At 34.3% G+C, this 144179-nt stretch overlaps 2 long non-coding RNA genes across 3 annotated transcripts; one reads left to right on the forward strand and one right to left on the reverse strand.

The window, feature by feature from the left end:
• The first annotated feature begins 11723 nt into the window (after nucleotides 1-11723).
• On the forward strand, nucleotides 11724-61826 carry LOC112678804 (uncharacterized). Of its 2 annotated transcripts, XR_007404987.1 has the most exons (5): nucleotides 11724-11845; nucleotides 27407-27582; nucleotides 31842-32039; nucleotides 59236-59339; nucleotides 61602-61826. It is a non-coding gene; the product is annotated as an uncharacterized LOC112678804 (long non-coding RNA). The 2 variants fall into 2 exon arrangements; XR_003147881.3 differs by lacking the exon at nucleotides 31842-32039 and having other exon boundaries at nucleotides 61602-61822.
• Nucleotides 31672-79752, reverse strand: LOC118351965 (uncharacterized). The gene is made up of 4 exons (XR_004808289.2): nucleotides 79621-79752; nucleotides 76728-76856; nucleotides 41026-41153; nucleotides 31672-31958 (listed from the first exon to the last, which is right to left on the reverse strand). It is a non-coding gene; the product is annotated as an uncharacterized LOC118351965 (long non-coding RNA).
• Between the last annotated feature and the right edge of the window lie 64427 nt (nucleotides 79753-144179).

The raw sequence follows: 144179 nt of genomic DNA on the forward strand, positions 1-144179 counted from the left end.
TATGGAAAGGTCACAAATTTTTATCGAATGAAAAAATTTAAACATGAATAAAATATCTTTCTTGGATTGGTTTAAAAATTTTTCATTTGTCACAGTATATTGACAGTGTTTAGTAGGAGTTTTTGCAATGGAACTGTTTTTCAGTTTGTTTTGTAATGGAACTTTGTTTTCATTTTCTTTTTTCTAAGACATGAACTTTGTTAAAAAATATCAAATAAGGGGCACCTGGGTGGCTCAGTTAGTTAAGCATTTGCCTTTGGCTCAGGTCATGATCCCAGGTCCTGGGATTGAGCCCTGTGTCAGGCTCTCTGCTCAGCGGGGAGTCTGCTTTTCCCTCTCCCTTTCTTTCTGTGCTTGCTCTCTCCCTCTCAAATAAATAAATAAAATATTTTTTTAAAAAATCAAATAATATGAAAGTTTTACAAAGAAAAATAAGAAACTCTTGACTGATTCCCGCTCCCCAGACAGAATGACTTTCTATTCCTATCATTGCTTCTCTTAGTGCTGACCTCTATACTTTTACATTATATGATTTTCATAATTCATAAATAGAGTTAATTTTATCCTCCTTCTAATATTAGTATTATGGGCCATGCTTTCTTTCGGTTTGCATTTTGCAATCTTTGCCTATATTTTCATTATTTTATTATATCATTTCTGAAAAACATATACTACAAAATAGATTTTTTTTTCTAGCAATAGATACCTTTACTCCACTTTCATTTATTGAAATGACATTCAATAGTCTGAGGTCTGACACTTCCCTTTGCAGTATGCTTTCTTTTTGATGGTTTCTTTTTTATTTTCTCTATTACACTATATTGTTTCCTGAATTAATTAGAGTAGACTAAACTATTATAACAAATTTAGCAAAAGGTATGGCTTAACATGTTATAAGCTTATTTCTTGGTGGTTTGAGATCATCATATTTATCATTTTTTCTTTCTTATCCTGTGTCTCTCGCACTAGACTGCAAGTTTCATGAAAGAACAGTTTTCTCATGTCCTCAAAAACCATTGTTTAATAAATATTATAGCATAGAGTATGTTTTCTCACTAAAATTCACATGTTTTTGATTAAGCAATATGTTTAAAATTTTTCCTTTCTCCTCACCTGTCCATTTACCTTGATTTACTTGTACGTTATTTGGCTACATTTTATCATCAGAAATTTTTCCTGTTAATAAATATCTTTCCTTCTCCAGCTCAGTCCAGTATTTCTATTTGTGACCTTCAACAGGTGATTGTGCAAAACTCCTGTCCATCTTGGGAAATTAAGCTTATAAAGACTAATTTTTTCTGTAGTAGTTTGTTCCCTATGGCATTCTGAAATAGAGACGACAGGTTGCTTTGACTGAAGCATTCTTGCTTTTATTTGACTCTGTGATATGTTCAATATCAGAGAAAAATACAATTTTGGTGCTCAGCTCAAATTAGACTAGAGTTATATATTGTTCAGTTGGTTCTAACCACTATTGTCTTTTTGATTTCACAAAAAATGTGCCAAACTCACTCTCACTCTGCAGCATTTGTTCTTAGTGTCATCTCTGTTTGGAGTGATTTGAACAAAATGTTCACATAGCTTGCTTTCTCACTTCACTCAGCCCTCTACTTAAGTATTATCTCATCAGTGAAATCTTGGCCAACAATCTTTCTTGAACAAGCATCCCTCAATGTATCATTCATTATCAGTCATCTTGCTTTCCTCATCATCACCAAGATAAAATTTATTAAATGTCTATTCCTTCACTAAAATATTAGCTAAAAAATTTTCCACTTGTTTAGTAAACTTCTGCTTCCCCTAGATCAATGCCCACCCTATGAGTTGGTTACATGAGTGAATCAATAATGCATCAAGTGATAGATGATGGATGTTCAACAAATGCTAGTCAATACCCCCAGCCAAATACCTCAGTACTTATGTAGATGAATATTTCATAGTAAATAGACAGTTTATCACATTCAAAATCATAATACCCATGCTATCGCATAGATAATTTAACATGATCAAAGATACTTTCAATACCTCTTAATGTCTTTATACAAAGTATCATAGAATTCTGGAGTCATAAAAGTAAGTAAGGCACAATTCTTATATTTAAGGAATTCTCAATCTAAGGAAACAGATTAAAAAAACAAACTGTGTGTGTATATCTCAAACTGTGTAAAAGCTAATGCCAAACAGCAGTGTCTTTGAGGTCTGACATTGTGATTTCTTTTCATATTAACTTTCTGTACCACATCTAATAGCAAGAAACCCCACATCATTGAATTATATTTATTCTTTATTTATTGGTATCTTTATTTTTTAAAAGGGGGACTGCACATAACTAACACATAACATGTAATCTCCCACCAAGGGCTATTTTCACTGCCAAGTAATTTCCCTATGTAAAGGAATGAAAATCCTTACTCTATGTTGACCATAACAGTGATTTCTGTCTACTTATGTCCAGTTTCTCTAAATATAAAAAAGTAGAGTGTTGTTATGAATACTTGAATCTAGGTTTTTTGTTTTTGTTTTTTTTTTTTACTCTTAGCCCTTGTTATTAGGCCAAATCTTTCAAAGTACATTTTGGAAATAAGACAAAATGTAGGCAATATTTACTTTCAAATCCATCAGTTATTTGTTTATATTGAAATAAGTATAAAATTATCTAGTTTCTACTCCAACTCACCCACCTCTAAGGCCAGCATTTATTATAATGCAAATTGCTACTGTTGAGATACATCTTTTCATCTTTATGAAATGAAAATCATTAAGTATTCATTTGGTAAAATGCAGTGTCTTTCTGCCAGTCATTCAGGTAGTATCAGTGCTAGACTACTAACACTGCTATGTTTACTGCAATTGAATTTCTCGAGAATAGCAAGCTGTTAAAACTATTAAGCCCAATCAGAAACTTCCCATATGTCTCAATTAAAATGTGGCAGCTACACATGATAAACATGTATGCCTTTAAGCCATATGAAACTCTAAGATTTTGCTGTCAAATGAATAATTTAAAAAATCTAACTCTTTATGAAAAATATGTATCTATACATTTTATTTTTCCAAAATTTTCATGATTATTTCATTTACCTTCCTGAAGTAAAACCAATTCAAGACTCTTTTGTCAATTGTTCCTAGTGATTTTTAAAAATTCTGTATGGGGATCCCTGGGTGGCGCAGCGGTTTGGCACCTGCCTTTGGCCCAGGGCGCGATCCTGGAGACCCGGGATCGAGTCCCACATCGGGCTCCCGGTGCATGGAGCCTGCTTCTCCCTCTGCCTATGTCTCTGCCTCTCTCTCTCTCTCTCTGTGACTATCATAAATAAATAAAAATTTAAAAAAAATTCTGTATGTTGGAATGAAGTTAAATTATAATTCTGACTCATTCTACTAATGTCAAATATTAATCAAACAGAAATTATATGTGATAATTATCTGGTAGTTCTTAGAGTTTAATTGTTTTAAGGAGCAAAGCAGTTGCCATGAGCAGCAAATGTATTTTTTCACTGATTTTTGGATTTTTAAAAATCACCTATCTTTCCAACACTGTTAAATCTTTATTCTTGTTTTTTCCCTAAAGAAACAGAATTTTCTGGTAAACAAAAACTGACATGCTGACTGGTATAAGTGTGAATGTGGGTGTATATGTATGTGCACATTCATTTTTTATGTGTTTTCAGTATATCTAGTTTACAAATAGATCTATTTGGTTTTAGTATGTGTACATGGAAGCATGTGCATGCATCCTTAATAGTTGCATATAAAATGAGTATAATGGAGCTTTCTAACACTACAATTTACATAAGAATTGGTTATGCTCTTTTTGAAAATCAAATCTGACTGCCACATTTAGAAACTCAGTTGCTATTTGACAATAAAAATACATTAAGATAAAATTTACAACTTTAGTGGTCACAATCACTGTATGTAAAATTAGAATTTTTGGCAATTTTATTTGTGCAGGAACTGCATTTAGAGACACTTGATTGGGAATGTGTCCACAGAGGCATATTTTATTTCAGTCTACAGATTCATGTTACAGAATTTAATCATAAATATCTCTAACCTAATGCATATTTAATCTGTAAAGTACTTGGCATGTGGTTGTACTTTTAAAATTCTAGGAATCTCAAAGTTACAAGAATATCAAAATATCTGTGTGGGAGAGTTTCTTGGTTCTGTATCTAAGCATTTCCCCATTTAGGAGTTTTATCCTTACCAGTCAGAAGTGCATTTTGGTCTATTATATGATCTGATGAGAAAAAAAGTTTATCTATGATAGCATTTATTGCAATTTCTCTATGCTGTGCCCTTTAAACTTTTATAATATTTTTTTCCCCTTCAAGTTAACCTTGAACTTGGAAAATGTATATTTGGTCAGGATTATCCCATCTTGAAAATAAATGGATGCCTCCAAAAATAGTTCCTTGACCACTGTACTATTTTCTCCACCATTGTTCAACATCACAATATGCTTTTTTCCTTTTTGATTAGTTTATTACCACCAAATTTATGTGTTTAGATATATGTCAAACATCTTTTTAAAAAATCCAGGGCACCTTGGTGGTTCAGTTGCTTAAGTGTCTGCTTTCCACTCAGGTCATGATCCCAGGGTTCTGGGATTGATCAAGTCCCACATCTGGCTCCCTGCTCAGTGGGGAGTCTGCTTCTTCCTCTCCCTCTCGCCTTCCCACCTGCTTGTGTTCTCTTTCTCTCTCGTACACTTTCTCAAATAAATAAAATCTTTTAAAAAAAATCCATTGTATACATGTTGGTGCCAATGTTTAAGGCACTGGACATTGTACATTAACAAATATGTAAGTCTCTTATGGAGTTTGCAAAAAAGTTAGGAAGAAAGCAGGTAAGAAAGCAATTAAGGTACAGTGCTGGAGACAGACAAAAAGCAAGAAGCAGAAGCAGGCTGTGTAACTTAGACTGAGTCATCAGGATCACTCTCTTTGAGATGTTTAAAGCAAAACCAGAAAGATCACAGTCATCAGTCTATGCAAAATGCAAAAGAAATGCAACTCCAGGCAGAAGAAATAGCAGGAGTAGAAGGTCCTGAAACAGGAAAGAATGCATCTATGTTTTTTCACATGCAAATAAAATCTCAATGTGAGCAAGAACCACAAGGGTTCCATGCACTGACCCCAGCATGGTGCCCATTACCCAAGGGGCATTTAATAAATATTTGCCGATTGAACTTTAAATAAATTATTAAATACTTTAAAGCTCATCACCCTATTTCCTTTAACAACTGGGAAGAATTAACATTTTGAGAATTAGGAAGATTTACTTATGTAAGTGCCATTGTTTTTAATTTTGGACCTTGAGTTGAGTGAACTATATTTTTAACTTCATAACACCTGTAATATTGGTCTGTAAAATAACCTCTTGCATAGGTAAATTTGTGTATATTTGTTACTTCATTAATTAAACTTTTCACACTATTCTCCTTATAAACAATTATTTTAATGTTCTTTGTGTCTCAGTATTATTTGTGTTACTGCAAATTGTGTATTATTCTTTTGAAATTCCATGGATAGTATGCTAATATAGGACTCATTTTACCTTCTCTGTTTACAAACTCAGTTTATATTTTAGACAGATTTTTGAGGTATTATTGATGTATGACACTGCATATATTTAAACTATACAATTGAATAAACATGTCTATTATCCCCCAAAATCCTTGTATGCCACTGTAATTCCTTACTCCTTATTCCATTCTCCCATTCCTAGGCTTTCTGTCACAGTGGATTTGTTTTAATTTTCTGGAAAATTTTTTAAACGTAATCACACAGTATGGACTCATTTTTTTTCAGACTACTTTCATTCACCACAATTATTTTGCACACATATTATCGTATGCATCTGTAACTCATTCCTTCCATTGCTACTAATATTCAATTGGATGGATATACCACAGTTCATTCATTCAACTATTAGTGATGATTTGACAAATGATTTTATTTTTCTTCAGTAAATTCTGAAAAAAAAAATCCCTTTTCTCTTATAACCTGTAATGTCTGCATATCTTTAAGACCAGCCTATATCCAGACCAGGTGCATAAGCAAGTAGAAGAGCACTGCCATTCTCTGCTTGCTTAAGTACAGTTTGCTTTGGTTCTTTTTGTAATTCAGTTCAGCAAGATTTTCTTAGGTCCAATGTTCTTTCCTAGTTCCATAGAAAACTATGATTTTTGTTTTGTTGTATTTTTGTTTACTACATGAAAGCAGGTGTCTTATACAATTGTAAAAGCATGTGGGTGTTAGAGCTTTGAATACAGTTTTAAATCTTTAATACCTATTGGTTTATACATTTTTTTTTATTTTTGTCCAAATTTTCAGATTGATTTATATGGGAAATCCTCATGTTGCATTCTACTTATAGGCACAAATTTTATTTACCAGGGTTTAATTATATAACAGCAGTTCACATAGTTCAAATTCCAGTTTTGGTATATTAACTTTAAGTAATTGTTTGCTGCTCGTGCTTCAATTTATGTATCACTACATAACAGATGAATATTATTATTGGTAATCAATCATCGCTTTTTTTTCCCAAGTGTGTCAGTGATTGGTAACTGTACATTTATTCATTTCTCAAACAGACGGCAAAGCATGTAGTTGTGTTGCCTTCTTGGCTCCCAGTGATAAACCCAAATGATATTTTACAAAACAGACAATTAGACAAGGGTCTAATTGTCTACATAGAAGTGTAGCAAAAACATGGAAAATGATAAATGCTAAAAGTGACATCTGAATTGAATGAATATAAATGGAATTATTCTAAGAGAAATTACTGACAATGGGAATATTGATACTATCACTCTGGAGACTAGATCTACAGGCCCAGGAATTTAATGAAGATTAAATTAATCTGCATGAGGAAAGTGATCATGACAAAAAATATGAAGATATCTTTTAGAAGTGACTCCATAGAAAACTTCCTCTGAACAGAATTCTGAGATACTCCACAATATTAATTCCTTTGAACATATAAGTGATTCCCTAGGTTTATTACTGTTTCAATCTTGATGCAAAAACATTTATCAGCAATCTTTAATTTCCCCTTTAGGTTAGGAAAATGGTTTAAAAATAAAAATTACTCTCTTATAACAGGTTTGTGGTCAGGATTTAGTGAAAGAAATAGAAATCACTTTATGTATTTCCCACAAAAGGAATTCAATACAGGGGACTGAAAAGTATTAGAAGTATAGACTGAGGAACATGCTTCAGTGGTGAGGATGCTACTTCTGCTGCCATATTCACAATGGTAGCTCTGTCTCCAGATGTCCAAAGAGCCTGCAATGCTAAATCTGGATACTTTTTAATGCTCACTTCTCATGGCCTTGTTCTAGCTGTAACAGCAGCAAGGTGGCTTCTGCTACACTTCTGCCTTCCGTAAGTCCAAAACATGAATTCATTCGAGAACCTTTGCTGCAGTAGAGATTAAGAAACATAGTTTTTTTATCCTCCCTATCTTCTCTAAATATCAAAAAATGGGATGATAAGACTTAATGTATCTACTACATAGTTATATATAACAAGGTTGTCAAACAGATGTCTTAGGTGGAGGTTTTATATCACTATATATTGGTAGTTTTTTTGAAAATCCCAGTGGGCAGCTCTCAAAACAAATTCAGCAACAGCAAAAAAATGAAATAGGTCTGAAGGAGACTAAAAGTGAGAAAAGGCAGCTTCAGTGAATAGCTTAACATAACAAGCTTTAAAAAATACACACACACACACACATATATATATAATATAAGAGAATTATACAGATCAGTGTGCTTTTCAGGTGATTGACAGCCAGTTGTCTTAAGCTCAAGTGTAACATTTCATAGTTTTATGCATAAAACTCTAGTGGCTGAACGCAGCTCAGAATTGAGTACTTGGAGCTTCTATCAATAGAAATGTCACTGAAAGGATTTTTGCTGGATCTTACTTTAACTCATCTAATATGATTAGAATTTGAAAGAGAAGATTTGTAATTTTCTCAACTAGATCAGTTATTTATAGTACTGTTTTTTAAAAACACACACAAAAAGGTTTAAACATAATCTGAATAATCAGTGGGCATTATGTTTTGGGTTTTGGAACTGGGAGCATAGCCAATTGGGGTGGAATTTTAATAACTGCTTTGCTACTTTTACTGTTTACTTTAAGCAAATTTTTCATAAAAAGAGCTGGATTGACAGTCTCAGAGATCAAAGTCCTCTTTTTATCAACTCAACAGATACAGCACAGGGAGTAAAAATTTCCCATCTGCCCAAACCACTGCTCTGGAGATTTTACCTATAAAGGATGAGAGGAATTTTCAAGCTCTTTGCCTTTGTCTTTCTCTTGAGAGGATTCCTCATTCAGTGGCACTTACACAGGCGAAATGTTTTTTGAATTAACAATGCTACATAGATTTCATTTGCTTTAGGCATTCTTTCCACTACTACTTAACATATTATATTCAGAAATTATTTTAAAATCTTCTGTATATTTTAAACTCAATAATATGTTTGTAAGCTTGTATTGCCATTTTACTAATTAATAGAGTCAAGAAAATTAAGTTACTTCTCTAAAATCACAAGACAAATTAATAGCAGTGCTTGAGTAAATATTCATAGATTCTGATCATATAATGCAACAGTAAGCAAGAGAATTGGCAATGGATTTGTAGATCTTATGCTTATAAACTGCATTTAATCTGATCATCAAAACCACTGTAATAACAGCCTGACTGAAGGTGAATCAGAAAAGAAACTAATATTGAAAAGCTCTCAGGATACATGTTATATGTTACATATGTTAAATTACATACTTATTATACTAACTGTTCATTTGTCACATATATTTATTACCATTTATTCTTTCTTGAGGGCAGATAAACCATCCCTTACAATAAATGGTGTTTCAGATTAGACAAATTATAATTAACTACTACTATCTTTATAAAGAAGGAAAATAATGGATTACAGAAAGGGAAGCTACGTTTTTTTCCAAGTAATTTTTGCAAATTAGTAAACCATGTAGCCTGAATCTGAATCTAGGTTAATTTAATTCTCTCAGACCCACCCTTATACAAACATGATGTCTCCACACAGAGTACTGTAGGTAACAATAAAGGCAAAGTAGAATTGGAGAAACTCCAAAGATTTGTAATTATCTTGCTAACATGATGAAGCTGCCTGCGGCCAGGCAAACAGACTGATTTTTTAAAAAATGTAAAATAGGTTAGTCTACACGATCATTAAAGGTATATATGTTTTTGAAGAGATTTTTTTCCTTTAATCAATGTATACTCGAGTCAGTAGTTCACCATTTAAAACCTGATCCTGGGGACGCCTGGGTGGCTCAGCAGTTGAGCGGCTGCCTTCGGCTCAGGTGGCAGTCCTGGGGTCCCAAGATCCAGTGCCCCATCCAGCTCCCCACAGGGAGCCTGCTTCTCCCTCTGCCTGTGTCTCTGCCTGTCTCTCATGAATAAATACATAAAATCTTGAAAAAAAAAAAAAAAAACCTGTACTGATAATTTCAGGATAAAGGGTTAGACTATGATTTTTTGGTATTTAAATATACATAGAAATCACTACCCTGAAAAGCAGTTTAGGAATGATGGGTAAATGCTTTGCCAAGTCTTTTGTACTTGTCAGTGCTTCTGTAAAATTTCAAAGACACCATACTGAGCAAGCGCTAGTCATACAGTAAGGGAGGATGAACGATAGTGAGCACAGAAGATGCAAGGCATCCTAAACTCTACACAATGAAAACACAATATAAACCAAATTTCATAAGCTCTATATGATAATACAATGAAAATCAAATTTCATGTATAGTTGTTTCTCCTTTAAGGTAGAATACTAAAAGAGATAATGCATTCAATACAATAATGCAAAAGACAGGAGAAGTCTGAGAGCACCCATGTTTCATTGCTTGTGAAACTGATTTATTCCGTCCCCATCCAAAGGTCATCGGCTCAGGGATTCCTGGGTGGCTCAGCGGTTTGGCACCTGCCTGATCCTGGGGTCCCGGGAAGGGTCCTGCGTTGGCCTCCCTGCATGGGGTCTGCATGGGTCCTAGAAAGCCCCATATTAGAATAAGAACAGAGCCCAAGCCAGGGACAGGAAGCCCCATATTAAAATAAGAACAGAGCCCAAGCCAAGGGCAGGAAGCCTCATATTAGAATGAGAACAGAGCTCAATGCCCTTGAAAGCCCCCTATCAGAATGTAAACAGAACTTGAGGAATTCCTCCAGCCCTTCTGGAGGTCCCCTAGACCAGCCCTTAAAACTAAGCTGAAACCCACCTCGGGGTCCCAAGTCCCTGCTATGCTGTGTCGGGTATACTTGGACCCAAGCTCCAGCTTGTAAATAAACCCTCGTGTGTTTGCATCAGTGTAGGCTCCTCGGTGGTTTCTCAGATTTGCAATCTTGGGCACAACAAACCCTCTTGGGCAGCTCTCTTGGATGGCAGGGAGTTCAAAGTGTCAGTCCCAGTGGCAATAAAGATACCTGTGTTTTAGGCCTGTGGTTTAAAAGTGGAAGAAGGGGGAATCCCTGGGTGGCTCAGCGATTTGGCACCTGCCTTTGGCCCAGGGCGCGATCCTGGAGTCCTGGAATCGGGTCCGAGTCGGGCTCCCTGCATGGAGCCTGCTTCTCCCTCTGCCTTTGTCTCTGCCTCTCTCTCTCTGTGACTATCATCAATCAATCAATCAATCTTTAAAAAAAAAAAAAGTGGAAGAAGTTCTGTGGAGACAAAGGCATGTGGCTAAATAGGTTCTCATTCAGCTGTTGTTCACCGAGCTTCTAGCACGGGACAGGTCCGACGCCAGGCTTTGGTGATACAGACCACACGCACAAGACCAAATGTGAAACTTACAATCTAATGGAGGACACACAGTAAATGAATACTCTGGGTCATTCCACCCCCCAGCCCTGTTTGCAGATACGATGTCAGGGGGCTGGGGTGTGTGTGTGTGTGCGTGCACCTGCTTTCTCTGCTTTTCCAGGGGTCACAAGGGCGCCTGCACACGGAGGAGGCTGGTGCGGGGGCGGGCTGGGCCCGGCATGCAGCGTTGGGGTGGTGGCAGGAAGCTGCCGGGCACAGGGTCATCCACGGGGATTGCGCGGAGGCTCTTCCTCGCCACGGCCCGGAACGCCGAGTGCCACCGAGGCTGGCGCAGACGTGTTCCCTCACTTCCCCGACTTTCCCAGGAGCTCTTCCGCAGCCAGCGGGGGTGCGGGCTGCCCACAGCCGCTCCTTGCAGTCCGGAACTCCGGCCCCAGGCCGGGGAGCTGCGGCGGCGGAAGGCCCGCTCCCCTCCATTCCGGTGGGACCCAGCCCGTGAACAGAAGCTGGCTCACGCAAGGCCTGCGGGGGTGCCAAGGGCAGGTACAGCGCGAGTGCTGAACGCCGGGGGGCTGAGGACAGTTCCTGGGTCCGGGCATCAGCAGGGGCGACAGGAGCAGCTACCCGAGGCCCGGGTCCTCCTGCGGGGCTGCGCATCCTCCCGACATGCAGCGGGGCCGTGGGAGGATGGGAAGGGCGGGGACACGCAGGACCAATGGGGGCGCGTGGGCGGGGCGCCCTCTACCGGAAGCCCGACTCTGCCTCCGCTCTTCCGCCCACCCCTGGCTGCCGTAAACCGATGAGGATTGGCCGGGCACCTTCGCGGGAGCCACTGGCACGGCAGTGACGTGAGGAGCCGCCTGGCCTCCCCCGAGCTCCACACTGCGCATGCCCCGAGTGGTCCCTGGGAAGCCGACCGGGGTGGGGCCGTGTCACGTGCCTGCGGCCGCAGCTCAGGCCCAATAAGGGGTCGTCGCGCTCTATAGGAGGAAATTAACGCCACCAGTGACCCAGGTAGTGCTGTTTTTGAGATAAAATTGTGCCTAGTCATTTGAAAGCTATGCTTCTGCTCCTCAAGCATCTTGAGGGATATTTTCACCGGGTGTAGGATTCTGGCTTGATGTTTTCTTTGCACGCTTGAAAATTCTTGGGCCACTTCCTTGACCTCTGTTGTTTGTTATGAATAATAGACACCGCATTTATTTCTTTTTCTTTTCTTTTCTTTTCTTTTCTTTTCTTTTCTTTTCTTTTCTTTTCTTTCCTTTTCTTTCTTTTCTTTTCTTTCTTTCTTGATTTCATTTATTTATTTGAGACACAGAGAGAGGCAGAGGGACACAGGCAGAGGGAGAAGCAGGCTCCATGAGGGAGCCCGACGCGGGACTCGATCCGGGGTCACCAAGGTCACGCCCTGGGTCACAGGCGGCGCCGAACCGCCTGAGCCACCCGGGCTGCTCCATCGCCCTCTTTCTAATGGTTTTTCCCTCCTATAAGTGAGGTGATGACTATCGCTGGATGCTTTTCAGGATTTTTTTTTTTTATGTGTTTAGTTTTCTACTTTGTTAGGCTGCCCCTTGTTTTTTCACCTAGAGAGAGAGGGGGAGAGAGAGAGAGAGCGAGCGCAGGCCTCTCTCTGTTGCTGTGTGTCTGTCTGTCCTGGGTTGTCGCTTCTGGGTTGCTGGCTTCTTCAGCTCCCAGCGGTGTGTGCAGGAGACAGAACCAAATCCTGCAAAGCCCACGGTCACGTAGCTGCTCTGCTGGTCTGCTTTATTTTTTTCCAGAAGTTGTTTTGTTTTAGTATAATCACTGTTGTTTGTAGTTGTACTTAGTAAGAGGAGTAGTAGAAAATAGACCTACTCACCATCCTTGAAGTGGAACACGTTGTTGTTATTATTACTTTGATCTTTTTTTTTTTTCCAGTTATGCCCCATTTGATGAATTACTTCGTGATGCACTGAGCTGAAACATTTTTTCCCATTTCTTGACTGTGTTTTTGACTTAGCGATTTTGTATTTACTGTTGTTTAAACTGATGGGATTCCTGCACTTCAAAATTGAATATCAAATGAAGAAACAATATCAGATAAATTTTTGTCCGTTTTTATAGATTATTGAACAACTTGATAGGTCAGAATATATTTCCGCTATATACTTTCAAAACTGTTTTAGATGGTATGCAACATTTCTTCCTTTTTTGTTTTGTTTCGAGGGAGAGATACTTTTTTTTAAAGATTTTATTTATTTATTCATAAGAGCCACATAGAGGCAGAGATACAGGCAGAGGGAGAAGCAGGCTTCATCCAGGGAGCCCAACATGGGACTGATCCTAGGACCCCAGGATCACACCCCAGGCTGCAGGCAGCGCTAAACCGCTATCACCGGGGCTGCCCTCTCTAGCCTCTTTTAAACTGATATGCCTGAACTTGATGATCCTTAAGACTGTGTTCAGATTCAAGGTTTTACTGTTTTGTGGATCAGTCATTCTAGTTTTCTGTGGCGTATTTGACCTTATGAATATTCTCACTTTGGACAAGAAAAATGTTGAGAAGCAAGGCAAAATGGACATCAGGGAAATTTGATCTAAAGTGACAGCAAAATTAACAAAACAAAATTATTTTAAAAGCTTAAGAAATTCTGCGTTGACTGTATTTCTGAATCATGAAGAAAAAAATCAGAGATCTGTTAATTCCAGCAGGTCTTGTAGAATGCTTCCATTCTATCTGCCTTTGTTAAGTTTGTAGCCAATTTTCACTGCAAATTATTTTGACTTACATTATTTTATGTTTTTTACTTTAAATGCTTTCATTATTCTGGAAAAGCAGCTATCTAAGTAGCTAGCTGTGTTTGAATTGTTATGTTTCTATGGCTTTTGATATATAGTGGAGAGATTTCTTCCGACACATCTAATGTTTTCATCACTGCCAGGTGCAATAAATTAATCTATTTGAAATCCTATTTATCAGAGTCCCCTACTTGGGCTTTAGCTATACACAAATGTTTTAATTCTGATTTTCCTTTTCTTCTCTAATATAGGAGTAGTTACCTAAGAGTAGTCATTTTTTTTTATCCTGTTACATCTATTTTTGATTCTTTTTTTTTTTAAATTTTTTAATTTATTTATGATAGTCACAGAGAGAGAGAGAGAGAGAGGCAGAGACACCGGCAGAGGGAGAAGCAGGCTCCATGCACCGGGAGCCCGACGTGGGATTCGATCCTGGGTCTCCAGGATCGCGCCCTGGGCCAAAGGCAGGCACCAAACCGCTGCGCCACCCATGGATCCCCTCTATTTTTGCGTATAATAATTTTATCTGTTTTTGAAGAGACTATATCTTACTGTTTATCAAAAATTTTAAAAAATGAAATCAGCTTTAGGAAAAGCCATATCTTTGTGTGATTTCATATTGTTAAATCATGTTTAGAAACCTTAGGCCAATACTTATTGCTCCTTCCGATTTATATTGTGCAAAAAATGCAAAGTAATTTTTAAAATACAGCACAAAATTGATCATTTTAACTTTGATTCACACATATCTTGTCCATGCAGACTTTGCGTAGCTAAGCCATTTTTAAATCTGATAAAGGGACTTAGAGTGAAAAATTCTTTCTATTAGATTTACCTCCTCTGCCAAGCCATGATATATAGATATTCCTTAGTCTCCACTTAGCTTTCCTGGTTTTTAAAATAATATTCTGTATCTAATTTATACAAACTGATGAGTAGCTATTCACCTCTAAATATATGTGTAGACTCCTAAATTTTAAAATTTGACCCTATCTTGACTTCCAAATTCTCTTTTCCAACCTGCTCCTGGCCATCTCCAGGTGGATATTCTGCTATTACCTAAAACTAAACAGTGTATAATACTAAGTTTTTAATTTTTCTTCCCCAAACTTGATCTGTCTACCATATCTTCTATGTCAAATTTTTTTCTTAAAAGATTTTATTTATTCATGATAGACACAGAGAGAGAGACAGAAACACATACAGAAGGAGAAGCAGGCTCCCTACGGGGAGCCTGATGTGGGACTTGATTCCAAAACCCTGGGATAATGACCTGAGCCAAAGGCAGATGCTCAACCACTGAGCTACACAGCATCCACTCTTCTATGTAAAATTAATAAAATCTGTATCTTCTCAAACAGTTCAATTTAAAATTATCCTCAACTCCTCTTTTTTGATTAATCCCATGACTTTCAGACTTGAGTGAGCATCAGAATTGTGTGAGTGCTGGGCTCCACCTTTAGGGTTCTGATTCAGTAAGTTAGTAACAATGCCTAAGAATAGGCATTTCTGAAAAGTTCCTTGGTGATGCTGATATTGCCTGTCCAGGAACCACATTTTGAGAATCACTACTTTAACTTCCTTGTATAAATAGTCATCTTGATGCTAAGTGCTGAAGACGTTTTTGTAATTCTCCATTGCCTGTAAAATAAAGTTTAAAACCCACATCACACGCATACACACACATTTGGTGGGGGGATGGATATTAAAAACTTTGGCAGTTATATTCTAATTATATTCTAGTTGTATTTTGCTGCCCAAATATCATATCAAACCACCATCAATAAAATATTTTGATCGTTGAAGAAAGAGTGACTAATTCTCTTAAATGTTTGTCCTTTCATTTACTATCATTTTTTTAAAAAGAAATTCTCTAAATCTAATTTAAAACAAAGAAACTGGAAGCAGTCATATATGTCAGTGCTTCAGTTATACTGAATTTTAACTCTCAGTTTCCATTTATATTTTTGGACTTTTCTACCTGGTCGTCATGTCGGCAGCTTATACTTAGCAAAACTGCCAATGCTAAAAGTTATCAGCTATAATTTATTCATCCCCTTTTTCCCCTCTTATAGTACCTACCTGTTGCTTTAACAAATATGTATTATTAATCTTAAGATGTTGGTAAACATCTGTTGAATTGAAAAAAGGATGGATACTTCTTCCATGCAGTTGTGCCACTTTAGCTTCCAAGTGTTATGTATTATGAGGTGTTTCCATAGATGAGTAAAATTATTGTTCCCCTCATTGGCTAGGGAGCTCTATATATATGTATGTCCACTGATAATCATTTAAAACCCTCTTAGAGGAGTAAATGACACTTCAGTCTTCTATAGATTCATTTTATAAGAAACCATTACTTAATATTAATTTTTAATATTCGTATTTAATTAGGAAGGTATTTTCCTACACAAACAGGAGCAGAATGAACTGGTATATACATTGTGCTCATTCCATAAGCACAAACTTCTCCAAAGCATGGGACCGTAGGAAACATTTTTTCATCAAAGCACATGGTTGCACACCAAGAAATCTAAACTGTGAATACAAATTGTTCTGATGAAGGAAATCATTGATCTTACACTAATTAGCAATATGTTCTCCAGGAAGGAAATCACTCTTGAGAGGTTTAACAAATGGAATAATATGGAGGAACTATTCACAGGCTTGTCCCAAAGAATAGTCCGCATCCAAATGCAAACACCTTTGCCATTTTTTTTCCTCCCACAGTTTCTTCTCAAGTTATTGATATTAAAAGTAGATTCATCTTCAGTTTTGCTCTCCAGAATGGACATGATCTTGCTGTTTTCTCCCTTCTCAGTTGTCTTGTATTAAACAAACAAAAATAAACATTTTGCATGCTCTTTTTCTATAGGAATGGTTCTTTTGAGCCCCTTTTCTACCTTCCTGCTTTTGTTTCTTTGTATCTTCCTGTAAGTAAGCTGCCTCATACATGAGATCTTAAAAATGTCAAGGACATAAACTACTTGAATGTCTTTGAACTCCGTCAGAACCTCCTTTACCATAGTTGCTCCCTGATTGTTAAGCTAACTTTTGATTGATCTGTTTTTCCCTCTCTTTCAAACTGCCGCCTCTGCTAGTCACTACCCCTGTTTACCCACTCAGCTCCTAACTCCCTTTTGCTTTAAACTCCTTTTTATTAGGACTCATGCAGACTCTGCTGTGCTCTCATGCTGTCTTTCTGTAGCTGGCCTCTCAGAGCTTTAGATTATTGATTCTTCTGCAGATGAGAAATTAAGCTGAAATTCTTCTGCTTCACTTCTGGTGTTATTCATGTTAGGTTTGAACTCAGCATTTCCGAACATGTTTTACGTTATAGAAAGTAGTATCTACATTAGTTGATGGATTATTTATTAGTAACTAATATACTAAAAAAGACCAAATGCTTTAAGAACTCAAATAGCCTTGAATGTGTCTGTGTTTAAAGATGAAGAAACTGAGATTCAGAAATTGTTTAAGTAATTTGAAGTAGGTTTAAGTAGTAAGTTAGTAAAAAGCAAGGGAAAAAAAAATCAGGTGTTCTCTTAGAGAATTTTCTAGTTAACTATACATAACTTGTCCATAAATGTGTGTATTAATAGCCAGAATCATTTTATAATATAGGTACTTAAAACTTTCCTATCTGTACTATTAAACAGTCATTGTTTAAATAGAAAAAATACTTTATTTAGATTTTGATATTATTTCTCCAGTAGTCCCGTGAGATAATGGGAACTATCTTTTCACTCTTGAGTGGTATCTCAAAATCCAACATGAATAATAGTAGGTTGCCAGTATTTGCACAAGGTGCTCTAAACTATTTTTCTTATAATTTTATCTATTTCTTCCTTTGTAAGCCAGAAAGTCAAAGGTAATTTCTCTGAAATAGCACAAATGTTTTGTCTTACATTTATTTTCACAGTTTCCCTTTTTTGCTTAGAAAAATCTTGATCTTAGGCTTCTTGACTCAAAAAATTAGTTCTAGAAATTGTCTAATAGTGAAAGAGTAAATAGTTAAAAAACATTAAAATACTGCTGTATAGGTTCCAGTTGGTTTTCAGACCTTGAAGTCCCCATCTTGTAACAGTTGGATTCATTTAGCTTTTACCTTGAAGATCTAACTCAGGCCCAATTTTTAAGGCCAATACTGATTGTAGAGATTAAAAAAAAAAAAAAAAAAGCGGGAACCACAAATAGGCATATTTTCTTATACTGTAAAACTTTGGTTTTGGGACCATTTTTAGTATTGAAAATTTTCCTTGATTTTAAAACCAATTCCCCTTTGGCTCTCCAGGACTAATAAATGCCTCCCTATAACTATGTTCTTTCCATATCTCTAGGACTGATTCTCTGAATCATTCTAGCCAATTTGTTGAGGATTCAATTCACATTCTCTTTCTTTGGCTACCCCTAAGGTTACAACTTCTAGTTTGTATTTAAAATATTTCTGTGTGAGGAATTCCATAATCTATACACAGTGGTGGAACTCTTAAGATGGTAGTAAACTTAAATGGGATTGAGCAATAAAATATTTGTTATAAAATGTGCCATATAATTTTGAATAGTGTATTTTAATTAGTGTTATTTTTAAAGTTTATTCTCCTTTTTATGGCTAACCTGACATTAGATGGATTAAAAATATAATTTAAAAGTTTTTTTAAATGTAGACTTATCCATTCAGTCAAATCTAAAAGTAACCTATGTTTATATAAATACATTAGCATTTGTCAATACTATTATTAGAATATGGGGTTATTTTTGTAGATACTTTTTCCCCTTCATCAGAGATGAACACATATGGGATCATGACTAATAAATTTGAAACTCACACTTGTAATTTCAATGAAAAATTGTAGTTTGGCATCAATTATTAACTTACAAATAATTGGAAAGGAGCAAATTATATTTTATGTTGTGTTTCATCCTGTTTTAAAGGTAGATTTGTACAAAGATGAGAAAATAAGAAGTGCCCTCATTTATACTTAACCAGTGAATGTTTCTCAAAGCAGAGCCCCTATACCAGCATAGTCAGCATCATGTGGGGAACTCATTAGAATGCAAATTTTCTGGGGGGATGATCCCAGACCTTTTTAATTAGAATCTGGTACTGGGGCCTAGTGCTGTGTTTAAACAAGTCTTCCAGGTGATTCTGATGCAGTATAATTTGAGAACCATAGTAAACCAGTTTTAATGACAAAAATTAGCTATTCTCAGAGAGTAAGTAAGAACCAATGGATAGCTCATTTAGAGCTATTTGGGTTTAGAGAAAACAAATTAAAAGAAAAACAGTGGGGATCCCTGGGTGGCGCAGCGGTTTGGCGCCTGCCTTTGGCCCAGGGCGCGATCCTGGGGACTTGGGATCAAGTCCAACGTCGGGCTCCCGGTGCATGGAGCCTGCTTCTCCCTCTGCCTGTGTCTCTGCCTCTGCCTCTCTCTCTCTCTCTCTCTGTGTGTGACTATCATAAATAAATAAAAAGATGTTCTTTAAAAAGAAAAACAGTGAAAAAAGGTGAGTTCATTATTTTTCATGAAAATTCCTTTAGAAATTCCAAAATTTTTTTTTTCTGAAGTCTTTAGAATGAATTAATAATTGTAATGAAATTCATGATGGGAATTTGAATTTTGGATTTCATATGATATTCTATGCTTATTGAATACCATGACTTCAATCATTGGGTCAGGTTACACATAATTATCAATGGCCAGTTTTAGTATTCATATGTAAATGTATAAGATTTAAAAATCATGGAAATGAATATTTAGCAACTGGCTTCTGAATGAAGAATTTGAAATGTGATTTATTTTCTTGGCTTTGTTAGCAGTGAATATATTAGCCCTGCTCTAATAAAATTCACATTTCCCTTCTCTGCTTACTGAATGAGCTGTTCAAAAGGCAGAGATCAAGAGTTTTGCTTAGTAAACAAGAATCAACAGACTTAGAGCAGGTGTTGCCAGCCTGATATTCAAGTTTCATAGGCGAACAATTTAAAAACACATTAGTGAAAGCAATTGTGTGGAAACTGTAAGTTTAAATTTATTATCTTTTGTTGCTATTTTTCAAGAAATTCATATTTTTTGAGGATAATTTTATAAATCACCATCAATCCTGTACCTAAATCTGTTTCTCTAACTTATGTGTGATATTATCTTACTAGGTTCTGTGAAGTCCACAGAGAGGACAGAGTATTTAATTCAATGTCCTATCACAATAAATTATTAAGAGCAGTTATTGGAGTTGACCATCAAACTGATCAAAACCTTCATGAGCAATGGAAGAAATTGCAGTGACAGACACTCTTGTATAGGATTCTAATTTTTATTTAGCAAATACTTATTGATCATTGATCATTTTCTAAATGTTAGAGCTGTGTTCTCTAGATGTAGTTTCTGTAAAGGCAGCATCATTATCAGCTGGAAACTTATTAGAACTGATAAAACCATGGGTATGCAACTCTAGACCTGTTGAATGGGAAACTCTGAGAATGGGCCCAGCATTCTGTTCTTGTTAAAATCGCATCCAGATGATTCTTACAGACATCAAAGTTTTAGAACTGCCCTAGAGCTAAGCATTGTATTAGGTACTGAGTATACCCAATGAAAGATAGGAGAGAAAGGAAGGGAAGAGAAGGGGAAGAAAGAATGAAAGATGCATGGACAGATAAAGTAGTATTCCTACTTGCAACTTATTCACAGTCTAGAAGAGAGTGCTCGATTGGCAAAACATGTAAATAGGCTTCAAGAAAGACATGTACCAGGTGGTTTTTCTTTTCTTTTCTTTTTTTTTTTTTTTTTTAAAGATTTTATTCATTTATTCATGAGAGAGAGAGAGAGACAGGCAGAGGGAGAATCAGGGTCCATGCAGGGAGCCTGACGTGGGACTCGATCCCAGGTCCCCAGGATCAGGCTCTGGGCCAAAGGCGGTGCTAAACTGCTGAGCCACCCGAGCTGCCCTGTACCAGGTATTTTGAGAACACTGTGGGACTGGTTGTTAGAGACAGCAGAGAAAGCTATACTTGAGTAAAAGCTTGTGAAGAGGCTTGCTAAGTAGGCTTCAGATAAGGCCCTGTCCCTGACTTGATACACTTCATCTCCTGCTCCTGCTCTGCCTCAGGCTTAGATTATTTTTACATATTTGATTTGGAAAATAAACTATGATTACTGATTATTTAGTCCTGAAAGCGTGTTTGTCGACATAAGAATAGTAATATAATCAATTACAGTCGGTTGGGGTATTTTTATGTTTCACAAGTACTTATGAATCACTTCAATTTACATAGTTTCTTTTTTTTAAGATTTTTAAAATTTATTCATGAGAGACACAGAGAAAGAGGCAGAGACACAGGCAGAGGGAGAAGCAGGCTCCCTGCAGGGAGCTGATGTGGACTCCATCCTGGGACTCTGAGATCACACCCTGAGCGGAAGGCAAATGCTTAACCACTGAGCCACCCAGGCATCCCACATAATTTCAAATAATAGACTTTTACATCTCTTAAAAGATGATTCTATAATTTTGCTTTGTCAAATAAGAAAAGAAAGGCATGGCAAGATCAATTTGTTTGCTCTAGATTTTAGGATTGTCAAGAGTTAAGTCTTACTACGCATTCTCTCACTGTGATCCCTAGGGTCTTCCCTTCATTACCATACTTATTTTTCCTCACAACTGAAAATAAGCTCTAATTATTTCAAATTTTGACCACTGTTGGGGAATTTTGTCTCTGTCTCAAAAGAATGCAGTAAAAATAAAATATTGCACACAAAAAACATTTTTATTTTTAAAATATTGTATTTATTTATTTGAGAGAGAGAGCGCACAGAGGGAGAGTTAGAGGTAGACTCCTTGCTGAGCAGAGAGCCTGATGTGGGGCTTGATCTCAGGACTCTGTGATCACAACCTGAGCCACCCAGGCACCCCAAGATTTTTTTAAATGACTTTTTAACATTTAGAATAAAACTAAATGTTGAAAATCAGTAAGTTTTTGAAACATTAATGTCCTCTTATCATTGCATAAACATGCCAAAGATGAGTGTGCAAGTGTGTGAAGGGGGGATTCTTATTACCTCTAATTCTGGTTAAAAATTATTGAAATCTTGAGCATTTTCCACAAGTTATTGAACCCTAGCAAAACAGTGTTATTCCTGACTTTTTGCAGTACTGATATTTGAAGATAAACAGTGAAAAGATTGCTGGTTTTCTATCGTGAAAATTGAAAATCTTGATAATTTTGTAACTTAAAAACATTGTGTTTTTCTATTTCAAGAACCAGTCCTTTTTAAACCTGGACTTGCCCTTTTCTAAATCCCTTTTGTTTAAGTCTTCTTTTCAAAAGGCCAATTTTCATGTATTAACTATACATTATTTTCTATTACAAAGGAAACTGTAAGAACCAAAAAAACAAACTAAATTTAATAAGCTTAATTTTTTCATTACCTTCACAAGTTGAGTGATGTCCCTTCAACATACATGTCAATCCAGGAGCTTAGAATGTGACCTTACTTGCCATAAGAGTCTTTACAGGTATAATTAAGGTAAGGACCTTAAGAAGAAATCATGCTGAATTTGAGTGGTCCCTGAATAAAATGATGAGTGTCCTTTTGCGAGACAGAAAATGAAGGGAACCTGGCTGGCTTCGTCAGTTAAGCATCTGCCTTTGGTTCAGGTCATGATCCCTGGGTCCTGGGTTCCAGCCCTGCATTGCCCTTCCTGCTCAGCCAGGAGTCTGCTTGTCCCTCTCCCTCTGCTCACCAACACCCTCCACCTCACTCCGGCCCCCATTCATGCTTTCTCTCTGAAATAAATAAGATTTTAAAAGGAAAAAAAAAAGAAGACAGATACAGAGCAGAAGTTCATGTGAAAATGAAGGAAGCAAATGGAATAGTGCATCTACAAATGAAGGAATGCCAATGATTGACAATAGCCATTCGATACTAGGAGAGAGGCATGGAATAGATTGTCCAGAACCTCCAGAAGGAACCAACCCTAGTGACACTTTGGGCCGACTTCTGCCCTCCAGAACTGTAAGAGAATACATTTCTGTTGTTTTAAGCTACTGAGTTTGTGGTAGTGTATTACTACAGCCCTAGGAAATTTAAGACACTATTCATGAATGATAGATCAGTGTACTTCTTTTTAAAATTTCTCTGACCATCTTTCATTGACCACAAGTACCTTTCTTTGGATGTAAGTTGAAGTCATGTCACTTGTGCATTAGAAAAGCTTACCAGAATATCTGTTACAAAATTACTGCTCTGGATTCTTAACTTCCACCTTTAGAATTGAGTGAATTTCATTGAATCAGACAAGGTTCAGTGGAAAACAGAAACCATATTAGATATTTTAAAGAGGACAAGATCTATACAGGGAATTAGATGCTCATAAAATAGGAAGGTTAAGGCAGCAAGTTCTAGTCTGAATCTCCTTGAATAACTCCTAGTATTAATTCAACAATAATCTGCTGGGGGAGCTAATACCCTAAGGCAACCTCTTGGGTTATGATTGAAGCAGAAGCTTCACTGTAACATTTGCCTCTCAATATCAAGGAAGCTGGAGGTAGGAGACCCATACCTTTGATTCAAAGAACTTACATCAGGGACACCTGGGTGGCTCATCGGTTGAGTGCTTTTGGCTCAGGGCCTGATCCCGGAGTCACGGGATGGAGTCCCACATCGGACTCCCTCCATGGAGCCTGCCTCTCCCTCTGCCTGTGTTTCTGCCTCTCTCTCTGTGTCTCTCATAAATAAATAAATAAATAAAATCTTAAAAAAAAAAAAAAAGAATTTACATCAAATAGCTTCCTAGTAGCCATGGCCAAAAACCTTGGCCTACTTCTGCCATTTTAATCAATTATGAATACATCCAGTTGGCAAAACCAGTCGTCTCCAGAATTCTAGCTTCAAGAACTTGTATAAAATGCATATTTAAAAAAAAATGCATATTTCAGATTCCAAACCTCCCTACGGTTAGAAGGACCCCGCATTTGGTTTAATGCTCTACTGTTGCCATCTTGAAATTCTTAACAAGGAGCTCATATTTTCGTTTTGCATTGAGCCCGCAAAATTATGTAGCTGGTTCTGTCAGCCCTGTATAGAGCTCTGACATTTTATCCCGTGCTAATATTGCAAGGACAATTGTTGCGGTTTTGCTTTTGTTGCTTGCCTTTCTAAATCCCACTTTCCAGGATTGTGTTGGTTCTGTTGACTCTTGACTAAATCAGTGTGGTGCATCTTCCCAGCTTCCTTGGAGCTTCAGCTAGCACCTACTTGTTACCTTTTGCTGCAGTTGCACTATACTCCTGAAATCCCCAAATTTCTACTCTTCACCTACAGCCATACTCTCCCAATGCTGAAATTTTCCTGCCTATTCAGACTTTCTTTTTTCTCATACTCAGTTTTATTTGAAATTAATCCTAAGTTGGTATATAAACAGAATCTGGTGCATTGACTCACTAGCGTGGCCTTTCTACCACCAACAAAGCAAGACTGTCATGCATTGAAGCTAGCCTTTGCACACAGCTTTCCTTAAATTTACTTTATATCTTCAATAACGATGCTGTGTGTGTTACAATTGTGTAACAGGAGGCAGCTTGTCATTTGGTATAAAGTATACCAATTAGGGAACATGGAGACCTTGGTTCATGTCCCAGTTCTGGTTAACTACTCATGAGACCTCTGGATATTTCTTTTCCCTCTCTCTGAACCTATAAATTGGAGGGGCTGTACTAAATGGACTGTAAATTCCTTTCCCAGTCAGATTTTTTTTTAAATAAATATGCTAACAAGCATAGCTGGCCTCATAGATTTTGTTGTAAGAAAAAAATACATTTTTTTTTTCCTGTGATGGTATACTGTAGATGCAGGGAAGTGATTACTAGTATTCAAATGTGGCATGCTGTTTCCATGTTGTAGGCAATCATGCTAAATAAAAAAATAATAATTTTAACTAAAATAAATACTGTGTTTTGCATGACAGGAAACTAATGCTAGCTTCTCAATATTCACTGCAGGCAAAATGATATTAAGACCTGATCCTGGGATGCCTGGGTGGCTCAGCGATTGAGCATCTGCCTTTGGCTCAGGGCATGATCCTGGTCATGGGATCAGGTCCCACATTCAGCTCCCTGAGGGAGCCTGCCTCTCCCTTTGTCTATGTCTCTGCCTCTCTCTGTGTGTCTCTCATGAATAAATAAATAAATCTTAAAAAAAAAAAAAAAAAAAAAAAAAAAAAAGACCTGATCCTGTGCTTAGGTAGTTTCTGGAAAAAAAAAAAAAAAAAGAGAGAGAGAGAGAGAGAGAGAGATTCAAGTTGAGGGCAAACAATATTAAAATAAAAAGGGAGGAGATCCCTGGGTGGCTCAGCAGTTTAGCACCTGCCTTCAGCCTGGGGCGTGGTCCTGGGGTCCTGGGATCAAGTGCCACATCGGGCTCCCTGTGTGAAGCCTGCTTCTCCCTCTGCCTGTGTCTCTGCCTCTCTCTCTCTCTGTGTGTGTGTCTCTCATGAATGAATAAATAAATAAAATCTTAAAAAAAATAAAAAGGGAAAAAAGATAGTACATGAGAGTGGTTGAGGATGAGATTGATAAAATTATTTTTCAGACAGTTTACCCCATGCCACTGCCTCCTGTGGGTGACAAGCAATATAATAAAAGGTGTTGCTATAACAACACTAATTAATTATAATGGGACTTCATGCACAGTAGCTTAGACCCAATTCATGATGCTCTTATATGTCACAGAAAATGTGGCAGACATGCTTATGTAGAAGTGTGTTGAGATGTGAGGTGATGTGCAAGGCAGTTGTGACTATTTTAACCTGTGCTTGGACTGTCCTGTATATGATCCTGTTTTTTTTTTTTTTTTTTTGGTAAACATATGGCATGGCCATCAGAGCTAATGAAGCTTAGAGTGTACATGTACCATGGACACTCTTTGAAGTCAAAGGAAAATTGTGATAAAGCACAGATTTGTGGAACCCAGGTTATCACTAGCACCGATTTAGAGGGCTGAAAAGAGTCATGGCTGTCAGTACAGTTATGGAAATTAGTCCTAGGGATACTAAAATGACTATAGTAACCATCTGACAGAAATGAAATCCAAAGTAAGCAGTAAAGAATCTGTGATGTATATGCAGTAGGAAGATACCCAAAACTATAAATAAAATAAAATTAGGTACCCAGATGTCTGAATATTACTGTGGATATATAAAATGTCATTGTTAGTGCTTTAGTTACTGAATTCATAGTTTCTATTTTCTCTTCCCAAATGCCATGTTTTCCATAGTTTTTTGTTTGTTTACAGTAATTGCTACTGCAAAACACCACTGTGCTAAAATCGAACTTATTTTCTTTGGGGGTATGTTGTTATGGGATATCCCACATTATTACAAATTCTAAAGAGAAGTTAAAAAGAACTACTAGCTTAAAGTGATTGTTAGAAATATTGAGCTAATTTATTTCTGAGAGATGTCTCAGGTGGAGACAGCTGCCAAGGCAGATAACTAAGCAATCTACCAGGAGAGGAGAAATTTGAACTCTCAGCCCTGATAGAAACAAGAACAACAACAACAACCCGTCTTGTAGTGTGGATTAAAGAAAAGCAGACATTTGGAAGGCAAGGTGGATGCTTCCCATTTAGCAATGTCGAACCTGATTCTCATGTTCCTGCATTCGGCTGCCAGCTGTGTATGGGGCTGCCAGCGACTGTTATTCCCCTGCAGACACAACAGCAGCTGTAGCACCACCTGTGTAAGGAGATGAGCCTGAGAGACGAGAGAATTACATTGACCTCAGGCTAGTTTTGTCTTTCTCTAATTTCTGCACTACTGTCAGATTTGAAAAAGAAAATCACCACCTTGTGATATTGTCTCATCAGACCCCTCAGTGCTCTCTGTAGGGCACTGGGTAGCAATCATAAGCATATAAATGCAGAACACATCACTGAAAAGGACATGAGCTCTTTGGTCCTTTTAATCTAAATCAGATGGATAAAGGATAGACTCAAGGAAGAAATGTGATAACAGGGAGTAAAAACTACTAAGTATCTAATGGTGGAGTTCATCATCATTTAACCTTAGGGAATCTACAGTTATTAGTCAAGAGTTCCCAGTAGAGGTCTGTGAGGAGCCAGAAAAGGAAGGACTGCAAGTAATTTGTTTTCTTGATGTGAAATAGAAGGTTGCTGCAGGACTATGAGGAATTTGAAAAGAATGTTCAGAAAATAGATAATGTATATACATATGTAAGAAAGAGTAAAAATAATGTTAACTTGCTTAGAATAAAAGAAGTAAATGAGAGGGTGTAATGAAGTAATTGATGTTTTTCAAGATAGGTAATAGACTAATAAGATAAAGGAAAATGAAATGAAAATAAAAAGGATTATCTTACACTAGGAGCATAATTATGCAGTCACTGTTAAAGTCCTACTGGTTTTATTCAGGGCTTTGGATAGAACAAGAAGACGTATGCTTCAGTAAGGTTCTTAGAGCTGCAGTGTTTCTTTCAGTAATAATTTTAGAAAAATTAGGCAGAAGATAATGATCAATAGATTTTTTAAAAAGGTCATACCTATATTTTAAAAAAAGTGCTTTTGAGGAATTTATGAAAGGATTGCGTTTCAGAATCGCATGTTTAAACTTACTGCATTAGTATGTATCAGTGACTTTTATCAATTAACCAGAAATCTGGGTCTATCAGCAGAATTCATCCATCCATCTTTGCTGTGAAACTGGAAACAGATTTGTTTAAATTATTGGTCTTTTAATTTGCCTCATTTTGTCTCCTGTCTGAGAAGCCTGTTTATTTTCAGGCAGCTGCATATGTTGGCATGATTGATGAGATCTGCTACAGTCAAGCAAGCAGCCCTGGGTGACCAGTTTACCCTTCCCCGCTAGGGTTCCAGCTGCCAGTTGCCCCCATTCTGTGACAGCTTCTCCTTCTCCTCACCTTGTCATCAAGCCAAGATTGTACACTGTAGGAGAACAGGTAAGCATCTGCCTCCATAATCATTGCCAACAGCTCTCCATTATCAACTGCCAGGGGTGCTTCAAAGCAATGTGGAGTTCTTTCTCTTGACACAGAGACCAAGTGTTTTTATACCTGAAACAAGCTTTGTCTTTACTGACTGGGGAACCTCACATGTAAAGTCTTTTTTTTTTTTTGAACCTGCATCACACATCACTATAATATTATAAAACAGGTCATTGCACTCCCACCCACTGCAGGTATTCTAGATTAGACTATGCAAAGCCCTGTCATTTAAAGACAGGATTTTTTTGTGATTATTATAATATTCTTCTATAGCAGAAAAATTAAAGAGCTCTGTCAGACATTTTCACTCCAACATGATGTAAATTAAATCTACCTATAAAGGTGAATTATCTTGCAGCATCTGTCCTTCTGTTTGTAGAGCAACATGTGTGGATCAAAACCACACTAGAGAAAGCATGTTTGCATATAACAACATTAAAGTGAACTCTATTGTTTTGGTTTTTAGCTGCATGATACTCACTGTTTTAAATGATCTGTTGTTGTGATTTGATATTTATAGAGTCCGTGCTAATCTAGGAACTGCAGGGACTGTCAATACAGTATAAGTTTTGCTTTTAAAAGGACCTAAGTTTCTATAATAATCTATATTATTAATTATATTTATGCATGTGACTATTGGTGTGTAGAGAATATGGTACATAATTTGACATAGATATATGTTTGTCAGAATAACAATAATTTGCTTCAAAGCAGTTAGAAAAGGAAATGTTATACAGTGGTTATTAAGATTGAAGACTTTCACAGACATGATTTGGTTAAAATCCTGAGTTGGTACATATCAACTGTAAGATCTTGGACAAGTTATTTAACTTCACAGAACATAAATTTCCTTATCTCCAAATGGGGATAGTGAAACTTACCTTTTGTGGTTTGTTCTGAGAACTGAATATGAAAATATATGTAAATATATGTAAAGCTCTTAGTGCAGTGTTTGACACATAGCTATTATTATTTCTAAAGCAGTGAATAAAAAACACAAGATTGTTTACTAATAGGTCCTGAGATTACCATGATCCACACTCTAAGAACCTTGTATCAGTTGAAGTTTATTAATATGCTTGTATATAAAAGATACAGCATATTAGTAGAATGGGGGAGTAGTTTTTTTCTGCAAATTCTTGTCCCAGTGTAGAGACACTTAATTGAATTTAGCAAGTTAGGGAAAGTAATCTGATTTGTTTTCTCTATAAAGGCACAGGATTTGAGGTCTATTAGGGCTTTTCTTTATGTGAGGACTCATGGTGGTGAACTTGATGCACAGTTGGCCTCTTTAACTTCTTGGTGTCTTCTTGAAAAAATTATTTCATACATGTAATTCTCACTTTCTTGATAAGTAACATGGTAATGAGTATTAGTGAAATAATTTATGGAAATCACTTGGCATAGAGCTTGGTTTATTACCTGTTTGTACTTAATACTATTATTATTATCAGTTATTTTCCTTATATTTAAGTTTAACTGAAATTAGAGAATTGCCCTCCAATGGTTATATTAATATGAAAAATTATATTCTAACACAATTTTGATTAAGAATGTTATTGGTTTCTGGATAATAAATCAAGAAGTTGAGGTGAAGAACCTTTATACAGTCGGGCTCTTATTTCCCCTACCTATAAATCCCAGAAGATAGATAGAAAGACAAGTGTATTTCTGTAGGTGTTAAAAAATCCTTACCACTGGGCAGCCTGGGTGGCTCAGCAGTTTAGCGCCGCCTTCAGCCCAGGGCCTGATCCTGGAGACCTGGGATGGAGTCCCATGTCGGGCTCCCTGCGTGGAGCCTGCTTCTCCCTCTGTTTGTGTCTCTGCCTCTCTCTCTCTCCCCCTCTCTGTGTCTCACATGAATAAATGAATAAAATTAAAAAAAAAATCCTCACCATGGGCTATAGTTTTCTCTCATTTATCTTCCTGTTACTCTCAGGGAAATACCCATTGTGACCGGCATGTGACCATAGCTAATAGCAAAAGCTTTAAGTCTAAGAAAACCATCCTTTTTCTTTTTTCTTTTTTTCCTTTCACCAGTTATTGTCATGACTGGGACTAGTCACAATGGTTTATAAGTAGTTCATCAACAATACAATAAAAAGTATTTTAATCATATTTTAACTTGTTATGATACTCTGATGTTGGAATATTTATGGAGTGACAGACATGAAAGGAACATGGATACAAAACAGCTAGGTTACTTTGGATTATAACCTCAAGGCAGGGAAGTAGTACCCACAGCACGGAAGGCTCAGAGTATTTATCAGCATAACAAATGGGTGTCATATGTGAATGGGAAAGCAGAGGAACATCCTACAAACAAAATTTAAGGTAAATTTTTACCCTACTAGGTAAGCACTAGTGCATATGCCAGGAGTTCTTAGGTTAATATAGAAGAATATGGATAATTTTTAGTAAGTAAAAATGGCTGAGAATGGAACATTTAATGTAATAAAGCGTGAAAATGGCAGATGGAATAAAAGGATGAATTGGGAAGTTTTTATCTTTTATTTTCAATTGACTTAAAATTACTCATTATTTCATTTGCTCTTAACTTTGGCAAGCCCCATTACCTAGAAAACATCTATCTGCTTTCTCTTACACAGTGGAATATATATATATTTTCTCTTGGACTTTGAGATTGAGATTACCATCATATATAACACAATAATGTGATGATTAGTGTCCATTGCCCTGCATGAAAAAAGAGAAAATAATTCATGAAAATAGCTGTTGTCATAACAGAAGTAATATATGTTGGTCAATAGTGAAATGACAGATGAAAATTTAATCCTTAAATCATTCAGTGCTTTGGGGTCATTTAATTTTTGGTGTTCCTCAATTTCCACAAAAAGTAAACAGTATTAGGTATACTATCCAATTCATACCTTATTATGGGTACTAATTTTAATGAGAGCTTTTATTAAATGCAAGCAAACGCTATCAATCTCTATTAAAATATTTTTATATTAAATTATCTCAAAATGGAATTTTTGTTTTAGGCATGGAGTGACCATTGTGCCTGTAATGTTTCGTTGAGAAAGATTGTGTTTGTATCTCAATAGGGTTCAAGGATGGAGAATGTATTGATAAATTGTGTTTCACCAGCAGTGAGGTGTAGAGTAATATATTGGCTATTTCTGAGCCAAATAATCAAATAACCAACTTGTTTTACTGGCACAATCTTATTCACACCTTTATATCTGTGGTAATTGTTGGCGATTTCTCCTTTTTCAAAAAGTTAATCCTATTTTGTGGCAGTGAGTTATCAATTTACTGCCTCTCATTTCATTTCCTGTTTCATTAAACTGGAGCTTAACCCTGTGAATAGGTTGGACTTACAAGAAACTGACAACTTGAACCTATAATAACTCTAAGTCTCCCTGTGCCATTTAAGCAGCCTGGCCACCTGTGCCTGAAGAAATAAGCCAAAAAATTGTGCTGAAAAACTCTGATAATCTCTCTGGGTGGGGGTTGGGGAGCAGACACTTGCAAGGGGGGCGGGTACTAATTCTACTAATTCTTCTTGCTACTTGACCCAGTAATAGAGTCAGATCTCAACATGAAAGTAAATAAATGGCTCCAGGGAGACAATCCTGTAAATCTTCAGAGTGATACATTATCTCTAGCTTCCAAAGCCTTTGCTATTTATATCTCCTCTTTACTTAGAAAGCCTGGATTATGTAAAAGCATGAAAATATTCAAGGAGAGTATCTTTCAACAATTCATTATGAAGAACAGCAAGGACACTCTTGGCCCACAGGAATTTCTGGTAGCACCTCATTAATCTTGACCTCCCAAGAAATCAAATAGATGAGAGCTTACTAGAATACTTCATGACTTATATAAAAGAGAGAAAAAAGCCTTCTAGATCTGGCCAAAAATCTGACTTGAATCAGTACAATGAAAAATCATGGCCTTGTACCCAGTTTTTAGACTAAATTAAAGCCAGGCTACCAATATAGAGCACCTTGATTGAAAGGGAGGCTGGTCCTGCCTGGGACATCAGATAATTATGCAGCCTGAGTTTTCCCTCTTTAACCCATTTATTCATAAAGTTGGGTGTGTGCAGCAAGTATCATCAAGTAGAAGTAATAGATAAAAAGTGTGTTTGAGCAAGACCAGGATATACAGGTAAGTTGCATAAGCAAATGTTTCAGTTGTTTTTTTTTTGAAACTGATTTTTTTCTTCATGGCCTCCTTTCCTTCAGTCCCCATCTTTTGACTCATGAGAATTCCATACAACCAGTTGACTGAAAATGAAACACTGGAGCCTGGTTTACATCTGGGTCTGCAAGATATTCTGGTCCTTCCTGAAAGTGCAGTACCTGAAAGTATAATTGCAACATTATATCCCCATCCTCCACTCAGAATACCTGCAAATATCAAGGACCCACTCTTAATCACAGGTAACCCACATTAAGTACCTAGGATTCAGTCTACACTGGCACTGTCTAATATGAGTGCTTTCTAAAACAGCTGCTAACCACATATGACTACAGAGCACTTGAAATGTGACTAATGATACTGGGGAACTGAACTTTTTCTTAAGATTAGCTAATTTTCTTAAGATTAGCTAATATAAATTTAAATGTGTATAGCCACATGTGGCTAGAGGACATGTAGTTTGAGACAAATTTTGTTTTATTTGCAAAATACATAGATCAGGTATTAATATCTTATCTCTTTAATAGCTTCCAAATCCGCCCTCTCCTTAACTGATGGTGACCTCCTTTAATTCATTTTTTTCACCTGTATCATTGCATCATCTTCCTATATGATACCATCATTGCACCCCACCCTAAGATGTTTGTAAAATATAAAACTTCAGTTGTCACTTCTCTGTTTACAAAGAACACTCCACCCCATAAAGCCATCAATAATTTGGTCCCAGATTTGCTCTCTAGCCTCATATTCTTGCCACATCATCAGAAACTCACCCAATTCAGGAGGACATATCACTCACTCCTAAAATCATGTTTTAAAAAATTACGCATTTCTATGTCTTCTTGACACACATTCTAATTGTTCTTTCTGGAATGCTTTCTCCAGTGTTTTCACTGATGTTTCTCCAGTGTTTTCACTGATGTTTCTCTAATTGCTCCTTTAAGACTAAGCTTATTTGCAATGTGGTGATCTTTAACTGTCCCTATTCCCCAAGGAAATCTAAATTAAGGGTCTCTCTTCACTGGTTCCAAAACATGCAGTTTTACTACCCCAGTGATAACTAATAAATTGACAACTAACTGTAGTTATAAGTAAAGGCTAAGTAGTCCAGAAACTCACAAGATAGGATGTTTCCTTCAGGGTTAAGTACTCACTAAAAGAAAACCCCTGAAAAATGGCCAGAATTGCCAGAAATTAAGTAAGGTATCTAATACGATGGTTTGCTCATCTATTTGATGATTTAAACATGATAGTTTTGAAATACTTAGGTTGTCAGTAAACTTTATTAAAATAAACTAAAGATTTTTCCTCACTTCCCTTCAATATTAAATAATTTTATGTTGAAAAAAAAAAATCCCTATCCAGGCTCACTTTGGCAGCACATATACTAAATTTAGAATGATACAGGGAAGATTAACATTTACAAGGATGACATGAAAATTCGTGAAAAATCTCTCCACCCAGATTTCAATTTACAGTATATTCAAAAGCATAAAATTGAAGGACAAGAAAATTCTTGATTTTTATGTGTTCCAAAGCATCCCATGTAACAGAACATGGTGGCAATATTTATCACCTTTTATATAATAAGTTCTTTTGAGGAGGTGATATAGGGGAAGATGAAATTATCCAGAAAGGTTTCTGTGGAGGCTTTACTTTAGTATAAAGTCTTGATAACTTGTTATTTTTCCTTTAGGTGGTAGAGATTTACTGTTAATATTAAAATTCTTATTTCCTTGAAGTATCCTGAATAATAGGACTTACACACTGGATATAAAAGACTAATGCCCCCCCAGGCCCCCCGCACCATGATATATAATCTGTTATAAGAAGCAGTTTAGTCACTTATTGAAATTAAGTATCAATTAATAAATACGTCTATGTTTTTATCCGGACATGATTGATTTTTAAAAATTTTTGTGAATATATTATCTATCCACCTTTCTTAATCTAATACACTCTTTGAGAATCTAATTCTAGATGAACTTGCCATACATGCTTATTTTACATTTATTTTCCTTGTTATCTCAGTATCTTGAGTCATAAAAGTATGCATAATGGGAATAATTACTCTTAAGCTTGTGTGCCCTTTATTTCACAGTGCATTTAAAAGACCCAGTCTATAAAAGAGTGACTTCCTTTTTCTCTGAAATAACTACCAGTTCAAGGTGTTTATTGGTGACAGCATGGTCCATTAACAGAATCTCCTAAGACTTGCACTGCTATGATGAACAGATTTTGCTGCGGAAGAAACGTCCCAGGCAATAAAAATATAATTTCTTTTCAGAATCATTACCCTCAGCAATTAAAGCTTTTAAAAGTAGAGAACTCATATTTTCAAGTTTTTTTCACTAGGTGATCAGATTTTTTAAAAATAGGGTGTAAATGAGGAAGTTAGAGTTGGATATTTTACTCTTACAAATTAGTTTCTAAGCTGATTTGCACTTTGAATTTAGTCTGAGCTACTAAAGTAATCTTGCTCTTTTAAGAGTAACTCTAGTGTAAAGATTTGCAATTTTAAATGCTTATAATTTTAAAAAGTCATTCGTAACTTCTGTTGATAATAGTATATAAAACTAGGTATCTTGGAATAAGTGCCATTTGGAAAGACTGAAGTTCCTTATGTTAATTACTGAGAAGTCTCAAAAGTAAAAATCCGATAACATCCAAAAAAAGGACATTAAAGGAGGAATCCTCAGAGAACTTGAGCTTCTGATACAATGGGTGTTTGGGGGTATGATGAACCAGGATAAAGCCTGGGTTCTCTCCAAGATGGAATCTAACAAAAGATCCTCCTGCTCCCACAACACGTGTGTGCCGCGGATCCAGGATAGTTGGAAGTGATGATACGAAGAAAGACTTGGAGTCTCAATGAATCTTAATCTGGAGGGCAGGAGGACCATGGCTCAGACTCAGACTCAAACCGCACTCGGGTTTGGACTCTGAGGCTTTGTCTCCTCCAGTTTTCATTAAAAGCCAACAGGTTGGGCAGCCCCGGTGGGACAGCGGTTTAGCGCTGCCTGCAGCCCGGGGTGTGATCCTGGAAACTTGGGATGGAGTCCCGTGTCGGGCTTCCTGCATGGAGCCCGCTTCTCCCTCTGCCTGTGCCTCTGCCTCTCTCTCTCTCTCTCTCTGAATAAATAAATAAATAAATAAATAAATAAATAAATAAATAAATAAATCTTAAAAAAAAAAAAAGCCAACAGGTTGGCTATAGGAATGATTAATGCTTTAGGGAAGCAGAGAAAAACATGTTTACTTCAAAAAGTGTAAGAATAGGCTGTGGATTCAAGGAGGAGGGAGTGGAGGAGCTGTATCTGGAGAACAATGTGGTCAAGAGTCAGAGTGACATGACTATCTTGATGTTTTAGTACTTAGGAGAGGGAAGAAAGAAGTTTCCTTGGAAAATATGTAACACCTAATGGACCTCATATGATTTTTGTAGTTCAGAATTACCCTACTTTGTAGCAAAAATATACAAAGAAAAACTAAACAAACCAAAGAAAATTTAAAAAATAGTCCATCTCAAGGTGAGAATCTAATTGTAGTTTTCCCAGTCAGTGCTATTCTTGAGTAATCAACAGATATAAAGACAAATCCTTTCTGAAAGAATGTAACTTAAGCTCAGTGTCATAGTACTTCTACAAAGTTCCAAGAAAAAATGACTTGAAATTTAAAAAATCATATGCATGTACATTATAATGAACTTAAAGTAGAGAGGGAAAAAAAAAAGGTAATAGATGAGAACTTACAAAAGCTTTATGCTTTAGAAAATAAAACTTGTATTTTAATAAAGGTAACACCAAAAAATAGGTTTTTAAAATTTCAAGTAAGGATGAGAAAATTACATGTAAAGGATCAAATAAATAGAAAAAAAATGGAAAAATCTAGAAATAAAATACAATAGTTGACTATACAATTGGTGGATTAGAGTTAAAGTTAAATCATGCAATTAAATACTACACAGTTAAAATAAAAGCACACAATGAATAGATTATAGTATACATAACAGATTGAACAAAATGTATAGAGAACTGGTGGACCAAAGGTAGGGTGGAGGGCAGGGAAATCTGAAGAACTTAAATCAATATTCCAACTCAGAGAGAGAAAGAAGAGTTTCCACTGAATGCTAGTATGAAAAAGAGATCACAAAATAGAAAATAGAATGATAAGATACAACAGAAAACTTACTGATGTTATATAAAAAGTAAAAATGAGAATGGAGAAGCTAGAATATTTGAAGATATAATGAATAACAATTTTATAGGATTATTGAAAGAATTTCACCAAATTCTAACAGGATAAATAATAGTTAATACATAGATAATCATTGTAAACTAATATGAAGAAAATAAGAAAACATTAAAATTAGAGGGAAAAATGACCTATGATGAGTCTGAACAAAACACAAAATAGTTTTATTCTGCTTCTAAGTCACACACCTAAGTTTAAGACTGATTTATGCTTAAATTATAAAATACAAATTAGAATTACCCAGCAAATACAAGAGAATAAAACTGAAGTAATTATATAATTTCAGTTAGGTAGATTTTTAAGGGAAAAACATTTTGAGTTTAAAAAATGTAACTGTGTAATATGAAAAGCTGCTCAATGTACGAGGAAGCTATAATAACTCTAAGTATATATGTAAGAATAACACTCAAAGATATAAAGCATATTTTATAGCTCTTTCATATGAGAAATTGATAAATATACCAACATATAGCAAGAGACTTAAAAGTACCTTCATAAGGTATTGATATATGCTCAAAACCAAAACAACAAAAAATGATTGCTGTATATAATGTTTAAGGAATATTATTTATAAGCTTTTATATTTGTAAACATATCTAGACATGTGTCTGCTAAAACATATATTTTCGAGTACACATAGGATATTTATAAAAATTGACCTATGCTAAGCCATAAAAATGAGCTTAACAAATTTCAAGTAATTAATGTTATTTGTGTCCATGCTACAACTATGTAAGCATTAAAATAAATAAATAAATAAATAAATAAATAAATAAATAAATAAATGAATAACCAACCAACCTACCCTTAATCATCTATTCTAAGCAATTTTTCTAGCATTCAACCAAAAATTACAAGATATGCAGAAGGATAAGAGAAAAAGTCTGAAGAGACAAAGCAAGTCAAAGAGTTAGACTCAGATATGATACTGATGTTGGAAAGATCAGACCAGAAATTTGAAGTATTTCTGATTAGTGTATTAGGGGTTCTAATGGAAAAAGTAGACAGAATGCAAAATCAGATCATTTCAGAGAGAAATGGAAATTAACAAAAAATAGTTTTAAAATGATGGAAACCAGAAAGACAGTAAGAGAGATAAAGAATGCCTTTGATATGCTTATCTGTACTGTGGACAAATCTGTCAAAATTATAAGTGGTTTTCAAGATAGGTCAACAAAAAATAAAAATTACAACTTTTACATTTAAAACTCAGATAAAATGACGTACGTTTTTGGCATTTTTAGATCTCTTTAATATCTTCAGTAATAATGTCAGTGATTCTAATAAATCATAAACATATTTTCTTGAATTTTTTATTTATTATTTTAAATGAGGTACAATTTCCTTTTTTTATTATTTTATTATGTTAAGTGCTTCCTTAACAATTTCCCCCAAGATATGAGCTGAAACACTTTTGAAAAAGGTGGTTTCCCTGAAGCTCAATTAAATCAGCGGTATTGTTAAGCTTGGTAATATACAGAGGAATATCTAGCTTAACCTTACTGTATGTTTCATGATTATAAATAATCATTAGGATGCATTTTCATCAAAACTTCATTAGGGTCTTTTCATAATTATGGCTAAAATTTATTACCATCCATTTAAATTATGTTCCTGAGCATCTTAACTCTCAACAAATAGAAAAAAAAATAGATTTTATATCTTTATTTTTGAGAAGAGCACTGCAGCTCAATATCAGCCAGCTACAAGTAGCCAGGTCAGGATTCGTTAGTTGTCTGAAAATTTTTTTTTTTTTTGAAATTTTGATAATTATTTTCCTAACAATCCTGTCAGGACAGTAACAAAATGAAAGTGGTTTAAGTAACGAACTACATTATGTTAGTTAATTTTACTATTTTTGTCAAAGTTCTAGTCAAGACAATTGTAATAAATGAATTGGCTGTGTATCTGTTATGTTTAATCAGGACACACAGATTTGGTTAAAATTGGAGAGTTAATTGTATTCTTTTTCATTAGAGAAGAACATATCATTATGGGAAAGGGATTATGAGGGAAAATTTTTAAAAAAGTGAGCAACAGACATTGATAGTTACAAAATTGGAAAATAAGTGAGACATATCTAAAGAAAGCAATTCAAATAATAGTAGTCATTTTACTGATGCAATAAATTGCAGCATTTTATTACCATAAACTGCAGGAATTTTTTTAAATTTTCTAAAATATTAGAAATTTAAGCTGAATACAGTAGGCATTTAAAAATATTTTTAGTAATTCACCTACAAAAAATGATGGTCTGACATTTTGAAAAGAGTGTGGGTTTTGGAATTGAATCTATACTCAAATCCCCATACTGTCATTTATTGTTTTAGCTGTATGATATTAGGCTAGTTATTTAAACATTTTAAAAATGGATGTAGGGATCCCTGGGTGGCTGAGAGGTTTAGCACCTGCCTTTGGCCTGGGGCGTGATCCTGGGGTCCCAGGATCGATTCCTGCATCAGACTCCCTGCCTTGAGCCTGCTTCTCCCTCTGCCTATATCTCTGCCTCTCTTTCTCTCTCTGTGTGTCTCTCATGAATAAATAAATAAAATAAATAAAATCTATAAAAAAAAATAAAAGTAGACGTAATATCCTAAGGCAAAGAAAACGAAAGCAAAACTAAACTGTTGGGACTACGTTGAAATAAAAAGCTTTTGCAGAGTGAAGGAGACTATCAACAAAACAAAAAGGCAACCTACTGAATGGAAGAACATATTTGTAAATTATAAATTTGATAAAAGGTTAATATCCAAAGTATATAAAAAACTATACAACTCCACACCAACAAACCAACAATCAGATTACAATTCAGCAGAGAACCTGAAAAGACATTTTCCCAATGAAGACACACAGATGGCCAACAGACACATGAAAAGATGTTCAACATTACTAATTTTCAGGGAAATGCAAATCAAAACCCCAATGAGATATCTGTCACTTTACATCTGTCAGAATGGCTAGAATTAAAAAGACAAGAAATAGCAAGTGTTGGTGAGGATTTGGCTAAAGAGGAACCTTCAGGCACTGTTGGGAATGTAAATTGGTATAGACACTGTGGAAAACAGTATGGAGTTTCCTCAATAAATTGAAAATAGAAGCACCCTATGATCCAGCAATCTCACTACTGGGTACTTAGCCAAAGAAAACAAAAACACCAATTAAAAAAGATATATGTACTCCTGCCTGTGATTATTGCAGCATTATTTACAATAGCCAAGTTTTGGAAGCAACTTAAGTGTTCATGGATGGGTAAATGGATAATCTTAGAGGGTATTATGTTGTTTTCTTTTTTAAGATTATTATTATTATTATTATTATTATTATTATTATTCATGAGAGACACAGGGAGAGGGGCAGAGACATAGGTAGTGGGAGAAGCAGGCTCCTTACAGGGAGCCTGATAAGGGCCTCAGTCCTGTACCCCCAGGATTACACCCTGAGCCGAAGGCAGATGCTCAACTGCTGAACCACTGAGGCAGCCCTAGAGGGTATTATGTTAAGTGAAATTGCACTAAGAAAGACAAAAATATGATCCCACTCTTCTGTGGAATCTAAAAACAAAGCAAATGAAGAGACAAAAATGCAGAATCAGAAGTATAAATACAAAGAACAAAGTGATGGTTGCCAGAGGGGGACGGGCTAGAGGGATGGGCACGATGGGTGAAGGGGAGTGGGAGGTACAGGCTTCCAGTTATGGAATGAACAAGTCATAGGAATAAAGGCACAGCATAGGAACTATGGTCAATAATAATGTCATAATTTATGAAAACAGATAGTAGTAGTTGTACTTGTGGTGAGCATAGCATAACATGTAGAGATGTTGAATTCCCATTTTGTACCTGAAACTAATGTAACATTGAGTGTTGACTGTACTCAAAAACTTTTCTTTTTTTTTTAAGGGCATAATATCAGCCAGCCTGTGAATTCCCATTTTGTACCTGAAACTAATGTAACATTGAGTGTTGACTGTACTCAAAAACTTTTCTTTTTTTTTTAAGGGCATAATATCAGCCTCATCCCAACTCCTATAGGTTTGTTGTAAGGTTAAATGGGATATTAGATGCATGTAAATCACCTAATTCAGACTTGTTTCTTCTTAGTCAATTGTAATAGCCTTTATGGCTTAAGAGAAACTGTATAGTGGACTTGTAAAAGTTTTTATGAACATAGATTTTATATTTTAAAATAAATTGAAATTATCTCCAAAATAAGTTGTCAGACCTGTGCATACCTTTTAATACTTCTGAGTAGGTAAATATACTGATCTTTATTAATTTTGGGGAATTATGCACATAATTTAGGAAAAAAGTTATTTTCTGTTCCACAAATAGCAAACATGCTTTCCTTAAGGCATTGAGGATAGGCTAAGAATTAAACTCATTCCAAGAAATACATGTATGTATTTAATTATATTTGTATTATATATATTTATATATTTACATATAATTTTTTGATTTCCTGAAATTCTAATCCATGTATAATGAAAGATATAGAGTAGAATATATCATCATGTTTGAGGTGAGTGCTGTCACTTTAAACATCTATTTTGAAAGTATATATCAAACGTACTTTAGGTTGACTTTTTTATAATTACTAATTATTACTCTAATTCACCTATAATTACTATAATTACCTTATTCATAATTAGGGCACCAAAGGCCCAATTAAGGTCCCAATTAAAGGCTAAGACTGTATGGTTCCTAATATTTGAACTGAGACTGAAGAAAGGGGTTAGGAGCCATCTCAGAATGGCTGCTAATACCTCAAGAGCTTCCTTTCAGGTTACAGGAATGAAAATACTGAAGAAATTTAACTAATTCAAGTAGAACCACAATGGGATCATGTTTATTTGTATTCTTGCTTAAACATTTTAAAAGTAACTATTTTCTGTTTTCCCTTTGTCTTGTTTTATTATATGGAAAATGATATTTACCAATTTTGATTTTTAGTACTGACATTTTCAGATCTACTTACCAAACTAGCCTTCTTAAGTCTTTTTATTTTTTATTTTTCAATCATACTTTCAGTGGTTTATTGTGGCTGCTGCTATTGTTATATCATCATTGTCATCATCCTTATGAAATGTGATTCACTCCAAGAAGCTAGAAATCCAAATAACAGAATCCATTTATCTCAATTTTACTGTTTTTGTAAATTTACTCCAAGCATTACATATATTTTCTATTATGTACTAATCACAAGGGGCAGTGAATTTTTTAAAATATTGAGAAAAAAAAAACTTTCTTTGTCAGTTTTTAGTAGTCCTCAGCAACAAAATTAGAATGAAGAATGAATGTAAACTAGGTGTTTATTACACCACACTTTCTTTGCTGGAAGCTGTTCCCAGTGGCCTTATTTTCAGAAACACCTATAACAGAGCAGCATCAAACTATAGAAGACACATATTGCATAGCCTAGGATGTGATGGTGAGACAGATCTGAACCACCACTGACTTTTTAAAAGCAGTATAAAAACTCATTTTGTAAATAAACAGGTCATAAAACTAAGCACAAGTAGGCCACTAATCAAATACCAGTTATCTTTTCAAAGAATCAGATGTAAAATATTTTGAGTCAAACTTGATTTCATTTCACCACCATAAGTAGAAATTACACATGAGCTTCTTAACAGGATTTTACTTGGATCAAAGTATTCATCCAAAATGAAGATTGATCTGAGCAACTGTGATCTTTGTGCCATAGTCATGTTTCAGTATTATAAGCTAAGAAGGTTTATAGATATGTATATATAACTGAGTTTGACTGAGTTCAAGGCTAATTAAATGCAATATCAGAGCCATTATTTGAAGAACCATGGATAATACAGGCAAAAATACTGTCATCATCCTTTCAAATTATAAAATATTGTTCATTGTATATTCATTATATTTAGGCAACTCATTCAGAAATACCTTCAAGATTTATGTGTTCCAAACTTCTTGAAGGCTTCTAAGAAACTACAGCTAATGCATATCTTTAAGATAGTAGTTAATTGAAGCACAGGGTATCCTGTTTTATGAAAACATAATGTCATGTACTCTTACTTGGAAACCAAGTTAATTGCCCAAGGAGGACTAACATTTTAAAGGTAGACTGTGAAGCTACATCATATAAGTTTGAAAATGAGTTTTGAATTCAGAGTCACCTTGAACTTAAATATTAAAAATATAAGATCGGTGCCCATCATTATGTTTTAGCTTGAGGGTATAAAATGCACTGATTTAACCATGGATCATTTAAGTCCCATAATTCATTGTAACTAAAGTTCTCATCTTATTTAAAAAGAGAATGAGAGTAGTAGGTAAAATAATATAATGTTTGAGATATTGGCTACTGGACTCAAGACTGTTGGTTTGAAGCTGTTTAAAGATTATGAAAAATTAGGAAGCCACTTAATCACTTTGTCTTACAAATTCTGTGAATAGGAGTATATTAGTACTCCTGTTTTGTGGATTAAGTGGTCTACATATAGAAAACACTTAGAACTGCCTGCCATGCAGTACCTAATATATCTAATTATTGCTATTACTCCTCTATTTTATTACCATGATTAATGTTGCACATATGTAAGTCCATCCCAGGGGGATTTGAGTATTTACTGCTAAGAATGTTGTAGATGGAAGAATAAACAGTTGATGTAATAACAAATGGTGTGAAGCACATGAACCCAACAAAATTTGGTATCTAATACTACATAGTCACACCCTATTCTGTTTTTTTTTTTTTTTTTAAGATTTTATTTATTAGAGCACAAGCAGTGGGGAAGGATAGAGGGGAAAGCAGACTCCCCACTGAGCAGGGAGCCAGATGTGGGACTTGATCCCAGGACCCTGGGATCACAATCTGAGCCGAAGGCAGACGCTTAACTGACTGAGCCACCCAGGTGCCTATTCACACCCTCTTCTAAGATTAGAGTAGGAGGTATTTTGTGTCAGTAAATAACTGAAGAAAAATATAAGTAAAGCACACAAATGAAATGTTTCTGAGCATAACTGTTATAAAGTCAGAAATGAAACAGTGTTGAATTCTGGGCAAGCAAGACTGAGGTGTGAGGAGGACTATTAAAAGCATACAACCAAGAATAATTTTAAAGGCCTGAGACTGGAAGATTTAAATCAAGGAATGACATTTCTTTATAGGGTCAATATGTCAATATGTCGATAAAGTTAAAATATTTTTAAATGCCCAATAATATATCATGTTTTATATGCAGATAATATTCTGTATGAATTCCCAAGTATAAATATTAAAATGAAAATTTAACTTCTGGTAAAAATATTAAGTATCAATACAGAACTCAAAAATGATAACATAATTTTTGTCAAGCACATATTTTTTGTTTGGAAATGTAATAAGCATGTTATAGGAATCATCATACATGTCTGGAAAATCCTATAAAGAAGTACACCTTATCAGAAATATTCTTGAACTAACTTTATAGACATAATTTACATATAATAAAATTTTCTATTTTTAAGTGTATACGTCACTGAGTTATGAAAAGAATGCATAAAACAGCACCACTGTTAAGATACATTACTAGCAATAAAACATAAAGTTAAAATTTAAATGTACTATACACAACAGTATCCAAAACATGGAATATTTGATGATGAGTACAATTAAATATGTACAAGATCTGTAGACTAGAAATTACAAAATATTGCTCAAAGAAGCAAAGTAAGATTAAGTAAATTAAGTGATATATACCATGCTCATGGATTGGTGGAATCCAAATTGTTACACTCTTTTGCGTGAAACTGACAAAATAATGTCATTTTGGTAATAAGCAGAAATGAATCTTTGAAAAGAAATTATTACTTTGTAGGTGGAATTGGCCCTCGTGCCTACATAGCCCTATTTTTTTTTTTAAGATTTTATTTATTTATTTACAAGAGACAGAGGCAGAGACATAGGAAGAGGGAGAAGCAGACTCCCTGTGGGGAGCCCAATGCGGGACTTGATTCCAAGATCATATCCTGAGCCAAAGGCAGCTGCTCAACTGCTGAGCCACCCAGGCATCCCTACATAGTCCTATTGATTGATCAATACTTTAATATCATCTCACCCAGTTTTAGCATAATTCTCCTAGTACTGTGTTGTCCAACATTTTAGCCTTGAACCACAGTTATAATTTTTTGTCAGTACCCTAGACACTTCATGGCAAATGCCATTTTGAAGAGCTCACTTAGCCCTTGAGACCACTAGTGCAAGTCATTTGTATTTCTGCTGCAGTTCTCTGAGTGATAACCACTCCTCTTCAAGCAACCCCTAAAGAGAACATACCTCACTTGGTGCCTGCTAAGCTACAAGGGCAGATGGCTATTTTATTATTAGTTCCTGGTGAAATATGAAATTTCTGAGTAAGCTTTTAAGATTTCCTTATTGTAAAAGTGTAAAAGTCTGTTTTTCTTATTAAAGTTTTTTTAAATAAAGTTTTAATCTAATACTAAAATTGATTTTGCATATGGACCTAGAACAGACCTGACAGGTCCCTTTTATGTGCAGCAAAAAATGTCTAAATGTTACACTACAGATTTTTCATATTGTAGGAAATGCATGAAAAATCTTTAGTGATAGGGGAAAGGCCTCTAGGTCTTCAGACATCAGTTTTAAAAGACAGATTGTTATACCTATAAATTTGTCTCTCCTGGAACTGACATCCAAGGTCCCAGTCTTTTTTTCTATTCATTGAAGATTGTGTATGCAATTCCTATAGCACACTCTATTCCATTCTTTGCAAGAAATGTTCGACCATTAATATTACAGAGACAGCAAGACACCTTGCCTACTACCAAAAAACGAAAGGGAGAAGTTAAAAGAGAAGGCACAATGTACCACACCTATCAACATTTTAATAAAAAACAAAAGTTTAATTACAAAGAAAGTTACTTGCTATGTTAATTACACTCAAGAAAAAGAAAATGCTATATATCTAATTTAGAAGAATAATGTAATGTTATATAATGACATTTTTTGGTAAAAGTCATTTGAGTTTGTTTTTTAGTAATTTCAAAACAATTAAACTGATTTTTCCTCTGTGGCTTTGTGCTGAGATTCAATAAATGATATCCTTGAAGTTCAGATATAAAAAATATAATTATAGGTCTCCATCTCAATGAAACAATTGTTTTTTTTATCATAATTGTCACATTGAAGATTGGCCAACCAATTTGACACTGGAAGTCTTATGTCTATAAGAAGAAACTTGGCTGAATCATTAAGGAAGTTTTTGATTTGGAGGATTCACATAGCTTTTAATATCATATTCATTCATAATAATGAAATCTGATGGATTATTTCTTTGCCCATTTATCTGTGATTTCATATAATATCTGGAAGATCTTAGAATTATTTTGTTTCTGATTAAGTATATTAATAATGGGTTACTGCCATAGTCATAAGGCATGTTCTTCACTAGCAAAGCCTAATTTTTTTTTTTAATTTTAAAACAAAAAAAGACTAAAAATTTTAGGGCACCAACAAATGTTAGCAGAGGCTTATCTTTTTTTCTATGTAAAAAAAATAAATTAGATTTAGACAGTACTCTGGTGGTTTTAACTATCTGATTGTTATTTCAGTTTTATGCTGTTTTTCTCTATATGTTCAAATAAAACAGAAAATCTGAAGTTTCAGAGAGTAGATTCAAAGAATTTGTCACTTGATCCAGAACCTGTTTCAAACTGGTAAGGTCTGCTTACTCTGCTTATGACTCTTTTGAATAAAAATAGTTTCTGATGAGTTCCAATCATATTTGTTATTTAATATGAGGTGGATTTGATGAGAAAGTTTTCTATACTCCAATAGCATCATGAAATAACAATAGAGATTTAAGTCAAGAAACTATTAGCCATTATAATTTCCAGTGTTCCAGTGATGAGGAAAAAAAAAATCTCTTGGATACACAGAACAGATTGATGGTTGCCAGAGGCAGGGAGTGGTGGGTGGACAAAAGTAGGTGACAGTAGTCACAATTTACAACTTTCCAGTTATAAAATAATTAAGTGTTGGAGATGTGATGTACAGTGTGGTGACTATGGTTATTAATACTATAATGTATATTTAAAATAAGTTTCTACGAGAGTAAATCTTAAAAGTTCTCATAAGAAATAAGTTTTTGTACCTATATATGGTGATGGATCTTAACTGGACTTACTGTGGTAATCATTTCACAGTATATACATATATTGAATGATGTTGTACACTTAAAACTAACATAATATGTCACTTACACCTTACCAAAATGAGTAACAAGAAGATATAGCCCAATTTTTAAAAAAATAGGCAAAAGATTTGAATAGATACCTGGCTCAAGAAGATATATGGAGAGCAAGTTACACATAAAAGGACACGTGATGTCATTAGTCATTTGAAAAATGCAAATTCAAACAATGAGATAGCAGTATACATCCATTAGATTGCTAAAATAAAAAAGACTGACAAATTTAAGTGCTGAAGAAGATATGGAGCAATGTAAATCTCATAGTATTAGTTGAAATGCAAAATATTACAAATTTGTCATTTGGTAGTTTCTTTAAAATATAAAATTGCAGCTGCCATATACTGCAGTCACTCTACTTCTAAGTATTCATCAAAGGAAAATAAAGTACATATACACATATAGAAACATGTACAGTGATGTTTCTAGCAGCTTTATATGTAATAGCCCCAAACTCCAAATGTCCATTAATAGGTGGATATTCTACTGGATAGAAAAATTGTGGCACATCTATTTAAGTAATGTAATTCAGAAACACTAAGGAATGAACCACATTGTTGATACATGTGACTAAATGACTGGATCCCAAAGTAATTATGCTGAATGAAAGAAACCAAACTAAAAAGAGCATATTCTATAGCATTTAATTTATATGCAACCAGAAAATTCAAATTACTCCATAATAGAAGCATATTAGTAAGTGACTGAAAATTGAGGGGGAAGTATAGGAATTGATAAAGTGACACAATGAAAATATTTGAAGGGTAATCAATGTGTTCATTACTTTGACTCAAAACTTTTAAATATTTTATGAGAATATATTTTAAACAAACTTAATTCCTGGAGAGTTTTAGATTTACAGAAAAAAAATTGTAAAGATAAGGCAAAGAGTTTTCATATTCCTCATACTCATTTCTTCCATTATTAACATCTTCAATTTATATGATAAATTTGTTACAATAAATGAACCAATGTCAATACCTTGCAATTAAGTAAGTCATCTCTAAATTTCCTCATCTTTTTCCCTAATGTCTTTTTCCCTGTTCCAGGATCCTATCCAGGATAACACATTATCCTTAGTTGCCATATCTCCCTGAGCTCTGAGCTATGACCATTTTCCAGACTTTCCTTGTTTTTGATGACTTGAGAGATTTTATGAGCAGTGGTCAGGTATTTTGTAGAATGTCAGTCAATTGGTATTTCTCTGTAGTTTTCTTATGGTTAGACTAGGGCTATGTTTTTTTGGGAGGAAGGATACAAAGGTAAAGTTCCATTTTCATTACATAATACCAAAGGTACATGCTATGAACATGATTTATCATTAGTGATGTTAACCTTGATCCTTGTGTTTGTCAGATGTTTGTTTTCCCCCCTTTGCATACTGTATACTTTGGAGAAAACTGCTATTTGCAGCTCACACTATGTTTCTGTTACTATGTCTAAATTTAATTTATTGTGATCTGAGAACACACTTTGTAAGATTTATTTTCAGTTTCTTTAGATATGCTTTATGCCTAGGAATTTGGTATATCTTGGTGAATGTTCTTTCAGTCTTGAATATGTATTCAGTTGTTGGATGAGTATCTATAAATATTAATTAGATTATGCTTACTAGTGCTGATCACACTAACCTTTGTTCATTTTTTACATTCTTATTCTGTCAATTACTGGCAGATAGTAGGCATTAAAGTCTCCAGTTATAATAGTGATTTTGTCTACTTTTTCCTCTCAGTTCTGTCAGTTTCTACCTCATAGATTTTGATGCTCTATTTTAACTGCTACATGCATGTTTGAAACTGTTAGGTATTCTGTGAGAATTGATCCCTTTATCATTTTGTAGTTCTACTCTTTAGCTCTGACAATTTTTCTTCTTCTGAAGTCTCCTTTGTTATTTATTTATTTATTTATTTATTTATTTATTTATTATTTATTTTTGAAGATTTTATTTATTTATTGAGACAGAGAGAGAGAGAGAGAGAGAGGCAGAGACACAGGCAGAGGGAGAAGCAGGCTCCACGCAGGGAACCCGACGTGGTACTCGATCCGGGATCTCCAGGATCACACCCCAGGCTGCAGGTGGTACCAAACCGCTGTGCCACTGGGGGTGCCCTCTCCTTTGTTTTAAATTAACATAGCTGTTCTATCTTTCTTTTGATCAATATTAATGTGATATATATTTCTTCATCCTTTTCTTTTTTTTTTTTCATCCTTTTCCTTTTAACCTATTGAGTCTTTATATTTAAAATGAGTTTCTTTTAGATGACATTCGTCTTTATGTGTTAACCTACTCTGACAGTTTGTTTTTAATTGGTATATTTAAACTATTTACATTTAAAGGAATTATCCATATTGTTGGCTTATTAATATCCACCATTTTTGTTTTTGTTTTCTATTTGTTTCATTTTTTCTTTTTCTTTTTTCCCCAGTTTTGAGTTTTGTGGTTTTTTAAATAAGGTTGTTCTTTTTTTTTTTTAAGATTTTATTTATTTATTAATGAGAGACACAGAGACAGAGAGAGAGGCAGACACAGGCAGAGGGAGAAGCAGGCTCCAGGGAGCCCAACATGGGACTCGATCCTGGGTCTCCAGGACCATGCCCTGGGCTGAAGGTGGTGCTAAATTGCTGAGCCACCCAGGCTGCCCAGATTTTTGTGTTTTAACAGCAGTTTGTATGGTTATCTTTTATCTCCTCTCTTAAAATATATTTAAAAATTTTAATAGTTACCCTTGAGTTTGCAATATACATTTTTAACTAATCTAGCCCACTTCAAATACCACTATGTTATTTCACATGTAGTACAGATACCTTTCAACAGAATATTCCCAATTCCTTCTTCCTGTCACTTTTGACATGATTGTCTTTCATTTTACTTACCTGTTTGCTGTAATGATATTATTATTGTTACTTTAAATATTTCTTTTAGATCAGTTAAGAATAAGAAAAAATATCTTATTACTTTTATTTTTTTTCTCCTCGGATGTTCATGTTTCTACATAGATTTAAAATTCTGATCCATATTATGCCTTGTACCTGAGAACTTATTTTAATATTTTTTGAAAGATGAGTCTACTGGCTATTATTAATTTCTTCAGTATTTTTCATTTCATTTTTTCCCCTTTCTTATATATAGCAATACATATCTACTAAGCCTGGTAGAGGCTGGTTAAGAGGTTGATGAATGAATGTTGAAATACCTATCTAATAGAATACTAGTGAAGAATAAAGAGAAATGCACTTGTGATGCATGCAGAATCACAGTTCAGTTGCTGAGACATGCTGAGCTGAAAAAACATGCATTGTGATGCATGCAAAATCACAGTTCAGTTGCTGAGACATTATGCTGAGCTGAAAAAACATGCATCACAAGTGCATTTCTCTTTATTCTTCACTACTATTCCATTAGATAGGTATTTCAATATTCATTCATCAACCTCTTAACCAGCCACTACCAGGCTTAGTAGATATGTATTGCTATATATAAGAAATGGGAAAAAAAGAAAAAAAGTACTAACTCTTGCACCCATTTTCAAATATGAAGTCTAAAAACCACAAAAACTGTATAATGACAATTTAGAAAAGTAAGCAAAAAGGAGAAGTATTGATTGGAAAGGTAAATGAAGGAACTCTACAAATTTTTCATATCTTATTAGAGGTGTAGACTGCATGGTTGAACACATTGGTCAAAACTCATTGAGCTTTGCATATATGCATCTCATTGTTGGCCAAAACCAAAGTGAACAAATGAAAAAAATCCCTAAAATTCTATGAAATGGTTATAGTTACTTGTTTTCTGGCAATGGAAAGAATGGAAATAGTCCCTGCCTTTATTGAACTTATGAAGGGAATCATTTAACAATAGTTCAAAGTATTATCCATTTTTTAAAGGAGAAGTAAAGGATACTATGACCATATAAAAGCTTGGGTCTACCCTACTTTTTCCTAGCTGTAGAATGGCTTCATTTTCTTTTTGCCAATTATTACTATATCTTGTTCATATCTTGATATTAGTTATAACTACTGGTCTAACTATGAATTGTCACATTCTGGATTTATATTTTAGTAGGAAGTAAAGTTAGAGATCACCTAACCTAACTTTTCTAAGTTAAGTTTTGAAAAACTTTTATATCTCTCGACTCTGTTCCCTGGCAGAGTTCTAGGCTGATATTCAACCGTGGCGGTGATGTGAATAGGAGAATCGATTATTTTCATAGGTTTCATATTCTGAAAGCATAGTGATAGTCATTTCCTTGGCAATGGGAATGTTTTAATGTAAATTTATCCTTGAAAAGGAGTCAGTTATTCACTGCGAAGTTGACTGTAGCAATTGCTGAGGTTACATAGTGAAACGGCAATTCTGTTTTACTAGTTAATAGCTGCATTCCTGTCACTTACCAAGGGAAAATAAAATAAAACAACTACAAAAACAGCTCATGGTGCTGCTGTAACTGAATCTTGTTTGTACTCTGAAGAGTCTCCATTCAAAACTTTCTATCTAAAAGGCACCTTGGTAACTAACCGATTATTATATAGATCTCCTAATTCCTTAAATTCCCATTTAATCTTCGTTGCCTGATGTTATGGGCTTACTGTATCAGGTGACTAAGTTTTGGTTTGTGAACTTTGTTTCTTTTTTCCTTATTAGCATACAAAGTAGGGTGCCTGGATATCTCAGCAGTTGGGTGGCTGCCTTTGGCTCAGGCCGTGATCCCAGGATCCCGGATCGAGTCCTGTAACGGGCTCCTGCAAAGGGCCTGCTTCTCCCTCTGCCTGTGTCTCTGCCTCTCTCTCTCCCTCTCTGTCTGTCATGAATAAATAAATAAATCTTTTAAAAAATATACAAAGTAGGATCACTTCCACTTACTAATATATTTCCCTCTTTTAAAGCATATTTTTCCTTCTTCATAGTATAATTACTTACAATCATATATTAAGACCTTCCGCTGCTTCTGCTGATTATTGTGACAGCTTAATTTGATCATAAGGTTTCAGGTAGGCTTTAGGTGAAAACTCTTTAGACTTTTCCTCATTTCAATTCCATTTACTTTAGAGCAATCATTGCTTACTTTTTTTCTTTTTTTTAAGATTTTATTTATTTATTCATGAGAGAAACAGAAAGAGAGGCAGAGACATAGACAGGAGGAGAAGCAGGCTCCCTGCAGGGAACCTGATGTGGGATTTGATCCCTGGGCCAGGATCACGCCCTGAGCTGAAGACAGTGCTCAACTGCTGAGCCACCCAGGCATCCCTCATCACTTACTTTTTAAAAACTTTTTTTAATTCATTCATTATCATATGTTCGTATTCTTCTTACTGAATCAGTTAAACTACTTCCTCTCTTGATTAAATGGATTCTCCAATGTAGGAAAGCTGTAATATCCTAAAAAGTATTCACAGACCCTTTGACACAGTAATTTCAAAGTGTTGTATGTCATGTTCTCTTTGATTTCATATATGTACATAAGTATCTGCATCACAAATTGTTTAAGTTCTTTGACTTTTAAATGCTGTTCTTTTTATTGTATTCTAACTGGTAGTTTGAGAAATATGATACTGGGAATATTTTTATTGTTGACTCTATTGAATATATATTACTAATATTTTAAATAATCCTTTCCACTCATAAGTGGTCAGTTTATTCCCTACCTCTATTCCCATTCTCACTTACTCTGATCAAATGAAATTTGTTTGAAGCTCCTCTCTTGTTTCATTTATTTGGTTAGATCATCACAACAGGGGTGAGGCACATTGAACATTTGGCACAGTGACTGTCAACAGTTTTTCATCTACAAAGCATTTTACCAACTCTGACTTTGGAAGTGTGTCTTACTAAGGTTATTCATTCATAATTATTTGAGTCTAAAACATAGAAATGATATAGTTTCTGTTGGAAAATTACAAGAGACTACTCACTAGGTTTGAAAAGCTGTAAAGATTAGATCCACACAGTGGAGAATAGAAAATATGTAAATAAGGAGACATAAACTTTTTAAAAAATATTTCATTTATTTATTTGAGAGAAAGAGAGATCAGGGGGAGGGACAAAGGAAGAAGGAGAGAGAGAATTTCAGGCAGACTCTGCCTAGAGCGTGGAGCTTGTGGGTGGGCTCCAATTCATGACCCCAAGACCATGACCCGAGCAGAATCAAGAGTCAGATGCTCAACTCATTGAGGCATCCAGGTGCCCTGGAGACATAAGCATTTTGAAACATTGTTCATTTTGTAGTGTCTAAGATTATTACAAGAGCTTTATTATGAATACCTGATCAGCTTAATCGGTTGAGCATCTGCCTTGGGCTCAGGTCATGATCCCAGAGTCTTGGGATTGAGCCCTTCCTCAGGCTTTCTGCTAAGTTGAGAGCCTGCTTCTCATTCTCCCTCTACCCTTCCCTGTTTGTGCTCTATCTCTCACTCACTCACTCACTCACTCTCTCAAATAAATAAATACTTTTTTTAAAAAAGCTATAGCAAATTGGGTCATACCTTTTATAATTTAAATGCATACCAAGCCACACTAATCGAAAGGAAAAGAATCCTGAGTAAAATAAAAGAACATATAAATCTGCAATATTTTATCTGACTCAGGCTATTGTTAGGACATAGTAATACTTGCATCTCTTTGATTTATGCATGGCACTATTAACTTTGTTCAGGACTGTCTTTTGAAGGATGTTTGCAGCAAACAGCCTCAAGTGATAGAAATAGAATCTCCTTCCAGGGAAGATAGTGAATTTATTTTCTAAAGGAGAAACTAAAGGTAACGTCTACCATTTTGCCTCTTAGAAGATTGGCATTTCCTAGGTTTGTGGTTCCTCTGCTATGATACACATCACTGTGTGTGCAGAATTATTTAGACATCTATGCATCATTTTCTGGGTCTTGAACAGTATGGGGAACTGAGGTGGGAATTTGAAGCTCATGGTGCCTGCTGTGCCATGTGTAATAAATTCCTTTGCCTCTGACCTGGGAGTCTTATGGCTTCTGTCAACATCTATGAAACAGTGGCAGGCTAAGTTGTCAGCATGTGAGTAGGGTAAAATCTCAGACCCTTCATAGTGCCTGACAACTATAAACAGATAAATTCCCAGAAGCCCTTGTACTACACCAAAATATATCTTCTCATTATTTCATTTTCTAGAAGTGAAAGGAAACTAAGTTGTGAATAGAAATATACTAGATTGTTCTTTTACAAAATAATAATGAAGAGAAAAAGAAAAAAGAAAATGCAAGAACAGAAAAAAGAAAAAAATGACTTCTCATTTGTTATTTAATCAAATCTAAGAAGGGTATACTTCATATTATGGACTCTTCAAGATAATAGAGAACAGAGTGGGCATGGTGCCACATTTATGGAGTACAGTTCTTAGGTATACATTAAAAAAATTACAGGTAATGGTATGTACCATGAAGAAAATGGAGATTATTGGAGGAAATGTGATTAAGTTAGGGCTTCCTTAGACAGTGATTTAAAAAATCCTTTATTAACTCAGAGACTTAATTTGGGAGCATGGTTTGGTAAAAGAAGGCTCTGGATTCCAGTGATGGATGTGATATTTATTAGTTATGAGACCTCTGCAAGGACATAAATACTGTCATATTGACTGACAGCTTCTCTAATTATGGAATTGACATACTATAAGAATATTTTTAAAATTATAGAACACACAAAGTTTAATATTATTAGTAATACTTAAACTACCAGAATCCTATTCACTGACTTTTATTTTTCAGGTAAACTAGAAGTTGATATGACCATCTTTTGTTTTTGCTTTTATGACTTGGATATTTTTTTACAAGTATCAGTATCCTTTCCTGCATCATAGAGTGTTATGGTCAAAGTCAGTCTTTAATAAATAAGGTCTTAAAATGTCTTTGGATTATTGTTTTTTTTTTATAATACTGTCTTAGAGTGATTTTGTAGATGGAAGTGTAGGAGTTGGCTTTGAACGAACACTACCCTAGGATGAGTTAAGGAAGACTAGAAAGCCTTACCTCTTTTAGCTTAGGTACTGTTTTATGTTTTCTATCTCCCCTGTAAAATAAAGGGGGTGGGGTAAGTATATGTAATTGTATTTTGCTAAGTGGAATCTGGGCTAGTCAGAAGTAGTTTTCTGTACTATATGATTTAGAACTTTTGAAAGAAATATTTGTGTTTAATAATAATTCAAAAGGGTTCTTTTATCATTACTTTAATCTCCTCAAATTATAAGACCATGAATGCATAAACCTCATAGTTTCAATGTTGAAATCCAGACACCTATTTTTTGTAAATTAAATATAATCAGTCTTTATCATACAGAGGATGATGAGAGAAGAAAAGTTTGTATGTTTAATTTTGGATTTAATAAACAATGTGATATTATAGACTAGAGATTGTTACAGATATTAAAATTTAAAGTTTATTTATTTATTAATTTAAAGTTTAAACAGAATTTAATTCCTCAATGAAAATTCAAATTTAAATGCCTTTAATATTACAAGCAAAGAGAATATAGTAAAAATAAACCAATAAAGGATTTTCTGGTGTCACATGTGTAGTAAAGTTAAAGAAAGATCTGTAAGTTTGGCTTTCTCTTTCTTTGTCAAGGGGCTATTGACTATTCCATATTTCACAAATGTGATATTTGGATTACATACATCAGAATCCTGTTTGGTACTTGTTGAATTCAGATTTCTAGACTCCCAAATAAACATGCTGATTCTGAGTTTGGGTAAAGGAGCTTATCAGCATGCATTTTGGTAAGCTTTTTTTTAGGACTTTATGTGTACTTGCAATGTATGCAACCACTGAAATAATACAATGACAACAAAATGGGCTACTAGAGTTATGTGTCATTGTAATTCATATAAGTGAAGTGATGAAGTACATAAACAATTGAGTTTTCTTTAGAATGCTGATAAAATTATTTTTTCTTTTAATAAAATTTCATTTTTAATAAATAATTATAGTGCTAAAGTGTGTACAAAATTTCCCAAATGAAACACACACACATGCATATACACACATGTACCCTTTGAAGAGTTCAGATGTTATGATTCTATGTAATAGTAAATGAAAACTTATCAATAGTAAATCAATATATAATAGAAATGATTTATTTAAAAATTATACTCCTTATCATTTATTACATATTATTTCTTTAGCTTCATTTAATCAGTTTCTCAAACTCCTTTTGGGACTCAGTACCATAAGTTTGAGTCTTGGTTCTTTCCAGTTTCTCTATACTCCTCTCTAGGGTAATGACCCCTCAGCTTGTTCTTTTAACTCATCTATGATTTCTGTGCAATGAATTGCAAAAAATTATATGCTTATAGTTGGATAAATTAGTTCAATTTTAATGGTGAGAATGCGTCTAAAATTATTGAGGAGGAAAATATATTAGGTAATGTTTTAAAATAATGCCCTGGTTCACAAGCAACGTGCTCATATAGTACCCCAAAATTCAGAGGTAGTATTTATATATCTGCATTCTAGAAAAATTGATCATAGGAAGAACAGTTTCTGTCATTTTTTTTCTTTCTTGTATCCCTTACATTTTGATATCCAGACAAGAGCCTTGAAGCCAAAAGGGCTCAGTAGATATTTGTTTATTGTTGAAAGAATCTCATCTCAACTTAGTTGGAAATAGATATATATTTTTTTCAATTTGTCATTTAATTTGTGTATCCACCTCCTTGAGAGGGAGGGAGAGAGGAAATAAGAGAGAAGTGGTAGGATGTGTGTTGCCATTTTTCTTTCTCTCTGTTAGAGGTTCTGAATGAGATTTGAATTCCTTTGCTGGGAATATTATTTGTCCTATCCTCTATGTGAACACAAAATCCTGCTGATAGTTCTACGATGGTGGTGTATGTTTGGATATAGTCTCCAGGTTAAGCCCCATCTCATCAGTGTGGTACATTTCCATGTTGTGAGGGTTTCCTCCTTTCCTGGTATTTCTAGAATCTATTCCTGTATGTGTTTGCCAAACATTATATAGACGGAATAGTCTATAGAAGTTTCCCTAGCTTTAAAGTTTTTATTAGAGTTAATAACCTTTTCAAAACTGAATATAAAAGAACATATCATCTGTGGGAGAGGAGTTTTTCACATGTTCTTACACACTCTAAAAATATAAACTTAAGCTGTGGTGTAATAATTTTGTGTACTATATCACTTTATGAATTATTATTCTGGGATATATGCACATTTGCCTGAGGGTGTATATAAGATGGTTAGCGTGAAAACATAAACAAAGTGGGAGGGTGATACCAAAGCATACACGAAGAAACATTTAATGAAATGTTTTGTACTTGGTATCCTGCTTTGAACATTCTTAGTGACAATTACAAACTTGAATTCCAGATAGATATTTTACTGGTAGCAAATTCCAGAAGTAATTGTGTGGGCTTCTTAGATCTGCCGTCAGGTCCCCTTCCTGATTAGACCACTGATGAGAAGTTGTGGGTACCTTGTTCTCTCCCACAGGCCATTTCCTTTTAATTTTGTCAGTTCAAAGAAATTCATATGATTTGATCCACTTTTGAATATGAATAAAGCTCCTCCAAGCTTAGTGAGAATCATATTAAGTCAGACCTCTCTATAAGGAAAAAAAAAACAAAAAAACCCTTCTTTTCCTTTTTGTCTTACAAGATCTAAACCTTAAAACCCAGTTTCTCGCTGAATTCCTGACTTCTTGGTTGATGTAATCATCACAAATGTTTTTTTCAGCATTTGACAAGGTGAACAAAATTTAAAGTCTTCTATTTATGATTTGCCTTAGATGCTGCTGGAAAAGTTCTAATTATGAAAACTAACAATTATCTATACTAGGAAACATATATGTATGGATAAAACGGTATTTTTAATTGAAAAAATATTTTGTTGCTGTGTAAGGACTGTTTTTAGTTCTATTTAAGTGAAAACCTATAACGCTTAGAACTTTTAGAACCTGAAACCTATAACTTTTAGAACTTTTAGAATATTGGAAAACAGATAATTATTAAGCCAAGGGGGAACTAGTTAATTTTTTAAAATAATTTTTTTAAACTATTTTTTTTAATTTTTATTTATTTATGATAGTCACACAGAGAGAGGATGGGAGAGAGAGAGAGAGAGAGAGGCAGAGACATAGGCAGAGGGAGAAGCAGGCTCCATGCACCGGGAGCCCGACGTGGGATTCGATCCCAGGTTTCCAGGATCGCGCCCTGGGCCAAAGGCAGGCGCTAAACCGCTGTGCCACCCAGGGATCCCCTTAAAATAATTTTTAAAGATTTATTTATTTATTTGAGAGAGAGAGGAAAAGGAGCAGAGGGAGATGGAGAGAGAGAATCTCAAGCAGACACCCCACTGAGCGCAGAACCTGACACAGGGATCTATCTCAGGACTCATGAGATCATGATCTGAACCGAAATCAAGTCAGACACTCAACTGACTCAGCCATCCAGGCACCCTGGAACTAGTTAATTTTGAAAATTTTGGAGTTTGAAAGTGATATGTTATAATCTGTTGTCAGAAATGGAATGCTTGGTGCTTATTTGCTGATAATGTCATTATTAGAGCATTTATGGAAAGAGCAGTGATTGTGCCTAAAACTGAGTGCCCACACACAAATTTTAAGCTTAACTGATTGGAGTGGGGAACCTATTCTTCAATCTCTGATGGGAACACCAGGTTAAACAAAATCATGAATGCTTCCAATCCTTTTCTCTCCCATTTGATATTTAACTAAGAATTTTATTGGGCTAGGAACACAACTGGTTGAAGATTCTGGTTGTCACTACTGTAGAATCTCAATAAGAAGCTAGAATATTTTACCTTAAAATTTATTTTAAAGAAGTACGTGAGAACAGAATTAAGAGAAAACTGTTAAATGCTAAAAGTTTTGAAGCATCTTTCAGAAGTGGTTTTCCTTTCTATTATCTAGTCAAAGATGATTTCTATAACTATTGAATGTAAACATGTAGTCCTAAAGCTGTCAAAACAAGTGATTCATTAAGCACTTTATGTACATTTTATCATTTAATGATTTGAACGGTAATAACTGTAAATATTATATATGTATAGTTTCACATAGCACTTTCACATCATTAATAAGTGTAATAAAATATATTAAGTTGTAGAGGTTAAAATAAATTCCCAAATTTCAAAGTTAACAATTTAACCTGAGAGTTATATATTAAATATACAAATATAATACAACTTAGTAAATGTCATGATTTTGTTATAAGAGTATGGATGGAGAGAGAACTTAACCTATTTCTGGGAATATTATTAATTTTATGTGATCCTCCAGCTAATATGATAGAGATTTCATAAGTTTATTCATGGATTCCCTCCCTATATTATATGTTCTTTCCCTCATGATTTTAAACCTTGACTAAACACTAATTTCCTCATATCAGCCCTAAAACGTAGTTAAGTGTCTTCTTTCCTAAAACATACATACACACAAAAGTAACTCAGATTCAAGTTCTTATTCAGATACTTTGGCACCTCTCTCCTTTCATGCCTACCTCCTGTTCTTTTTATTGCCGACTACACTGTCTCCTATCTTTCACATTACTCATTCACTCATCAAACCACTGACTGTGGTCTCTACTGACCAACATGTCAGGAAGCTAAAGCCTTCACAAATAAGAAAAAGGAGCTCTGATATGATAACCAGTTTGTCCAAAGTCAAATAAATAGTAGAAGGTAAGTGAGGTCTCTGGAATCCATTGTTGCCTCAGAAATTAATTTATGTATCAAATATTAAATAAAAAGTGCATGTTATAAGGCTTACCTGTTGAAATTAAATAGATTAAAAATTATTTGCGTGTTTTCAACACATAACTCTGTTAATGCTCATTGACATTAACAAATTCATGGAGAAAACATCACACACTTTTAAACTTTAATATTGATAATTTAAAGCATATATGTAAGAATTATGTCCACAATCTTGTATAAAGTTGTCAATAACATGACTTCTTCTTATGCTTAAATTCAGATCCATGTCGCTTACAATGAATGACCTAGAAGATTATGCTAATTGGACTTTGCCTGCCTCTCTGACTTTATCTCAGGCCACAAGAGAGGGAGAAGAAATACAGGGTGAGTTCCCTGGTAGTTGTGTGAAGGAACAACTGACTGCATGTAGCAGCCATTTCTGACCCTCTGTAATGGTATGAAGAGTCACTTAGGAAACAAGCTTAGATGACAGAGGGTAAAAAGAGAAATTATTGGATATTAGAGTTTTAATAAACTCTGTGTATGTTACAGCATAATATGCTGCTTTGATAGATCTTGTAATAGAAGTTTTCTTCTATTACTCCCTGCATTTGGTACAAGAATAGTGATGGCAGCAGTGAGAATGCACTTTAGTCCCTTTCAGGAGAGGTCAATTTCTGATGTAGCAAGCATCCAATAAATATTTGTTGAAATGAATAAACAGATGAATTAATGAAAATCAGTTGCCACTCTTGAAATAAGTACTGTAAATTTGGTTGATTATAAAATTAGGGTTAGCATGTGAAATATAAATTGTATTTAACTGTATGTCACAGAGTGAGACCCAGTTTTGGATTTTGTTGGTTATTTTTTAATGTCCTAGACAGAATTATCATGGGTTGCTTTGGGATTCACCATTAAATAAAGAATACTGTTGGGCAGCCCCGGTGGCGTAGCGGTTTAGCGCCGCCTGCAGCCTGGAGATCCTGGAGATCTGGGATCGAGTCCCACATCAGGCTTGTTGCGTGGAGCCTGCTTCTCCTTCTGCCTGTGTCTCTGCCTCTCTCTCTCTCTCTCTGTCTGTCTCTATGAATAAATAAATAAAAATTCTTAAAAAAAATAAAAATAAATAAATAAAGAATACTGTTGAGACTACTCTAAAAATTACAACAAATTATCAAAATTAAAAGAGGTAGTTTATAAAATAATCCATAAAGTTTAGTAATTTGCCCTTCAGAATTTTTTTAAAAAATATTTTTAATAGTAGGCCATTTTTAAAGCAAAGAGTTATTTAAAGTTAAGTATATTCAGCTTGGGTTTCTTTTGTGACCTTTCTCTGAAATCACATCATTTTAGTTTGGTGCGAGATTTTTAAAAAAGGAAATTGGGATTAGGGATATCATCATGTATGCAGAGACACCATCAGTATAATCATCTCACAGGTAAGATTGACAGCTGGAAAGAAGGGTGAATAAATGGCACTTTTGCATTTGAATTTGTCTAGTTTTCTCAAAATATTCATTAAGATAAAACATTTTAGGACATTTCTGTTTAAGGAGAAATATTTTCTGTGATTTGTGTTCATTAGTAAACTCATTGTCAAATATAGTAATAAAAATAGATGTTACTACTGGGTCAGTGTATATGAATCTGCTTTGGAAAGGTAAGAAAAGGGATAAAAAACAATAAATGGTATCTGAGAAAGGTGGAATCAAGAGTCATTGCAACTGGTTTGGTAACAGCAGCATGAATGAGAATTTGTTGTGTTTTTGTTAAGCTTTGAAATATTCATTCATTAAGAAGTTCTGTTTTACTTATTTTGATTCCAATTTAAAAAGTAGCTTTAGTGAGATAACATAAGGAACTTGGTATTTACTTCATGGCACAGTTTATAGGGTACTCTTCACATATATATGCCTTTCTACTCCCAAATAACCTTGTGAACTTGAGCATCATTTTTGTGGAGAAGAAAACTGAATGGCATAAGTAATAAGAAAAGGAACTAGATGTAGAATTGAGACCTTTGGCTTTGTAGGTCATGGATATTCAAATATAGCATGTTGGAAGGAGTCCTTAAAATATATGACATTGTTGGTCAGTAAATCGGAGTTCAGTTTATAGTTCTGCCATGAATTAACTGTAAGCCCTTAAATATGTTAATGAACCTCCTTAGGCCGTGGATTCCTGGACTTGTAAAATAATAAGATTGGTTTAAACATTAGTTCTAATTCCAGCTATCTCTAAAATTATTCCGTGTGGCTGGGACTCTACAGGTAGTGGGTGTGAGGGCATCCAAAATAGTGGCACATTTCCTTATTTAAGTTCTGAACCAGTTCAACTAAGTAAATAAATAAAGAACAAGTCATATTTATTATGTGTGAAGTTTTTATTGGAAAATGTGGTTTATACTTGTGGGAAAATAGACCCAAGTGAACACCCTAAGATAGATTTACCCACCAGTAACCACATTGAATTGAACCAGCCATTCCACATTTTCAGAAGCAGAATCTGCACCTTATATTATTTATATCATGGAGGAACAATGAAAAATGAGTCTTCTTTTTTCAAGGCTCAGTTTCTAAGGGGAAAAAAAATGGAATCGGGGTAAAGCCTTAGATGATTGGAAATTCACTTTCTCATATACAGCATTTGGACAACTTTCTCCACTTCTGTTGTGGAAAACTGAAGGATAAGAGAAAACCAGAGGCCTCATGTCAACTCATGTTCTTCCTCTTGAAATGTCAAGAGTGAAGTGTTTTCTTCTTAATATTTTGTTTAGAATGTACTTTAAGTTATGTATATAAAATAAACCTCAACAATTCTATACTCAAATTCTTAGAAGAAAATAAGAATTGCTGAGTTTTTAAAATTTCTGACTATGTAAATGTGTTTATCCTATTTCCTTCTTATGGTTTGGCTTTTTACTATAACAATTTCATTAAATGCAATCCTCTTTGGTTTGAAATTCACTTTCTTTTTTATTTATCATAATTAGCTAATCTCTCTACATTCACTTTAGCCAATTTTATTACATTTGTGGTGCTCAAATGTCTTGTGTGTTTACTAGATTTTAAAGGTTTACTAGATTTGTTAGATTTTTAAAAATATATATTTTTTACATTTTTTTGGTTGTGTATGTAAAATTCTTCAGTTTTTGCATATGGAGCTATATTGCAGGTTTGAAGGAAAAATATCTTCTATTTTTCTGATCAATTCTTTTTTTTTAATTTATTATTTATTTATTTATTTATTTATTTATTTATTTATTTATTTTTTCTGATCAATTCTTATTCCTCTCTAAGCTGTGGAAGTTATCTTAAATCTTATTCATAGCTTATCAATTGGTCTTCTCATAGATCAAAATCTTAGAACTAGGTCATTGCCTTTTGGCTTAGCACTTTAGAGTATGATTCACAATAAAAGCTTGGAACCGAAATATCTTTCACATTTGTTGTTTTCTGAAATTTACCTTTAAAATCTCATAGTCTTCTTGCTAATATGAGACAACAAAGTTATTTCCTCTAGAAATTTCTGGTTACTAAAAAAAAATGAAAAATATGTACGAGTGGTAAAATAAATAAAGGAAAAGAGAATTAAGAGGACCAAAAAAGTAACTAGGGATCTTAGGAAAGTAAATGTACTTCTATAGACATATTTTCCATTTGAGAGTAAAGAATGAAAAATATTTATAAATTACACATAAGTAAATAATTTTGGAATAGGAATATAATATAATATATTGCTAGGAATATAAATGTTTCTCTAATAAAAATATTTATTGAGCATAGATAATCTATTAGTCACTGTGTTCAGGCATTGGGTTCAATATGTATAAAATATGGTCTTTTAATTGAAGGTGGAGGAGACAGACACTTAAGATAACAACCTAATAAATGAACTCAGCTTTCTAATGAGGAATACTCAGGATGCTCTTAGACTCAGGAGAGAGATACCAATTCTATTTGATGTGTTGAGGTAAGAAAGAGAGGAGGAAATTCAATAAACACTTGCCATAATAGATTCTTAAAATGAGATTCAAAGAAACCTAAAATATTTTGTCTCAACTAGATGACTAAATAGAGATTACTTTATATATATTTTACAACACAAGCTAATGGTACAACTCAACTAAATACAGGATTTTAAATATCAGGCATTAAAAATAAATAAAAGTCTATTTATTGGACACCAGGCTTAACTAAAGGGAAGATGAGCATGACATCAGTTGTTATTTGGTCTCTTACTCCTCCATGCTGTTAGCTATTGTATATATCATTGTAATATGAATAGTAATGGGTTTGATAATAATTTTTGTATCATCATTTAGAAATCTTATTTTCAACGCACTTGGTTGTTAAGATGATTTGAGTCTACTCTGGAGTAACAGCAATTTTCTCCTATGTTTTCTCTAGAAGTTGTACAGTTTTAGCCCTTAAATTCAGATACATTTAGAGACTTACAGTTAGTATTTATATAATGATGTGAAGGAAAAGTTAATGTTCCCTCCCTCTCTCATGCAAATACCTGAATGTTCCAGTAGAATTTCTTGAAATGATTGCCCTTTTTCAACTTAATTTCTTTAGTAATTTACTTGAAAATCATCTTAAAATATATAATTGGGTCTTTTCCTGGACCCTGTTCCTTTTGCCAGTGTTTGTCCTTTTGCTCTAATACCATGTTGTCTTGATTAGTGTAGCTCTCTAATAACTCTTGAAATCAAATTATATCCTTTCTATCTCATTCTTCTTCATACTTTTTTTTCTATTCTAGGCTATTTACATTTCAATGGAAATTTATAATTATTTTGTCTATTTCTACATTGAAAAGTGTCTACTAGAATTTTTATTGTGATTAAATTGAATTTGTAGATAATTTGAGGAGAATCGATGTCTTAACCACATTGAGTGTCCAATTTGTTAAATATGGTATGCCCTTCCATTTATTAGACCTTCAGTATATTTCTCAGCAATATTTGTGGTTTTAGTGTAAAGGACTCAGCATCTCTTTTAGTTAATTCCAGGTATTTTGTCCTGAAAATACCATACTTCAAATATATCATTTACACGCATTTACTGCTTTTATTACAGACTTACATTGATTTATCAGATATATAGCAATGTAAACTCCAATTAAAAGTCCTAAAATTGGGATCCCTGGGTGGCGCAGCGGTTTGGCGCCTGCCTTTGGCCCAGGGCGCGATCCTGGAGACCCGGGATCGAATCCCACATCGGGCTCCCTGCATGGAGCCTGCTTCTCCCTCTGCCTGTGTCTCTGCCTCTCTCTCTCTCTCTGTGTGACCATCATGAATAAATAAATAAAATCTTAAAAAAAAAAAAAGTCCTAAAATTGTATTAACATATTTGGATATGAATGCAGTATGATAGAGTTTTAAAATGTCTTTTTTAAACAAAGTATATTAGTAAAATTAGGTAAAAACATCTAAATATATCTCAGGGTCCACAAATTGACCACAATAAATAATGATAGTATATTGTTGAAAGAACAATGGCATCAAGTGATTTGTTCCTTTAACCTTATAGTTTTTAACAAGATTTTCTGGAAAAATCAATTATTTTTCTCAACCAAAAAAACAATTGAAATAAATACAATTCAGTAGTAAAATAAAGATTTTCTCTTTTCCTTTTAAAAGTATTAAATTGTTTGATGATATTTCACTTGCTTCCTTTGCTTTCCATTTGTAATGTTTAAGAAGTTTTAAACTGGATATATTTGCATTTCTAAGCTTCCAAACTTCAGATAAAGCAGTTGTCATTTTAAAATCAATTATTATACTTCTATTGCTCACATATACTTGTTTGTTATTTTCTCACTAGTTAAATGTAGGCGTACCCACTCTCGACTGTTTGAATCAAAGACACTAACCTTTTCTCTTGGCTTTCTTTATTTTTTTCCCCTTTATTTCAGACACGCAATTGAAAGGCATTATAGTTAGAAGAGGGGAAATTTCACATTCTCACATGGTTCATTTAATAGCCAACATTTTAGCTCTCTGTATGAAACAGAAGGTTTTTGAAATAACTTAATTCTATAGACTAGATAAAATTTATACAGTATAATAACCATAAAGGCAGATTTTACACATGGAGATAGCCACACATACACACAAACATATACACACATCACTTAATACACACATTACTGCCACAAACACAACCACAGTATTTTTTGTAAATGTAAATGCAGTTCAGTATTCTAGATATTTAATTATTTCCAGGATAAGGTTAACCCAAATTGGACTTAATTCTGCTTATCTTAGAATGCAGGTTTTGAAGAAGTGGAATAAGCCAAAGTTAGTAACCTGCCACTGTTTCATCTCTTAACCAGACTGTGGACTTAGCTCTACATTTCTGACCTTTTGTCTCTTACGTTACATCTGCAATTAACGTGGTTCAGTGCACCTCTTGTCAGAGCTGTTAATGAGATTTAAATCCATCTTTAAAACTAGCTTAAAAAGCATTAGTATTATTTGATGGCATTTTTTTCTCTCTGCTTTAGTATTGTGTGTATTAAGGGAATACACAAATTGATGTTTGGCACAGATGTCGATCAAGCATCTGATATGTTACTCTTGTTAAATTTTAATATATTTTTATAAGATCTGTGGCTGGTAAAGGTTCCTTAGACTAGGGATATTCTCTTTATAACTGCTATTTCTTTTTGGTTTTGAATGTTTGCCTTAGACTTAATCATAATTCTTAAAGATAGGTTGGCCCACATTGAGTGTCAAGATCATTTCAAACTATTCCTAAGCCAAAAATCATAGTAATTCCAAAACTAGACACTGTCTGGCAAATACTTTGAATTTTCAAGATCCTTAATGTATTAACATATCTGTAGTTCACTAAAGTCAGTAAAGCATATTATATTGTACAACTTACAAAATATGATGCACATATAATGTGTAGAAATTATAAATGCCTTTTGACTATATAAAAGATATTATAAGAATAGAAAAATTACTTATTCTCAATGCATATATTTCAGACATTAGGTAAATATAAAAATATATACAATTTTTTTGTCATCATAGTAGCAAACAGGATGCAAAAGAAAAATTCTCTTATCCCGTTTTAATGGGAACATAGTTTGGTGTAAAGATTTTAGGATTGAATTTTTTATAATGTATGAGAAAACTAGAAGGTTTTAATAATCTCTCAGTCATATACTCCAAGAATACATACTACATAATCAAGTTGAAATAAAACACTTATGTACATTAGTATATTGTAGTATTATTTTAAATAATACAATATTAGAAATTAGGCTATTGCTCAAAAGTAAGGTTATACTTATTTAAGACTGTACTTATCTAACAGGCAGTATTTCATAGTTAGGAAAATATGGTTCAATATTTTAAAAAAAAGAACAATGCTTAAATATTAGAAAGCAAGAAAAACCAATTCAAAACTATAAATTTAGTGAAATGTGAAATGAGTGGACTTAGAGACATGTTAAATAGCTGGATAGACAAGCAACAAATAGGTAAGTGCACTATTAGTTGTGGCTATTTATCACTGTAGGAATTAAGGGTGATTTCCAATTTTTATACAGTTTATATGTATAGGTTTTCTCCATAATGTATGTATATTCAGAAAAATAATGCACGTTAGATTAAAATCAAACCAAACAAATGCAAAACTGCCTACACAACTCTCCTATTTCCAGGGCCAGTTCTAATTAAGCCTTTTATTCAAGCCCTTTATTTTCACTGCTGTGTGTTTTCTGACTACAATAGATTTTGACGGCTCAATGGCAATAGGAGGTGAGTTTTTAAGTATCTTGAATAAAATGAGTCTTTTTGTTTGGCATAATAATTTCAAACTGTTCACTGTCCCTTAACATCTCAATGTATCATGGAAAGTCCCCTTGAAAGCACAGCCAATGGGCATTATTGTTTGTATCCCACATGACTAATACTATTGATTTTCCATGTCTGTTCTATATACCAAATTTTTTTTTACAAACACTCATTTCAGGAAAATAGTTATATCTGTACATGTTCAAAGATTTACTACACTCTTCTGGAAATGTTAAAAGCAAAATTCAACTATAATTAGTGCAACATAAGAACAAATATGGATAGAAATATCTAGATATGTAAATGTATACAAAATGATCAATGTTAATTTATTATCTGCACTCAAAATATTTATAAGACTTAGAGAATTTGACCATTTTCTTTTCTAGCAGCAATGTGTATGTTTGTCATAAACATAATCTGGGGCAGCCCGGGTGGCTAAGTGGTTTAGTGCTGCCTGCAGCCCAGGGCGTGATCCTGGAGACCCAGGATCAAGTCCCACGTCAGGCTCCCTGCATGGAGCCTGCTTCTCCCTCTGCCTGTGTCTCTGCCTCTCTTTCTCTATGTGTCTCTCATGAATAAATAAATAAAATCTTAAAAAAAAGTGAACCTTTAAAAAAAATAATCTGTATTCAAAACCTAATACAAATCAAAATGAATATTTTCTTATTGACTGATGGAACTATTAACATGAAATGTCAATGTGACAGAAAGCCACTATAATGAGAGAAATTTTTTGTTTTGCAGATTTCTCTCTAAATTTATTTTATAAGTTATTTTACATTATAGAAAACATCTATTAATTTTTCTATAGTATACTTCCCATAGCATCAAAAAAAGTCTTGTTTTTGCTCTAAAGTTAATGGTACTTTTTCAAACAAAATAATTTATATAATTGTATTAAAATGTTTTTAAGAAGAATCTTTTAAAAAATTTACTTGTGAAGAAATCAAGATAGAACTGGATGTATTCAGAGTCCTAATACTTATTTTTTAGTTGATGGGAATTCATCTAATACTTGAATCTGAAAAAAAAAATCACAAATAAGATACCAATGTTTTCTTAGATTAAGAAATTAAATATTTATTACTACTTAATATTCAAATATTCTTTTTTTAAATATTTGAATATTCTTAAAGAATTTACAATTAAATATATATTTCAGTTACCTACCAAATATTTTAAATATTTTAAAGTTTTCAATGTAATGCTTACTCTATTTAAATAGTCATCTTCATATCCCTGAACTTTTAAAACCTGATTGATTCCTTCTGGTAATTGTTTTCTCCCCATAAATATTGTAGAAATTAGCTTGTAAAAGTAGTATTTTCATTGTGCTAATTTTTTCTATGAATTTCTGTGGGTTTACTCAAAATTTTTAGCAAAAACTGGTGCCTTTTTTTCAGGACATTCTACAGCTCAGGATCTGGCTAAATACAATTTGTGACAAATCCCTGTTCTAAATCCACATCTTTCTCTCCCATTACTAATATCTATGAAGTCTCCTAATCAAAGGTTTCTTTGTGATCTGTGCTATTTAGATTATTGTAATATATGTTACTTAAAATAGATCCACCAAAGGTTCCTGGGTGTCTCAACAATTAGGCATTGTAAACTTATTACATCACCCCATTAGCAATAATTCTCAATGACATGATGTTTTATTGGCAGTTATGACTCCAAAAGAAATATGTGCTTTGATATATTGGTAATTCAAAAAAAATAATTGTAAGACTTCTGCTCCTGGGAAGATAGAATAGACACAATTTTCCCTAGTCTTCTTGCAAAGTGTAACAGAAAACCCTGGAAATGATATATAAAACAAATATAAGAAGGTTCTGAAAAAAAAAAAAAGAAGGTTCTGAAATGTAGAGAGAAGGCAGGGCAGCTAGGGACCTTGGGACATGTGGAAGGACACAGGGGCAAGTTCTCTGGGTTTTCTTTTTGTTTTCACATATCCTAGACTGGGTGCTAGAAAAGCCAGCAGTATAGAAACATTGAATGGGTAGAGTGGGAAAAAAAAAAAAAGACCCATGATAAGTATATTTTCTCTGTCCAAAGAACCAAGAATAGGCAACTTAGCAACACACAAGACTTTTGGACAATAACTGCCAAACAACAGAGAACAAATTACAGCTCATTTAGCAAAGATTGAAAGGAAATCTAGATAGACTTCTACCCTACTCAGGCATACCAACCTACCCTCAAAAATGATGTTCAAGAAGTCCAAGTTGGGAACCAAGATTTTGGCAGTACAGAATGTCAGACCACATGGGGAGACTGGAATTTTTACTTCACCAGTTGTAACTGGTCAACTGTCCCTATTTCTGCCAGGGTAACACTAGAGAGGACTGGAGGACTTTTGCTATCACCAGTGGTAACAAAGCCACCCTCCACGGTATTGCATTAGAGAATAAAACTTTAACAGAATTTAAAAGGAATTCATACATTTATTTCTTTAAATATAAAAACATAACCATTACATGATAAAATAACATTTTAAAATGAATATGTTTTTAAAAATTAAAACAAATGTGGTGAGAAGAGCGGCATTGTTATATTTTTCGAAACCTTAACATGTCACAACTGCTTCTGCTTTCAGTTGCAGAAATGGAAAATAGAATTTTTAATTAGCTTTCTAGATAACTATGACTTTGATACTACACCAAAACTTGACAAATGGTAAGGTAAGGTTAGTTGCATTATGGAATCAAAAACCATTGAACTGAACTTTTCATACTATATTGCATTAAAATCCATTAGTCTGCCTTGATTTTTTTTTAATGTAGGCATGGAGTCATGGACAATTTGTGTGGCTCCCCAAGGCAAGGATATAATCTCTAAAATCTAGGATAAAATACCCACTTTCTTTAGTACAAAATATCCCGTTTGCCATTCTCTGCTAAGACACTTCGTTTGTTAAAGAGCCACCCTTCATCATATGGCCTGCCCTAAAGTAAAGGATTTTATATAAAAACAAATTTGTAGGAAAAAGGGAAACCTGTAGTAGTAATTCATGATTCCTGTAGAAGTGCTGTCATATGATTGCATCACCACATAGGATGTTGTGATCCTATAATACTTCATGGCTTTTATTTTTTCCCATTGTTTCTTGGGTGGTAACGTCCTGGTCGTCTTGGATTCTAAGTCAGATATCTCCATGTGCTGTCATCTGTTTAAAAGTTGGGATGAAGTGGACTCAAGAGACAGTGTTCTTTCTTATTTGCTAGAGCAAATAGTAGAGATCTTTCATCTCGAGATATGAAAGACTCTAAAATTGATCAAGGGTACAAATTTCAATGTGGTGGAAAACCAGGGTTCATAAAAAAGAAGACCAGATGATTTGTCAAAACCAAGATGCTGGGAACAGATACTAAAAAACAGATTAAAAAGGCAGATATTTTTGTTTTTACTGAGGCATGGTTTGTGAGAGAGATAAGGCCAAGGCAAATAGGTTGGCTGCAAACAAGGAAAAGAGCATGCATTCTTACGCCCAATCCTCTAGGTGTGGTAACAGTGGTGAATACAGTTCTTTAGATAATATCTTATTCTACCAAACTGATATTGTATTCACTTTTCTTTAATAGTTGTATCAAACAGTTATCCTCAAAAGCTTGTCATCTCTGTCTCTTTCAAATATCATTAGATATAATTTTTCAAAGTGGTATTATTGACCTATCTTTTATTCTTAACTTTTTAAATTTACGTAATGTATTTGTAAATTTAGATGAAAGGATGGAATCTCTTTCTTTTCCTTATTTCATCTCCATGTTCTGGTCATTATGATGATGTTACAGTTTTGTGATTTATTCCAGTGATGACAGAATCGGAGTTTTAAAGGAGAAGCCATATCTTCTTCACTTTGATGAAATGTTTGGAGGATTTTCTAGGTATTGCAGAGAATTTTCTTTCAGCTTTTCTTTCACAAGTTTGAAATATACCTCTTCAAGAAGAGACTACATTGCCCTTGATCCTAGAAGCTTTTTCAATATTTTGACAATAAAGGTGTGACCTATATCTATAGATATCTGTGTGTAGATATCTATAGATACATTTGGAGGTAGCGATATAGATATAGATATAGATATAGATATAGATATAGAAGAAATCTATCTCAATCTATATATCCCCTACCCCACATTCTGTTCCATCTCCATCTAGTTAGGCATTAATGAATGGAGATAATTTTACTACTCTAGCTGTGGCCACAATTCTCTTCCTGTGCTGCATTCTTGTCATTGACAAGTAGCAGGACTAAATTTCAGCTATCCATAGTGGCAGTGCACTTGATAAAGCATCTTTTATTGATAGGTTATCCTTTCCTGTTTTACTGTTCCGCTCCTCAACTGCTGCTCTCTGAATCTCTTCCTAAACATATTTCTTGCATTCTTATACCTTGCTTTAAAATCTGCATCTGGGTGATTGAAAATTAAAAATGCTGCCCTTTTCACATTTTTGTTTATATGACACATAAGAGCACTAGGTACTCTATTCTCATCATTGGAAAGTCTCATGGGCCTCATCATGGGAGAGACTTCAGTTAGAAGCTTGTAAAGTCATTAAAATCCTAAAGCTGGTCAGTGTTGACAGCAAACAGATGCCAAGGGGAAGGAACATTTTCAAGGACATGTGGAAAATTTTAAGAGAGGAGGAATATACATCTCATTCAGATGCACAAATCATATGCTCTCATAGTGTATCTGAGCTAAGAAACTAGCCTTCACCTGACATCAATGATTTGTTAATGTAGATATTAGGATAACAGAAAACTCAGCATCCTATTGTGAGAAACTCTCACCTCTCAAATATAGTGTGGCTCTTACCCTTACTAGAGTGCGTTACCAACCTTTGAAAGCCCTAGTATAGATTAAATGTGTTATCAAGTGGACCTGGGGTAACTCCAGCCCAACATAAGATCTATTTGAGGGTGACCTTGGTGTGGAGGGAGTCAGAACTGATATCTGGTAGGGCTCCACATCCTTGCTAAGTACCAGGCATCCATAGCTCAGTCTCTCCTAGAGAGAAGACAGTGAATTTTATAAGAACAACAGCTACTCAAATTAGCATCTTCATAAATGTATACTTCTCTACCTTTCATTGAAGTACAGACTCACACACATACACACAATGTAAATATAAATACACACATATCTATCTATATTTTCTTCTGCAAAAACTTAATTGATCCTTTATGTTATGTATATATACATAATATATATTTTTCTAATTGTCAAAACTAATTCTAAGTACTACTAAAAGCTGTCTTTCCTACCAAATTCTGACATGAAAGATACAAATTTCTTTGCAGGTGCTCCATGGTAGTTATTAGTTACCAAAAACATACTCTCACAGATGAAAAAATTAAGGCTGAAGGAAGTAAAAGTGTAAAGTCTAACCTGCTGCCCTCACTGCATTTCATATCCTCTCAGGATTTTTATTGTATTTCTGTATCTCATTACTCACATAAACTTCCTAAACTCGATTCATCCAACAAGGAGGTTCATAGATTTCTAACTTAACCTCAGCATCCGTTAAAGCAAAATACATTTCTATAATTTAAACTGGTTATAGTACCAAAAACTGTGTCCTGAAAAAATGTACTAATTAGTATGAGTATACTCAGAGAGTGATGAGATTTATTGTATATGATGAGTGCTATTCTACAAAGACCAACAAGAGTGTGTTGGAACTTTAGCAATCAGAAAGATGAAACAACCAAAGAAATGTTGAGTTTTTATTTTTTGCTGTCATTTAGATTTTTGTAGAACCAGCCATCTGTTTACTTTTGCCTTTCTTATTTCAAATAAAATAAATACTTTTCCAGTCCAATCCCACGTTACTTCCGTCCAGAGTTTCGTAGAAACTTTAATCTGAACGTGGCCTTTGAAGAAACCACATATCTAGTGAAAAGCTCCAGCCCTTTTCGGAAATAGTCTTAGAGTCTTTGTAAATGTCAAAGGAGAGCCACAAATCTCAAACAGTTGCCAAAACCAGAATATCTCTGAATGTCACAGTGATGCTTGGTACAAGCTTACCATACAGGGCTTTTGTGTGAGTGTCATTCTGTCAGGTTCATCTTAAAGAAGCATAGCATTTTAGGAGAGGATTCAGGAGGTTTAAGATGAAATAATATCCATGTTTTGCCCAGGTCAACAGTTCCTGCAGTTGGCCATCATTAGGTTGAATAGAAGCATGTTGCTGCATTTCAATTACAGGGGAGTTCTTAAATGATTTTATTTTTTATTCCCGCAGAGCTATGATTAACCACATTTTGATGCTCTGTACTTAAGTAACCAGCTATTTCCATTTTATTTGAAGTCACTGGTGATTTTCTGACATTTTATTTAGTGACATGGGTTAATTTCAAATTCATCAAGAGATTTTCACAACTGGGACACATTAGGTTACTATAGCAGCAAGTTAGTATGTCTAATAAATTTTAGGGATCCTGCTGCTATTCTGTAGCATGATATGACAGATTTAATCTATGGCCATATTTTAGCACTTAGATATATAGAATTTCACAGGGAACATGGGTATCTGCTCTAATAGCTTGTTATTTGAATTAGATACCAGAAAACATATGTTCTTGGGAACTGCTTTTATTTCTTTTTGATTATGGAATTACTTTGGGCCACAAACATTTTCTCTATTTTTGCAGGTTTTATTTCATTGGGTTTTGTTTGTTTGCTCTATTTGTTAAAATATACATGGTTTTTGGAAAGGCCGTATGTTAAATGTGTGGCATTTTGATTATTTCTTTTTATCTTTATTAGTACTAGCTATTACAGAATATCCCGAAATTACATTCTGGCTTTTAGTACTCTATTTCTTTTATATAGTTTACTTTCTAAATTTTTGACTGAACCCTTTCTGGAATATAACTGTATTACATACAGTTTTAGAAGGGAAATTTTGTATTTTTCTACATTCTACTCATACTTATTAGAAGAATGGCTTTCAACCTCTCACAGTCCTGTTTCCATCTATAGAACTCCTTGTCTTCCTGTAGGACTCATAAAGGCTCTTCTGCAAAAACCGACTGGATCCTTCAGGTTCTATATGACTTTCTTTGAAATAAATGTGTATACTTTACAAGTGCCCCCTATCATTCCTCTCTTGAATTCAATCTGATCCTCCCTTTTTTGTAGGCCAGAAACCAATTCTTGAATATTTTTATATCCCACTATAATGCAGTACCTAATAAAGTGCCCAGCACAGAGGTCAACATATAATAGATGACCAGTGTAATTTTGCTTTTTTTAAGATTTTATTTATTTATTCATGAGAGACACAGAGAGAGAAACTGGCAGAGACACAGGCAGATGGAGAAGCAGGCTCCATGCAGGGGCCCGACATGGGACTCGAGCCCGGGTCTCCAGGATCACACCCTGGACTGAAGGTGGCGCTAAACCACTGAGCCACCCGGGCTGCCCACCTGTGTAATTTTGAAAGAGTGACTGCTGTTTTCGTTGTGAGCGTATGACTGACTGTTCATGTGTAGACTACATTTTCCATTTTCCCATGTGACTGGCTTACTGCCAATAAAGTTTAAGCAAAATTGCTGTGGGTATTTCATATCTACTTGTATTTTATTTATTTTTTTTCAAAGGGAGAGTGAATGGGGTAGGGAGGGATAGAAGGAGAGGGAGAGAGAAAGAGTGCTTGATTCAGGGCTCAATCTTACAACCCTCAGATCATGACCTGAGCTGAAGTCAAGCACCAGTTACTTAACTGACTAGCCCCACACAGACACCCCTCATATCTGCTTCCTAAAAAGGAACTACTTTGCCCTGGACAGTCTCATCCCCCCAGCACAAAGAACCTAACAAAGGACCTAAATCTTTTGGGGGATAATGCAACAAGTATTTATAAGAGTCAATCCTGTAACCAGGGAAATGGATCTGCTTTTTGTATTTAAAATGTACATTTCAGGACTATTGTTTGAAAGAGAAACAACAGTAAGAAAACCTTTTTTCTTTTTTAACCTCCTGTTTTATTGGGTCTCTCTCTCTCTCTCTCTCTTTTTATTTTTTTACAATAGCATAGCTTTACCTTAATTAATTAATAAAATAGTTGAAACAACTTGTAATAATTGAGGAAGTATTTGTATTTATTTAACAACCATATACATTGACTTTATATATGCTAGTTCATTATTAAATACTCAGAGGATCTGCATAATTATATAACATATATATACATAAGGCAAATTGATTTAAATATCTGTAAAAAAAGCCAGCCTATTGAATATTAGGGAAATACAAATATAGACTGTTTTGTACTATTATCTTGGTAATATGGTAATCTTTAAAATTATTTTATAAAATCTATGAAAAACCTGAAAATCATAATTACCCATGAACTATTAATAACATAAATTTTGTGAAGGGGAAAGTTCAAAAGCTATGTCTTAAAATGGCATTTTTTGTTAGAAAGCAGACAGTGATTTGGTAAGTTGCCCACAAATCGTATATTGAATTTGTTATTTGGCACTTAATATCACCGAGTTTTTAAAGGGTTCTGCTTTAATGATATATAATTACCACAGTGATACTCATCTTTTAAATGATTAATAAATATTAACAAATTTGTTCCCAAAAGAACAAGAACAGTTTTGTAATAACACCATAAAACTGAACCAGTGACTTAATATTCTATTTTACAAAAAAAAAGATTTTGGACATAGATTAGTACTATTTATTTGGCAGTGTCTACTTTTTAATGAAATAGATAAAGGAAATGCGGAGCTTTTTTTTTTTTTTTTTGACAGAGAGTGAGTGGTGGGGAGGGGCAGGGTGGAGGAGAGAGAGTATCTTAAGCTCCATGCTAAGCATGGAGCCTGACATGGGGCTTGACATCATGACCTGAGCTGAAATTAAGATATAGACATTTACCTAACTGAGCCACCTAGATGCCCCAATGCAGAGCTCTTTTAAATTTCACATTACCAAAATCTGAAATTTCTTCACTTGTCTCTAAACACATTTTTTAGATATTTCTGACTAAATGAAAATGGGAAAAGAAAGTGAAAATATGAGTCATAAGCCTGTCTAATTGGTTTTATCACAGTAGATCAAGTTTCCAGATTATTTTTAATTTTTTTTCTCTGGTATGAGTGGCCTTTAGTTATTATTAAGTGGATGTTTGTACCAAATACTCTCTATTACCTGAGTAGTCTGTTATGTTTTCACTATCATTACTTTCATAAAGTACGTATTTGGTCGTCACATATAAACTGATTTGTAACTGTTGAGCATTATTATAGAAAATGTGGATCCTAATTTTTGTTATCTCCACATAGTCACACTTTTTATACCTTAAATATAGCTATGGAGATTAAAAGTACTTTGACTAATTTCAAATATCTTCTCTGGAATTTTGCGTTTTGCTTCTTGGCACCTTGATCAAAATTTCCAATTTAAAATTGTGTTTTGGGATCCCTGTGTGGCGCAGCAGTTTGGCGCCTGCCTTTGGCCCAGGGCGCGATCCTGGAGATCCGGGATCGAATCCCACATCGGGCTCCCGGTGCATGGAGCCTGCTTCTCCCTCTGCCTGTGTCTCTGCCTCTCTCTCTCTCTCTTTCTCTTCTCTCTCCCTCTGTGTGACTATCATAAATAAATAAAAATTAAAAAAAATAAAATAAATAAAATAAAATTGTGTTTTATTACAAAGATGACGGCCTACTAAAGGGGATGGGACAAAATGCCTTATATTGGTCTAATGGTATTTATTTAGTAAACATTTTGATGAATTTACCAATGACACAAGTCCCAGAAGACTCCAAATCATAATGTACAAATTATGTTCCATGAGGGGAAAGACTATACATCAAAAGAACTGCACTTTTCCCATTTATATAAACAGAAATCTGGGGAACATATGTAGAAAGAGATCTTAAGAACATTGGCTTATAGTCAAAAGAATATAAAATTGTATTGGGCCAAACTTACTGATACAGGTTCACTCCGCAGAGATTCTGCATTCATTGCTGTACCTTGAAGAGTTAAAAAGAGCTCCAGCAGTTTAGTTGGTTGCCAGAAACATGGATCCACTTCAATGAGTTTGAAATTCCAGATTACCTTATTATACAACAAAAGAAGGTATGAAGAAACTTAGGGATATTGGAATGTTAGAGTGGATTTATATTGCAAGTTCACTCACCTTTAAGATTCCAGAGGACACCATTTTTTTAACCTGACTCTGAGAAATAATTTTGTGAAAGGAGCTCTAGAATTATTGAAGTGTTCTGTGGTTGTTTGGCTCCTTATGTCCCTTAGACTGGGGACTGCTATCGTCAAAACTGGCTGGATCCCTAATGTATAATGGGAATAATAAGGGCCCAGGTTAGCAGAGGCCAAGTGGCTTCACTTAATAGCAAAGACAAGGGGATTGTGTTTACCATAATGGACAGCAGAGGCAAGCAGTTCTTAGAATAGTCTGACTCACTGAGATCTATGGGGTTGACTAGATGATTATGGTATCTATAAAATAGGAATAGGTAGGCAGTCCTATTAAATTCTTACTTGACCTGCATGGGTACGATGTTCTAAGTCTAGTGAACATTAGTTTAATTTGAATAAGTAAAATAGAGTCACAGCCGCTCAATAACTTCCCCAGATTTGAGCCAGTTTATAGACTCAGACCATTTTGAATTTAAGGCAAGCTGGATGTCCTTAATTGAGAACACTATTGCACTGCTAGAAATTTATACTGTTAGTCTTTCCCTCAGCCTTACCCAAAAGTACTGAGAGCCAGGTACCAGGGTGATAGTGCATCATTAGAGGGAAATAATCAGACTTTTGGGGATATGCTGGACAACTAGCTCTGAACTGACTCTAATTTCTGAAATCTCAAAATATCTCTGGAGTCACCAGTCAGAGAAGGGGCTTAAAGAGGTCACGTGATCAATGAGGTTTTAGGTCAGATATATCTCATAGTGGTTCTGGTGGCTTTCCAAACACATCCAGTGATTATTTCTGCATTTTGTAACTTATAATTGGAATAAAAATATTCAGCAACTGGTAGGATCCCTATCAGTTCTCTGACCTATGGAATGAGATTTATTTTGGTTAGAAAGACCAAATGGAAACTACTAGAATCACATTTACCTACCAAAAAACCAAAAGCAATGCTACAATCCTGGAGGGATTTCAGAAAGGAGTGCCACCATCAAGGACTTGAGAGATGCAGGGATGGTTATTTCTATCACATCCATCCCAGTTCAGCTAGCTTATTTGGCTTTTCACAGAAAGCAGATGAATATGAAAAATGACAGAAGAGTATGGTAAATGTAATCATGTGGTGACTCAGATTGCAGTTGCCATTCCAAATAGTTCTATTGCCTGAACAAATCAACACACCCTTGGTACCTGAGAGGCAGCTACTGATGTGGCGTTAAAAAAAAAAAAAAATCCTGTTAGTAAGCCACCAGAAATGGTTTGCTTTCAGCAGTAGGACCTACACTGTCCTTTATCAACTGTCTGGCTCTCTGTCATAATTTAGTCCATCGGGACCTTGATAGTGTTTCCTTTTCACAAGATGTCATGGTGGTACATTACATTGATACTGTTATACTAATTGGACCTGGTGAGTGCTAAGTAGCAATTAGTTTAGATGTATGGGTGAGACATTTGTTTGTCAAAGGGTAGGGAATAATCCCACTACTCCATTTCAAGGGCTTTCCATTTCACCCAAAATTTCTAGCAGTCCAGTAGTCAGAGGCTTATTGGATATCTCTTCTAAGGTGAAGGGTACGTCGTTGCATGTTGTCTCTCCTGAAACTAGAAAAGAAGCACACCTAGTGGACCTCTTTGGATTTTGGAGGCAACACATCAATCATCTGGGTGTGCTACTCTAACTTATTTTAAGTGATCTCAAAAGCTGCTATTGTACAGGGGCCAACAACAACAACAACAACAACAACAACAACAACAACAAAATTCTGCAACAGGTCTAGGCTGCCATGCAAACTGTATGTGATTAATATACCTCACTTACTAAAATAAGTTTATATTTTGGGAAGATCATAAAGATATAACTGGTTCTAAATCTTATTAATATTCAACCAATTAGGAAATTTTTTTTCTAGTATGTCTGTTTACATCTAATGCTTCTCTATCAACTTAAAGAGATAATTTAAAATAGAAATTTTTACTATATGCATTGCTGTTACTCCTGCATATGTTACCTCATAATCAGCAAGTGACTTTATGCTTTTTATGCCTATACCCAAAGAAATGGCTGTGGCTTTCTGCCTTGCTACTTAAAATTTTTAAATTAGACAATTTATTGAAATTCCTCTTACTTGTTCTAATGGGTCCTGATAAAATGTTCATGATGTGTAACTTTGAAAATACTTTTCTCTGGCAGTCAGCCTTTCTTTGCATTGCTATTTGCTATCATTAACCAACATGATAAGGTGCCATTTAAAGTCAAGGAATCAATCTATGGTCCTACTATATAGCAGTTATTCCCTTGGATTGATATATAATCATTATTATTTCATAGATTCCGCTTAGCTTAGAACATAGAGTCACTATGTATATTACATTATCGTAGATAACATTTCTTATAGTATTTTCTGAAAGAAACTTTGCATATATCTCATAATACCTAGTAATTTAGGACATTAGTATTGCAGGTCACTCTGACCTGCTACATTGGTGTGTGACAGGGGAAGGGAACTGAAAGGAAAACTAGGCATGCATTATGCTATTATATATCTCATACAGAAGAGCTCAATCGACAAAGTAAAGATGAAATTGATTTTAGCAAGGAGATTCATAAAATTTGATAACTACTACATATGCTTTTCCAATAAATTCAGTATTGAATCTTTTTTACCATGTCTCTAGGACTTTGGGACAGGATCCAGTATTTCAACTCTTAGATGTGTTATGTGTATTAGAGTAACTTTTCTTGGAAGTTATCCGTATTATTCTATGCATGTCTCAGTCTTTGCCTTGAAATGGTATGTTGAATCTGAAACGAGGGAAAAAAATGTGAGGATTTTTAAACCTCTTTTTATTTACTTATAAGTTCCAGGAAATGATTGATGACATTTATTTATAATGCACAGCACATAATATAGTTCAGTCTTTACATGTATTCCACTGCCATTGTTTCAACTGTATTATTAGTTTAAGCTTATATACCAAATCTAATTTCCCAATTGCTTCATGAGGAAATGAAGACATTGGTGCCAACAAGAGTGGTATGGAGGAAAAGAAATGCATAGCTAAAGAATAGATACCATGCCATATTTATAGACTTTTTTTTAATGCTACCTCCTATCTCCTTTTGTGCTTTTTTTGACTGAATTCAGTTTTGTGCAGCATAAAGAAGCTAGAGAAAGAATAAGTATTGTTAGAGAAAAATATAGAAGCTTTATCTCAATTTCTCTGTATGTATGCACAGATAGGGGTATAAGTGAAACTTGTTTTACAACATGCTGACTGACCCAACTTTAATTATGAATATTGACCTCAAATGGGGCTTCAATTCTTCCCAATAATCATATTTTAATTCTCATTTCCTTCCAGTCTCTGTTTTCCTAGAAAATGATTCCACACTCTACTCTCTTACTCTTCCCCGTGTCCTCCCTATTGTCACTCTTAGTTAAATTTGCATCCTACTTCAGGAAAAAGCTTGTACTGATTATTCTGTCAAGGCTATCTTATATAGCCTGCTTCCTGCTCTTTCTGTGGAAATGTACGTTCCAATCAAATGCAGTCCCGGGGATCCCTGGGTGGCGCAGCGGTTTGGCACCTGCTTTTGGCCCAGGGCGCGATCCTGGAGACCTGGGATCGAATCCCACATCGGGCTCCCGGTGCATGGAGCCTGTTTCTCCCTCTGCCTGTGTCTCTGCCTCTCTCTCTCTCTCTCTCTCTCTCTCTCTCTCTGTGTGACTATCATAAATAAATAACAATTAAGAAAATATCCATATTCAAATGCAGTCCCTTGACATGCATAAGAGTCTGGGGACATTCCAACATTTTGTTTTTGGAAAGAGAGGAGAAAAAATTGGAAGAAGAAGGTGGAAAAGGGGTGGCCAGTGAAGTAGGAGGAATAAGAGAAGAGTGTATCTCTATCTCCTCAGAAACACAGTGAAGAAAGAATTTCTCTAAGTACACAAATATTTATATAGATAGGATAAAATAGTCTTGAGAGTTTGAATTAGTAACAGAAAGTCAATATTAAATTTGAAAATATTGGGTATCTCTGATAAGACAATGTGGTGGTTAATTGGAGTGGATTAAAACAGGGATAGAAAGTGGGGAAATAGGGATGCCTGGATGGCTCAGTGGTTGAGCATCTGCCTTCGGCTTAAGTCATGATCCCGGGATCTGGGATTGAGTCCCAGATTGGGCTGCCTGCATGGAGCCTGCTTCTCCCTCTGCCTATGTCACTGCTTCTCTCTGTGTGTCTCTCATGAATAAATCAATAAAATATTTTTTAAAAAGAAAGTGGGGAAATAAATACAATTATATGGATTTTTAAGAAATCTTTGGTATAAACTTTAATGGAAATGAGGAAGGAATAACAAAATGGAAACTAGATGGAAGGAGACATAGTGTATAAGAAGAATTATTATGTTTTAATTTTTAAAAGATTTATTATTTATTTTAGAGAAAATCTCAAGCAGACTCTCCATTAAGCATGGAGCCCAACACAGGGCTTGATCTCATGATCTTGAGATCATGTCCTGAACTGAAATCAAGAGTCAGATGCTCAACCAATGCATCATCTTGGCACCCCAAGAAAAATTATTTTTTTAAGAAGAAAATTATCACAGCATTTTAGATGAGAATGGGTGACCAGTGGCAATGAAAAAAAAAAAAAAACATGATAATGCTGACAAGTGAAGGTGTGATGAGGGAACAGAACACCTGAAAATGATAAAGGAGATGAAATCAAGTGCACACTTGCTGGTTTTTCTTCTTGTCATCTATTGCTACATAGAAATTCACTCCAAATTTACTGGCTTAAAACAGGAAACAGTTTATTATATTGCACAAGTTTGTGAATTGGAAATTGGATCAGATCCGAGATGGATGGGTCTCTTACTTTAGGAGATGTTAACTAGATCACTTGGTGTTAATTGTCTGGCAGACAAACTCATCTGGAGGACTAAAATGATTTCTCTCTCAGATATGATGCCTTGGCAGGGATAACTAGAAGACTTTAGCTGGAACTGTTGACTAAAGCCTTCACATAGCCAACCCAACAGAGCAGTCTTACAGTAGTCAAAGATCTTACATGAGGCTTAATAACCTGAAAGAAGTAGGGCCAAGTGAGTCTCAGCAGAAGCTACGTAACATCTTGTGACCTAGGTCAAAATGCATAGAACTTCACTCTTTTGGAATTTATTAGTCAAGCAAGTTCCTACACTCAGTGAGATTAAAGTGAAGGGAAATAAGAGTTCACCTGCTAATGGGAGGTATAGCAAAGGATGTGCAGTTAATTTTAACCTACAGGAACCTTATAATAGAAGAGAGAACTCACCCATTTTCTGTAGAGGATAAGTAAAGCATGTAGATACGAATACCAGTGAATTGGTAGCCTGCTGATTGGAGAATGAGATTTTCCTGAGAAATTCTATTTTTCTTTTCCATGAAGAAGAAGCAGTTATCTTCCCCCAAGATTTTAGTAGATGTCAAATATTAGAAAGTTTTAATCTATTCAAGGATTCAAATGCTCTATTACTCTAAACATGTTTAAATATTTATTTACTTAGGTTTTCCATGGAATGATGCCATTACACATTGTTACCAAAATCACTTTGTGTTTTAGATCTGCTCACTTTATTGATGTTTCTTTTGAAATCAATACATTTTGATATTTATATTAAATATTGAATTAATGATTAAATTTTATTCGACACATATCAGGTTTTAGTGTATTATAACTTTTGGAAAACACATTATTTTTTCCAAATTAGCATACATTTGTGAAGTCCTTCAAAATTCACACAAAACAAGATAATCTCAAACTACTATATATGGATCATCCTCTACATAATTTCATTGTTTTTAATAAAATCCTTTTAACTTCCACAATTGTGTGTGTGTTTGTGTGTGTGCACCTGTGTAAGTTGGTGAAAGAGAAAAGCAATTGCATAAATAAAGAAAGAGGAGTTGTCAAGAAAACTTGAAATTCTGGAGAGAAAGTAGCACTGCATAACATGTACAACTAGCTAGTTATATGAAGAAAATATTAAAAGAAATGGGAGGGGAGGGGAGTGAAGGGAAATTCCCAAGATACAGTATTGCTATTACTGTCACAATTTGTCATGTATTTCCCATTGCTAAGATACTCCTCATCCTTCTGAAATAATTAATAACCCATATGGAAATTGGCATGCATGAAGGAATAAGAATGGCTGACCCAACTACAACCCAGTTAGTCTGATGAGATTACCATATTAAAGATAGGGTGAACAATCTACGATTACCATTATCCCAACTTGGAATTAATAAAATGTTTCGGTGGCAATAAAATAAGCCCAATGTTTTATGTCCATTAATGTAACATCAAGGAACATTATTTGCTTTAAAATTAGACATTGAAATTACACAAAGTAACCATTCAGATTGCTAATTTTGACCTAAAAAGTGAAATAGATCATTAAATTTGGGTTTTTGAAAATCAAGATGATTTTGTAGCCATAAATATTCAAAAAGAAGTTCTGATGCCAATTTAAGAAAACACTGAGAGAATTTCAAAATGTATATGACTTCCTCACCAAACTACAGATTAGCTTTCCTGTTGCTGTTTCTATCCCATCTGTGAACAATGTGAGGAAATACAGCTGCTACCAAATTAAATACTTTTCTTCCTGATTTGCATCTTTATTTCACCAGAGAAATGATAAAGAAATTAAAAAAAACTAAAGCAGATGTCATTGAGAGTGACCAGCTTCTACAACCCAAGTTAGTAGTTTGTAAAATTAGTTTTAAAAATCCAAGTAGTATATCCTTTGACTGAATCACTAAATAAATATATACCAAAAATATAAATAAATATAAAAATATATATATAAAATTTATGCTCCAAAGAACTATTTCCTTCCAAATGTGTGTGTGCATATGTGTGTGATATCTTCTAAAGTGGAATTATAAGTATGTCAAAGAGAAGCAGGCTGTGCTCTCTAAAATTTAGTAGATAAACTGATAAAGCCATGGTTGATTTTCCTCATTCTAATATTTTACCCACAAACCTTTCATATTAATAGGAATTCTAATTAAAACAGATTTATTCATCTCTTTCTCTAAAAGCATGATAGAAAAAATACTTGAAATGAGGTACAAACATATTGTGTCATTTTACACCTCTTCATATTACTTAACCACAATATCCTCTCATTTTTTTACTTGTGTCATTCTTTGTGCTCCAGTGCTCTTCTGTTGCTTCCTTTCAAATTACTCATCATTCAGAAGGTCAGCTCAAATGCCGCATTTGTGTACATTCCTCTAATTTTTTATATCTTACCACAATTCACATTTTCCTTTGATATTCACAATTTTGTTTTGTTTTTTCCTTATAACATTTCGTTAATTTATCTCATATTATTATTAATTCATAGTTAAGTAAGCCCAAATTTCTTTAAAATTTCTGTGCCCCTGAATTATATATAATTACTCATACAAAGACAGTCAATACTTATTTAATGCATCAAAATATGTATTCATAAAGAACACTTTTACCTGTATGATGTATTTAACAGAAGAAATAGAAGCTAATAAATTGATGATGGGAGAAATACTACTAAATTTACCTTAACTAAATTTGTAAAGTAGGACATTTACAACTAGCCTTTGCATCCTGGAATATTTTTGGATGATGTGTGTTTTATCTTAAGAATTTTTCCTTAATTCTTTCATTTTTTGATTTTGGACTACAAATTTTATTGCCAATTTGAGTTTTCTGAAAAGAGAAATAAGCAATATAAGTTTAAAAGCTCCTTGATACTCTTTTCATGATTTTCAACCTAGTGCTTTTAATATTTTATCGAACAGTCAACTTCTAAGTATAGAATTTCTAAAAAAAACTAATATTATTTTGATATATAGAATGTGCCAAATATCAAAAAATGTATTATTCCCAATAAGGTTAGAGAGCATTGATTCTAAATATTTATTTAAATTATGCTCTTATTTCTGAAGCAACTAACTTTGGAATGCTTGCTTTGAAAATGGAGATGAAGCCTCCATCATATTTTATTGTTAAGGCTTTGATAGTGAATAATTTTTATCCATAAGGTCCTATTTTATTAAAAAATATACAGTGGAAATTACATAAATCCAAAGTCTGAGACTAAGTTAGCTTTCCAGGCAAGTAACATGAGTATTAATCCCAAAAGATGTTTCTAAAAAGTAATGGGAGAGATTCTTTATATGACTTTTTAACTTAGCTTGGAGTATAATTTTAAGACAAGTTCCCAAAATGTTTGAAATAATGGTATCTTTATTGAGGAAAATGCATAGATTATTTGAAAGACAATGGAGTTCCTGTATGCTTTGTTATATGAAACATTTCTGGAATTCTTTTCACAGCATATACATTAAACTTGCTACATATTTGTTTCTCCAACTCATTAGTACACTTAATATTGTGTTTGATACACAGTTGTATGTAGAACACATTGTTTGGAAAATGATTTTTGGAAAAGCTTTTTTAGGAAAATAAGGAAAAGGAGAATATTTCTTTCCTTTCAGTTATTTTCAATGATAATGATACTTCTAGAATTGCTAAGCATTTCCAGTTTTGGTATCCTACAACTGGTGATATAGTTTAGTAAAACATCAGTTACTGAGGCTTTAGGTTTAGGTTGCATTTCTGGTTTGAGATAAATATCTGAAGGCAATGACGGGGTTCCAATGGCTAAAGCTATTAACAGTTAAAAAAACTTCCTGTGAAAGTTTTCGTGTATATAAAAAGAATAATTAAAATGTTTTATGATTTCATTATCATATGCTAATCTTCATAATAAAGCAAATAATAAACATAGCACATTTATAAATTTCTTAATATTATTTCAGGAAAGTGGTCTTCAAATTTAAAAAGAATATATATAATTTCAAACATTGTAAAATACGAGTATTTTCACTATACCAAAATTTAAGCTAGATACTCTGTTAACCTAAATGTCCATATGCTTGGCAAACACTGCTCAAAAGAACCATCTATCATTAATTTCCCTACATGGCCAGTTTTCAAAAGATGAGACCTGCAGCTTGATTCCTGTTTTTAAAACTATGTACTTTACTCATTATTTATATTAGTTGTTCTAACTGAACTTCATTAATTTTTTTGGAAGGTGGGTAGCAGCTAAGAAGATATATTGTAATTTTTTTCTTTCTAGCTTGCATTTATTTATTTATTTATTTATTTATTTATTTATTATTATTATTATTTTTTAAAATTTATTTATGATAGTCATACAGAGAGAGAGAGAGAGAGGCAGAGATATAGGCAGAGGGAGAAACAGGCTCCATGCACCGGGAGCCCGATGTGGGATTCGATCCCGGGTCTCCAGGATCGCGCCCTGGGCCAAAGGCAGGCGCCAAACCGCTGCGCCACCCAGGTATCCCTCTTTCTAGCTTTTATAGAATGTTACTTCTCCAGTAAAATGTTTTTAAAAAGGGGAGTTCGCATAAAGACAAATTTTACATGAAATGATTATTTACATGAAATAAGTTTTATATGAAATGAGTTTGTACAGAGATAACTTGAGACCTTAATATTGAAATGACTGGACTGTAGGAAGATTGTATTGTTTTAGGTATAGCATACTCAATTCTGGTTCATTGTTACTTACGTGAATTAAGATGATATTTTAAACCTTGACTCTGGAAAAATATATGATGAAACTTACTTCCTCTCTTTTCCTTATTTGGTATATAAATTAACTTTCCTATATTTTAATTTATCAGTTGAGTATTATCTAGGTTTATAATAGTTAAGAACATTCAGCCATTTAACAAAAACGTCATAAATAAACAACATGCATGATATTATACCAAAGATAGGACATTAAATGGAAACCATATGGCTGCTACTCTCAAAGTACAGAAGTTCCAGTAAAGTGTGCCAATCACTGAAGCACTGAAATTACTTGTAAATTGGGCAATAGCTACAGAGTGGGGTAGAACATGGAAGGTAGAAAACAGCTGCAGTATGGGGATCAGAAAATGTCTCAAGAAGAAAAGAGTAGCATCAAAGGGAGGATAAGATTTCCATAGGTTGAGAAAGAGATAGATGGAAATTTTGACTGAACTGATTAAAAAGTTAGACATTTATCTATATATAAATTTATAGCTAAATGTTAGAGTTTTAAATGTCATACCCAGATGTTAAAAAGATACTATGATTAGACTTGTAAATTATAGAAATTATAGAAAATTTGATTTGGCAATTAGAAATAAAAGTTAACAAGAAGTAGAGAATGAAATAATCTATGCCCAAAATTACTTATCTTCCAAGAGCTTATGTTTGAGATATAGTATAAATGGAATGGATTAGATATAAAATATAAACTATAAAATAATTGTTTCACTACATGTCTCTATGAGGAGTTGCAAGGCTTTTAGCAACAGTCATGCCAGCAGTTTCAGTAGAAGTAAAGCAAGAAAAACTGGACACTAAATTTAGCAATTCAATTGTAAGAAGTTAACAACCTTGTCATGAAGTAAACAAGCAAAATCAGTTATTTATTGATCCATTTAACTCATTTATTTAATTTTTTTTTATTTAACATTTTTTGAAGTGAGCCCTATATGCACTAGGAACTGTGTGCTTAGTATAGGAAATACTTTAGTCAAGAAGACAGAGACTCCTGTTGCTGTCAAGTGTTGCTGTCAGGAACACTTAAGAGTTCAGTGGCAGAAATGACATTTTACAATAAATTACAATAGGATGATGAGAGTTAAGAGAGTGGAGAGATTATGACACTGTAGAGCAAGAAAAGCTCACCTGGCTTGGAAACCTTTCTGCAGTGATGAAGCATGAACTGACACCTTCCAGATGAGGTGCATTTTGCTAGGCAGTGAGAAAGGGGATGCACATTGGGCATAGCTCACCCCTGGAGAGGGAAACATGTGCATACCCATAAAGATGGGGATGAAGGGAGAATGTTTAGAAGGGATCTTGGAAGCTTCCAGAGATGAGCTCCTGTATTCTTTTATAAGTAAAGCAAAGGAATCACCAAAGGGTTTTGAGTATTGGATGAAAATAATTTGCTGTTTGTTTTTTGAAACTTGAAAATCTTTAATAAAGAAGTTTAAGAAGTTGGAAGGGCTTTAATTCTTGGCCAGAATCCTCAAGCTTGGGTTACCAGTTCCAGGCTCTGGTTAAGGTTAAAGGAATGCAGACAAAGCTAAGCAACTCCCTGTCCTTTAAAGTCTCTTCTTCCTTGTTGAACATAAATAGAGACAATTTTGTGCTCAGTCTGAGGCCTAAGGCGGGATAGGGAAACACTGAATCAGGAAGGAAAAGAAAGAGCCAGAGTCATCCTTACTTCTCTTGCTTTTAAGAAAAAGTAGAACTCAAAGCCAGTTATGGCAGAACAGGTATGACTCTCTATCATAAAGATGCTGTCTCTCCAGAATCTAGAAAATAGAGTCTAAATAAGGAACAGGAAACAGATCATTAATGGCAGGAGCTCAGGAAAAAAATTTGGCCCTTCCTTCTTCCAAGTTTGATACATGATGCTGTAGTTGTGTCTCTAGATCTCACTGGAGACTTGCTAAATTTATAATTACCGGATGTATTATAGGAAATAAATATCTTGAGAAGAAAAAAAACTGTATCCAAGAAAATAAGAAACACTTTTAAATAGTGTATGCAGAACTTGATGTTTATTACCTGGACTAGAATAAAATCAAAGGAACAGATTCCCTGTTGATGATCCATTGAAACCTGATTCTCAGTTCTTTGGCTTTTCTAAAAGGTAATGTCCTGAATTCTGTCTTCTTTAGTCATAGCCACAGTCCTGCCATGACCAGTAATCGCAAAGTCTCCAAATTTTCATTTTCAAGGATCTTACTCTGCAAACATCACCAGCCATCTTTCCAGCTTGCTCACTCGTTATACTTTTTCCTGACTTCAGCAGTCCTCCAATCCCACCAAAACTTGCAATACTTGAGGGAAAAACTCCAGATTGAGGAAAACACCAGCCTCAATGGCCAGCTTTCATACTACATTTCTCTAGTCCACTCACTGTCCCACACATATACATGATTATGTCATACTTTCTCCTCTCCTGAAACTTCCAATTTCTCACACCTATCCTCAACCTCAGTCTATAATGTTGTTTCATATTATTAGCTTGAGAAAATAGAAACAAAAATCAGAAAATTTCCATGACTGCCTTTCACCAGATCTGTCTGTCTGTCTGCCACTCTGACCATTTACCCTGCCTTCTTTTCTATTACTATGGAAGAACTCTCTAGTACCCTATGAGGCCAACTTTCCATTTCTCCATTTGTGTCCTAGATCTTAGCTCCTCTCATCTCCACAGAGTCATTATTTTGACAAACTATTCCTCTCCTCTCAATTCTTTTCTTCTTGTATCACAGCCTCATTAAAACAAATATGATCTTATATACTCATTTTAAGAAAACTACCTTTTGATTTCACATCCCTCACCAGTTATTACTTCTTTTCTTATTTAAGTAAAAAATTTCTACATTTGACTATAGTAATTATTTCCAGTTCCTTTTTTTTTCCAATTCCTTTTTAAAATTCTCTTTTGGAACCCAATAAAGTAAAGCTGTTTTTTCTTTACTATTTTATCAAAAATGCTCTTGACAAATCATTAATAATCATCTCTTTACTAAATTACTAAATGTAATAATTATTTCTTGTTCTTGAAAAGCATTCTTCACTTCATTCGAAGGGCATCATGCTCTCCTACTTTCCTTCTACTTACTGGTCTCATTTTCAGTTTTTTGATACACCCCTGCACCTTTCTCCTGACAGAGCTTTGTGCTTTGATACTCTCCATTTTCTAGGAGTACTCTCTTTGGTGGAGGCAAGAACAAAAAGGATCTATCTGACACCACAGGAGAGAATTTCTTACTGCTTCACTGTTACGTACTTACATTTTTTGTTACACATACAGATATTACATCTTTTTGGGCACGTGATATACTAAAAATAACCTTGCTAATGGACTACCACAGAGATCATGGATTTATACTAGTATCTACTACAGTTATTCTATTACTATGTCTTTTGAATTAGCAGCAGTAGTAGCAGAACCTTTAGAAAACCTCAACAGAATTGTGTAGGTTTCAAGATCATCAACATCAGGATATAATTAAAAGACCTGAAGTAGCCAAAGAGGTAAATAGGAAAGCAAGTGGCATCTAGAGCAAGCACTGATTTTTTTTTAATTTTTAAATTAATTAATTAATTAATTAATTAATTAATGATAGTCAGAGAGAGAGAGAGAGGCAGAAACACAGGCAGAGGGAGAAGCAGGCTCCATGCACCGGGAGCCCGATGTGGACCGGGAGCCCGATGTGGGACTCCATCCCGGGTCTCCAGGATCGCGCCCTGGGCCAAAGGCAGGTGCTAAACCGCTGTGCCACCCAGGGATCCCAGCACTGATTTTTTTTTAAAGATTTTATTTATTCATGAGAGACAGAGAGAGAGAGAGAGAGACAGGCAGAGGGAGAAGCAGGCGAGAGATAGAGAGAGAGAGAGAGAGAGAGAGAGAGGCAGAGGGAGAAGCAGGCTAGCATTAATGGTTAATAGGGGAGACACTTCTAGTGTTTCAGAGAGCCAATAGGGCCACATGTGGTATGAACAGGGATTCTTCCCAGTACCACAGTTTATTTTTATATAAAATTTTGTGTAGGTGTCCAGAAACGTATCCTCTGGAATCTGGCAGACTAGATTTCAAATGTTTAAAATTTAGGATAACAAGTCGAAATGAATTTCTGATCATCAGTATAATCTCTTGATCAGCATACTTGGTGTTAACTGAAGGTAGCTATGTGTGAGGTTCTGCAGTGTTGATTTCTTGATCTAGTGTCTTCCAAATGCTAATAAAAATAGAGTATTCATGGAGAACGTTTGCAGATTAACCAGGACTGGCTGTGGATGCCTACCATCTGGTGCTACAAAGCATGGATGGATTAGTTAAAACAGCGGAGAGAATGAAATGCTTTACACAATCAGATGGTAAAATGGCAATAATGATCTGTGCACATAATCGAACTACAGTGTGGGGTAGATGGAATCTGGCAGCCCAAAACCAAAGAAAGAGCTCGAATAATTCTACCTTTGGAAAGCTTCCAAATTAATATTGTTGGTACATTACAATGTCCAACTGGGAGCAAGCAGCATGTACTATATTCCACTGGAAAGTCAGAATTTAGAGATGTGGTTGTTCGTTTTATTTTCAACTAACTGTGGGATTTGCTGGCACATCAAATATTACACTAGAATTTTTTAAAGATAAAATAATAAAATAAATATATTATCCTATGCCTGCAAACCTAAGACAACATAACTTAATAGCAGATGCAAAAACAAAAATGCACACTGAAGATCAATGGCTGGATTTAAGGTACCTAACAATTTTGGAAAAGTTAATATTTTATGATATCCTCAAAAGAAAGAAACAAAACTATTAATGAGGGAGTAAAAAGCAAGACATCTTTTATATTTCTAAGGGAAGTATACATAGAAAAATATTTAAACCAATCAATGAAGATTGGAGAAATTCCTAAAAAAATGATAAAATTTATCTAAACTCACACATAAAACACATTACATACATGTGGAAAAGGTCGTTTTACAGATAAAGGTACATACAGTAATGAAATTTTGTTTAGTCTCTAAATACATATGTCAAATTATCCATATATTTGCTCTTCATAAGTCAGACACATCCATAAACTTAATAAAAAGTATAAGTATATAAAGATACTAAACCAAAAGAACACAAAGTCATTTAGGATATATGTCAGACACAAAAAATGAAAGAGAGAAAAACGTGATCATGAGAATATTTGAGTCAATTAGTTACAACCTTAGGAAACAGAAACAATGAATAATTGGCTATGAAATATGGTCAATGAAAGGTACTTGTGATCACAGGCACAAGAAAAAATTAGCTATTCTTTCTGATAGCAGCTTCAAATAACCAGTCACTTCAAATAACATGATTTGTAATGAATAAAGAAAAAAGAGAAATAATAGCTTTATGCTTCACTATTAAAAGAATGTAAGAATTAGCTACATCAATTTGTTAAGCAACGTCTTAAGGGAATTATCTTAAGGGAAATACACAATTAAATAAATTCAAGTAGTTAAGATAGTTGAACTTGTGTCCAAAAGCTATGTACATTCTCCTAACAAATTGAAAAATGTTCAGAATTTAAAATTTTTTTTTTTTAAACTTTAAAAAGCCTAAGATGTTTAAGGTATCAGGAAACAGGTTTAGACAGTTGGTCTTGAAGGGCTAGAACAAAGAACCCTTGAAGCATTTCATATCGACAGTGCATAAAAGGGAGTAGGACATAGATGTTGAAGTCATAGTGGAGTAAATACTCAAAATAGTTCTTAACAACTAGAAGTGACTTAGGTAAATTTTGGAATATAGAAAAAAAGCATGAATATAGAGGCAACTGTGTTTTTCCAGGGCTAGGAGGCAAGATAAAGAAGAAATAGAGAAGCAAAAGAGATGCATAAAACACAAGGCAGTCAGGAAGATTTCCAGTGATGATAGCCAGTATCTACCTTGGGATTTTCATGACCCTACCAGATTTGAAGAGAAACTCAGTTTGCTTATTGGATCATGATCATATAGACCTTACCACTTTTACAAATGACCTTTCCTAGTTGGGCAGACCTGGGCCCTACATTTTAATATATTCTCTTTACTGCAGTAGTTTTTTTTAAAAAATATTTTATTTATTTATTTATTTATTTATTTATTTATTTATTTATGACAGAGAGAGAGAGAGAGAGAGAGAGAGAGACAGCATGAGCAGGGAGGAGAGGCAGAGGGAGAAGACGACTCCACGCTGAGCAGGGAACCTGATGCGGCACTCGATCGTAGGGCCCTGGATCATGACCCTAGCTGAAGGCAGATGCCCAACCGAGTGGGGCACCCAGTTCTAGCAAATTACAACAGTACAGTTCAAAGACTTAAGTCTAGAACACTTAAAGCAAACATGGAAACATGTAACATGTCCCAGGGAAGTTAGGGTACCTGTATATGAGAATTTGTACTTAACTAGCTGTTACATGCTGCATGATTAAAGCCACAAATATTCTGTCTCAAAAAAAAAAAAAAAAAGGCTCCTTAGGGGGCAACAGAGATTGACCTCCACTCCCTTGAAAAATTATTTGAGTAAGACATTTTCAGCTAGCTAGTCACAGGTAGAGGTAGATAAGACAGGCCAAATAACATAAACTACAGGGAGATGTCTAAACATATCAGCACTGAATAAAATCAGATAAATCAAAGACTTATCTCTAGAATAGTGATCATGAGTGAAGGAGTAAGCAGAAGGAACTTTATCATAGTTCCAATAACTTCAGATCTTGATCCAGATAAGTACATACCCAAATACTATAATGACAGCATAATACCCTGTGCCAATATCTGATTCACATTAATATCTGATCTGCTATGATAACCTTATAGAACTAAAGAATTTGTCATAGAAATAGGACATTTCACATTATGTCTTGACACTACAATCACTAATGCATAGTCCATCAAAGATATCTTCTTACTGTGGCTATTGGAGGTTATTTGAATTTGTTATACAGATTTGTCAAGATAACGTTGCATTCCCTGATACTTTTGAGATATCTTTTGTCTTTATAAAGATGACAATTTGACTTAATTCACATTTTTAAAGAACATTTTAGATACTGTATCATGCTTAGAAGCATTAAATGGAAGCCAATAAAGCCAGCTTAATTTTTCCCTTTGTGCGTAGATTTTTGTGTTGATGCTACGTTGAGTTAGGTCAAGCCTAACTTCCATGTACATAGGTACCATGGAAGTTTGCTTTTAATTGTTACAACCATTGTGTAATTATTGTTATATGATAAAGAATCACAGAGAAAGGGAAGACAGTCTATAATTTTGATATTTTAAACATTTTTTCATCAATCAGTGAAATGCACTGGAATATTTTTCACCTAGTTTTTAGCACTTAGGAGATTGCAGTGGTTTACTCTAATCCCGTTATAGCAGAGGCTCTTAGTACTATTATTATCTGGTGTTTGCTGCTTTCTTGTCTTCATTCTACTTATTTTTGTCACTTTTGTCTGTCAGAGGCATTGCACCATAGATATTGAAAATAAGTTATCTTCATCTGTTTCACTCTCTTTTCCATTTAGTGTGATCAAATAATGTATCTATAGGGACATTCTCTCTATTACCACAGCTTACCCATGGTACTAGATTTAGTTACTTTAATCATAGGATCACTGAATAGCCTATTCAGCCCTATGTAGTTTACTTCCAGGGAAAAACAGAGTCTCCCTAATGTTTGAGAGATATGTATTAGCTCTCAAGATCAATTCTTTGTTCCCAAATTCAGAACATTTGCCAAACAAGCTTCTTAGTATTTCCTTTGAGGCTATGAGTGGGGCTTTATTCCAAAAGATAAATTTTCTCTCTTTTTTTATTCTTTTGATGACTTTGAAAGAAAGGATGAAGAAAAATGTTCTTGTTCCACTATTCAAAATCTATACTTCACATACTTATTTGTGAACTTATGTATTGTCTCTCTTTATATAGACTACAAATTCCTGGAGGATGGAATATTATTTCTTGCTCTGCATCTGGTAGCCAACAATATGTTTTCTATATTGAAGGCTTTCAATGAATAATTATTGAAAGGTTAAAATTGATGTTGAATTGATATTATATCACTTAAACTACGTTATTATATATTTGCTCAATAGATACAAGAACACAATTGGAAAATTTACTTTATGAATTATATTAAACTCATCTATTCTTTTTTGTAAGTCTTGAGAGTTATAAATTATAATTACTTATAAAATCAGTAAATTTGGCTACAGTAAAAACATATATACAAGTAATAGGAACCTAGAAATGAGTTAAAAACTTTATGAAACAAGATATACATCATTTTTTATTATGTTGTGTGGATCTAATATTCCCCCTAATTTTCCTTTCTCAAGTGATGATTTGTAGCCAGTATTGTTTTTATCATGCTGAAAACAACTTTGAGGGTGAATTTTAGTTTCTAAAGAGCTGTCAGCAAGATAGTGAAGTTTTGAACCTTCATTCTTCCCACAGAAAAAAAAAAAAGTTTTGACAGCCATGGATGGGTCATCCTGATGGGACGAGGGTGACTACAGCTGGTTATATGTTGGCTCTTCAAAGACATTCACATCATTAGAGAAATCCCTGAGCCCTTTTCAGTGGTGTAGACACGTCCTAGATAACCCTACTCCAGAGATGGAAGCAGCAAGGCATTTCCTGTGTTTTAGACTGGAACAAGATATACCAGAAAGTAAAATGGTTCAGCCTTAAATTCTCTGGGGATAGTAACAGGTGGTATGACTGAATTTCAAGAAAGAAAAATGAAGTTTGTTTGGGACCTGAGTATTGACCTTTTTGAGTTCCATAAATATTTAGTTTGTTGTATAACTGGAAGTCCTAACCTTTATAAATTGGTAAATAATCTTAAAAAAAAAAAAAAAAAAGTACCCGTGTGGGAGCCCAAAAATCCAGTAGAGAGGTATGAATACCCTACTGTAATTAAAAACACCAAGAATAGACACATTGGAAAGGGTAAGGACAATATCACTTTACCTGCATTATTCTTTCCCCAGAGCAACAAAGCTCAGTGCCAATAAAAACTCCTCAGTCCCCAATTTCGCCATTGAGAAAGTGAAAGTGTAATGAGCTCCCAGCTCTGCCATTGGTCTGGGATGCAACAACACACTCATGAACAACCAATGGATCAAAGAAGGAATCAAAAGAAAAATTAGATGAGATCAAGAATGTTCAGAGTGTGATGGCCATTGACAAAATACATAAAAAGAGAGAAAAGAAAAAATTAAAAAAAAATTGAGACAAATAGAAATGGGAACATAACACATCATGTGATGTAGTGGGTTGTGTTTGAAAGGAGCAAAAGCAGTTGTAAGAGGGAAGTTTATAGTACTAAGTGGCAAATCCAGAAAAATATCTTAAATAAACAACCTAACTTTACAAGAAACTAGAAAAAGAATGATTGAAATTCAAAGTTAGCAGCAGATAGGAAATAATAAAGATTACTGAAGAAATACGTGAAATAAAGAATAGAAAAACAACAGAAAAGAGCAACAAAACTAAGAGCTAGCTTTTTTGAAAAAGGATTAACAAAACTCAGCTATAGTCTAAGAAAAAAAAAGAATATACAAATAAAATTATAAATGAAAGAGGAGAACATTATAACCAATAGTGCAGTAATAGAAAGGATAGTAATGGGATACAATGGTACAATTATGCCAACAAATTGGATAACCTAGTAGATTATCCATAAATTCCATAAATTTCTGGAAACCTACAACCTACAAGTACTGAATCATGAGGAAAAGAAAGTCCAAACAGATCAACTATGAGTAAGGAGATTGAATTAGTAATAAAAGCCACCCAACAACAAGAATAACATATAACAATGGCAACCAAAAACAACAAAGTAAACACTAGGATGGGTGAATTCTACCAAACATTTAAGAGAGGATTAATATCAATCCTTCTAAAACTCTTCCAAAAAAATAGGAGGGGAGAATTCCAAACTCATTTTTTGAGGCCACCATTACTGTGATATCAGGCTAGGTTAGGACACAACAAGAAATTACAGGCCAATATCTGTGATGAACATAAATGTAAAAATGACAAAATATTAGTAAATGGAATTTAGTATCATATTAGAAGAACTATATATTATAATCTAGGGGGATTTATCCCTGGGTGCAAGGATGGTCCAAAAATGCAAATCAATGAATGTGATATAGCAAATTAACAGAATGAAGGCTAAAAATGGTAGGGTTATCTCAATAAAGGCAGAAAAGCATTTGAAAAAAATCAATATCTTTTCATGATAAAGGTGCTCAACAAATTAAATATAAAAAGTATGTACCTCAACATAATAAAGGGCCATATATGATAAACTCATAGCTAACAACATAGTGGTGAAAACCTGAACTTTTTCCTTTACCATCAGGAACAAGACAAAAAGATGCCTGTTGTCACCATTTCTATTAAACATAGTACTGGATGTGCTAGCTGGAGTAATATGGCAGGAAAAACAAATAAGAGACATTCTAATTGAAAAGGAAGATGTAAAATTATCTAATATTGACAATATATTATTATATAGAGAGAACTCAAGAGACTCCATCCAAAGCTGTTAAAACTAATAAACAGATTTGATAAATTTGAATTCCAAAGAAGACATATAGATGGTCAACAGATAAGTGAAAAAATGCTCAGCATGACTCATCATCAGGGAAATGTAAATCAGTACTGCAGGGAGATACATCACCTCACACCTGTCAGAATGGCTAAAATCAACAACACAAGAAAAAACAGATGTTGGCTAGGAGGAAATGAAGAAAGGGGAGTCCTCCTGCCCTATTGGTGGGAATGCAAACTTGTGCAGCCACTCTGGAAAAACGTATGGAGTTTCCTCAAGAAGTTAAAAATGGAACTACCCTACAATCTAGCAATTGCATAAAAAAAGTGTTTATCTGAAGAAAACAACATACTAATTTAAAGGGAATATATGGATCTTGATGTTTATAGCAGTTTTATCCACAGTAGCAAAATTATGGAAACATTGTCCATTGATGAATGACTAAAGAAGATGTGGGATGTGGGATGGATGGATGGATAGATAGATCATGAAATATTAGTCATAAAAAAGAATGAAAGCTTACCATTTGCAATGATATGGATGGTGCTACACAGTATTATGCTGAGAAAATAAGTCTGTCAGAGAAGAACAAATACCCTATGATTTCACTCATCTGTAGAATTTAAGAAACTAAACAAATGAGCAAAGGGAAAAAATAGAGGCAAACCAAGAAAGACTCTTAACTTAGAGAAAACAAACTGGGGATTACCAGAGGGGAGGCAGTGATGGAGGAGTTAAATAGGTGATGGGGATTAAGGAGTGCACTTGTGATGAGCATTGAATATATATGTATGTAAGCACTGAATCACTAAATTGTACACCTAAAACTAATACACTGTGTGTTAAATAACTGGAATTTAAATAAAAACTTTTTTTAAAAGTTCATTTACAATAGCACCAAAAACAATTATATCCTTAAGAATAAATTTAACCAAGGATATGGTAGATTTATACAATGGAAACTATCAAAAATAATGAAAGAAATTGAAACACAAAGGGGAAAATATTCTGTGTTTATGAATTGGAGTAATAAATATTGTTAAAATATCAATGCCACCCAAAGTGATCTACAGATTCAATGCAATCTCTGTCAAAATTCCAATGACATTTTTCATAGAAATAGAAAAAAAAATCCTCAAGTTCATATGGAACTATAAAAGATCCTAAATAATCAAAGCAATCTTGGGCAAGAACTGAGTTGGAAGCACCAAAATATACCACAAACCTATAGTTACCCAAACAATATAATAATGGCACAAAAGTAGACACATGGAGCAGTTGGATGAAATAGAGTGCCCTAACATAATCCCACCTATTTACAATCAATTGATCAGTAGAGGTGCCAAGAATATGCAATAGGGAAAGGATAGTCTCTTGAATAAATGGTACTCAAAAAAAAATTGTATATCCCCTTGCAGAAGAGTGAAATTGGAACCTTGTCCCACACCATATACAAAAATGAACTCAAATGAATTAGTCTTAAACATGAGACCTAAAACACTAAGATTACTGGAAGAAAACATGGGGGAAAAAATCTTGACACTGGTCTAGAAATGATTGTTTGGATATTACCCCCAAACACAGGGAACAAAAGTAAATATAGACAAATAGGATTGCCTCAAAATAAAAGCTTCTGCATAGCAAAAGAAATAATTAACCAAGTGAAGAGACAATTTATGAAATGGGTGAAAATATTTGCAACCATACATCTGTAAGGGGTTAATATCCATAATATATAAGGAATTTAACTCAATAGCAAAAAAATACATAATATTAAAAATGGGCAAAGAACTGACATAGAAATTTTTCCTTAGAAGATATACAAATAGCCAATAGGCATATGATAAGTTGCTCAACTAAGCTTTAGGGAAATGCAAATCAAAATCACATTAAGTTATCACTTTAACATCCGTTAAAATGAATAGTATCAGAAGACAAAACAGATATTGGTGCAGATGTGGATAAAAAGGGAATTCTTGTATACTCTTCATGGGAATGTAAATTGGTACAACCATTATGCAAAGTGATATATGGTGGTTTCTCAAAAAATTAAAAATAAAACTGAATGATCCAGCAATCTCACTTCTAGGTATCTATTCAAAAGAAAGGAAATTGGCGTCTCAGATATTTGCATTCCCATATTCATTGCAGTATTCATAATGGTTAAGATATGTAAATGGCCTACAAGTACATGGATAGATAAATGGATAAATAAGATGTGATATGTATCTATCTATCCAATAGAGTATTGGTTAGCCTGAAAAAAGAAGGTGATTCTGCTCTTTGAAACATCATTGATGAACCTAGAAGATGTTAAGTGAAATAAGCCAGACATATAAAGACAGATTCTCTCATCTCATTTATATGTGGAAGCAGAGAATACAATGGTGGTTACCGGGGCTGTGAGATGAGAGAACTGAAGAAATATGAGATAAAGGGTACAAAGTTTCAGTTGTGCAAAATGAATAAATTCCAGGGATCTCATGTACAGCACAGTAACTATAGTAAATAATGCCGTGTCGTATACTTGAAATTTACTAAAAGAGTAGATCTTAATTATTCCCACACAAAAAGTAACTGTGAGGTGCTGGGTATGTTAATTAGCTTGATTGTAATTATTTCACAGTGTATATCAAAGCCTTACTTGTACATCTTAAATATATGCAATTTTTACTTGTCTGTTATACCTCAGTAAAGCTAGGAATAAAGTTTAATTGAATGACTGACTTACAATGCTTACAAACAAGTGGTTCTTTTCTCATAATGACTTTTTTTTTTTTTAAGATTTTATTTATTTATTCACGAGAGACACACAGAGAGAGAGAGGCACAGACACAGGCAGAGGGAGAAAGCAGGCTCCATGAAGGGAACCAAGGATCGAGACATGGGACTTGATCCTGGGTCTCCAGGATCACACTCTAGGCCAAAGGCAGCGCTAAACTGCTGAGCCTCCCAGGCTGCCCCTCTCATGACTTTAAAGAACAGTAGTTAAACTTTTTTTTTAAAGATTGTATTTTTTTTTAAAGTAATCTCTGCACCCTGTATGGGGCTCGAACTAACAACTCTGAGATCAACAGTTGTATGCTCTACTGACTAAGCCAACTAGGTGCCCTAGACATTTTTTTTAAAGAAACAAATTTTGTTTATAGACCCAAAGTTTGTAAAGTTTGAACAGTTTTAAGAGAAGTATTTTAACAACAAAATGCCATGTGTAGACTGTTCTTCATATAAATGAAACAAATATATTTTTCCTGTTATCAACATTAAATATTTTCCTTTTATAGGACTAGACCTTAGGCAAATTGTAAAATAAATGAAGCTTCCATTTATTACCCTCACTGGCTGTAAATAATGGCTGACATAATTCCCCATAGCTTTGTGGGAGCTTATAGTGTGGATCATTTCCCTTCATGGCCTACCTGGAAATATTTGAATCTTCTGGCATTTATTAGCCCTCCATCCAGAGCTAATACCACTGTTATTGTAGCCTGTTCCCCAGGAACTGTTAAGAGTCTAGACTTTTAAGAAGAGATCTGTTATAGGATATTTCCACCATTTATCTACTTTATTTATTTATTTATTTATTTATTTATTTATTTATTTATTTATTTATTTATGATAGAGAGAGAGAGAGAGAGGCAGAGACACAGGCAGAGGGAGAAGCAGGCTCCATGCACCGGGAGCCTGACGTGGGATTCAATCCCGGGTCTCCAGGATCCCGCCCTGGGCCAAAGGCAGGCACCAAACCGCTGTGCCACCCAGGGATCCCTACTTAATTTTTTTTTTTACTTTTTTAAATTTATTTATGATAGTCACACAGAGAGAGAGAGAGAGAGGCAGAGACATAGGCAGAGGGAGAAGCAGGCTCCATGCACCGGGAGCCCGACGTGGGATTCGATCCCGGGTCTCCAGGATTCCGCCCTGGGCCAAAGGCAGGCGCCAAACCGCTGCGCCACCCAGGGATCCCTCTACTTAATTGATTTAACTCTCTCTCTCTCTTTTTTTCACACTGTGTTACATAAACCAAGTGTCAAGTACTGAACTGAGTCCCCCAAATTCTTACGTTAAAGGACTAGCCCCTATTCAGAGTGTGACTGTATTTGCAGATAGGATGGATCTTTAAAGAGCTTAAATTAAAACTTGGCCATTAGGGTGCCTCTAATCCAATCTGACTAGGGTCCTTATCAGAAGAAAAATTTAAGCCATACAAAAGAAACCCTAGGGATGCATGAGCACACAGGAAAAACCATGTGAAGACACCGGGGTAAGAGGTAGAAGGCCATCTACCAGCCAAGGAGAGAGACCTTAGAATGAAATCTACACCACCAATACCTTCCTTGGTCTCAGACTTCTGGCTTCAATAGCTTTGAGAAAATTAGTATCTGTTGTTGAAGCCATCTAGTCTGTGGTATTCTGTTGTGGTAGCCTTAGTAAATTAGCACATCAAGTAATTTGCCTAGCTCTACAACTATGCTTGTTTTTACACTTTGAGTGTTCTGATGTCTGCTCTGATTTCTTACGCACTGTGAATGTCAAGATTCTCTTGAGGAAGAATAGAAATGGTAAACTTTAGGTCTCACTCTCTTACCATCTGTGTGACCTTTTGTAATTTACTTAACCTCTCTGGTGCTTTAAAATCCCAGTCTGTCAAATGAGAAAGACAATGCTGGATCCATCTCTTTCATTACTGATGTATTTTTATGACATTTGCTTAGTGATGTTAAAGTTCATGATGAAGTCCTTGGTCTAAGGACAAATATAAAATAGGTGCACCTGTCTACAATGCTCTCACCTTCCCAATCAAGTACTATTTCCAAAAACCCATTTTAAATCTCACCTCATATTTTATAAGTTTTCCAAAGGCTCGAAAGTGAACTATTTTACCTTATTTTCTTCTCCTTCGAAAGTACTTTGTTCTTTATTCTTTAACACTTAACTGTGTTGCATTGTAATTTATCTTGTTATAAGACATAATTCCCGTGTAAAAAATCCTAGCTGTCAGCATCATAGCAGGAATAGTGTCACACAGTATAATTATCAGTGAATTTCCAGTATACTAGCACTGTGTCTAGAATTCTATTAGATGTTCAATTAAAAAATGAATAGGTGAATAAGTGAAAGTGAATTAAACATATATATACAACTCTATGACTTAAAATTGGATTTATATAAATAAGCTATTCAAAAAACAATGGAAAAAAAAACAAAAAAAAACAAAAAACAATGGATATTCATCAGTATGTGACATTTAAAACATGCATTTTGTTTATTTATTAAGACTCTCATACAGATATAAAAATTACCAAGATTTTGTTTAGCTCATTTATCCAGTGATGGAACCATGCAGATATTAAAACCATTTCAAAAGCAAATCCAAAGAACAGACATATTTATAAACCAGGAATATTGAAATGAATATATAAATGCAGGCAATACCATTTTTTTCCACAAGGAGGGATGGTTATTCCTCCACAAGACAGAATTCACTTGCATATTTGAATACCATAATTTTGCATCTCTGTCATCTACAACTTCCAGAATTACAGCTCCCATACTATTAATGTATGGTTTTTCCATTTAGCCACCTATTCTTCCCTACAAAATCAAAGCCACAAAACTTTCAAAGTCTAGCTGAAATTTTCTCTCCTCAATAGCAAATTATTGGTGAATTTTCGCTGGAGAAAAGTTAAATATCTCTGGCTTTGTTGACAGACAGCTTTTCTATGTATAAGGCATTGGAATAATTATTTGAGGAAAATTTGTATGAGGGGATTTTGCAGGTAATGGCAGCAAGGTCAGTGTCAGTTTAGATTAACTATGGCTTGGTATCTGTCAGCCAAATTAGTGCTGCCTGGAAGGGAAGTTTAACCTGAGCACTCAACTCTTCAGGAAGGTTTTCCTTCATGAATCAGCAATTCTTTCCACCCTCCTTTCTTCTCTGCAAGGTCAAAAGGGTTTTACTATCCCTATAGGCTTACTTTACTTGCCAATTGGTGTATACCTTTTGTAGCTGACAAGGAACTTGTTGCCCACTGTATTTGACATACTACTGATGGATTGCAATGCAGTGGAATAATTTACAAGGAAGCATAACTTTATACCTCTATGTGTGCGTGTGTGTGTGCGTGTGTGCACACATTAAACAAAATTGCAGCATATGGAGGACACAGGTCCTTTTTGAATACACCATTTTTATCATACTGAAATGTGTAATGTTTTATTAAAAGGGAATTTAGAATAGATCTCAACTGAATTGTGACCTGATCACAGAATCCATACCTGAAGGATATTATACAGTTGAAAGAAGAAACCTAAGCAGATGAGTGTTTGCATAGTTCTGACAGTCTCTCTGTAGATTTTGAGCTAGAGAAGGACATTTATGAACATTTTTAAAAATTCTACCATGCTTTAGGAGTGTTCCATAAAACTGAAAATTTCAGAATGTTGTCTGTCAATAATAGTATGGGTAGGACCATTGAGTAATAATGACAGGAATACCACTTGTAATTTTTGGCTTTTTTCTGTACATAAGTGACAACCATGGAGGTGCATCTCACTTCGAGAGAGAAGTTTCTGCAGGGGGTATGGTTAGCTGAGAAACCCTAGCTGAAATGCCTTTAGAATCCACTGCAGCACTGCAGCTGAGGTCTTGCTCTTTCACGGCAGCATCAGCCAAAGACTGTGCATGTAGTTCTTCTTAGCCTGGCCACTTCTGTCCAATGTGGACTCTTCTAATGGGGAATGTTCGCATTGAGGCTCCTGCTTCTGTTCTCTGAGACATTCTTCGAGCTGAACTACAGTCTGAGGCCCTTTCTACCCAATGTACCTTCCTTCTGCCTCTCCTTTTACATGTGTCAACCTTGAATAGTGGTCCTTAGGCTTTCCGTGCCTAATGCCTGCTTTCTCTCATTTGTCTTTCACTGAGTATTTTCCACTTCCAGTTCATTCTTAGCTTCTGCTTCCTAGAGACTCAAGCCTGTAGTGTAGACTAACTATAACTATAAGGTAGTATTTGTATCATTACTAAATATGTACACAGTTGTGTATAAAGACATATATCTATATTTTTACACATTTTCATCTAAACCTTTATAAATTCACAAGATACAGATGTGGCTATCTCCATTATAATAGATCAAAATATTTTAGACTCAGTGATAGTGTGAATAATGTGTATGTTTCCAAGGCAAAGAATATATGACTACATATTTAATATCCTAAATTATTGTATGCTATATGTTTTGGAAAATTAAAATGGATTTAATCCAACACAAAGTTTCTTTGCTTTTTAAGTGAAAAGGAAAAATGATTAAATTATGAGTATCATTTTCCATCTGCTTCTCAATAACACATATTTGATTACTGAAATAAGAGTGGATGAGGGCAAAAACAAACAGAGGAGCCAGACACTACACTGGTTTTATGTAAGAAAGAGCTAAGGCACAGAATGAGCAAAGGTAAAGTATAGTGAGTCACAGTCTGGAGGATATGGATATATAAAGGCCTGAATTGTCCTTTCAATTACTCTTTGTGGTGTGACTTATTTTATTTGAGCACTAGTTAGAGCGGAAACTAGAACATAAGGAGTCATCTTGAGAGGACACATTCTTACCTTTCCAGTAAACATGGAAATAATGGAAAGTGGAGGAAATAACTGAAACATTCACATCCATGTTCAGACAGATCCTGCAATGAAGTAATTACTTTGTCCCTTTCCTACTTCTAGAGTCTTCAGTAGCTTAGAAACTCTATTAATGGATTATTTAACCTTTTTTTTTTTTTGGCATTGACTTAAATTTTCTTTGTATATGTATGTTCATTTGAGGAATGAAGACCATTGTTTACTAATTCAAGTGGAAGATTGCCAAATGAATATTTTAAAGAATCTTATGGAAGAAATGGGTTCTATAAGTGTGAACTTAAAAAAAAAATTGAAGGAGGAAAGGGCCTTCCATCAGGTATCATTCTCCCTTTCCATAACTTTCTTCTTCAGGATTTTAGGATTTTACTAATTCTTTCCAACTTAATTTACCTACAGCTAGTCTTATTACCCACAAAGAAGAATTTCTCTTTGCCTAGAATGTCCTTCCATGTCTCCTCTACCTTCCATGCCCCTCCCTAATACCCTCCTTTTCCTATGGCGCTTTACTTTTATTTTTGCATATGCTTCTCTTTTCCATTAAACTGAAAATATTCAAGGGCATGCCTCTTTCATCTTGTTTCTCCAATACCTGACATGTAATAGTCAGCAAATTCTCATATTGGCATTTAATTACTTTATAGACTGTCACTATTCTAAATTTCCAACCTAACCATTCAATTATGTGTCATGCAGAGTCTGATTCATTCAGACTAGTCCATTTACCATGCAAAGTGTATCTGAATATAATTATTTAAACACATAGGCTAGTTCAAAATAATCAATTAGCCAAACTGCTTATATTCTTCTCTCCAAGACTACCCTATTTTCTCCTTTCCCACTTTTTCATGTTGCTGATTTTTTTTCAATGCTAAAGTTTCACCTCCATAAACCTCAGCTTTCTATTCCAGATCATATTGATTATGTTCTTCTTTTGGCACCATAGTCTTAGTTGTTACATCATTTGTTGGCACTGGGCCTTATTTTTGCCATGCTTTGTATTGGTATTATAGTGGTGTTGGTCTTGATAGCAGCATGTTTTTTATTTGTGTGTGTGTGTGTGTTTGTGTGTGTGTGTGTGTGTGTGTAACTAAATTGTATACTGTAAAACCAGGAAGATATATAAAAAAATTGAGTTCAAATATGTGGACTTCATTCAGGGGTTGTTGGAGGATTCATAAGAGAAGTATAGTTGTTCTTTGTGAGGAAATTCAAAAGGCAAACCAACAGCCAATGGAAAAGGATGAAGAAGAAATTTGGCTTTTGCCTGGGAGGAACCAAAATGTACACTCCAGAGTGTGTGGAGAAAAGCTTGCTAATGGAAGAATTATCAAAACTTCCTGCGTAGTTTAATTCCATGTGAGCAGTTTATAATAAAGTGTGAAAAGGTAAGAAGAGCAATGGCTAGCCAAGGTGGCTTTAGGGAGCAAAACCCAAGCCAGCAGCATGAATTCTCTTGCTATTGAAATGTTTCTTTTGTAGAAAGATGAAATACCCAAGCCAAAACATATTAATGTATCAACCAAATGCAAACATGTTTATCTGAAACACTATCCTAGTAAATTATTATATCTTAGTAAATAACCTAATAAGCATACTTGAAGACCAACTGACTTCTTTGCAGGTGAATTGGGGAGAGGAGAGTTAGATGATCAAAATGAAACTAGTTTTCTTGTATGAATTTCCTTTCTCCACAAATAAAGAAATTTAAGACTAGATCATTGATATTGGACATTTTATATGTATAAACACTCTCCTCTGGTTAAATTGGTTAAATCTATACTTTAATCTGGTTAAATTCGTACTTTCTGAAACTCTTAGTATTAAGTTACTAAAGTATATCAGTTGATATTTGATGTAATTATGCAACTGAATAGGCTGTAATTTTTTTGTTGTTGTTACTTTGCATCATTCACACTTCCTATCATATCTGATGGCAGCATATCTCAATTTCATTTCAAGTAGCTGTTGCCCTCTTCAGCAGTATGTGCAATGCCATTCATCCTTCTAGGAAAGGCTAGGATATATTGATGGTCAGTCAATCATATTGTATGGTAAAATATATCAATTTTTTTAACAGAGGATGGCATTTCCTGATCTCATTCTAAAATTCTGAAGTACTTTGGGGTTATGGGACTTGTGGCTTTTGAGGTTATGGGAACTGCATGCACTTAAGGCATAAAATCTACTGTATTTTCAAAAAGTATATAATTCGCTGACTATATATATTTTGTCAACATTTCTGTATTGCTATTTATCACAAAGATATTTGATTTTCTGAACTGATTTGTTTTACTGAAAATGAAATTTGCATATTTTCTTCTGCTACTGATAAATATATAAACACAGCGATGCAAGATTATTAAAAATCCACATCTTATTTTACCACTAACCTTCATCCTAAGTTACTGACAAGTCTTGATAATGGATAAACATGCAGTCATCCACTGAGCACATAACAGGGCATGAGCTAGATGAGATGTGGCAAGTTACTTTCCACTCTTAAAATTATATATGACTTTACTAATAGTATTTACCACAGTCTAGACAAATTAGAATTCCCAAGGAAGGGGGGGAAATGGAAAAAGAAAGAAATGCTTTGATATTGCTAGATAAGGTTACTTGTGATGGCAGAAATAGGCATATCTAGCAAAAGAAACCTAATTATTCCTCGCTGGATCTTTAACTTGATGACATGACCACAATCCAATCAGATAGTCAATTAAGGATTTTCAGCCAGGAATCCCAACATGTTATTGAAATAGAATGCATTTGAATGAAGTTTCTCTTACCTCTACTGGGTTTCTTTCTTTCTTTCTCTTTCTTTTTCTCTTTCTTTCCCTCCCTCCCTTCTCTCTCTTTCTCTTTTTTAAGATTTATTATTTATTTATTTATTTATTTATTTATTTATTTATTTATTTATTTATGAGACACACACAGAGAGAGGCAGGGACATAGGCAGAGGGAGAAGCAGGCTCCATGCAGGGAGCCTAATATGGGACTCGATCTCAGGACTCCAGGATCACTCCCTGTGCCGAAAGCAGATGCTTAACCGCTGAACCCCCCAGGCATCCCTCTTTCCCTCCCTCCCTCCCTCCCTCCCTCCCTTCCTTCCTTTTCTTTCTTTCTTTCTTTCTTTCTTTCTTTCTTTCTTTCTTTCTTTCTTTCTTCTTTCTTTCTTTCTTTCTTTCTTTCTTTCTTTCTTTCTTTCTTCTTTCTTTCTTCTTCCCTCCTTCCTTCTCTTTCTTTCTTTCTTCTTTCTTTCTTTCTTTCTTTCTTTCTTCTTTCTTTCTTTCATTCTTCTTCTTCTTTCTCTCCTTTCTTTCTCTTCTTTCTTTCTTTCTTTCTTTCTTTCTTTCTTTCTTTCTCTTTCTTTCTGTTTTCTTTTCTTTCTTTCTTTCTTTCTTTCTTTCTTTCTTTCTTTCTTTCTTTCCTTTCTTTTTTCTTCTTTCTTCTTTCTTCTTTCTCTTTCTTCTCTATTGCCACCAGTGGTTTAAAATATAAGCAGTTCATTTAGTTGGTGTTTCAGGTAAGATGTGGTCAGATACCTCATTTTTTAAAAAGATTTATTTATTTATTTGAGAAAGTGAGTGAGTGAAGAGAGCGAACACAAGTGGCAGGGGGCAAAGAGGCAGAGAGAGAAGCCGACTCCTTGCTGAGCAGGTAGCCCAAAGTAGGGCTCGATCCTGGGACTCCGGGATCATGACCCAAGTCAAAGGCAGACCCCCCAACTGACTGAGCCACCCAGGTGCCCCAGATATTTAACTTTCTATTCAGTTCTGTTTAATAGTAAAATGTCCTTAACAGTGTTAGAAAATAATTTGAATAGATGTTATAAACCATATACAGAATAGAAATTTTGATGGATGGAGATAGCAACTCTTCCCATGAAATAGAGAAGATAGGCAAATATAAAGAACATATGCTTCAATAAGAATAAATAAACCAGGATCCCTGGGTGGCGCAGCGGTTTGGTGCCTGCCTTTGGCCCAGGGCGCGATCCTGGAGACCCGGGATCGAATCCCACGTCGGGCTCCCAGTGCATGGAGCCTGCTTCTCCCTCTGCCTGTGTCTCTGCCTCTCTCTCTCTGTGACTATCATAAATAAATAAAAATTAAAAAAAAAAAGAATAAATAAACCTTTTGGTTTGTGAAGGTAGTTACCAAATTAAAAATCATTCAAGTCATTAAACTATTTTATACTGCTGTTGAAAAGTATACTTGCTTATATATGAAAAGAAGATGAGACTTGTATTAAATGTTTTATTATGTTTCCTGGCATTCCTCCAGAATTTGAGTCAGGTGTGAGTTCATGAAAAATAAAAGTCCCAATATACTAGACGTCTGCTATATGCAAAGTATGTTTTGATTTTGTAAATATCTCAAGAATTCATCACAAGATCTCAGTTCTCAAAAATAAAATTGAATTCCTGTTACTGTTTATTAAATTATAGGAAACTTTATATATGCTTTCTTAATTAATAGTCACCAAATTCAGGTTACTATATTATTTTAGCATAGGACAATAATAATCGCAGTGATAAAAAAAATTTCCTGCGACTCAAAAAAGAGTAGGCACTTTCATCCATAGTCATACAGTTTGTGGTTGGCAGAAACGAATATAGAAACATTTATTCCAGTTATATTTTAAAAGAATGTTTTTTCATTGTACATATTGCTGCCTTGGATACCCTTGTTCCATCTATCTATCCCTTTCTCTCCCACACTCCTTTCTCCTTTGCCTGCTTTGGCCACTGCTTTATCTCTGGCCATGTCTGATTTATTCCTGGTTCACATCTTTGGGTGTCATGCTTTTGCCACTTCAATACTAAACACCCTATTGATATGGACGTTTCTGATCTCCAGGAACAGCAGTGTTGTTGCTGTTTACTTTTTAAAAAAATTCAAGTGTAATTAACAGTTTCTGGTATACAATATAATGTTTCAACAATCCTATACATTTCTCAGTTCTCATCAAGATAAGTGTACTCTTAATCCCCTTTATCTATATCACCCATCCCCTCCAACCTCTGCTCTGATAAAAATGCCAGTTTGTTCTCTATATTTAAGAGTCTGTTTTTGTTCATCTTTTTGTTTACTTTGTTTTGCTTCTTAAATTCTACATATGATTGAAATAATATGGTGTTTTTCTTTCTCTGACTTATTTTACTTGCCATTATACCCTCTAGATCCATCCATGTTGTCCCAAACAGTAAGATCTCATTCTTTGTTTATGGCTGAGTAATAGTCCATCTTCTTTACCTATTTATTTATTGGGACACTTGGGTTATTTTCAGTATCTTGGCTAATGTAAAAGAAATGATGCAATAAATATAGGGGTGCATGTATCTTTTCAAATTAGTGTTTTCATTTTCTTTGGGTAAATATTCATTCGGGGAATTACTAGATTATATGGTAATTTTATTTTTAATTTTTTTGAGGAGCCTCCTTACTGTTTTCCACAGTAACTATACCAGTATTTCTACCAACAGTCTGTGAAGGTTTCTTTTTCTCCACATCATTGCCAACACTTAATTTTTGTGTTTTCGATTTTAACCATTCTGACAAGTGTAAAGTGATATCTAATTATGGTTTTGATTTTCATTTCCTTGATGACTAGTGATATTGACCATCTTTTCATGTGTCTGTTGGCTAACTGTATGTTTTCTTTGGGAAAATGCCTATTCAATTTCCCTGTCCGTTTTTAATTGGATTATTTGGGTTTGTTTGGTGTTGAATTGTATAAATTGTTTACATATTTTGGATATTAGCCTCTTATTAAATATATCATTTATAAATATCTTCTCCCATTCCGTAGGTGGCCTTGTTAATGGTTTCCTTCACTGTGAAGAAGCTCTTTATTTTGACACAGTCCCAATAGTTTAACTTTGTGTTTGTTTCCTTTGCCAGAGAAGACCTATTTAGACAGATACTTCAGCAGCCAATATCAAAGAAATTAATGCCTGTGTTTCCTTCTAGGAATTTCATGGTTTTAGGTCTCATATTGTCTTTAATCCATTTTGAGTTTATTTTTGTGTAGGTGTAAGAAATGTTAGTTTCATTCTTCTGCATGCCCAGTTTTCTAAACATCATTTGTTTAACAGATTTTCCTTTTCCCATTGTATTTTCTTGCTTCCTTTGTTATAGATTAATTTACCATAAAAGGATGGACTTATTTCTGGATTCTCTGTTCTGTTCCGTTGCTCTATGTGTCTGTTTTTGTGCCAGAACCATACTGTTTTTATTACTGTAGCTTTGTAGTAAATTTTGAAATTTGGGACTGTGGTACCTCCAGCTTTGCTCTTCTTTTTCAGGTTGCTTTGACTATTTCAGGTCTTTTGCGATTCCATACAAATTTTAGGATTATCTGTACTAGTTCTATGAAAAATTTTGTAAGTATTTTGATAGAGATTGCTTTAAGTCTGTAGATTGCTTTGGGTAATATGGACATTTTGCCAATGTTGGTTCTTTCTAGGAACAATGTTTAAACCGTGGCTTCTCAAATCCCAGATATTTCACCTGGTGCTGTTTGCTTTGAGTGATTCTACCTGGACCAAACTTTGGATGAGGGTGTTATATTGTAACTATTTAATGGCATTGTCTGTTCTGGACAGTGAAATCTACAAAAAGTTACTAGGTGGAGATTAGAGGAAAACTATTGTTTTCCTAATTCAAAGTTCTTAATAGGCATTGGCTTTTTGATATTTATTCTTTTCCCTTTCTGCCTGGGACATGCATCTTATGCCTGTGGTACAAAAACCATATGTGAGCATGAAGGTAAAAGCCACAGACTGGAGATGGCAGAGTGAAAAGGCAGAGAGAAACTACATCCTCTGTGTTACCATGGAACCATTGTATTAGTCCTAGACTACCTACTTACGCTTCATATTTTGTGGGAAATAATAAATCTCTACTTGACCAATCAGCTATAGTGGTGGTTCTGTAAATATGTGTTCTAACTTCGACATTTATGAAGCCTAAGTCCAGTGTAAGCATTGGATAATGCCCTGACTCTGCTAATATCTAAAAAGGTGACTAATCACTTCCCAATTATACTCTGGATAATAATCATCAGTAAAAGTTGAACTGAGTACCCACTTTGTTGACTAGTGTGCTGAGACTAGTGGAAGGAAGAGTTATGGGATTATACAGTAAGTACTATTGCAGATCCTGACATCAAGATTCCAGGGCACTTCTATCAAGACCCCTAAAAACAAGGGACTATTTTCTTTTCCCCTGAAGGACATCAAACACAATATATCAAAAACTGTCTTAAAAAATAGAGTAGCAACAACTTTATATTTATTTCCTCTTAGATTTTTTTGGTATTTAAAGATAAATCTAACCTCATACAGTAAAGAGTTTTGCTAATACATAAGTTATCTTGCTCTCATGCAAAATAACTTTCCCTATGTAGAAAATGTTCATTCATGCCATAAATGTTCATTAAATTCACAGTAACTGTCCTTTGTCTTGTGACTATCAGGAAAATCAAGAATGATTCTTTTGTTCAGAAAGCTTACAGGGTAATAGAGGCAGAAAGTGGAGAAAAAACGCTCTATCTCTTGCATCAACCTCCTGTTATAAAGTATGCAAACTCGTATCTCCTTTGTAAGGAATAATAATGATTCTCAGCATTATAGGAAGAGGTATGTGTTGGTGTTTATGTTTTTATAAGTAGAAAAATTTTAAATTTGTTAATTAAATCAGCCCCAGGTAATAATCTGAAATGTACTTGTGTCTATGTATGGCTATGTGACTGACATAAACTAGTCATCAAAATACAATCCCAGCATTAACATAAGAAGTCACAATTATAATAAAATGTAAGTAGAACCATTTTAGATATTTTCAAAGAAAAAACACATCTGAGAATCTTTATACACTACAATGATGTTTTTAAAGTTTTTAAAGTATAAAGCCCCCCTTGAAAAAGTGTTTAATGTGTAATGAAATATATATACTCTTAATAATAATTATTATTATCCAAATGTGTTTTTTCATCATCTAGAAACACAATTTATACCTTCAGTACATCTAAGAACTGGAGATAGAGCTTAACTCAAACAAAGCACATGGACTGAAAATAGTGTTCCCCTGAAGAATTTTCAAAGAAAACACAAAGATAGCACAGTCCTGAACACAATACATACATCTTTTTATAGTCTTTATGGTCCAATCACCTTTGCTCTCCATAGTTCTATTCTTTTGAGATAGAATTCTGGAATGGCTGAATCCGAAAGGAAATCAAATGTCAGAGTCAGGTCACTAATGGTTAGAAACACTAATAGAAAGCCTAATTAGAGCTAAGCATTTAATTATCTTTTTGTTCCTCTCATTTCTAGTATTACCACATTCCTCAAATGACTTACATTTTTTTGAAATGACTAAAAATAGCTGTCCATAAAAGATGAGTTTGGCCCCAAATCTCTAGGTTCTGGATGAGATATATTGTAATGGTTCATTTTATAGGAGAGAGACCATCTTTATAAATAAGTGATACCCTGTGCTCTGCACTGTAACTGCATTGAAAATGTACTAATCTAAAAGAAACTCACTGGGTCGAAAACCAGTTTACATTGATTTTTCAGATGTACCGAATTCTGTGAAATGGCCTCCAGAAACCACTCTCAACTCCCCATATTCTAGCCATAGAAAATTCGTAATAATAAACTTAATAAACTTAAAAAAGACTTCTATGGTATTTACATCTTAGCAGATTATATTATTTCCTATCCTAGTGCTTTTTTTGCTTTTGTTTTTTCCCTCCAACTTATAGCATTGTTATATTTTTTTAAAAAAATCTATCTGTATGCTGTTTTCTGTTGCTGTACTGGTTAGTTTGGACTAGCTACATATTTTATTTAGTACGGACTGCTTTTCTCAAATAGCTTTTGAGGTGAATGTGTGTTCTTTTGGCTCTAAGTTTGAAAGAAATAGGGAAACAGTCAGGTTTCTTCAGGTGATAGGGTGTTACTGTAAAGATGCCCAGAAAAGCAAGAAAGCGCCGGAAATTGGCACAGTCAGTTGCAAAATCAGAATAGAGTAAAATCACTTTTGTTTAGGCTGCAGTAAAAATCCTAACTATCCAACAACAGTTCTAGTTGTTTGCTCTTCTGATTCAGCTTCTTTTATCTCTGCCCCTCTGTTTATTTCTTCTGTTGCTTCATACTTAAGGTAGGCTTTCTGCTTGGAGCAGTTTCTATACTGTGTATATCGGTTTATGCTCTTCCTACTGGCTTTGTTGTTGCTTGTGTGTCTCACACTAAAACTCCCCAAGAGTGAAAAATGGATTGGATATTTTTGTTACTTTAGAGCATCTTTATTAATTCAAGGACTGGCATCTGACCACTTTAGAAAGCTCTACTCCAGCCAACGGTTTACCTTTGCATCAGATGAATGTCTTTTTTCCATCATTGGGGAAAAGTGTGATTAACTCACATAATATATATACTAATATATATTAAAGTATATATATATACTTTAAGCCTCATACGGGGGCTACATACATAACTATATATATATATATATATATATATGTTTATTTGAAGCCTCATACAGCAGATTCACCTAAAAGGTACAATGTAGTTGATAGACATCCTGGGCTTCCTGATACCTATTTTAGAGAAAGTCTCTCAAATTTTTAAAATATTGTTCATATTTATTGATGTTGTTATGGAATGGATAATCCAAGAAAATGTTGGTGAGATTCCAGGTACTTCTTCAGTATCTTTATACTCTAGAGATCTTTTAATAACAACATTGATGATTCAAATACCATCTGAAATTCCCTAAGTACTTCATGTGGAGGATTATTTAATGGAGTTAATTTTTATAATGTCTCCAGTAAATGTGTACCATTTAATTCTGAGATAAATATTGACTTAAACCAAAATAAATACTGAACAAGATTGAAACGTGGAGACTTTTATTCATTGTAAAATATAGGTCTAAAACTCCATTTTGTTAACCGAGTCTTTTAACTGTTTTATAGAACTTCATTGAATTTCTAATCTGTGTTATATTTAGAGAGTCGATAATTATATGGATATTAAAGTGAGTAATTTAAATTTGTTAATAGAAATATATTATGTATCAGGCAATTCAACAGAAAGTTACATTGACAAATTTTATTAAACAAAATTGAGCTGGTATGTTGAATGAAAAGCAATTATGTTCACCAAAATAATAAAAACTGAAATCTTGATTATATTAAATAATCTGCATATTTAATAGCAAGACAAGACAATGTAAAAGTTTATTGCATCCAAGGAAAACGTGATGCTATTGGTTTTTTAAATGCACTTCAAATCTGATACATCAGAAAGAATGCAGCTTTAAGTGTTAAACCTTACTGATACGTATTTCAGAAATGTTCCCATATTGCGATGTTGAGTAGATATTTTCGCTTAGTAGATATTTTAAAGGAAAAATATGTTTGGGGGAAGGTATGTTTATTTTTAAGAAAACTGAACTCTATAAGCACACATAATACAGTGTAGTAAAACAATCTAGACAGAAATTCAAATATTTAATGAGACTGTGGGTGAGTATCCTAACACCAAGAAAACTAGATATATTTTGCAATACCTCTTTGACCAATAAAGAAAATAATTCTTTAAACTTCTTTGAAGTATCTTTGTACCTTGCTCTCATAGAACATTTTAATATTAGTGAATTTTTCTGTCTTAAAATATTAACTACAATTTGTTTAAGCTATAGGAACGTTATAATTATTTAAGTTTTTTTATAGAAAATGAAAGCATGCATATTTATATTCTCATTGTTTTACATAAAACACCAAAAATGTATACTTCTGTTTATCTTTGGAACTTGCAAGTTTCACTATTGAATGTTGAGGTGTTGAGTGGTTTTTATTGATTTTGGGGGGGGGGGGAATCTCTCTATTTCCTGGATATGTTTCCCTTCCCAGGTTAGGAAAGTTCTCAGCTATGATTTGTTCAAATACATATTCTGGACCTCTGTCCCTTTTGGCGCCCTCAGGAACCCCAATTAAATGTAGATTTTTCCTTCTGAGGCTGTCATTTATTTCCCTTAACCTATCCTCATGATCTTTTAATTGTTTTTATCTTTTTTCCTCAGTTTCCCTCCTTGCCATCAACTTGTCTTCTATGTCACTCACTCATTCTTCTACCTCATTAACCCTCATTGTTAGGACCTCTAGTTTGGATTGCATCTAATTTAATTGATTTTTAATTTCGGCCTCATTAGATCTAAATTCTGCAGTCATGAAGTCTCTTGAATCCTTTATGCTTTTTTCCAGAGCCACCAGTAGCTTTATAATTGTGCTTCTGAATTGGCTTTCTGACATTGAATTGTAATCCAAATTTTATAACTCTGTGGGAAAGAAGACTGTTACTGATTCTTTCTTTTGAGGTGAGTTTTTCCTTCTAGTCATTTTTCTCAGTGCAGAGTGGCCAAAAACTTGATATAAGCGCAAACTCTTCTCACTGTAGCATTCCAGCTGTTCTCTCTTTAAATCTCAGGCCGAATTTGTAGGTTTTCAGGATGATTTGAAAGTTATCTAGGTAGTTTGGTGGGAACAGGTGACTTGGGGACCCTACTCTTCCGCCATCTTGCTCCCTCCTCCAAAAATGTATACTTCTGATAAGTAAAGTTAATACTTTATTTGATGGATTTTAATAAGAATATTCTTTTTCCACACCATATGCACTATTCTTGAGCCCCACAACATTCATTATGTGTACCTCATAGTGAATAATGCAAATAAAGAAATGAATAAACAGATAAACTAGTAATCAATAAAAGTAAAGTCACATTGACAGTTGTATTTCATTTATGTCCATGAACCACTTAAGATCAGTAAGTAAATCTAATTCATGTTTGTGTCTACAGAGACCTGCACAGACTTAGCAAATTGTAGACATTTAATATGCATTTAAAAATAATGAAGAAATAAGTAAAAGAACTTAATCTCTATGTTATTAATATTTTTTCTTTCAATAAAATCAGAATTTGAAATAAAGTAGGTTAGAGAAAAAACTTAATCATATCAAGTGTATTTTGAATTCATTTACTATTGCACTAGTATTAGATTTAGAAAGGCAATTAGGTTTACAATGGGATTAAGCAGGAAATGTTGGTTTTAATTTACTGAAAAGTTAGTATCTTTCACATTACAAATGAGAATAACTGACTTTCAACTTAATTGAATATGGCTGATTGTTCAAGTCAAATCACATCCTTCTAAATGATGTCACTATTTTCATATGACAAGACAGATAATAACCTACCGTGTTTGCAATCAACAGATGATGGCTATGCCGAGAGAAGTCTATTTACCCACACCTTTAAAAGACACAAGTGGGATTTTTTTTTTTTTGCTACTAGGACAATAAAAGAAAATCCTTGGTTCCAAATATCTTGTCAGTTTAAGAAGTAATTCTATTAGTATTTCAAACTAAAATACAACAGAAAAACATAACTAGGTATTTCTATGAAATTGTTATTTTTTTCTGTTCAAAAGTTGAACAAAGTTTTGAATAATGTCTACTCTTCACAAACATGAATTGGACTTCACTAGCCTACTAAGAATAAGAACTTCACAAAAATACTTTTTCTCAAAGGTGAAATAACTTTTTTCTTTTCACTTTTTTCTTAGAATTTTTGGTATATGTCACTTATTAACATTCATATTTTGACACGTTTTCTTTCTCCAGTACAGACACATACACACACCACATGCATCTTATAATATCTGTTGTTTGCTCAACAATTCTAAGGAAATTGCAGATACTACAATCCTGTACTTCTGTGTCTTATAGGATTCATGAAGAATTTCAACATTGATATAATGCTATTATTAAATATGCATTTCAGGGACACCTGGGTGGCTCAGTGAGCATCTGCCTTCGGCCCAGGGCATGGTCCAGGGATCGAGTCCCACATCTAGCTCTCTGCATGGAGCCTGCTTCTCCCTCTGCCTATGTCTCTGCCTCTCTCTCTGTGTCTTCCATTAATAAATAAATAAAATATTAAATAATAATAATATAATATGCAGTTCATAGTTGAAAGATGACAATTACCATAATAATGTATTTTGTATCATTTTTGTCAGTCTTTACAAACAGGTACACAATAATTAATTTTTATTTAATAAAATACTCTGCATAGAGAAAGACTGAATTCTCTGAATTCCAAAAGTAGCTTCTCAATTTCAGAATACAGAATATAAATATTTTGTTCAATGGTGCTCTGCATTACACTAAACCTAATGTAGTTCCCAATGGCCTAGGGCTTCATTATGCCTAAACATGCTTGTCTTCTCCGCTTATAGCCTGGAAATACCTGTCCTGGGAAAAGTGGATCCATTGTGGGTTGAGAACTTGTTGATTTTGGGGGAGCAGTTTCACCTATAGTGGAAAACAAGAAGGCTAATTTCAGCCCATATGATTGTAACTAATAAGGAAAATCATTCTTTAAACTCCTTTAGTGTATCTTTGTACCTTCCTGCCATGGAAAATTATGTTTGTGAATTTTTCTAACGGTTTTAAAACAGTGTAGCTTCCATTTTGAGATTTTTATAGTTTCCATATTCATTGGTAATTGGGAATAAAAGGAATATGGCACACTGCAGATAGTACCCAGGATACATCTTCATCGGAAAGAATACATCTTCATACACTTTATGAAATTATTTTAAGAGCTCAAAAAGTTCAGAACTATACCATAAACATTCAACATTATGTTAATGTTTTATGGTATTTTCATTCTTCATTTTGACTTTTCTATCTCCCATTTTTCTGAGATAATCAACTTGAAGTTTTGATTGACTTATAAATTTTTTTTTAATTTATTCATTTGAGAGAGAGAGAGAGAGCATGACCAGGGGGGAGGATCAGAGGGAGAGGAAGAAGCAGACTCCCCACTGAGTGGGTATGTGATGGATGTAGAGCCTCCATCCCAGGACCCCAGGATTGGAGCCCAAGGCAGATGCCTAACCAGCTGAGCCACCCAGGCACCCCTTGATTGGTTTATAAAACCATAACTTCTCTTATGTACTGTAAATGCCTTGAAACTCTTTATAATGGAATTACCAATGTGTAATATATATTCTAGCTAGGGAAAATATCTAATTAATAGTATGTTTTAATAGCTGATGGTATTAGATAATTTGCTCTTTATTTGATAGTATATATCTTTTTCAAAATGTGGCATGTTTGAATGTAAAAGCAGATTCACTTAGATTAATGTGTATTTCAGTTATTTAATTGTGTTTTTCCAAAGCTGAAAGAAAAAAATACTTTCTTTTTCAGGCTTAAGAAAAAATGTTTTCTCCTCTAATGCTAAACCACACAGGTGGAAAAATAGAAATGATATTTTAGCAAGTGCTAGCTACATCTAATATGATTTTCTGTCAACACAGAAACTATGAGTTGTATGTTTTAAAGATTACAGTCAAATTGTTTTCTTCAGTAAATAGAGTCTGGATTCCTGGTGTGTCAAAATGATGCTCTCTGAGAAACAATGAAATTTTGCATCAAAACAACATAAAGATTGCCAGCCATTAGACACATTCCTATAGCTTACTTCAAATCCCAGTAAGCAACATTTCAGTAGGTTATAAGCCTATGCTCTTTACAAATGGAAATGCTATATGGCTCTTGTAGGAAGAGAGCCTTGAATCAGGACCATGACTTTTATCTGAGGGATAGTCAGAATTATCCTACATCATTACAGATGATATAATCAAAATATATAAAAATAATGAAAGCCAAAAATAATATTGTAACACATACAAAGCTCAGGTTCTCAGATACAAAAACAAACAAACAAAATTGGTGGTTACCACAGATGGGGTTAGGGAATGGGTGAAATGGGTGAAAGTGGTCAAAATGTACAAATTGCCAGTTATGAGTCAAATAAGTCCTGGGGATCTAAGTTACAACATGGCAACTATATTAATGATACTGTATTATATATTCAAAAATCACTAACAGAGTAAATCTTAAAAGTTCTCATCCCAAGAAAAAATGTGTAACTATGTGGTGATTTCACAGTTTATGCATTTCCTGAATCATTGTGTTGTATACCTGAAACTGATTGTTAAATGTCAAAAAGAAAATAAAGCTCAGGCTTTCAGTTCCTGCTTAATTAATATTTGAGAATGATAACTATGATGAGATTTAAATTGCTCATATTGATCTGGGTGACATAAGAATCTGGCAACCTGTTCCAAATTTGATCAACTCTTTTCTTAGGAAAAATAAATGCAGGGAATGCTTTTGAAAAAATATTTCCAATACAGTCAATGATTTGAGCTTATTCTGTAGTCTATCTTTGACCTTCTTAAGCATATTATGCTTACTATGTATGCCCTTTAAAGATCTGTTTGAATGAATGAATTCACAAATTCCTCTGAGAAATCCTATTGATTTCTCCAAAAACAAAACAAATAAACAAAAAATAATTAACATTCACCAGTAATTAAATTTAGAGTGTGTGGTTTGGTTTTTATACACCTCTATCCCTTCTGAATAAAAATTCACCTAAAGAAATTTTGGAATTGTCCTCAAGTATAGTCCTGTTAGAGAGAATAGCAAAATCTAATTACATTCCTATTTAGAATGCTTCAGGATTGCACATTACATTTACCCTAGATTTTCAAGTTGCTTTCCCAGCTAAATGATATCACTTATCAGTTACTCTTAAAACATTTATAGAAATGAGACTATTACAGAAGCTGTGAGATATTGCATACAAAACAAGATACGTGTAATGGCATTTTTAGAAAAGGAATACAGGTAGGTTTGTATGAACTTCATTTAGTTGTGTCTCTCGGACTTTAACTCGATTCATTAGAAAGTATTTTCCTCTTCAGGTAATCATTCTTCTCAACCATTTCTATATTTCTGTCAATACCAGGCCTATCTACTTTCTCACAAGCCCTGAGTTTTAGATAATCAGCATAGTGACCATAAGGTTCATGTGGATTCCTTTGATACCTATTTATGATAGGTAAGCAGATCAGAGAGATAAATGCTCTAAAGTCCCATAGCTATGTATTGGTAGAGCCAGGATTGGGGTACTTATTTCTGACTCTGAGTTCCTGTAACCTATAATCCTTTGGGAGGTGATAGGTAATAGTGTTTGAAAGCAACTCTCCCTCATTTCAGTGGTAACTATATTTTTTCCATTTGCCTCATTTTTTTTTTCTTTTTTTCATTATCCACAATGGGTCCTTCGATTGCCTTTGGCTAGACTGGCACTTACATTTTCCATGACATCTGTATTTTCAGTCATGAGGTTTTATTTTTCATGCTATTAAATTTACTTGTTTAAAGTTAAGTGTTCAGAGAAGGCTATGGTTGAAATAGTACATTGGTACAGTTGAAGAATTGAATTCACTTCCCTAACTTGCAAAATTTCTATTCAGTAGTGCATGTGAGGTAGGTGCTTGCTCATTCTTGCTCATTACCCTAACAAAATATTGTTTTACCAAATGGTATTTAAATACTCATGTTTATCTGGACATTGCACTAAACATTGTCTTTTTTTTTTTTTTTTTTGGTTTGATCTCATTTGTGTGAGGAATAAAGAATCTCAATATTGTAAGTAAAATATTTGAGTACTTATGTGCTCATAAGTACTTATGTGTAAAGTAATATGCACCATTTGATAATGAATTTTAATAGGATAAATTATCTCTTTCTTAAACTCCCATCATATTTTGTACCATTTTTGTAATATAGTCCATCTGGTCTGTCCTGTGATTGTCTCCTAAACTAAATGAGGAATTTATGAATTATTTCTTTGTATCTAGTGCAGTACCAGACATAGTGCTAGGTGCATTATTGATTCTCAGTTAATATTGGTTTAATTGTACTCAATTGGTTAGAAAATATGGTTTCTATATCTTTAAAAATTGCTCCTAGATAATTTTTATAATTGGGGCATAAACAACATCATTACTTTGGTTCATTTTGGCTCAGGGATAAATGTGTATGTCAGTCTTGGTATTTCAAAGTATTTTATTCTTCTGGCTACAGTGATTTGTTGAGGGAACATCAGGAGACCTAATCCTAAGGAGACACAATGGAGACTTTTCCTGGGCTATTAGAAAAATGAATTCTGGTTCTTTTGTTCTGCATGTGAAGACTGAGTAGTTTTAGGACCTAGAAATAATTGTGTTACCTTCGAAGAAAAAAGCTGAAAATTGAAACACATGAAATTCTAATGGTATCAGTGAGTTCTAAAATTCACCTGTGCTAGAAGAAAGCCTTATCCTTGTACTTTTAATTTATATGATCTAATGTATTGTAGGATTTTCGCTTTGCTTTTTTGTTTGTTTTTATGCAGGAGCCTTGTTTTTGTGTCATTTGCAACAGAATCATCATAATGTTTATAGTATTTAACCTTTACAAATGCTCCTTCTGATTGCTTCCATTGAGTTTCTGGCTTTCAAACTAAATGAGAAGTTCAAGAAACAAGGGTTCTACAGATGCTGTGCAGTGCCTGGGAAAATACTCTGATTTGGAGCTACTCACTCTGCCTGATTGAAGTAGATGGATTTAAGACACACCATTTGCTCTAGAAGAATTTAGGAACACAGAAACAAGATTGGTTCACATACACAAAAATGCTCATACTTACATGCATACACACACACACACGTGCACAGAAAAGATATGAGTTTCAGCTGAATCTTTATGTCTCTCCATCCAGCATGTGTCATAATTAATATGATACTTCTTAATGCAAGCATAACCTTCCTTCTTTTTTTTATGGAACTGGTTTGTAAATGTTCCAGAACAGTACACCTAAGAAGATTTTACCGTAATAAAATTTAAAACAATTATTATCTATTAACCTCATTTATCAAAATGTTACTACTTCATGACGTGTAAAATAGCATAACACCTGCTCATTTAACGTGTAAAATCCTAAAAAAAAAAAAAAAAAAAAAAAAAAAATGAAAACAAACTCTTACCAATGGAAAAAGGGGAGGAAAATTCCTGCAAGATATATTGTATAAATGTTTCTAATGTATAGAATCCCAATTTTTAGGAAAGTGTTAAGGAACAGAAAAGTTATATTCTAATCAGTCAGTGGATTATCTCTTTGAGTAATAGCTGCCTTTAATATGCTATGTATACTTAGTAAAAATAAAATGTTGAGAAGACACAAATGTTTTATGTATATACAGACAAATTCGTAAATTAAAAGTTGAATTCAAGACACTTGCTAGTAAAGGGCAACAAATTAGTTGTTTTTGATATAACACTCTACTGACTTTGAATCCCATTATTTAATCAGTAATTACGGGTGGGCATTACATATCACAGTGTACTGGAAAAGGGCTCAGTTTAGCAGCACAACATTGATTAAAAGAGATTACCCTAGAAATTAAAGTTTACAGCCACGTAAGCATAGATTATTTTTAGAACTGTTTTCTGATTTCTACATAAGAAATACCAATATTCAGGTGACAAATTGTAAGTCAAATGATCTATCGCTCAAATCCTCCTCTACCTTCCTTCTAGAGTATAAAATAACGATATTTTTTTAATTTAATAACAACACATAACTTAATTAGTAACCCCAAAATACAAGTCAAGTTAAATAAAATAAACTAAAATCAGAAGCAGGATTACAGTTTGCCTGTTGCCTTAGGCAACGGACAACCAACAGATGATGTGATATCTGATGACATACACTTTCCCATCTCTTCTTTCACAGTATCTATCTTAAAAAAAATCACAGAATATTATCAGCAGTTTTGTCAAATGTAAAATAGTTCAAAGAATTTTGATAAAATGTAGATTTTAATTAGAGACGGATGGTCCCTAATGGATAAAACAGGAGCTGAAATAATTGCTATTTTATAGTCCTAATTCTATTCTTGCCAAAGGTCTTCTCAAGGAAGCTCAATATTTTATTTAGAAACTTTGCATTGTAAAATTTATTTTCTACACATTTTAATATCTTGGTCTAACCAATTCAGTGTAAGAAGCAACTGTTTTGTTGTGTTTATCTGCTGAGATGGAAGAGTCAGAGAGTGCTGATGATATTTAGTGTTCTTTTGCAATCTGGAGACCTAAATCCACTGCAATCACTGTCAGGCATTGGACACTAGCACATGAGACTTGTGTGATCAAGTTACTTAGGATCTTTGTACTTGAGCTATCTTACCTATTAAAATAAAATAAAGCAAAACAAAACAAAGAACAGACTTACTTAGGCCATATGAGGTAGTGTTTAAGGGCATAGGAACTCAAACCAAAGTCTGGATTTTACTTCCCCCACCCTGCTGTCCATAAATTACATAATCTTGGCTAATGTACTATCATTTCAAAGCCCGCATTTCTAGGTGAAGTAATTATGAGGATTAAAAGAGTCAATGCTTGTAAAACACTTAAGATACCTCCTACTGCATATAATAAGCACTCGATTTAAGGTATGGAATCAATGTTATCGTTAAAATCAACTGAAGCTTCTGGTGTAAACTTGACTGCAAAAAATGTAGGGTTTTGCTATTCCATTTTCCTGTCTCATAATGTTATTGCATTTAAAAACTATACTGTTTTCCTCTATTTTGACAGATAATGAAAGCAGGGCACAAAATTATGGAATCAGATTGATCTCTGTTACTTTTTATCTCACTTTCTTTAACTGAAAATGTTAAAAATTACTATAACTAAATTTTTGTGAAGATTAAATATGCTTATTCATTTAAAGCTTTTTAGCAAATAGTGCAGCATCATTCAGGACTCAATAAATGTTAGCTGCTATTATTATTGATATTATTGTTAAATATGTTATGTCCTGACATTTGTAGAGGGTCATAAAATATAGTAAATTCTTAGTGAAAAAACACATAAACAGTCTAGAAAATGGTACTAAATAATGTACACACACATACACACACACACACAACTTTTCACATGAGGTCACCTATCAGTCCAGTCTTTCTCTGAATCTACACCTATTATTACAGCCTAATAGCTGAGGATTCCTTCTAGGGTTTTTTCAGATGCTCTGTAGTGAAATATATATATATATATAAAGAATCATTTGTTCTGATACTTTGCTTTCTTCTCAATATGTAATTTTGATATAGGTATGATAATCTGAGAGTCAAGGAAACAAAGGGAAGAAGAACATTCTGCTGCAATATGTATATTATTTCTAATGTTTGTATTATTACCATCATCACCATTATATAGCATCACTTTATTTCATCTTTTCTAAATCAGCTAAACATTGAGCTTAGACCTGGTCCTTTTTTTTTCTGTCTAGTTTTTCATATTCGGTGTCCTCATTCAGTCTCGTGGATATAAATATCACCTATATGCCAATGAACCCAAAATTGTAGCTTTTTTCCTGGACATTTTAACTAAGTGCCAGAATGGAATATTATATCTATTAAGTACCTTCATGCTTAGCAACAGAAAGTCATCATTTGAAAAGTAAATATACTTCAGATGACTTTTCTTTTGGCAGTCTAATAGCCATCTCAAAATCTCAAGCATAATATGATCAAAACAGAAAGCTTAATTTTCACCCTGTCACTAACACTTTCCACTCCTGGTTTTATATCCACCCAACTTTTAAAATAATAACTCTAAGAGTGATTCTTGATTCTAGTCTTTATTTAGCTCTCCACATTACCATCATTTTCCCACCATGAATTAACTTTGAGTCATAGCTTACAGTTAATTGTTTCTTACGACTTTTCTTTACAGTTATTGCTACCATTGTAGTCCAAGTTACCATTATGTTTCCTGCACTAATCCAAAGACTTCCTAATTTGTCATTCTATTTCTTTGTCTTTTTTCCAGTAGCAGCCATAGTAATTTCTTTTTTTTAACAAGTAAGTCTAGGTCAGTCTTCTGCTAAATCTCCTTCAATTATTTTCTATCTCATTTAGAATAAAATGCAGATATTCACCAAAATGTACAAGATCTTGCATAATCCATACCCTGAGTATACCCATCATTCATTCTTTCGCTAACTCTGCCCTACTACATCAAAGTCATGCACACTACTGCTTCAGAGCCATGGTATATGCATTTTCTCTTGCCTGAAACAATCTTCTCCAGATATCTTTTTTTTTTCTCCAAACATCTTTATGGTTTTATTCCCTCTAGGTGGTCACATGTCACCGTTTTTGCATAGAGGTTTCCTGACTTATTTTTTTTCTTTTTTTTAAATTTTTTTAATTTATTTATGACAGTCACACAGAGAGAGAGAGAGAGAGAGAGAGAGAGAGAGAGGCAGAGACACAGGCAGAGGGAGAAGCAGGCTCCATGCACCGGGAGCCCGATGTGGGATTCGATCCCGGGTCTCCAGGATCGCACCCTGGGCCAAAGGCAGGCGCCAAACCGCCGCCACCCAGGGATCCCTGACTACTCTAAGTTAATGCTACTTTGAAATGTATTATCAGTTTTAGAATATTTTGAGATATGGGACTTATTTGCAGTTCATTCAAACTATTCTTTGTATATGAAAGAAAACATATATATAATTTAGTACTTTCTTTTTCACTAAACTTTAAGACATTTTTTTGGAAAGCAGTATATGATGTCTTTTAAAATGTAAAAGTATGTAAAATGTATATACAAAAAAAATCTTACTTTACCCCATCTACCTCATCTTCTTGCCATCTATTGTTTTTATTATTTTTGTGCATATTTTCCCATTATTTCTTCATACACATTTTTGGAAATATATTTTTAATTGCCTCTTACTTACACAGAAGGTAATGTTTTATATCTACTATTTTACTCCTTGCTTTTTCACTTAAAAACATATCCTAGGATATATTGTTTCCTGATACAGAGATATATCTATTTTTTCCTGTAAAGTTGCATTAATATCCCATTGTGTAGATAATTGCAGTTTATTTGATGGTAATATGATTGTTTCCAATCTATTGCTATAACAAAACTTGAAAATTATTATTATTATTACTATTATTTATTGTATCTTAGTCATGGGCAGGAGTACATGTAGGATTTATTTCATGAGTGTAAGTGCTAAGGCAAAATGTAAAAGACTCTGCAGTATTAGTAAATATGACCAGATCACATTTCCCCATTGTATTTTGTATTTCTCCCATGACAGATGAGAGTGCCCCTATGGCTTTACCATTGTAAGCGATTTATCTAGGTTTTTTTTTTTCCATGACTAATTCGTGTTTTAAAAAGGTATAAAGGTTCATATACTTAGCAGGGAGAGGGAGATTGTACCTTATTGTAAAACTGTACAGAAGTTATGCATCTTCTATCAAGGACCGCATTTATTTTATTTCTCTGTGAACCATGTTTTTTTTTTAATAATAAATTTATTTTTTATTGGTGTTCAATTTGCCAACACACAGAATAACACCCAGTGCTCATCCCGTCAAGTGCCCCCCTCAGTGCCCCTCACCCAGTCGCCCCCCACCTCCCGCCCTCCTCTCCTTCCACCACCCCTAGTTCATTTCCCAGAGTTAGGAGTCTTTATGTTCTGTCTCCCTTTCTGCTATTTCCTACCCATTTCTTCTCCCTTCCCCTCTATTCCCTTTCAATATTATTTATATTCCCCAAATGAATTAGAACATATAATGTTTGTCCTTCTCCAATTGACTCATTTAACTCAGCATAATACCCTCCAGTTCCATCCACGTTGAAGCAAATGGTGGGTATTTGTCATTTCTTATGGCTGAGTAATATTCCACTGTCTACATAAACCACATCTTCTATATCCATCATCTTTCGATGGCCACCGAGGCTCCTTCCACAGTTTGGCTATTGTGGATATTGCTGCTAGAAACATCAGGGTGCAGGTGTCCCAGCGTTTCATTGCATCTGTATCTTTGGGGTAAATCCCCAACAGTGCAATTGCTGGGTCGTAGGGCAGATCTATTTATAACTCTTTGAGGAACCTCCACACAGTTTTCCAGAGTGGCTGCACCAGTTCACATTCCCACCAACAGTGTAAGAGGGTTCCCTTTTCTCCGCATCCTCTCCAACATTTGTGGTTTCCTGCCTTGTTAATTTTCCCCATTCTCACTGGTGTGAGGTGGTATCTCATTGTGGTTTTGATTTGTATTTCCCTGATGGCAAGTGATGCAGAGCATTTTCTCATGTGCTTGTTGGCCATGTCTATGTCTTCCTCTGTGAGATTTCTGTTCATGTCTTTTGCCCATTTCATGATTGGCTTGTTTGTTTCTTTGCTGTTGAGTTTAATAAGTTCTTTATAGATCTTGGAAACTAGCGCTTTATCTGATACGTCATTTGCAAATATCTTCTCCCATTCTGTAGGTTGTCATTTAGTTTCGTTGACTGTATCCTTTGCTGTGCAGAAGCTTCTTATCTTGATGAAGTCCCAATAGTTCATTTTTGCTTTTGTTTCCTTTGCCTTTGTGGATGTATCTTGCAAGAAGTTACTGTGGCCGAGTTCAAAAAGGGTGTTGCCTGTGTTCTCCTCTAGGATTTTGATGGAATCTTGTCTCACATTTAGATCTTTTATCCATTTTGAGTTTATCTTTGTGTATGGTGAAAGAGAGTGGTCTAGTTTCATTCTTCTGCATGTGGATGTCCAATTTTCCCAGCACCATTTATTGAAGAGACTGTCTTTCTTCCAATGGGTAGTCTTTCCTCCTTTATTGAATATTAGTTGACCATAAAGTTGAGGGTCCACTTCTGGATTCTCTACTCTGTTCCATTGATCTATGTGTCTGTTTTTGTGCCAGTACCACCCTGTCTTGATGACCACAGCTTTGTAGTACAATCTGAAATCTGGCATTGTGATGCCCTCAGCTATGGTTGTCTTTTTAAAAATTCTCCTGGCTATTCGGGGTCTTTTCTGATTCCACACAAATCTTAAAATAATTTGTTCTAACTCTCTGAAGAAAGTCCATGGTATTTTGATAGGGATTGCATTAAACGTGTAAATTGTCCTGGGTAACATTGACATTTTCACAATATTAATTCTGCCAATCCATGAGCATGGAAAATTTTTCCATCTCTTTGTGTCTTCCTCAATTTCTTTCAGAAGTGTTCTATAGTTTTTAGGGTATAGATCCTTTACCTCTTTGGTTAGGTTTATTCCTAGGTATCTTACGCTTTTGGGTGCAATTGTAAATGGGATTGACTTCTTAATTTCTCTTTCTTCAGTCTCATTGTTAGTGTATAGAAATGCCACTGACTTCTGGGCATTGATTTTGTATCATGCCACGCTACCAAATTGCTGTATGAGTTGTAGCAATCTTGGGGTGGAGACTTTTGGGTTTTCTATGTAGAGTATCATGTCATCGGCAAAGAGGGAGAGTTTGACTTCTTCTTTGCCAATTCGAATGCCTTTAATGTCTTTTTGTTGTCTGATTGCTGAGGCTAGGACTTCCAGTACTATGTTGAATAGCAGTGGTGAGAGTGGACATCCCTGTCTTGTTCCTGATCTGAGGGGAAAGGCTCCCAGTGCTTCCCCATTGAGAATGATATTTGCTGTGGGCTTTTCATAGATGGCTTTTAAGATGTTGAGGAATGTACCCTCTATCCCTATGTGAACCATGTTTATATGTGTTTTGTCTTTGATAAAGTTTGTTACTTTCTTCCATGTTTAGGGATATATTTATGTAAAAAAGGACATTAGCCATATATTTGTGATGTTGCAAATATTTTTGTCAATTTTCTATTTTTTTGAATTACCATAGTATACTTTATAAGCAGAATTATTTTTCTTGTGTTATTTTTACACAAACACCATATTTTCCTTTAATTGCTTCTCGATTTTTATTCATAATTAGAATGCATCTCTCTTTTCTGTTTTAAGGGAGTTGATTCATGGTTTCTTCTAGTACATGTATTGCTCATTTTATACTTTTAGTTTGATAATGTTTTGCAGTTTCTCATAACATCCTGGTCGATGGTATGAGAAATTATCCTAATTTGCCTTTTTTAATGTTTATTTTTTAAAAATTTAAAAAATTTTATTTATTTATTTTAGAGAAATAGTGCACATGCCTGTGCACAGGAGGATCATCAGATGAGGGAGTGTCAAAGAGGGAGGGAGAAGAAAAGTAGACTCCTTGCTACTTTTAGAGTGTGGAGCCCAATGCAGGGCTTGATCTCAGGAACCAGAAATCATGACCTGAGCTGATATCAAGTCAGTCACTCAACCGAATGAGCTACTCAGCCACCCCTTGCCTTTTTCTATTGTTCTTTTTATCAGATAGCTGGTATATAGTCTTTTCTTATGTATTAGTCCGTAATTACCTCTCGTACTTTGAAAAGCCAATGTGTGTTAAAGTTATTTAAGTTATTTGGATTTATTTCTGTCCTTATGTTCCATGCTGTTGATTTATCTATATATTTATGAACCATTTCTATATGTTTTAATACCTCTTGGTTTTTAATTGTACCTCTTATAATTACAAGAATGATTATCCCCTCTTTTTCTTATGTTTTTAAACTTTATTTTGTTACTATTACATGTTTCTGGTATGTGTGTTTGATTGCTTTTATACAAATTTTAGAATATGAATGACTGAAGAAAGTGATTCACAGAGTTACAACTTGGACAATATTCAGGAAATTAGGAAGACCGTTCCCAACTGTTGGCATTAGCATGTCAACTCAGCCACGATAAGGATCAAGAAATAGAACTAACTTCAACTCTAGGAATAAACACCATGGGTTTTTTAAATTAAAGGATGAGGTAACTGCTGCCTGAACAGTCCAGGGCCATACTGTACCTGCTACGATCCACATTATCGAGAGGGACACTTCCTTTCAACAACTGACTCAAGTCTGTGCCAGTGCATCTGATTAACAAAACCTACTTTTTTATCTGTAACTTTAACCACAAAGTGATCTAGGTCATATTTAAATCTTTGCTTTCTCTGAAATATTGGAAGGTATCTCACAGGAGAATAGGATTCCCAAAGTAGTAAATCAACTATATTGCACAGCCTTATTTATATATTCATCTCTTTGAGCATACTAAACATATGATTTTCAAAGTTCTTGTTAAATTTATAAAGACAACTTCATTCATAGGTCTGATTGCTCACTTAGTTAACTTTCTTAACATTAGCTTTTTAGAAATATGTTTTCTCATTTTGTAAGCAGGACAGTTTTGAGGGGTAATTTTTGTTTTGTATCAGTTTTCCTTTTTCTCTCTCCCATGGCAGCCATTTTTTTCATGTTCTGTTTTCTTAGTTTTCAAAAACTTATACAGTGGGTTCCAGATTCTATGAGTTTTTATTGAACCCTTACCCCAGGTATAGTTACCACTGGAAGAAACACTGGCTGCGTGCCTCTCCGTTTCCTTCTGTCTCCTCACCTTTACCTCTCCAAGAACCAGTGAGTCTGGCAGCGGGTTGTCAGTGATATACTCCAGGTTCTTTCATGATTCCCAAATACTGGCTTCAAGAAGTGAAGTTGGTGTCCCAGGTGACTTAGAGAAAATTTACTACCTATTAATATATTTGCACTCCGTTCACCATTTATTTTTCTGTGGACTGAGAGCTCAGCAGTCCCACAGTGAGAAAAACTCACTGTTTGTGTTTCTGTGAACCTTCTAGGAGAGAAACTTATAAAGGAAATTTATGGATTTTTTTTTTTGTTATCTCTATGTTTTGTCTGTTGGTGCTTTGTTCAGAGCAGAGAATTTGTATGTATGGAGATGTGAACTTAGTATACAGTTATAGTCCAAAGAGCTAGATTTGAGATAAAAATATTTTAATGCAAGGCAAGCCATTGATACTAGCTCTTTTCTGTCCCACCCTCCCAACCCCCTTGGTTTCATAGCTCTTTGAAATCTTACTTGGTGCTTTTCTGATTTTTTGAAGGAAAATTGGGAGGGGGGTTGTCTAGAAAGGCTACTGTACAATAACTTTCCAAGCTGGTACCTAGTTCTGTGAATAATCTGAACAAGAAATAAAGCTGATGTCATCCATTCTTTTCTTTTTTTTTTTTTTTCATTTTTTATTTTATTTTTATATATATATATATATATATATATATTTTTTTTTTATTGGAGTTCAATTTACTAACATACAGAATAACCCCCAGTGCCCGTCACCCATTCACTCCCACCCCCCGCCCTCCTCCCCTTCCAACACCCCTAGTTCGTTTCCCAGAGTTAGCAGTCTTTGCGTTCTGTCTCCCTTTCTGATATTTCCCACACATTTCTTCCCCCTTCCCTTATATTCCCTTACACTATTATTTATATTCCCCAAAGGAATGAGAACATATAATGTTTGTCCTTCTCCGACTGGCTTACTTCACTCAGCATAATACCCTCCAGTTCCATCCACGTTGAAGCAAATGGTGGGTATTTGTCATTTCTAATAGCTGAGTAATATTCCATTGTATACATAAACCACATCTTCTTTATCCATTCATCTTTCGTTGGACACCGAGGCTCCTTCCACAGTTTGGCTATCGTGGCCATTGCTGCTATAAACATCGGGGTGCAGGTGTCCCGGCGTTTCACTGCATCTGTATCTTTGGGGTAAATCCCCAGCAGTGCAATTGCTGGGTCGTAGGGCAGGTATATTTTTAACTGTTTGAGGAACCTCCACACAGTTTTCCAGAGTGGCTGCACCAGTTCACATTCCCACCAACAGTGTATGAGGGTTCCCTTTTCTCCACATCCTCTCCAACATTTGTTGTTTCCTGCCTTGTTAATTTTCCCCATTCTCACTGGTGTGAGGTGGTATCTCATTGTGGTTTTGATTTGTATTTCCCTGATGGCAAGTGATGCAGAGCATTTTCTCATATGCATGTTGGCCATGTCTATGTCTTCCTCTGTGAGATTTCTGTTCATGTCTTTTGCCCATTTCATGATTGGCTTGTTTGTTTCTTTGCTGTTGAGTTTAATAAGTTCTTTATAGATCTTGGAAACTAGCCCTTTATCTGATACGTCATTTGCAAATATCTTCTCCCATTCTGTAGGTTGTCTTTGAGTTTTGTTGACTGTATCCTTTGCTGTGCAAAAACTTCCTATCTTGATGAAGTCCCAATAGTTCATTTTTGCTTTTGTTTCTTTTGCCTTTGTGGATGTATCTTGCAAGAAGTTACTATGGCCAAGTTCAAAAAGGGTGTTGCCTGTGTTCTTCTCTAGGATTTTGATGGAATCTTGTCTCACATTTAGATCTTTCATCCATTTTGAGTTTATCTTTGTGTATGGTGCAAGGGAGTGGTCTAGTTTCATTCTTCTGCATGTGGATGTCCAATTTTCCCAGCACCATTTATTGAAGAGACTGTCTTTCTTCCAATGGATAGTCTTTCCTCCTTTATCGAATATTAGTTGCCCATAAAGTTCAGGGTCCACTTCTGGATTCTCTATTCTGTTCCACTGATCTATGTGTCTGTTTTTGTGCCAGTACCACACTGTCTTGATGACCACAGCTTTGTAGTACAACCTGAAATCTGGCATTGTGACGCCCCCAGATATGGTTTTCTTTTTTAAAATTCCCCTGGCTATTCGGGGTCTTTTCTGATTCCACACAAATCTTAAAATAATTTGTTCTAACTCTCTGAAGAAAGTCCATGGTATTTTGATAGGGATTGCATTAAACGTGTATATTGCCCTGGGTAACATTGACATTTTCACAATATTAATTCTGCCAATCCATGAGCATGGAATATTTTTCCATCTCTTTGTGTCTTCCTCAATTTCTTTCAGAAGTGTTCTATAGTTTTTAGGGTATAGATCCTTTACATCTTTGGTTAGGTTTATTCCTAGGTATCTTATGCTTTTGGGTGCAATTGTAAATGGGATTGACTCCTTAATTTCTCTTTCATCAGTCTCATTGTTAGTGTATAGAAATGCCACTGACTTCTGGGCATTGATTTTGTATCCTGCCACGCTACCGAATTGCTGTATGAGTTGTAGCAATCTTGGGGTGGAGACTTTTGGGTTTTCTATGTAGAGTATCATGTCATCGGCGAAGAGGGAGAGTTTGACTTCTTCTTTGCCAATTTGAATGCCTTTAATGTCTTTTTGTTGTCTGATTGCTGAGGCTAGGACTTCCAGTACTACATCCATTCTTTTCTAAGACATTTTGTAGATCTGATGACGTTTATGGATATTGTTATTTAAAATAGCATTATAAGCTGAGATGTTGATCTGATAATAATAGAGAAAGACTGCAGAAATTGAAGGACATCCTTGAAATGAATAAGACACTCAAAAAAACAAAAGTCATAATTATATCTTCTTGAAAAAAAAAACAGGCCAGTAATTTCTGACTGATTTTGAATTTCATTGTCAGTCACGTTAATGAAGTACCACTTTCCTTCTCAACCAAATTGAACTTAATTTTATTTTTTTTTCCTTTATAGGACAGGCCTTGAGAGTTCTATTAAGCAGGGGAAATACCTGCTAAATAAATAGAGCAGCTTTCCCCACTCTAGGAGCAACCAGGGATTTGACTTGTTTAAACTTAAATGATAAAACAAATAGTCGCCAAATCAAACAAGAACCTGTGTTGTAATAGACTTTCCCCTAAAGTAATCATGCTACAAACCTAAATAGCTTATATTTCATGAAAGTTTTCTTGTTAACTTTTTCCCCTGACAATACTCCACACAACTATAGATACTTCAGCGACTCTGATACATACATCTATACAGATATTTATAGACTTATGATGGGGTTATGTACCAATAAACCCATGGTAAGTTGAAAATTTCGTAAGTAAAAAATTCATTTAATACACCTAACCTGGGATCCCTGGGTGGCGCAGCGGTTTGGCGCCTGCCTTTGGCCCAGGGCGCGATCCTGGAGACCCGGGATCGAATCCCACGTCAGGCTCCCGGTGCATGGAGCCTGCTTCTCCCTCTGCCTATGTCTCTGCCTCTCTCTCTCTCTGTGACTATCATAAATAAATAAAAATTAAAAAAAAAAATACACCTAACCTGCCAAACATCATAGTGTAGCACCTACTTTAAATGTGCTACACTTATATTAGCCTACTGTTGGGCAAAAGCATCTAAAAGTCATCTAAAGCCTATTTTGTAATAAAGTATTGAATATGTCATGCAATTTATTGAATACCATACTAAAAGTAAAAAACAATGATTGGATAGAAGATGATTGTCAAGTGTATGTGATTGCATGACTGACTGGGAGCTGTGGCTCACTGTCGCTACCACCATCTCTGACCCCAAAGGCGTTAGTCTGGGAAAAGTTCAAAATTCAAAATATGGTTTCTACTGAATATGTATCACTTTTGCACCATTATAAATTTAAAAAATGTAAATTTATGCATTATAAGTCAGGGACTGTCTGTACATTTATTTTGATCTATTGCATTGCTTTTGAAAAGTGAGGTTTTTTTGGTGATTTTTTTAAATACACATTTCTGTTTATGGCTTAGAGAGAAATTAAAAATAAGCATGAAAAAATATGTCATCACTGTGATATTTAAAATATTTATTTAAAACATACGTCTATTATCTTGAATGAATTATTGACCTGCATAACACTATTTTGAAGACTGAGACCCTAGAATAAGAGTAAATGCCTAAAAGACCCATAGATAAGAGTAAATGCTTGATTGGAATTCCTGTCTTAGACCTTGTGTGAATCTTTCATCTCTAGGGTTTAATATTTTTATGTAACTAATGGGGATAATAATAGATTCATAAGGTTGTTGTGAGAATTAATTCAAACCGTCTAACTTGGTTTATAGCTGGCTAACTATATGTCCCAGTTTTCTTTGGAAAATCTGAGATAACACCTAAATATTAACTCACTCTCAAAATGTTATTTGGACAATAAATTATACTACCAAAATATATTATTATTTTTTTGAATATTAATCACTTTTAAATAACTGGAACATTTCTGTGAGCAATTATTCATTGCATTTGCTTGGCTATAAAATAATTCATTTTCATCTTTAAATGTTTGTTTCTCTGGACATGGGTCATATTTGTGAAAAAGAAAAGATAATGATATTGACACAAAGCATCATTCATTTAAATAATTCAGACCAAAGGGAGGTTTTGTTTTTATTATTTCTTTTTTATTATGTTTTTATGATTTGAGAACAATAAATTAAATCCTTGTTAGTTTTAGTGTTGTATTTGTGTCTCTGACCCCAAAGGCAAGGATAACAAGGCAAAAAATAAACAAATGGGACTATATCAAACTAAAAACCTGCACAGTAAAGGATTTGCATTCAAATGAAGAGACAACTTACTAAATGGGAGAAGTTATTTGTAAATGTACCTAATAAGGGGTTAATATTCAAAATATATAAAGAATTCCTGTAATCCAGTAATTAAAAAATAATCCAATAAAAAATGAGCAGAGGATCTGAGCATTTTCCAAAAAAAACAACAGATGGCCAACATCTGAAAAGATGGTCAACATCACGAATTATTAGGGAGATTCAAATCAAAACCATAATGAGATATATCACCTTATACCTTTTAATATGGCTATTATTAAAAAGATAAGAAATAACAAGTGTTGGAGAGGATGTGGAGAAAAAGGAATGCTTATACTCTGTTGCCTGGAATGTAAATTGGTGCAACCAATATGGATAATAATATGGAAATTCCTCAAAAAATTAAGAATAGATCTACCATATTATCCAGCTATTCCATTTCTGAATATCCAAATATGAAAACAGTAATTTGAGAAGATATATGCCCTCCTGTGTTTATTGAAGCATTATCTACAATAACCAAGATACAGAAACAGCCTAAGTTTCTATCAGTAGATGAAGGAATAAAGAGGATATGGAATATATATACATGATAGAATACTATTCAGCCATAAAATAGGAATGAAATCTTGCTACTTGTGACAATTTTGGACCTTGAGGAGGGTGTTACATTAAGAGAAGTAAGTCAGAGGGAGAAAGACAAATACCATATGACTTCACTCATATGTGAAATATAAAAAGCAAAACAATACAAAAACAGAGAACAAATTGATGGTTACCAGAGGAGAAGGGTTTGGAAGATGGGCAAAATAGATGAAGGTCAATTGTATGGTGATAGATGGCAACTACCTTTTTGGTGGTGATCACATTGAACTGCATACAGATGTTGAATTATAATGTCATACACCTGAAACTTATATAATGGTATATAGCAATTTTGCTTCATTTAAAGAAAAATACTCAACATAGTTTATGGTTCATAGAAAAATACTCAACATACCTCACTGTAGCATGACAGTTTTGGAATAGATGGGATCTTAATGAAAACCAAATTTCTGATGTCATCCTTGTTATTAGCCTGGTATCCTGGATTCAAATTTGAGTAATACATAGGAATGAAGAGTTTCATGGCTGAGTTATCAGTAGTACCTGATTAACTTTTTGAGTTAGGCAAGATGTTTTTATAACTTTTTAGGTAACTTTAAAGTCATATTCATCCAAGTAGAGTTTCAGTTGCTACTCCTGTGCTGCATTGCTGCAAACATCAGGAAGGCTTTGCATTTGTGGAATTTTATCTAATTATTCCATATTCTCAAGATATCATTTACTTATAAAAATGTTATGAGTTTGGGGTCTGATGTTCTTTGAAATTATCTATCCATTGCCTTTATACTTGAATAGCAATTAAACCAAGTTTTAAAATTTCAGTCACATTTTGTTCTCTGAAAATCCTGTTGATATTTGCTCTAGTTGTCCTCTTGTGGAGAATGTTGTTATGAACAACATTGTTGTTATTAACAAGTTAGAACTAAACCTAGTTTATCCTACTTGTAGCTGACTGAAAGATTCACCTGGCCACGTTTGGGATTCTTTATCTTTCAAGTCAATTAACTGCCCAGGCAGTATGTCAGTATTGCTTTAACTGCATCATTTTAACTGCATCATTTTTTTTTTCCTCTTGAACTTTTAATCCAAAGATTTGTTTTTCTCAAAAAAAAAAAAAAAAAAAAAAAAAAAGATTTGTTTTTCTCCATTTTAGGTACATCATATTGAATTGTGTATTTGCCTGCTTTGTTTATTTATTCTCTTTTTTGGAGAGATGTTAAAATTAATATTTTGTGTTATTTTTGTATCTGTAAATTTCTTGCTGATGTTTTCAGAAACCTGTTCTTTTTAATAATTTGCTGTTTCTTCATGTTTGTTCAGTATGTAACAATTTTTTTTGTTAAATCTGTGTCTATTTTTCTTTCACATTCTTCTAATATGAACTTAATTTCTGTTCCTTACTTTGTCTGTGCCTGCTCAGTTGTTACCTCCTTTCCCTGAGTTATCATTTTTTAGAAAGAAAAATTTTTTTTATTTCTACAGTTTTATAATATCAAAGATATCTTTATGTTAATATATTTAATTTTCTATAATAATATTTTTATGTTTTTACTTCCTTTCTGCCATAATCTTTCTGGTGTATATGTGTGTGTGCTTGCACATGTGCATGCATAAATGTGTTTTGTTTTTGTGTCATTTCAATTGCTTAATTTTTCCTTCTTGCTTACCCTTTTTTTAGAAAAATATTATTAATTTGAAAGAGGGAGAGTGGGGGAGGGACAGAGGGAAAGTATCTTTAGGCACACTTGTCACTGAGCATGGGGCCCAGCTTGGGCTCAGTCTCAAGATTTATGAGATCATGACCTGACCCAAAATTAAGAATCAGAGGCTTAACTGATTGAGCGATCAAGATGCCCCTGCTTATCCTTTTTAAATATTGTATATGGTTATATTACTTTTTTGTTTGTTTATTTTAAATAAAGGGAAATCTTCTTGAATATTTTATTTTTTTATTTATTTTTTAAATTTTTAAATTTTTCTTCTTGAATATTTTAGATATGAGGAAGGACCTGGGAGAGTGATTGAAGGTAACAGAAATCTTAAATAGTTCTAAATTGAGTTTTATGCAGAATTCTATGGAACATTTCTTATCAACAATCTATCCTAGGAGTATAACTGTATTCTAGCTATATATGGCTTTACTATGACATGCAGAAAAATCTTATATCAGACAGGTTTATGTTTTCATGTACTTCTGTGTGTTTACGTATATCACCTCATACACTTCTCTTAAACTGTCAGACATCAACATTTGACTTTTCTTCATGCACAGTATCTCCTCTACCTCAACACCTCTCCAGCCTGAATTTTCTGTAACTATATCTGCTAGATTTGTCTTAGTTTAGCCAAGCCTCCTCCGGCCTTTATTATGTCAGAAATAGGTATCAAAATGCTTCCTATAATCTCCAAATTTTAACTTCTGCAAAAATAGAGATTATTGTGTTTTTTTTCCTGTGCAGTAAATTATTAACTCAAAACTAGAAATATCCAAACCCTGTACATGCCATCCAAAGAGAAAATAGCTCCTTGACCCATTCCTAGGAGATAACTTCTAAGAATTTATAATATCCTTAAAATAACCTGCCCAATAAGAGTGTCTTAGCATACCTGTGGCCTTATCATAGCAGTGTGATTTATGGTAGGAGCCCTGGGTCACACTGTACCATTTTTATCTCTCGAGGGGCAGGAGGCTGGTGACTGAGTAACTAAAGTTAGTCACTAAGACACTTCATGCTTATGAGACCAAATCTCAATGAAAAACCTGACCATCAAGTCTCATTTGGCTTGCCTGCTAGGCAATGTCATTACACATCAGTTTTGGAAGAATTGAGTACAGTTCATACACTCCAATGGGAGAGTATGAATGGAAGCTTTGTGCCTGTTCACTCCTTAACTATATTCCATATGTCTTTTACCTTGGCTATTTGGAGTTATAAGAATGCTTCTAATGAATTATCAATCCTGAAGATGGTCTTGGGGACCTGTGGTACTCCAAAGTGAGAGATGCCTCTCACTTTGACACATGTACTTCCTGCCATGTCAACTGGAGACAGCAGAGTTCCCTCCCTACTGACATGATTTGGCAATATTTGGTGGCCTTTCCTCATATAAGTTCATATGTGGTCTGCTAAACTGTTATTTTAATGTTTTATTTAAATTCAGTTTGCCAACATATAGTATAACACCTAGTGCTCATCCCATCAAGTGTGGTCTGCTAAATTGTTAAAGGTGATAGTCTGTAGATGTTTGTTGTTTTCATGTTGCATTTGGATGATCCTAGAGAGGCAAGGTCTACAGAGGAATATTTGTAGTTGAAACATAGAAGTTGACTGCTTCCAGGTGTATAAATGTATAATACTTGACAATCTGGAATCTCTTATATAAATATGAAAAAATATTTTTCAGCCAGTCAGAAATTTGAATAATGGATTAATGATCCACCATTCCTTTTATAATTATTTAAATATCTGACACAATTGTTCAAATTTATACAGAAGTCCACTGAGAAGCAATTTGATATTCATGACATGAGTATTCCAACATAGTGACTAAGAATGTTGTCTCTGAAGTCAAACTGTCCCACTTAAAATCCTGTGACATAAGGTACCTCTGTAATATTAGAGAGGAACTGAACCTCTCTATACTTCTATTTCTTTATTTGTGAAATTGGGATAATAATAGGGCCCAGCTCATAGGTGTTTTGATTTTGTTTTTGGCTAATGAGTCTAAATGAAATGATGTATGTAAAAGTACCTAAAAGAGATTCTGGCAGAAGGTAAGTTTTTTTTTTTTTTTTTTTAAGATTTTATTTATTTATACATGAGAGACACAGAGAGAGAGGCAGAGAGACAGGCAGAGGGAGAAGTAGGCACCCTGTGAGGAACCTGTTGCAGAACTTGATTCCAGGACCCCAGGATCATGACCTGAGCCAAAGGCAGATGCTTAACCACTGAGAAGATAAGTTCTTAGGAAATGTTAATTATTAATAATAAAATGAATGAAGCTTTTCGTTAATGAGAGTCTTAAATCAACAGTAAGCTATTTATGAAACTGTCTAATCCAAATATTATTTCCTCTTAAAGGCAACGTCTTTCCATAATTATAGAACATAAATATTTGGTGAAAATTGTTTTGTGGTGGTAATTTAAAATTTATCAAAATAATTCATTAATGCATTATTATGATGCAGCTTATAAAATTAATTTTTGAAGCATATAGTTCAATTAGTCATAATGTCAAAACATTCTGCTATTAAGAAGATAAAAGAGAAAGAAAATTTTAAAAGCTTAGAACAAAGTAAACGAGGCAGTTTGTATACTACACACGACCACTTTCTCTGGAAGTCCCTGTGCCTCCCACAGCTGTTATTTCATTATGATCATAAGCACTATGATGCTATTGAGTTTTCCTGGTACTTAAGGGATTTAATTTAGTAAATAAGATGCCCTGAGCTACAGCTGCCTGTGATTGCTAAGGAAATGACAGTGATTTCTAGTCAAATTTAAACAGTAGCATTGAAATAAGTTGCATTTTCAGAATGAAGGCCAGTGTGTTAAAGAACTAAATATTTTAAAGACCTAATTATTTTAATAGCTTAATTGTGTGCCCAATACACCCTATACATATATAACCACTGTATATTGCACTTAGTCTGTTTAACTGATCAATGGTTTGATGATCGTGGTTCCCAAAGCAAACAAACAAGCAAAACCCAGTTAAATCAGCAAAAATGTACATATATTCCACGACATCCTTGAATATACAAATGTTTTTTAAATGCAGTAGTACTAGATGTTAATGACAGTGGTTACAGTTCTCTCAAGGAATCACAGTGGGAATTCATGATCACATTGGACAAGCAAAGAATTGCTTTTTTTTCTTGAATTCCTAAAAAACAAAAGCTTCTGTCCTTAATGCATAGTTGTAGTTATGGATAGGAAAAATTAAAAAATATTAAATAACACACACATAAAAATTTTCTCAAGGTTTTTTGTCTTTTACTGACACTTTTCTTATCAAATTGAAAAAATTTCCACCATTCTGATATATATTCTATGCCTAGACACAGTGACTAAGGTACATAAGATTTTTTGTTAATTCAATGGTCATTTGCCAGAAATGGTGTTTATTTTTAGAGGTAGAGAGATACATAAATTAGATGCCTCACGCTCCAGGAGTTTACAGTCTGATTGGAAAGATAACTACATAATTCTTAAATTTAGCTAGATGTTACAGATTTTATTATTTTATTTTTTGGGGTATCATGAATTTTTTTTTAAGATTTTATTTATTTATTCATGAGAGACAGAGAGAGAGAGAGGCAGAGACACAGGCAGAGGGAGAAGCAGGTTCCATGCAGGGACCCTGACGCAGGACTTGATCCCGCTTCTCCAGGACCACGCCCCAGGCTGAAGGCAGGAGCTAAACTGCTGAGCCACACAGGGATTCCCCCCAATGTTACAGATTTTAAAATAGAAATTGTTTTTGCTACTATAGAAGTACAAGGGAGAAAGTAGACAAATTTACCTCAAGGAAGTAAAGATTTCATAAGAAATTGATAGGTGAAGTTATTCCTGAAAAGTAAAATATAATGAATGATAAACAGAAGAACTATTATCAATGATATTGGAGACACAAGGAACAAAGAATTTGGTAAAATTTCACACCTGAAGATGTACATTTCTGAGTGAAAAATAACTACCATTTTAATAATCACCTTGAAAAATTTTGATCAGTTTGAAGGGTTATTTATCTTACGTTACTTTTTAAAAATTCTCCCATATGCCAACAGCAGATTATAGAATTTATTATACTGGTGTCAGTAAGACTATCTCAAATGGTCACAATATAATTTAAAAATTTTGGGGGGTGCTTGGCGGCTCATTCGGTTATGCTTCAGACTCTTGGTTTTGGCTCAAGTCATGATCTTGGGGTTGTGAGATCAAATTCCCATTGGTTCCATACTCCACACAGAATCTGCTTCTCTCTCTCTCTCTCCCCTCCCCCTGCTTTTGTGCTCTTTCTCTGTCTCCAAAAAATAAATAAAATCTTTTAAAAAAAGAAAGAATATTTGGGATCTTAAATGTTGGTTTTTATTAATTCAAGTGTGAAGTCAAATGAGGCTTTAATTTTATCTAAAATGTAAAAGCAGGAATATTTACCAAGTACAGAAATCAAGAAACAAAATAGAATATAGTTTTGCTTAAATACTATGATTTAAAACATCTGTGAAGTATTAAAAGGGTTAAAAATATTAAGATAGATTTAGATTTGCTTTTGCATTTGTGTACAGTAATAATTTTTCTATTTCAAAAAATAAAATGATCTTAATGTTTTTTATGTGCCATTCTATTTACAGTAATTTCAAGAGGAGAAACATGATGGTGAAGCCAAAAGCCTTTAAGATCAAGATGGCTGAGTAAATTCTCTTTGTATAACAGATTAAATATGTAGTTTTCAGTAGATGACAAGTCCTAGGTTTAATCTCAACTCTGAATTTAGTGGCTCAGAATAAATTCATTTGAACTGAACATTGTGAATCAAAATATATTTTACATTAACATAGAGAATATAAATACAAACACAAGGGAATTTGTATTATACTTAAAAAAATAACACCTTCTCTGACCTTTTTTAGTTATGTGGAATTGATATGCTGAATATACCTGCCAGCCTTTTGGCACTGATGAAAATTCGATCTCAAGGATAATAGGCTAATACCTCACATAACAGGGGGCAAAGGATTAGAGTCCTTTACAGATTATATTTTTGTCACTTTTTTGCATTTAGTTCGAGTAATGTGTGCAAAGAGCAAAATGTGAATGCTCATTTATTGTAAATAGTTTGTATTGAAACTGTAGTTCAAATGTTAATATAATTTGTTCTACACATATGTGTCTAATTTGTGTTTAAAATGGCATAAACAAGTTACTTTATTTCAGTCATTTTATGATAGTTAATCATATAATTTAATTAAGATTTTCAGCCTTAACAGCTTCCATAGATAATTTGAACTGCATCTTCACTTTTCTCACACTTATGACCCCCTTCAGGACCAAACCTATTCCTGTCCAGTCTTTCCTAAATCATTTGAAGTTACCATAATTGTCCCAGCCTCTGGCTGTCATCTTTAATCTGGGACAATTCTGGAGAGCCTCCTAAATTGTTGCTCTGCTTCCACACTCCATATAGCAACCAAAGTGTGCATGTAAAAACATACATCAGTCACTCTTCTGCTTAGGATTTGCCAAAGGATTTCTGATAAAACAGAAACACAGTTCAAATGTTTTCTTCAGTATGGTCTTAGTTCTCTTAATTCTTCAAGCTCTTCTCTTCCTTTGACTCCCACTGTGATCTAGCCCTCTGCAAGCCCTGAAGTTGACGGATTTGTTTTCCCATTTTTCTTAGTGGATAGGACAACCAATAAATATTTATTGAATTGATACACAATGAATAATGGTATATTATGTGACATTTTACAAAAACTGGTAAATATTTGCCTTTTTTTCCCCTAATTATGCTACTCTAATATAATAAAGGAACTCTAATCGAATACTACGAATGAACCATATGTTTTACTTATTTTATTATTT

The sequence above is a fragment of the Canis lupus genome, chromosome 22 (assembly GCF_003254725.2).
Source record: "Canis lupus dingo isolate Sandy chromosome 22, ASM325472v2, whole genome shotgun sequence".
NCBI classification, from domain to species: domain Eukaryota; kingdom Metazoa; phylum Chordata; class Mammalia; order Carnivora; family Canidae; genus Canis; species Canis lupus.